Consider the following 141733-nt stretch of genomic DNA (forward strand, 5'->3'; position numbering starts at 1 on the left):
AGAGTGCTTCAGTGCTTTTATTCAGGTCTAGGTCAGGCAAAGAGAAAACACTAAAATGTTGTGTGTTAGCCAAAGCTGGAGATGTTGTCTTGGCAGAGGTTTGAGTCCTGACTTGGAGCCAGGAGCTGCAGGGCTGGGGCAAAGCCTGAGGTGTGGAGCCCAGTGCCAGAAGCAGTGGTGAGCCCTCACTGACTGAAATTGCAGGTGATGTTTGGATCCCACTTGGTCTGAACAGGACCAGGTCAAGGACTCCTGACATGGCCTGAAGACCTGAAGGCCTTAGTTGTACCTCCAGGGGATAGAGCTTGCAGGTTCTGCCTTCACCAGGGGTTAAAGGTGAGGGACAGAGAGGAAACTCATAGCCCTGGGGACGTCATTGGTGTGATGATCTGGGCTGAAGCTGCAGGAGGGATGCTTTGGGTCATCCCAAAGGACAAACAGCCCAGCTAGCCTGGGAGGGCTGACTCTGTAGGACCCAGCTGCCTTGGTTCAGTCTCCTACAGAGTAGCTGCAGCCCTGTTATCTGTCCTGCTCCTCAGACACGTGTCTCTGCATCTTCTGAAGTTCAATTGCTTTAATTATCCCAGAGGCTGCAGCAGCTACTGAAGGCAGAGCATTTGCATGGAGAAGTGCTGCATTTCCTCTACAGATGAATTCCCTGAAGGAATCTGTGACTACCCAAACCTCTTCAGGAGGCATCTGTCTGACCTGTGGTGCTCCAGAGAAAGGCTCTCTAAGCTACTTCAAGCAATGCCCTCTGACTCTTCTGTCCTTGCCTCCAGCCACCTCACAGAGGTCCAAGCCTGTCTTTAGACCACAGTGTTTCTACCCAGCTGGTGAGAAAAGCAGCATGAGTGTTCTGATGTGGTGTAAGGCTTCCAGTGGAGTCAGTGTGAGCAGAATGGAAAGGAGCTGGTCCAGACCAGCACTGAATAAACAACAGCAACATGCTTGGTCCACTCCTACAAAGACAGCAGAGTTTCAAAACATAATAATTGATTTTTAATTAAAAAAAAAAAAAAAGAAAAAGAAAAAGGTGATCAAAATGGATGCTGGGAGGGGCACAGAGCTCCTGTAACCTCCTGGAGGTGAGGGGTCTGTGTTGAATGTGATGCACATGTAGGGTGACAACCCTCTTGGATTAAGGAAGGTCCACCTGGCTGGACAGTCACAGATGGAGGTGGCTGGATCCTGTATGCCCAACTCTACCCTTCCTAGGCTGAAAAGCTGCTCTGTGTGAGCCATGCTGTCTTGCTTGATGATGCCAGCTCCGTGTCCCTGTGCTGATCCATTCTGGGTCAGGCTGCAGTTTATAAACCCAGGGGAGCCCTGGAGATAGGTTTTGTTGTCAGGAAATTGGTTGTTTGGAAGCTCCAGGGCTCCTGAGCAAGCTCCTTGTCCTCTTGGACTCAGCTCTGGTGAGACCACACCTTGAGTATTGTGTCCAGTTTGGGGCACCTCAATCCAAGAGAGAGGTGGAGGTGCTGGAGCCAGGGCAGAGGAGGGCAAGGAAGCTGTGAAGGGCTTGGAGAATAAATCTGATGAAGAGCACCTGAAGGAGCTGGGGATGGTTAGTGTGAATGAGAGGAGGCTGAGGGGAGACCTCATTGCTGTCTACAACTACCTGAAAGGAGGTTGTGGAGAGGCTGGTGCTGGTCTCTTGTCACAGGTAATTAGGGATAGAACAAGAGGGAATGGCCTCAAGCTGTGACTGAGTAGGTTTAGACTGGACAGTAGGGAACATTTCTTCATGGCAAGAGTGGTCAGGGATCGGAATGTGCTGGGCAGGGAGGTGGTGGAGTGCCCAAGCCTGGATGTGTTTCAAGGTGATTTGGAGGTGGTGCTTGGGGATGTGGTTTAGGGGTGAGCCTTGTAGAGTAGGGTTGTGGGTTGGACTTGGTGACCCTGAGGGTCTTTTCCAACCTGGATGTTTCTGTGATTCCTGAGTGCTTCCTTGTTGCTGGTGCTCTGTGCTGCTCCTTGCAATCATTAACCAGGGTCGTGGTCATGGTGCAGCTGTGTGGAGGTTAGCCAAGCAGTGGCTGTCTCCAGGGGCTGGGCACTGACAAAGCTCATCCATTCACCTTCTGGGGCTTGTCCTGCAACCTCTGCTGATCCAGAAAGGTTTTTAACCCTGCAGTGGCCTGGAGATCAAGCCTGATGTAACTTGTATCTGCCACAGTAAGGTTGTCTTAGGGCTTGAACAGCACCTGGGGGTGTGCTGAGAGGTACCCAAATCTGAGCTCTCTGTACTCCCCAAACCAGGAGTGGGTTGGGATGAGCTGGACCCCGAGTGGAGACTATCCTCAGCTTCTCTCTGCTAGCCTCTGCCCAGGCAGGCTGCCTGGTGCCGTGTTCCAACCTTCCTTCTCCCACTGCTTTTGGGTCTGTCCTTCTGCCATCTCCTTTTGTTGTCTCCTGCTAGTCCTGTGTCTGTCCAGCCTCCTCCATGTACTGATCCAGTGGGGGGTTATGGTGCCACCAGCTTTGCTTTGAGCTTGTTCTGCTGCCTGTGCCAGGATGCCTTCAGCCATGTGTCCTGGTCCCAGCTGACCACAACTTCTGTGTGGAGCAGGAGGACCTGTCTGGCTGGTGTCACAAACACATTTGGTGTGCAACACTCTGGCCAGGCAGAGCTTGCCACCAATGCAGGGCTATTGGAGAGCAGGGCTGTGCTTGCTTCCTGCAGCTCCTTGATGGCTGGACTTGATCTTAAAGGTCTTTTCTAAGCTAAACAATTCAGTGATCCTCTGACTCTGTTTGCAAACAGTGACTCATATCTGCAAGGAATGAGGAACTCCCCAGGCCAAAGGCATTCCTGTTGTGAGTTATGCAAGGGAAAGGGAGCTCCTGGCTATCACACCTGGCTGGTTCCTGCAGGAGCCAGGCAGCCAAGGATGCAACTGCAGGGTTGTGCACCTGGGCTGGAACAATCATCACTGTCAATACAGACTGGGGGAGGAGGGGTTAGAAAGCAGCCCTGTGGGAAAGGACTTGGGTGTGCTGAAGGATGAGAAGCTGGACAGGAGCAGGCAGTGTGAGCTTGCAGCACAGAAGGCAAATCACAGCCTGGGCTGCATCAAAAGCAGTGCTGGCAGCAGATCCAGAGAGGGGATTCTGACACTTTGCTCTGGTGAGACCTCTCCTGTAGTGCTGTGTCTGCCTCTGGAGCCCTCAGCACAGGAAGGACATGGACCTGATGGAGCAGGTCCAGAGGAGGGCCAGGAAAATGCTCAGGGGATTGGAGCAGCTCTGCTGTGAGGACAGGCTGAGGGAGCTGGGGGTGTTCAGCCTGGAGAAGGCTCCAGGGAGACCTAATAGCAGCCTTCCAATACCTGAAGGGGGCTACAAAAAGGATGGAGAGAGACTATTTACATAGGCCTGCAGTGACAGGTCCAGGGGCAGTGCCTTCAAACTAGAGAAGAGCAGATTGAGACTGGATGTTAGGAACAAGTTTTTCACTATGAGGGTGGTGGAACACTGGAACAGGTTTCCCAGGGAGGTGTTTGAGGCCCCATCCCTGGAGGTACTCAAGGTGAGGCTCAAGGAGGCCCTGGGCAGCCTGATCTGGTTGGGGATGTCCCTGCTGACTGCAGGGAGGTCGGATGAGATGACCTTTGGAGGTCCCTTCCAGCCTGGACCATTCTGTGATTCTCTGTCCAGATGCTCCCCTTGACCTCAGCCCCCCCAGAAGCAGCAGACTGAACTCTGCTCTCCCATGCAAACCTATCAGACCCTTCTCAGCAAGGGGCTTCTCAGGGTCTGCTCATGGGTGCAAAGTGCTGGTGCACAGGGTGCTGACAGATACTCCCAGCAGTGGCAAACCTCTGAGCTTTTGCCTTTGCTTTTTCCTTGCTCCTGGTGTTTGCCTGGTGGCCCTGAGCCTGGAGGGAGAGTTGAAGGAGAAGGAGACTTGTCCTGACCTTCTGTGTCTCTCATCTTGTGCTGCTGAGGAGCAATGTTCTGGAGGCAAATAACAGGAAATAAAGCAAGGATGATAAAAATCACCATGCCTTGCTGGAAACATCCTCCAAAATGTGACATCTTATCTTCAGTTGATTTTGTGCAGAAGCTGTCAGCTGGTTTTGGTGATACAGAGACACTTGTGCTGGTTTTCTGCTAAGATGAGCACAACCTTCCCTGGTTGTGCTGCAAATGTATTTTTTAATGAAAGATTGCTTTTTACCTTGAGGTTTTTGCAGGAAGACTCAGCTCTTGACAGTCCCTTCCTCTGCAGGTCTCAGAGAGTTTTGCAGAAGGGGCCAAGATCCCTGCAGACGGAGAGTAGATGAGGAGGTATCTCCAGAGAGCATTTGCTGTACTTCATAGGGGGTGGTGGAACACTGGAACAGGTTGCCCAGGGAGGTAGTTGAGGCCCCATCCCTGGAGATATTCAAGGTGAGGCTCTGAGCAACCTGATCTAGTTGAGGAAGTCCCTGCTGACTGCAGAGGGGTTGGACTGGATGACCTTTGGATGTCCCTTCCAACCCAAACCATTCTCTGATTCTATGACAATGTGCTTTCCCAGAGCCTTATTCCTGTGCTGGTTTTACTCCCTTGGAACAAACAGCCTCTAACCCAACCAGGAGTGTTTTTGGAGACTCAATTCACTACCCTGAGTTCTTGAGTTCTCATGTGCAGCCACACGAGATGAACTCTCTGCCTGAAGGATGTCAGGGGTCTGGATTCAGACCCCAGCAAGCCACTCACAAAAACCAGAGCTTGGTATAAATATATTTAAGAGTAAAAATGGTTGCTTTGCCTTCAGCCTAGCAGAGTTTTTAGCTCTTAGATGAGAAGAGAGATGCATGATGAGAACAGTTCTTCACAGTGAGGGTGGTGAAATACCTGAACAGGTTGCTCAGAGATGTGGTGGAGGCCCCATCCCTGGAGACATTCAAAGTCATGCTTGATGGAACCCTGAGCAGCCTGATCTAATTGGAGTTGTCCCTGCTTGCTGCAAGGGAGTTGGACAAGATGACCTTCAAGGGTCCCTTCCAGCCCAATGCATTCTGTGATCCTGTACCACTGGACAAAGTGGAGAGAGAAAGGTCAGAAAGAAGCATTCAACCTTCTGTTCTCAGAGAATCATAGAATCACAGAATGCTCTGGGTTGGAAGGGACCTCCAAAGGTCATCCAGTCCAACCCCCTCTGCAGTCAGCAGGGACATCCTCAACTAGATCAGGTTGCCCAGAGCCCTGTCAAGCCTCACTTTGAATATCTCCAGGGATGGGGCCCCAACCACCTTGAGACCTCTTCAGCAGTCTTGTTTTGGCAAGTAACAGCAGTAAATGCTTAGTAATCTGGATGTTGGCTGAGGCATCTGCTCTGGAAACACATCCAGCTCTGCTCAGAAACATCTGGAGAGGAGCTACCTATGGCTTCCCATGGGAATTAGCTTCCCTGGTTAACCACAGTCAGTTTGAGCAGAAATGATCTCTTGTTTCCCAGTTTTCATCAGTGTGGCTTCACCTTCCAGTCCTTGTGGGTGTTGCTAATGCAGGATACTATGTGGTGCTGCTGGCTCTGGGCCATGCCACTTTCAATCCAAAGAAAAAGTTAAGGTAGATGCACAGCTAGGAGCTGGAAAGAGCTTTGGGAACACAGCTGAGACCTGCTGTGGAGCATGAGCTGCTGGTCCTGATGGCCTTTCATTGGGACTGTGATGTCGCAGCCCATGACTCAAGGCTTTTTTCTTTGTAGACAAATTGTCTAAGACTTGTGGAACACTTATCTGGTGTTTGGTATAGAGAGTGATTCACAGTTCAGCTACATCATCCCTGGGCTCTGGAGAAAATGTGAATAAATCTGTCCTTGTGTCAGTGGCATTTCCTCCACTGATCTGCTGATCTGAAATTTTCTACTGGGAGGTGGAAGGGCAGCCCCTGTGTTGTCCCATGTCTGTCAATAGAAACACCCAAGGAAGCTGGAAAAAAAAAAAATAATCACAGAATCACAGAATGTTAGAGGTTGGAAGGGACTTCAGGAGATCATCAGGTCCAACCCCCCTGCCAGAGCAGCATCACTTAGGGTAGTCTGCACAGGAATGCATCCAGGTGGCTTTGGAAAGTCTCCAGAGAAGGAGACTCCACAACTCCCCTGGGCAGCCTGTTCCAGGGCTCTGTCACCCTCACTGCAAAGAAGTTTCTCCTCATGTTGAGCTGAAATCTTCTCTGTTCAATTTTGAACCTATTGTTCCTTGGCTTATCACTGTGCACCACCCAAAAGAGCCTGGCCCCCTCCTCGTGACACCCACCCCTCAGATATTGGTAGACATTGATCAGATCCCCTCTCAGCCTTCTCTTCTCCACACTAAACAGCCCCAGGGCTCTCAGTCTCTCTTCACAGGGGAGATGCTCAAGTCCCCTAAGCATCCTCCTGGCTCTCCACTGGACTCTCTCCAGCAGGTTCCTGTCTCTCTTGAACTGGGGAGCCCAAAACTGGACACAGGATTGCAGGTGTGGTCTCATCAGGGCAGAGTAGAGAGGTAGAAGAACTTCCCTAGCCCTGCTGGACACACTTTTCTTGCTGCACCTCAGGATTCCATTGGTCTCTTGGCCACAAAGGCACATTGTTGTCCCATGGAGAACTTGCTGTCTGCTGAAATGATTTAAACAACATTTTTGAGTAGAGCCTGGCTGCTCTGAACATTTTAGCTTTGTGCTGCAGTGCTGCAGGTTGCCCACATAAGAGCGCACCTGGCTTGGACATGGGCAACCATCTGTGGTGTCTGCTTTGTCTTCACCTTGGCTGATCCTTTGCAATGTGATATCAAAGGTATCTCCTGTTCAGTGAGAGCAGAGCTGGAGAACACAAGCCAGCAGATCCTGTCCTCTAAGGACAGAGTGTTGTGTCTGACCTAGAGGCAGACAGCTGCAGGACCTACAACCAAAGAGCCCTTTGCTCATGGGCAGGGTGCAGCTTGTGGTACCCATGCCAGTGAGCTGTGGTCGAGCAGTCTCCAAACTGGAAGGGAAGGGGAAGTGGTTTGTGGGGAGGGAGGAAAAGCTTTTCAGCAAATATTTGGTCCCAGCCAAGGCAAGTACTTTCAGTTCTTCTTCCTGATGCAGTGGCTCAGAACCCTGATGGTTACCAGCTGGCAGGAGCTGGATGATGCTGACAGTGAAAAGGGGGAGTCCACAACACCCCTGAGTCATACTCTGGCTCAGTCCTCCAACAAAAGAGTTTCCTGTTTAACTCCTTCAGGGATGATCTGAGGTTGGGCTCACAGAATCACAGAACCACAGAAACATTCAGGTTGGAAAAGACCCTCAGGATCACCAAGTCCAACCCAGGACCCTTCTCTACAAAGTTCACCCCTAAACCATATTCCCAAGCACCACATCCAAATGACCTTTACCTCTGAGGTTTTGGAAACCTCTGCTCTGAGCAGTGGATGCAGATTGCCCTCCCTGCTCACACACAGACAGGTGTAGGGTTGTTCATTCTGTCCAGGCATCCAAACCCTCAGTTCTTCTGCTCCTGGAGCTTCCTAGCTTGGTGCAAGGAGGCAAAGAGTAATTAGGCAGCCCTTGAGCGTGTTCATGTGGCAGATGTGAAGTTCAGCCTGCAAAGCATGAAATGCTGCAAATTAGAGAGAGTAATGAATTTTAACACTGCCCTGAGAACATTCCCTCCACCCCTTCCTTTTAATCATTTTGCAAGGTTGGGTTTTTTGGGGGTTGGTTTGTTTTTTTTTTTTAGTAACTGATCCTGGACACTCTCCCTTCTCGTTCCGCTTGGCGTTTCCTTCCCAACTCCAATCCATCTCCACCCTCTCATGTGAGAGCAGCCCTGTGGTGAAGCCAGATGGCTGTCGAGGAGACAGTCACTGTGGGGTGGGATAGCAGGGCAAGGAGTTGGTCCTTTTCCTCCCCCAGACAAATTTGGCAGACAGAAAGGCTGGAGCTGCTTGGCTGAGAGGAGCGCAGGGTCATGGTCCTGTAGGGGTGGACGTTGCCCAGGGTGTCACTTGGAAGTTGGTGTTGCAAGGGTCATTGGGAAGCTCATCTCCAAGCTGTCATTGCAGAGGTGCCCTGGGGGGAGCAGTGATTTTATGGATGAGCAGCCAAGTGGCAGCCCTCAGGCCCAGGACAGGCTGTGGAGCAGCAGCCAGCACCTCCTGCGTCAAAGCCATAACTCCTGCCCTAGCTCGAGCGTGGCTTGGAGGCAGCCACCAGCCCTCCTCCTCTCCAGGCTCTCTTCCTGCATCTTGCTGGTTCTTTCTGCCCAACCTTCTGTGGAAATGTCCTGTCCTGTCTGTCAGCCCAGCTCATGCACTGGGTCCAAGCAGCTCAGCCTGTACCTCACTTAGCAGCAGCATCCTGCTCTCAGTCTGCAGCACTCGTGCAGAAGGCAGCTGCCAACCATCCTTTCCCAGCCCTGCTGCTGTGTCTGTGTCTCTGTAGCAGTGAGTGCTGTCACTGCAAAAGTTCTGCCTGATGGTCAGCTCAAAAGCAGCTCATTCTCAGCTGAGATGTCCCCATGACCTCCATGGGGAAAACTGCCCTGTCCTTCACCCCCTTCCTGTGCTGGAGGTCCAGCAGCTAGCTTGTTCCCTGGCCTTCTTAGCATGTTTTGACTCCTGGGTGCATTGCCTGACTGCTGAGTGAGGCTGTCAGCTTTTCTCCAAGGAGTAAACCTGGAGTATTCTTTAGGTTTTGGTACTGGGTCATTTATTTGTAAGGCTTTTATGAGAGGAGGTGATGCATTGGAGCCTCCTTGCAGCATCTGGGAATGGGTCCTGATGCCAAGGAGGAAATCACAGAATGGTGGGGGTTGGAAGGGACCTCTGGAGGTCATCTAATCCAACCTTCCTGCTAAAGCAGGGTGACCCACAGCAAAGGTGAGGTCCAGGTGGGTTTTGAATCTCTCCAGTGGAGGAGGCTCCACAACCTCTCTGGGCAGCCTGCACCCTCATAGGAAAGAAGTTCTCCCTCATGTCCCCTGAGGGTCATAAGCCCTTTGTACCACAGCACCTCAATGTGTTGCTGAGATGCCTTCAAAGGTTCCTGTGTGAATAAAAACTTGTAATGGGCCCTAGGCAGGCAAGGTCCCAGCCTTAGTTTCAGAACAGAGCAGGTCACTGAAGGCAGAGCTGCTCTCCCCAGCTCTGTACTACAAGCTACTGTCAAGGGTTAGGGCTGGGCTGGCCACTAGGCAGGTGCCAGATGCTCTCTATGATCCCCTCTGCCTTCCCAAAGGGAGGAGGTGGCGAATAAGGGAGGGAGACTGATGGGTTGGGAAAGAAATTGAACCAGCTTGAATAGAAATAATAACAATAAATGAAATAGACACAAACCAAAATCAAACCTGACCCCTGATGGCAGTGATGTCACCATCACCACTGATGCTGTGGGCAGGCACTGGGGAAGTCTCAGACTCTGGGGGAGTCTCAGACTGGAGCCAGGGACAGATGGGAAGCAGACTCCAGAACTGGATTCTGGAATTGGATTATGCTCAAAGGCAGCACAGACAGAGGCCTCCTTGGATGTTGGCCATGGAAGGAGAGGCCTGACCTGGTGATCCCTCAGCTTTATACTGAACATGACATCCCTTGCTGCTCACTTTAGTGTTACCTCTCCTGTCTGCTCCCCCACCACAGCTGCCACCCCTTACTCACTGCACCCCAACATGGTGCACAAGGTTTATCAGTGACTGTGGTCTGCACAGGACTAAGTCTAATCCAGAGCCTTTCTGCAGCCCCCAACCCTTGGCAGCAGCTCTCCCCATCAGTTTCTCACTGCTAGAAGCAGCCCCTGGCTATGCAAACCTGTCCTAATCCTCAGAAAGTGCCCCCACTGGGCAGAGACTGAGCTGAGAAGTCAAATCATTGAGCAGAATTAGTTATGCTAGGTCTAGCCCTAGGTCTAGCTCAAAGACAGACATTTGAGATGGTATCAACTATAAACCCCAAGCAACACTACAGGCTTGGGGCAGTGTGCTTGGAAAGCTGTCTGGCAGGAAGGGACCTGGGGGTACTAATTCACAAGCAACTGAATATGAGCCAGCAGTGTGCCCAGGTGGCCAAGAAAGCCAATGGCATCCTGGCTTGGGTCCTGGCTGTGTCCAGCAGGAGCAGGGAGGGGATTGTCCTCTTGTACTCAGCTCTGGTGAGGCCACACCTTGAGTATTGTGTCCAGTTTTGGGCACCTCAGTACAAGAGAGATGTGGAGGTGCTGGAGCCAGGGCAGAGGAGGGCAAGGAAGCTGTGAAGGGCTTGGAGAATAAATCTGATGAAGAGAGACTGAAGGAGCTGGGGCTGGTTAGTTTGGAAAAGAGGAGGCTGAGAGGAGACCTCATTGCTGTCTACAGTCACCTGAAAGGACATTGTGGAGAGGCTGGTGCTGGTCTCTTGTCACAGGTAATTAGTGATAGAACAAGAGGGAATGGCCTCAAGCTGTGACTGAGTAGGTTTAGACTGGACAGTAGGAAACCTTTTTTTCCTCAGCAAGAGTGGTCAGGATTGGAATGTGCTGGGCAGGGAGGTGGTTGAGTCCCCAATCCTGGCTGTGTTTCAAGGTGATTTGGAGGTGGTGCCTGGGGCTGTGGTTTAGGGGTGAGCCTTGTAGAGTAGGATTGTGGGTTGGACTTGGTGATCCTGAGGGTCTTTCCCAACCTGAATGTTCCTGTGATTCCTTGCTGCTTCCTTGTTGCTGGTGCTCTGTGCTGCTCCTTGCAATCATTAACCAGGGTCATCACTAAATGCTCACTGTGTTCTTCTTCCACATCAGGGATGTGGCAGTAGATGGACATCAGGTTAGATGTGTTTTTAGCCACCCAGTGCCAGTGATCTCCTGTTGTGGGATCTGCATCTGCTCATTGCCCCAGTCCATTCTGTGCAATCCACCCAGGCTGGTGCCTCTCTTGCAGTTCAGCTGGTGTTTAGTTAAAGGCCTGATTACCTCTCTGCACAGTTGTTTGGGGCATGGGGCTGGTGGTTTGGAGACAGGTGGCACAAAGCACCCCACAGGCTGCCTTAGGAACTGCTCCTCAGCAGCAGAGACCTGTGGAGCAGCCAACAAGGGGCTTATTTTGGGTTCATTGGAGCTCAGAGTGATGAGCACTTGTGCTGCTAATCAGGCTGATAAATGCCATCAATTAAAACCTCTGCTTGGCAGAAGTGGAAGTGTTTTCATCTCTCCTAGACCACAGGAGGCTGGCTGGGTGGGTGATGCTGTCTGAGCATTGCTCTGCTCAGCACTGGCATTGGTTTGGTTCTCAAACACTGACTTTTACAGAATCATTACAATCATTCTGATTGGAAAAGACTTTTAAGATCATTGGGTCCAACCATTCTCTAATTCTGCAAAGGCTGGTGCTGAACCATGTCCCTCAGCACCACATCTTTGTATCTTTTAAACACCTCCAGGGATGGGGATTCAACCACCTCCTGGGCAGCCTGTTCCAGTGTTTGAGAACCCTTTCAGTGAAGAAATTTTTCTAATGTCCAAGCTAAACCTCCTCTGGTGCACCTTGAGGCCATTTCCTCTCATCTTATCATTTGTTCCTAGCAGACCAATCCCCAACCTCCTTCCAGGGAGTTACAGAGAGTGAGAAACCCTCAGCCTCCTTTTCTCCAGACTAAACAACCCCAGTTCCCTCAGACCATTAGACCTCTTCTCCAGACCCTTATCATAGAATGGTCCAGGCTGGATGTGACCTCCAAAGGGCTGGAAGGAAGCTCCAAAGGTCATCCAGTCCAACCCCTCCCCACTGTCTGCAGGGACATCCCCAACTAGATCAGGTTGCACAGAGCCCTCTCGAGCCTCACTTTGAATATCTCCAGGGATGGAGCCCCAACCACCTCCCTGGGAAACCTGTTCCTGTGTTCCACCACCTTCAGAGTAAAAACTTGTTTCTAACATCCAATCTAAATCTGCTCTTCTCTAGTCTGAAGGCATTTCCCCTTGTTCTGTCACTCCAGGCCTTTGCAAATAGTCTCTCTGCATCCTTCTTGTAGCCCCCTTCAGGTACTGGAGGGCTGCTGTTAGTTCTCCCTGGAGCCTTCTCTTCTCCAAGCTGAACACCCCCAGCTCCCTCAGCCTGGTCTCATAGCAGAGCTGCTCCAACCCCCTGAGCATTTTTGTGGCCCTCCTCTGGACCTGCTCCCTCAGCTCTGTGTCCTTCCTATATTGAGGGCTCCAGACCTGCACACAGCACTCCAGGTGAGATCTCCCCAGAGCAGAGCTCAGTGTCAGAATCCCCTCTCTGGATCTGCTGCCAACACTGCTTTTGATGCAGCCCAGGATGTGATTTGCCTTCTGTGCTGCAAGCTCACCCTGCCTGCTCCTGTCCAGCTTCTCATCCATCAGCATCCCCAAGTCCTTTTCCTCAGGGCTGCTTTCTATCCCCTCCTCCCCTAGTCTGTACTGATGGTGAGGATTGCTCCAGCCTTCACCAGCTTCGGTGCCCTTCTCTGGACCTGCTCCCTGATCTTCAGCTGATCCTAATGATTCATGCACAAGGGATGTGACACCACTCCTAAAGTGATGCCCAGCTGTAAGTGATCATATAATCCCTGGGGTTTGGAGGTTTACAGATTAGCTGCTTCCAGGTAGCCTTTATTGCAACTTCCTTGTCCCACCACATGAGATGACCCCACCAAAAGCATATGGCTTCTGTATGTCTCACTGGGAGACATGAATGCAAGGTCCTCCTTCTCTACTCTGTCCTGGTGAGGCCCAGTCTGGAGGATTGTGTCCATCTCTGGGCTTCCCAGTTCAAGAGAGGCAGGATTCTCCTGGGAAGAGTCCAACAGAGGGTCACAAAGATGCTGAGGGGTCTGCAGGAACTCTCTCATGAGGAGAGGCTGAGAGACCTGAGGCTGAGAAGACTGAGAGGGAATCTTCTCAGTGCTTATCAGCATCTACCTACAATAATCTAGGTGAAGAGGATGGGGCCAGACTCCTTTCAGTGGTGCCCAGTGATAGGACAAGGGGCAGTGGGCACCACCTACAAACCAGGAGGTTCCACCTCAACATGAGGAAAAACTTCTCTCCTGTGAAGGTGCTGGAGCCTTGGAGCAGGCTGCCCAGAGAGGTTGTGGAGTCTCCTTCTCTGGAGAGATCCCAAACCTGCCTGGAGACTGTGATCCTGTGCAGCCTGCTTTAGCAGAGGGTTTGGACTAGATGATCTCCAGAAGTCCCTTCCAGCCCCCACCTTTCTATGATTTTTGTGATTCCCTTGTGGTTGCAGTGGGCCCAAGGTGACTCAGCCTGCATGTGGAGGGATGAGGACCTGACCAAAATGGTTGGCACCCAGTGACCAAATGGCAGTGGTGATGGAGAGGTGCTGCTGTCTCTCTGGGGAGCATTTGGGCAATGATTTCCTGCTGTCTTCTGCATTGCTTAAATTCCCATTTCTGCCCTGGCAGCCAGGAGCTTGTCAAAACAGAATAATTAATCCAGCAACATGTGGCACTCTGCCAGGAGGCATTTGTTAATTAAAACCAGAGCTGATAAAGTCTACTGAGAAATTGATGTCTCCCATGAAATCGTGAAATGTGTGTCTGCAGCTTGGAGTGCTCAGGGTAGGGCATAGCCCTCCAGACACCTATATTGCAAGGGATGTCTTCTCCTTCTTTGCCTCCAGAGGCAATGAGTTATGAATTCAATAACAAGCAGGACACCACTTATCATCTACTGGTTGACAGTAGGCTGAACAGGAGCCAGCAGTGTGCCCAGGTGGCCAAGAAGGCCAATGGCATCCTGGCCTGCATCAGGAATAGTGTGGCCAGCAGGAGCAGGGAAGTCATTCTGCCCTGTGCTCAGCACTGGTTAGACCACACCTTGAGTGCTGTGTCCAGTTCTGGGCTCCTCAGTTTAAGAAGGACATTGAGACACTTGAACATGTCCAGAGAAGGGCAACGAGGCTGGGGAGGGGTCTGGAGCACAGCCCTGTGAGGAGAGGCTGAGGGAGCTGGGGGTGTTTAGCCTGGAGAAGAGGAGGCTCAGGGCAGACCTCATTGCTGTCTACAGCTACCTGAAGGGAGGTTGTAGGCAGGTGGGGGTTGGTCTCTTCTCCCAGGCAACCAGCACCAGAACAAGGGGACACAGTCTCAAGCTGTACCAGGGGAAGTTTAGGCTGGAGGTGAGGAGAAAGTTCTTCACAGAAAGAGTAGCTGGACAGTGGAATGTGCTGCCCAGGGAGGTGGTGGAGTCACCATCCCTGGAGATGTTCAAAAAAGGATTGGATGTGGCACTTGAAGCCATGGTTTAGTTAGTCATGAGGTGCTGGGTGATAGGTTGGACTTGATGATCTCTGAGGTCTTTTCCAACCTTGTTGATTCTATGATTCTATGATCTCCTGCTGTTTCTGTTTTGGTGGTGTTCAGCCAGCTGAGGGAGAAATGGGAGTCCCATGTTCAGGGGGTCTCCAAGGTATGCTTGAGCTTTGAGGAGTCATCCATCTCTCCTCATTTGGATGCAGGATTTTGCCTGTTAAACTGGTGATGGAGCATGCTGATACCTCCTGGAGTGAGCTAGAAGTGCTTCATGGGACTGTAAATGTGGGGTCTAGCAATGTAGGACATCAGATCTAGGGGGACGGCAGAGACAGAGGCTGGTTGGTTGTCTCCAGGCACAACTGTGCTGTTGATATACCAGAGGGGCAGGATGTCATCCAAAGGGACCTGGACAAGCTGGAGAGCTGGGCCCAGGTGAACCTCATGAGGTTCAACAAGAGCAAGTGCAGGGTTCTGCCCCTGGCCTGGAAGAATCCTCACTCTCAATACAGACTGGGGGAGGAGGGGATAGAAAGCAGCCCTGTGGGAAAGGACTTGGGGGTGCTGATGGATGAGAAGCTGGCCAGGAGCAGGCAGTGTGAGCTTGCAGCACAGAAGGCAAATGGCAGCCTGGGCTGCATCAAAAGATGCATGGCCAGCAAATGGAGAGAGGAGATTTTGCCACTTAGCTCTGGTGAGACCTCACCTGGAGTACTGTGTGCAGCTCTGGAGCTCTCAGTATAGGAAGGACATGGAGCTGATGGAGCAGGTCCAGAGGAGGGCCACAAAAACGCTCAGGGGGTTGGAGCAGCTCTGCTGTGAGGACAGGCTGAGGGAGCTGGGGGTGTTCAGCCTGGAGATGGCTCTGGGGAGACCTAATAACAACCTTTCAGTACCTGAAGGGGCTACAAGAAGGTTGGAGAGAGACTGTTTACAAAGGTCAGGAGTGATAGGAAAGAGGCAATGGCTTCAAACTGGAGAAGAGCAGATTTAGATTGGATATCAGGCAGAAGTTCTTCACTATGAGGGTGGTGGAACACTGGAACAGGTTGCCCAGGGAGGTGGTTGAGGCTCCATCCCTGGAGCTATTCAAGGTGAGGCTCAAGGAGGCTGTGGGCAGCCTGATCTAGTTGAGGATGTTCCTGCTGACTGCAGAGGGGCTTGGACTGGATGACCTTCGGCGGTTCCTTCCAACCCAGACCATTCTATGATTCTACAAACCCTCTGGTCCTCCCATCTAGATGCTGTGGAGGAGGATTGGGTGCCCCTGGCCAGACCCTGCCCCATCTGACTGCTCTCCCTGTGTCCCAGGGCTGGTGAGGAAGGATGTTCTCCTCGGTGAAGCCCTACGAGAACCAGCGCTACTCCTCCCTGAAGAAGGAGTGCCTGCGGCGCAAGCAGCTCTTTGAGGACCCTCTTTTCCCTGCCAGTGATGACTCCCTCTTCTACAAGTCAAGGATCCAGGGCATCCAGTGGAAGAGGCCAAAAGTAAGTGAGCCAATCTCCTTGTCCCTCACCACTGCTCCTGGTCTTCCCCAAAGCTGCGTAGCGCATCCTTCACCGAGGGCGTCGAGCCCCTGCCAACATCTCCTCAACAGCCTTTGTTTGCCTGGGCTTAGCTCTGGATGTTTTTAGCAGGCCAGGGAGACCTGCTGCAGCTAGGTCCAGGCTTTTCTGCCCACAGTGAGGCTTAAGAGCAAAGGAGACTTCTCTGTGACTCAGTTTCCTCAATGATAAACCAGAGAGGTGGTTTGCAGTCCAGTTGGTGTTGGGTGCTCTTGCTAAGCCTGGGTGATCCAACAGGGTTATCCCTGAATACACTTGGTGGTCCATTTGGAAAGGGCAAAGAAGATAAGGTGGGTCTGGAGTCCCTGTTGGGTGGATGGTCTCACCCACCTTTCCTCCCTTGTGTGGGAGGAGAAAGGTTTCCTCCTCAGTGTCCTCTGGATGTCCTCTGAATGTCCTCTACAAAAGCACCCTGTGTGTCCTCCAAGCTGTTGTGTCTGTCGTGGTGGGCAGGTAGTGGGAGGCTGGGGGTCATGTTGCCTGTCCCCAGTGCTGCCTGTCCCCCTTCTGTTGTGCTCAGTGCCTACCTTGAAGATGCACAGCAAAGCCTGAAGGCACTGTGTCTTGCTGCTGTGGTGTGGCCATCTGCTTGGGGTTTGCCATGAAACACAAAGGTGTCCTAGGGAGAAAGGGTAGTTGTGGTTGGGAAGAGGCAATATCACAGCATCTAACCCATCTGGGTCTCCTTCCTTGCCAGCAAGGAGAAGCTTGCTTCCCAGCACATGCAGCTTGGTGGCATTTCAGTGTGGTAGGGTCGCCTGAGATGACTTTTTCTTCCTCATCCTCACTGGCAGCCCAGAAGACCAGCTGGCATTTCATGAGACAATGCTGTGTCTGTTTGCATGAGGGCAGTCTGGGGAGGGGTGGACAAAAACCTTTTGTATGAAGGAAGGGATGGAGCTGAACTGACTTTTTCTGTGTGGTAAGAGGGGCTGAGCCCCTCAGCATCCCACCAGGCTCCTCATGACCCTGCCTTGGCCTCTGTGTTCAGTTTCTTCATGCTGTGCTCAGTTTTGCTCCCCCCCACTACCCTACAAGAAGGACATTGAGAGGCTGGGGCATGTCAAGGGAAGGGCAACAAAGCTGGGGAAGGGTCTAGAGCACGAGTCTTATGGGGAGCACAAGTCTTATAGGAGGGGACTGGGATTGTTTATCCTGGAGAAAAGGAGGCTGAAGGAGACCTTCTTGCTCTCCACAGCTACCTGAAAGGAGGTTGTAGAGAGGTGGGTGTTGGTCTCTTCTCCCAAGTAACTAGCAATAAGACAAGAGGAAAATGCCTCAGGTTGAATCAGGAGAGGTTTAAGTTGCATATTAGGAAAAATTTCTTCCCAAAAGTGTTGTCAAGCCCTGGAACAGGCTGCCCGGGGAAGTGGTGGAGCCACCATCTCTGGAGGGATTTAAAGCCCTGTAGATGTGCTGCTGAGGGATGTGGTTTGGTGGTGAGCTTGGCAGTGCTGGTCTAAGGGTTGCAGTTGATGATCTTAATGAGGTCTTCCCACCACAATGATTCTACAGTTCCATGATCCTATGATTCCATTCCACCTCTTGTCTGGACGTGGGGCTGGTGCAAGGCTCCACATGTGTTTTAGTTTATTCCCCTTATCAGCTGGAGTGGTGCTCTGTGCACAGCTGCCTTCTGAGCTCAGGGTTCACCATGGTTGGGGCTCATTGTGGAGAACATCAGAACTCCTTGCATGTCCCACACATAGATGATGTCCAAGACTTTCTAGACAATTCCCTTTGTGTACCAAAGGGCAAGGCTGTATGTGAGACTCTCTTGCTGTTTTGCACGCAGAGGCACACATTAATTCAGCCCCATGCCTCGTGGTGGATGCCTGGATGCAGTTGGAGAGGAGCAGTTTGCTTGTCTTCTGCTGAGCATCTGTGTCTCAGAGCTTGCTGCATGGGCCATGCATGACTCTAGTTATTCAGACTTTATCATGCAAAGACTTGTTGGTGCTTCTTTTCAGAGAGGAGGGAGACCTCTTGACCCACCTCTCACCTGTTCAGCCTGGAGAAGAGGAGGCTCCAGGGAGACCTAACAACAGCCTTTCAGTACCTGAATGGGGCTACAAGCAGGATGGAAAGAGACTGTTTACAAAGGTCTGTGGTGATAGGACAAGGCAAAATGGCTTCAAACTAGACAGGAGTAGATTTAGATTGGATGTTAGGAACAAGTTCTTTACCATGAGGGTGGTGGAACACTGGAACAGGTTGCCCAGGGAGGTGACTGGGGCCCCTTCTCTGGAGATATTCAAGGTGAGGCTGGACAACCTGGGCAACCTGATCTAGTTGAGGATGTCCCTGCTGACTGCAGAGGGGCTTGGACTAGATGACCTTTGGAGGTCCCTTCCAACCCAGACCATTCTGTGATTCTCTACCTGTTCTTTCTGGCTCTCAGCTCCCTTGCAGCCTTGGTGTCATCTACAATTGATTAGTTAGGGTTGGGTGATCAGTTGGATTTGAGGATCTTGGAGGTCTCTTCCAACCTGGTTAATTCTGTGATTCTGTGAAATGCTTCTGGGTGTTGGGGATCTTGATATGTCTCAGCTCAGGAAAGACAAGGACCTGTTGGTGCAGGTCAGAGGAGGCCACAAAAGTGATCCAAGGGCTGCAACAAGTCTGCTGTGAGGACAGGCTGAGAAAGTTGGGGTTGTTCAGCATGGAGAAGAGAAGACTCCAGGGAGACCTTCCAATGGCCTTTTAGTTCTTGAAGTAGGGGCAAATAAGAAAGATGGGAAGGGACTTTGTAGCAGGACCTGTTTTGACAGGACAAAGGGTGGGGGTTGTAAACTAAAAGAGGAAGATTTATCCTGGATATAAGGAAGAAATATTTTATGCTGAGGGTGGTGAAACACTGTCCCAGCTTGCCCAGAGAGGTGGCAGGTCCCCATTGCTGGAAACATTCCCAGTCAGGTTGGATGGGGATCAACCTGCTCTAGTTGAAGATGTCCCTGCTGACTGCAGGGGGGTTGGACTAGATGACCTTTGGAGGTCCTTTCCATCCCAAACCATTCTATGATTCTGTGATCTCTCACCATACACTTTGCTATCTGCAGGAGAGCTGCATAACACCATTGGCTTCTCCAGCTGAATGCAGTATTCAGTGGGGTCCAAAACTGTCCATGAAATTCAAACCAGCTGCTCCACGTGGGTGCTGACTGCACAGCACAGTTGCTATGCCACACTAAGTCCCCACTACATCTTCTTCCTATTGCAACCAGCAAATCTCTCCTGAGACATTTTATTCTTGTTTAGAAAAAACAAAGTGATTCTCCCAGTGTTTGGCACTTGCTCTTTGGGCACCTACAAGAAGGCTGGAGAGAGGCTGTTTGCTAAGGCCTGCAGTGATAGGATGAGAGGCAATGGCTTCAAACTGGAGAAGAGCAGGTTTAGAGTGGAAGTTAGGAGCAAGTTCTGCACCATGAGGGTGGTGGAAGACTGGAACAGGTTGCCCAGGGAGGTGGTTGAGGCTCCATCCCTGGAGATATTCAAGGTGAGGCTTGAGAGGGCTCTGAGCAGCCTGATCTAGTTGAGGATGTCCCTGCTGACTGCAGAGGGGCTTGGACTTGATGACCTTTGGAGGTCCCTTCCAGTCCAGACCATTCTGTGTCTTCCTGACCTAGAAATGGAGTCTGCCAGCACTGAGGATGCTGTTTGCAGGGAGGGTGTGTAGACACCTCTGTTATCTCTCAGGGCTATGGTTTGTTTTGGAGAGCCTCAGCTGCAATTGCCTGATAAAACAGAGGAGTTCTTCAAGCCTCAAGCCTTGCTGTGAGAGCAGGGTGGGTGGAGAGTGGAAGTGAAAGGCACCAGCTCTTCAGAACAACTGTTTGCTTTCTCAGAAAGGTTGTCACCTGTGCAGAGGAGTTACACAAAGGAGCCAACTGCTTCAGGCAAAACATTTGTCTGTGAGAAGTGTGCCCAGGTGGCCAAGATGGAAGAAACAGTGTGGGCAGCAGGACCAAAGAAGTGAGCTTGTCCTTGTACTCAGCACTGGTGAGGCTACACCTTGAATCCTGGGTTCAGTTTTTGTCCCTCACTACAAGAAGGACATTGAGGTGCTGGAGCATGTCCAGAGAAGGGCAATGAAGCTGGTGTAGGGCCTTAGAGCACAAGTTTTATGAAGAGCAGGTGAGGGAACTGGGGTTGTTTGGCCTGGAGAAAGGAAGGCTGAGAGGAGACCTTCTCACTGTCCACAATTACCTGAAAGGAGGTTGTAGTGAAATGGGTGCTGGTCTCTGCTCCCAAGTTACAACTGATAGGATGGAAGGAAGTTGGCTCAAGTTGTGCCAGGGGAGGTTTAGGTTGCATATCAGGAAAAAAAAATTTTCCTGAAAGAGTGGTCAGGCACTGGAACAGGCTGCCCAGGGAGGTGGTGGAGTCACCATCCCTGGAGGTGTTCAAAAACACTGTAGGCATGGCCCTTTGGAACATGGTTTAGTGGGCATGGTGCTTTGGGGTTGGACTTGATCTTAGAGGTCTCTTGCAACCTTAATGATTCTTTGACCCTGTAAGTAACTGTAGTGGACTCAGTGGAGTGATGGGAACAAGCTTGGGCAGATGCAGGAGCTCATTCCCATCTGTTTACATGGCACTAGTACAGATACAAACATCTCTCCTGTCTGCATCCCCTCCTTCCTGGTCAGGACCTCCTCTCACTCTTTCTGCTTCTTTGCCTGCTTCCAAAGCCTGACTTTGCTTTTGCTAGGGAAAAAAAAAAAACAAAAATTGGTGATCTCTGCAGTGTTCTCCCTCTTGCTTGGTTTTTTTCTGGGTAGGGTGGGGAAAGACAAGGCTGAAGAGCTTTGCTGCAACAGCTCATGAATAACCCTTTCCCAGGTCAGGTTGTTTTGCTTCAGCTTCGTCCTGCATCTGGCATTGCAGCATTTCCTGGAACCAACTCAACCTTATTCTTTCCAGTGGGATGTCCTCCCTCCCTTCCTGCCTCCCTCCCTCCTTTCCCCTGGCCCTGAGCCCTGCTCTGGATGCCAGATCTTTGTGGAGGGAGCAGCTGTTTGAGCCTTCAAATCAGGCTTTGGCTCTGGTGGTGGTTTGTTGGACATCTTCATGCTGCAGCACAGCAAAGGCAGAAAGCTAATTGCTGGATTGTATGAGAGGGAGGGAAGCCATAGCATGAACCTGAGCTGGGAAGGGGGTCCCAAAACCCTTTGTTTTAATGCATCCCCTTCAAAATGAGAGTGGCTGCTCCATGCTGAGCCAAAGCAGGTTTTGGAGCTGGCAAGGGCAGCATCAGCAGCTCTTTCTGGCAGCAGCACTTGGCTGCTGCATTAGAAATGAAACTGAACTTCCTGGGCTAAGCCCAAATCCTAGTCCCTTGCTTGCAGCTCCTTCTCCCTCATGCTCTGCCTGCTGCTGTTGGAGCACCATGAGGGTGGTTAGGGTACTGGAGCATGTTTCTTATGAGGAGAGGCTGAGAGACCTGGGGCTGTTTAGCCTGGGAAAGAGAAGACTGAGGGGAGAATCTTCTCAGTGTAGGCTGGAGGTCATGAGGATGGGGCTGGGCTCCTTGTCCTGAGATAGAACAAAGGGCAGAGAGCAGAAATTGGAACCCAAGAAGTTCCCCCTAAATGTGAGGAAAACCACAAGGCTGCCAGAGCACTGGAGCAGGCTTCCCAGAGAGGTTGTGGAGTCTCCTTCTCTGGAGAGATTCCAAACCTGCCTGGACATGATCCTGTGCAACCTGCTGTGGGTGACCCTGCTTTAGCATTTGGGTTGGACTAGATGAGTCCCAGAAGTCCCTTCCAACCCCAACCATCTGTGATTTTGTGATCTACCCTGTGGAAAGAGTTCATCTCTTTAATCAGCACTGCCCCAAACTCTCTTCTTGGGTACAGATCACTTCCAGTGATGCCATGGGCCCTCTACAAGGTTAAATTCAGGTCATTATTACTCCTGAGCCTTAGCCAGAGCTTGCATTCTCTGCAGCAGATAGGGCCCAGGTTTAGTCCACCAAACAATGACCCTTAGGCCACCAACCAATGACCTGCTGCTGAGTCTGGTCACCATCCAGGGCAAATTTGGGCATCACTACACTCCTGTGGGAAGCAAATGGAGTATGGTGGGAGGCCTATGCCAAGAACAGATGTGATGTTGAATCACATGAAATTCATACTCTGGTCCTTCAGCACTTCCCAGGGAGCAAGGTGGAGCCTGGAGAAGGTGTGGAGTTTTTTTCCTCTCTATTCTGGGAGGCAGGCTGGGCTGCTGTCTGTTGTTTCCCTGCCCACAGCAGGGTGTCACAGGAACTTTCAGAAGCACCTCATGGGCTTCCACAAGATGCAGAGTGACTGGGACAGGAAATGTCAAAGATGCTGGGAGAGGATATGTTGGCAACTCAGTGTTGAGCTGCACCAAAGCAGAGAACCACAGAATCACAGAAATATTCAGGTTGGAAAAGACCCTCAGAATCACCAAGTCCAACCCACAACCCTACTTTGCAAGGCTCACCCCGAAACCAGAGCCACAAGCACCACATCCAAACCACCTTGAAACACATCCAGGCTTGGGGAATTAACCACCTCCTTGCCCAGCCCATTCCAGTGCCTGACCACTCTTGCTGGGAAAGACTTTTTGACTCCTGTCCAGTCTAAACCTACCCAGTGGCAGCTTGAGGCCATTCCCTCTTGTTCTATCACTAATTGCCTATGAGAAGAGATCAGCACCAGCCTCTCCACAACCTCCTTTCAGGTAGTTGTAGACAGCAATGAGGTCTCTCCTCAGCCTCCTCTTTTCCAGACTAGCCATCCCCAGCTCCTTCAGTTGCTCTTCATCAGATTTCTTCTCCAGGCCCTTCTCCAGCTTTGTTGCCCTCCTCTGCACTGGCTCCAGCACATCTCTCTTGGATTGAGGTGCCCAAAGGTGATGTAGTGAGAGGAGCTGTGACAAAGCACAAGGGTTTCCAGACAGGCTCTTGTCACAGTGAGTGGGTGGCTCAAGGTGAAGTGTGGTGATGGTTGAACCTGAGCTGCACCTCTGCACTGTGAGTTCAAGCCTGGCTGGCTGCAACCATTAGAGAAACTCTCTTGGACCAAGTCTTACAGCCTCCCATCTCTATGGGAAGAGTTTTTCTCTTCAACTCTTCTTTCTCAGCATTTTTGTCTCTCTCCAACATTTGCTTGAGTTCTCTCTGCAGGAATTGTCAAGGGAGGTTGTCACTGATTAAACAGCACAAAGGTAGGTGCTCCCTAAATGGCAGTAGTAGTTCATCTGGGGGCAGAGGCAATGTCACTTGGAGGGGAACATCTGAGAGGCCAGATGCTGTGGGAAGGGTTGTGGGAAGCAGAAGGTTTGGTGCAGCAGAGCCATGGCATTTTCAGCCCTACCTGGGGAGAGGTGCTCTCATCTCACAGCCCTCTTGTTGTTTGCATTTTTATTTTTCCAAGCAGACAAGAGAATTTTTCTTTAGGAAACTGGGAAAATACCATTTTTCAGTAGCCACCTTTCCTGTTGGCTTCACATGCATCCAGCCTGACTTGTGTAGAGAGGCTCTGTCCATTGCACCTCATTCTCTCCTGAATTTGGTGCTATTGTGTCACAGTATCACAGTCTCACAGTATATCAGAGGTTGGAAGGGACTTCAAGAGATCATCAGGTCCAACCCCCCTGCCAGAGCAGCATCACTTAGGGGAGTCTGCACAGGAATGCAGCCAGGTGGGTTTGGAAAGTCTCCAGAGAAGGAGACTCCACAACCCCCCTTGGCAGCCTGCTCCAGGGCTCTGTCACCCTCACTGGAAAGAGTTTCTCCTCATGTTGAGCTGAAATCTTCTCTGTTCAATTTTGAACCCATTGGTCCTTGGCTTATCACTGTGCAGCACCCAAAAGAGCCTGGCCCCCTCCCCTTGACACCCACCCCTCAGCTATTGATAGACATTGATCAGATCCCCTCTCAGTCTTCTCTTCTCCACACTAAACAGCCCCAGGGCTCTCAGTCTCTCTTCAGAGGGGAGATGCTCAAGTCCCCTAAGCATCCTCCTGGCTCTCTGTTGGATTCTCTCCAGCAGGTCTCTGTCTCTCTTGAACTGGGGAGCCCAAACCTGGACACAGGATTCCAGCTGTGGTCTCAGCAGGGCAGAGTAGAGAGGTAGAAGAACTTCCCTAGCCCTGCTGGACACACCTTTCCTGATGCATCCCAGGATCCCATTGGCTCTCCTGGCCTCAAGGGCACATTGCTGTCCCATGCAGAACTTGCTGTCCACCAGCACTCCAAGGTCTTTCTCTGTGGAGCTGCTTTCCAGCAGGGCAGCCTCTAACCTGTCCTGGTGCCTGTTGTTATTTCTCCCCAGATGCAGGACCCTGCACTTGTCCTTATTAAACTCCATGAGGTTTGCCTGCAGCCAGCTCTCAGCCTGTCCAGGTCATGTTGGATGCTGCACAGCCTGACAGGTGTCAGCCAACCCTCCCACCCCTTTTGTATCACCAGGAACTTGCTGAGGGTCCTCTCAATGCCCTCATCCAGGTTGCTGATAAAGATACTGAACACAACTGGAACCAGTACTGATCCCTGGGGGACACCACTGGCCACTGGCCTCCAAGTGGACTCTGTGCCACTGATGATGACCCTCTGAACTCTGTTTGGAGCCAGGAGCCTCCATTGTGTCTGGAGGATGAGGAGATGTTGCAGGCTGGGAGATGATCTCAGCATCCTCTTTTCCTTGTGGTATTAAGCACTTTAGCTCCTTTCACTTGCTGAGTGAGGGTTATACAATCAGTCCCCACAGGGTTTTCCTGGAAGGGGAAAGGAGTCAGTGAACTAATTCACTGAAAGCAGGCCCCAGCACTTGCCTGCCTGTAAATGTCTGCATTAAAAAGGTCTTTTTTTCCCCCCACAGTGTATAGGACAGGTTGGAAAGCTAGCAGAAACACAAAGTGAAGGTAATGGGGAAGACAGAGGTTAAGCTCTTAAAGTTCTTTGTTTCTGTAAGCTCACCCATAGCAGGAGACAACTAAACTGGCAACAATCAAGGAGTGATAACTTTCTAGTGTCCCTGAATCCCATTTGGACCTTCTCCTGCCAGAAGTACTAACCTCTGGCATGTGTGTGCAACCTTAAGGTGGACCTGCTCTGGCAGGGGAGTTGGAGTAGACGATCTCCAGAGGTCCCCAGAATCATAGAACCATAGGACTGTTGAGGTTGGAAGAGACCCTTGAGATCATCAAGTCAAACTGCTTGTCTAGAGCTCACAGTCTCACCACTACTGCTAAGCCACTGCCACTAAACCATGGCCCTAAGCACCACAGCCACACATCCTTTAAATACCACCAGGGATGGTGACTCCACCACCTCCATGGGCAGCCTGTTCCAGTGCCTGAGAAGCCTTTCTCTGAAGAAAATTTTCCTAATCACAGAATTGTCAGGGTTGGAAGAGACCTCAAGCATCATGTAGTTCCAACCCCCCTACCATGGGCAAGATCAGGTTGCTCAGAGCCACATCCAGCCTGGCCTTAAAAACTTCCAGGGATGAGGCTTCTACCACCTCTTTGGGCAACCTGTTCCAGTGTCTCACCACTCTCATGGGGAAGAACTTCTTCCTGGCATCCAGTCTGAATCTACCCATTTCCAGTTTTGCTCCATTCCATGAGCAACCTGTTCCAGAGTTCCACCACCCTCATGGTGCAGAACCTGTTCCCAACATCCAATCTACACCTCCTCCTCTCTAGTTTCTGCTCTACCTTGCAATCTGCAGGCCCACCCACCTAGCCACACTCACACACTTGTATCATTATATAATATCCAACCTGAAGCTCCCCTGGCACAACTGGAGGCTGTTTCCTCTTGTCCTGTCACTTGTTGCATGTGAGAAGAAACCAACCACCACCTTGCTCCAGCCTCTCTTCAGGTAGTTGTAGAAGGTACTGAAGTTCCCTCAGCCATTCCTCCTAAGACTTGGGTTCAAGACCCTTCACCAGCTAAGTTGCTCTCCTTTGGACATGCTCCAGCACCTCAATGTCCTTCTTGTAGTGAGGGCCCAAAACTGAACCCAGTACTTGAGGTGTGTGCTCACCAATGCCAAGTAGAGGGGGACAGTCACATCCCCAGAGCTGTTAATTCTGCGGTTCCATGTGCTCCAGAGGTAGAATCAATCATAGCATGGTCTGGGTTGGAAGGGACCTCCAAAGGTCATCCAGTCCAACCCCCTCTGCAGTAAGCAGTCATGGAATCACAGGGTCATAGAATCTTAGAATGGTCTGGGTTGGAATGGACCTCCAAAGGTCATCCAGTCCAACCCCCTCTGTGGTAAGCAGTCATAGAATCATAGCATGGTCTGGGGTTGGAATGGACCTCCAAAGGTCATCCAGTCCAACCCCCTCTGTGGTAAGCAGTCATAGAATCATAGCATGGTCTGGGGTTGGAATGGACTTCCAAAGGTCATCCAGTCCAACCCCCTCTGTGGTAAGCAGTCACAGAATCATAGAATCTTAGAATGGTCTGGGTTGGAAGGGACCTCTGAAGATCATTCAGTCCAACCCCCTCTGTGGTAAGCAGTCATAGAGTCATAGAATCATAGCATGGTCTGGGTTGTAAGGGACCTCCAAAGGTCATCCAGTCCAACCCCCTCTGTGGTAAGCAGTCATAGAATCATAGCATGGTCTGGGGTTGGAAGGGACCTCCAAAGGTCATCCAGTCCATCCCCCTCTGTGGTAAGCAGTCATAGAGTCATAGAATCATAGAATCTTAGAATGGTCTGGGTTGGAAGGGACCTCTGAAGATCATTCAGTCCAACCCCCTCTGTGGTAAGCAGTCACAGAGTCATAGAATCATGGAATGGTCTGGGTTGGAAGGGACCTCCAAAGGTGATCCAGTCCAAGCCCCTCTGCAGTCAGCAGGGATATCCTTAACTTGATCAGGCTGCCCAGAGCCCTTTGCTCAGCTCTTTGCAGCTTTTTTTCACTTGGGTTCTTGGTCCTGCCCAGAGGATTCTCTTGGTTAGCACTGATGCTGTGGGCTGGAGCACAGCCCTATGAGGAGAGGCTGAGGGAGCTGGGGGTGTTTAGCCTGGAGAAGAGGAGGCTCAGGGGAGACCTCATTGCTGTCTACAACTACCTGGAGGGAGGTTGTAGCCAGGTGGGGGTTGGTCTCTTCTCCCAGGCAACCAGCAGCAGAACAAGAGGACACAGTCTCAAGCTGTGCCAGGGGAGGTTTAGGCTGGGTGTTGGGAAGAAATTCTGCCCAGAAAGAGAGATTGGCCATTGGAATGTGCTGCCCAGGGAGGTGGTGGAGTCACCATCCCTGGAAGTGTTTAAACTAAGCCTGGCTGAGGCACTCAGTGCCATGGTTGAGTTGATTAGATGGTGTTGGGTGATAGGTTGGACTGGATGATCTCTGAGGTCTTTCCCAACCTGGTTAATTCTGTGATTCTGTGTGATTCTGTGGCTCCTCTGGGCTGCTGGATACCCTAGGGGAGTCTCTCCTCCCAGCAGATCCTGTCAGCTGCCTGTGATCCATCATGGGAGTCGGAGTCCTTCCAGACCTTTGTGTTTCTCAGTTTCGGAATTTATGAGCCACTCTCCTGTTAATTTATCTGCCATTTTCAGTAAAGCCTGCAGCTGATTGCCAAGGTGGCTGCTCCTTGCCAGGGAAGGATTTGGTCACCATTTAAAGCAATCTCTGAATTGACTTTCTGGGCTGCAAGTGCACATTGACAGCTCCTGTTGAGCTTCTCATCCCCCAGCACCCCCAAGTCCCTCTCCTCAGGGCTGCTTTCCAGCCAGTCCCTGCCCAGCCTGGATTTGTGCTTGGGATTGCCTCGACCCAGATGCAGGACCTTGCACTTTGTCTTTTTGAACCTCATTAAGGAAAACATGTTCCCTGTGAGAGTGCCAGAGCACTGGAGCTATCTTCTAGAGAGGTTGTGGAGTCTCCTTCTCTGGATACTTCCAAAAGCCATCTGGATACTGCAAACCTGTGCAGGCTGCTCTGGGTGACCCTGCTTTAGCAGGAGGTTTGGACTAGATGATCCCCAGAGGTCCCTTCCAACCCCCACCAGTCTGTGATTCTGTGATTTCTGGAGGGTGGTTTCCTCATAAAGCAGGTTCCCCTGTTTGTAAAGCTACACCCAGGGTGTGAGTAACCAGAACAGGTGTGGGCTGGAAATCATTTATTTATATGGCTTAAACTCATGGTAACCTCTTCATTGTCACTGGATAGTCAGGGGTTAGTTTGGGCTGTGGTGGGGTCAAGTCCTGGTCTTGGATTGAGGTGCTGCTGTGCTATAAATAGGACTCAGTCACAAGCCAAAGGGTATTCCTCACCCTGGGACAGTATGGTTCAAGAGGGTGTGGGAGGTATCCCCATGGAAAAATAGTTAGAAGGTTTTGATCTGAGATATTCACAGTGGTGGAAGGTGGAGGTAATTTCCCTTTACAGCTTTGGGATCTTTTTTTCCATCAATGACTTGGCTTTTAGGATGATTAAAAGGGATCAAAACAAAAGCCCCATGCATGATTTAGATTCCTAGACCATGTTTTAGAAGATTGCCTTTCAGTGAGGCACAGGAGGTGGGATTCAGGGAGGGCAGTGATCAGCAGACACCAGTGCCAAACCTGAATTATGTCTCTTGGAGGCAGGAATGGTGCAGCCAAGCTTGTGGCCACTTCAGCTTGCTCCAGGATTTCACAGCAGCTCTGTGCTGAGTGGGTGGGTTTGGACCAGTCCTCCCAAAATATTGTGGAATTATTTGAATAGGTTCCTCTCTTCCCAACCAAGCCTTCCCACCACCCTGTCCTCCAGGGTGGAGACTGATGGCTCTCAAGGGGTGCAAGCTGTGGAACATCCTCATAGCTCATGCCAGTGGTTCATGGTCCTTTGCTTGTAGAAACATGACCATGAAGCTCCCCAGGAAGAAGTCTGGGACCCGATACAGATAGTTTCAAGCCAAAGCAGCTGTTCTGGTTGAGGTTAGAGCCCACAGCTGGAAGTGCTGGAGTGATTGAGGGTGCAGTGTTGCACAGTGAGGGGACAGCCTTTGGAGGGTGGGTGTATTTTAAACCCATGATGCTGCTAAACCAGGCTTGCTCCTCACCCTGCAAGACCTCAGCACTGTCCCAAGGAAGCTTGGTCAAAGGAAATATGTGGAAGTGCTCAGTCCTGGGATCTGCTGGAGGTTGGGGAGACTTGTGAGAAGGTGGCCAGCAGCACTGTGGTCAGCCAGAGGGGTGTATCTGTCACAGGTTGTTGAAGTTAAAACAGCCATTGGGGCTTATTTGTGTTTCTTCTCCTCTACCTCTGGTGTAGCTCCTTAGAGCCCATGCCTATGTGTACGAAGGTCTAAGGGAAGGAAATTGAGTTGGAAGCATCTCTGAGAGCTGCTGCATTTGCTCTGTGTCCTCTCCTTCACTTCTCAAGACTGTAGCTGTGTCCACTTTGTAAGGATCAGGCTGGCTCGGGCCATGCTGCATGAAAAGGAGCCAGGTGACATTGTTTCCATAAAGGAGCAATGGCTTGTGTGGTGCTGGGACTTGAAACCAAGAGGGACCACTTCTGCCTTGGGATGGATTAACCTGGGGCACACCATCTCACTGCTCTGAGCATCCCAACCCCAAAGTTGTCTCTGAGGCATCTCAACAGCTTGCTTGAATGGAGGAAGGGGAGGGTGCCCAGAACTGGGCCAAAGCTGGTTTTGAAGTGTATATATATATCCTTTGTGCCTCTTGTACTTTTGTGTGCTTTTGTAAGTAGTATTTCTACTGTGTCCAGTTCTGGGCTTCTCAGTTCAAGAGAGATGTTGAGGGACTGGAAGGTGTCCAGAGAAGGGCAACAAAGCTGGGGAGGGGCCTGGAACACAAACCCTATGAGGAGAGGCTGAGGGAGCTGGGGGTGTTTAGCCTGGAGAAGAGGAGGCTCAGGGCAGACCTCATTGCTCTCTACAACTACCTGAGGGGAGGTTGTAGCCAGGTGGGGGTTGGGCTCTTCTCCCAGGCAACCAGCAGCAGAAGGAGGGGACACAGTCTCAAGCTGTGCCAGGGGAGGTCTAGGCTGGCTATCAGGAGGAAGTTCTTCACAGAGAGATTGTCCATTGGAATGTGCTGTCCAGGGAGGTGGTGGAGTCACCATCCCTGGAGATCACAGAATCATAGAATCATAGAATCAATTGGAAGGGACCATAAGGATCATCTAGTTCCAACACCTCTGCCATGGGCAGGGACATGTTCAAGATGTTCAAGAGAAGCCTGGATGAGGCACTTGGTGCCATGGTCTGGTTGATTGGATAGGGCTGGGTGATAGGTTGGACTGGGTGATCTTGGTGGTCTCTTCCAACCTGGTTGATTCTATGGTTCTATGATTCTATGAATCTATGATTCTATGAATCTATGATTCTATGATTCTATGGTTCTATGAATCTATGGTTCTATGATTCTATGGTTCTATGAATCTATGGTTCTATGAATCTATGGTTCTATGAATCTATGGTTCTATGAATCTATGGTTCTATGATTCTATGGTTCTATGAATCTATGGTTCTATGATTCTATGGTTCTATGATTCTATGGTTCTATGAATCTATGGTTCTATGAATCTATGGTTCTATGATTCTATGGTTCTATGATTCTATGGTTCTATGAATCTATGGTTCTATGATTCTATGGTTCTATGAATCTATGGTTCTATGAATCTATGATTCTATGATTCTATGGTTCTATGAATCTATGGTTCTATGATTCTATGGTTCTATGATTCTATGGTTCTATGAATCTATGGTTCTATGATTCTATGGTTCTATGAATCTATGGTTCTATGAATCTATGATTCTATGATTCTATGGTTCTATGAATCTATGGTTCTATGATTCTATGGTTCTATGATTCTATGGTTCTATGAATCTATGGTTCTATGATTCTATGGTTCTATGAATCTATGGTTCTATGAATCTATGGTTCTATGATTCTATGGTTCTATGAATCTATGGTTCTATGATTCTATGATTCTATGATTCTATGAATCTATGGTTCTATGATTCTATGGTTCTATGATTCTATGGTTCTATGATTCTATGGTTCTATGAATCTATGGTTCTATGAATCTATGATTCTATGGTTCTATGATTCTATGGTTCTATGAATCTATGGTTCTATGATTCTATGGTTCTATGAATCTATGATTCTATGATTCTATGGTTCTATGAATCTATGATTCTATGATTCTATGGTTCTATGAATCTATGATTCTATGAATCTATGGTTCTATGAATCTATGGTTCTATGAATCTATGGTTCTATGATTCTATGGTTCTATGAATCTATGGTTCTATGAATCTATGGTTCTATGAATCTATGATTCTATGATTCTATGGTTCTATGAATCTATGGTTCTATGAATCTATGGTTCTATGATTCTATGGTTCTATGATTCTATTTAAACTCCAGTTCTGTGCGAGTGGTTTTATTGTACTCCTTTGGGGTAAAACACCTTCTGTCCCAGCTCAGCCCTGGTCATTATCCCACTCTTCCAGCACATCCATGTCTTCCTGATGAGTGGCTCTCCCTTCCAAAGTGTCCACTTCCCCACTCAGTTTGGTGTCATCAGAAAGCTTCATCAGAAGCTTCATCATCCCAGCCTGATCCCATCATTCAGATTGCCTAAGACATTTAACAGCCTTGGGCTCAGTGTCAGTCCCTGGGGAACCTCACTTGTGACAGGTTGCCAGTTTGAAAAAGAGCTCTTTAGCATCAACTTCTCTGGCTGTGACCTGTCAGCCAGCTCCCACCCACCACACAGACCTCCTGTCTGGACTGTGACACAAACAAGTCTCTGGCTGAGTAATGCTGAGGTTTTCCAAGAGTGTATCCCTGGAGAACGTGGGTGGGAGGAACAGGAATGAGAGGTCCGAGGTCTCTGCACTTGTTCCAGTCTCCCATCTTTCTCCATCTGCTCCTGGGGTGGTGCAGCACTCACACACCACGTTGTATCTCTCCACATCTCATTGCTTTTTCTGTCAGAGAATCATGGAAAAGACCTTTAAGATCATCAAGTCCAAGCATTCTCCAAGTCTACCAAGTCTGGTGTCCCTCAGCACCACATCTCTGCATCTTTAAACACCTCTTGGGATGGTGCTTCAACCACCTCCCTGGGCAGCCTGTTCCAGTGTTTGAGAACCCTTTCAACAAGGAAGTTTTTTTCTAATAACCAATGTAAACCCTTCTCTTTTGTGTCTCTGTTGTTAGGATACCCCAAAGATAAAACCACAGAGGGACCCGTCAAGGCTGCTAAACCTGCTGATTGACCTTTAGATCTTTTTATGCCACCATCCCTGCTCTTTTCTGGTGCCAAAATAAACAGCACAGCATGGTGCTGAGGTACACAGGCAGATTTATGGGGCTGGGGGGTGGTGGTGTATTTTTTTGATGCCTCCCTTAAGGAGCAGGTCCTGTTTGCTGTGGGTGGAGGCTGCAACGCCCTTTGCATGGTGTGGCAGCTGATAACAGATACAAATGTGTGTGCACTGAGATACTCTTGGGTGGATTAGCCTTAGGGATGCCTGACTGAGGCTATTGAAACCACCCCAAACAGTTTTATAGGGTGTATATGCTACCAGCCAAACCTACCTTCTGATGTAGGGTGAGAGAAAACAGCCACCACTCGCATTGGAGGAAGTTTGGGTTGGATACAGGCTCTGAGCAACCTGATCTGGTGTGAGGTGTCCCTGCCCACAGAGAAAGACCTTGGAGTGCTGGTGGGCAGCAAGTTCTGCATGGATCAACAATGTGCTCTTGTGGCCAAGAGAGCCAATGGGATCCTGGGATGCATCAGGAAAGGTGTGTCCAGCAGGGCTAGGGAAGTTCTTCTACCTCTCTACTCTGCCCTGCTGAGACCACAGCTGGAATCCTGTGTCCAGTTTGGGGCTCCTCAGTTCAAGAGAGACAGAGACCTGCTGGAGAGAATCCAAGGGAGAGCCAGGAGGATGCTTAGGGGACTTGAGCATCTCCCCTGTGAAGAGAGACTGAGAGCCCTGGGGCTGTTTAGTGTGGAGAAGAGAAGACTGAGAGGGGATCTGATCAATGTATATCAATTTGTGAGGGGTGGGTGTCAAATGGAGGGGGCCAGGCTCTTTTGGGTGGTTCACAGTGATAAGCCAAGGAGCAATGGAGACAAACTTGAACAGAGAAGATTTCAGCTCAACATGAGGAGAAACTTCTTTGCAGTGAGGGTGACAGAGCCCTGGAACAGGCTGCCCAGGGGGTTGTGGAGTCTCCTTCTCTGGAGACTTTCCAAACCCACCTGGATGCATTCCTGTTTGGACTACCCTAAGTGATCCTGCTCTGGCAGGGGGGTTGGACCTGATGATCTCTGGAGATCCCTTCCAACCTCTGATATACTGTGGTACTGTACCCATGGCAGGGGGGTTGGAACTAGGTGGTGCTTGAGGTACCTTCCAAACCTGATAATTCTATGATTCTATGATATTAAGAGTGGTCAGGCATTGGAACAGGCTGCCCAGACAGGTGGTGAAGTCCCCATACCCAGAAGTGTTCAAAAAAACATGTAGACATGGTACTTTGGGATGTGATTTAGTGGCTAGGGGATGATGTTTGGACTTTATGATCTTAGAGGTCTTTTCCAACCTTAATGATTCTATGTGGCTGAAGCTGAGCTACTGAGAATATGACTTTTAGCAGGATCTGTGGCAACAGTGCATTAGTGATGGTTTTAAACTAAAAGAGGAGAGAATCAGACCGGACAGAAGGGAGATATTTTTTACATCTAAGGTGGTGAGACACTGGCCCAGGTTGCCCAGAGAGGCAGTAGATGCCCCATCCCTGACACCATTCCAGTTCAGGTTGGATGGGGCTCTGAGCAACCTGCTCTAGTAGAAGATGCCCCTGCTGACTGCAGGGAGGTTGGACTAGATGACCTTTCAAGGTCCCTTCCAACCCAAACCATTCAAGGGTGATTCTATGACAATACCTCTGAAAACACAGACTCCAGCCCTGGTTTCCTACCCTCACCCTGTTTCCCTTCTCTGTGTCACCTTGGTGCTAAATCCCACCCCAATGCAGGGACCTGCCATGAGGCAGCACAGGTATCTTTGTCTCATCTCACTGCACTTGGACACCTCTTGCTCTCTTGGCTGAGTGACTGACATTAAGACAGGGCATCTTTTTGTCCCTCCTCCATTGCCCAGGAGGGGGGAACACAGCCATGCTAATAGATTCTCTTGCTGAATTTGCAAGTCTGAGTGAAAGCTCCTGAGCCAGCCAGGCTCTGCAGTGCAATTAGGCTGTTCTGCTCCTTGCAAAATCTCATTAGCAAAAAATGGTCTTGGCATGCAGCAGATGTTGCATCTCACATGGTTATTTTGCCCTCTGAGCTTTTCTCCCCTCCCTGCAGCTGGCTTGACAGGATCCAGATCCCCAGTGAATCTCCAGCTCAGAAATCTGCACTGGGAAACATTTAGGATGAGACAGTCACTGATTATAAAGTCAATTAGAAAGTGATTTGCTCATTACTGCTCTGTGTGGGCTTAGCTGGAGAAGATGAGGGTGATATTTATGAGGCTGATCAGAGAGCTGGAGCACCTCTCCTATGAGGACAGACTGAGAGAGTTGGGGCTGTTCAGTCTGGAGAAGAGAAGGCTCTGAGGTGACCTTCTTGTGGCCTCCCAGTATCTGAAGGGGGCTCCAAGAAAGCTGGGGAGGGACTTTTTAGGATCTCAGGTAGTGACAGGACTAGGGGGAATGGAATAAAGCTGGAAGTGGGGAGATTCAGAGTGGATGTGAGGAAGAAGTTCTTCCCCATGAGAGTGATGAGAGCCTGGAATGGGTTGTGCAGGGAGGTGGTTGAGGCTCCATCCCTGGAGGTGTTTGCAGCCAGGCTGGATGAGGCTGTGGCCAGCCTGCTGTAGTGTGAGGTGTCCCTGGCCATGGCAGGGGTGTTGGAACTGGATGATCCTTGTGGTCCCTTCCAGCCCTGACTGATTCTATGATTCTATGAATCTGGTTCTATATTAGCTGGAGAAGATGGGGGAGAGATCTCACCTGGAGTGTTATGTCCAGCTCTAGGGTCCCGACGCAAGAAGGACATTGAACTGTTGGAGAGGGTCCAAAGGAGGGCCACAAAGATGATCAGAGGGCTGGAGAATCTCTCCTACAAGGACAAGCTGAGAGAGTAGAGGCTCCAGGGAGACCTTAAAGCTGCATTTCAGTACGTAAAGGGTACTGAAGGAAGGCTGGGGAAGGCTGTTTGTAGGTGTCTGTATCAATAGGATGAGGAACAATGGTTTGAAACTGGAGCAGGGTAGATTTAGATTGAACATTAGGAGGAAGTTCTTTTGCAGTGAGAGTGGTGAAATACTGGAAGAGTTTGCCCAGGGATGTGGTTGAGACTCCATCCCTGGAGGTCAAAGTTGATATGGCCCTGAACAACCTGATCTAGTTGGAGGTGTCCCTGCTCACTGCAGAGGGTAGGACAAGATGACCTTTGAGCGTCCCCTCCGACCCAATGCATTCTGTGCTATTTTCTGATTTAAATCCATTTGGAAGGAAATGGTGTGTGTTGGGGGAAAGGATCCCAAAGGGGAGAGCAAGGGAAAAGCACACCTGCTTGTTGGTGGGAAGCAAGACAATTGCACTGATTGGGCCTTTTCCCTTCCCACCCCTTCTTCCAATAACCTAAAGCCAAATGGCAGCAAACTGTCCTGTTCTGGGCTGCCACAAGCCAGGTCTGGTACCTTTGCAATCAGCCTCTCACTGACAGAGATCTCAAGTCCTCTACCAGCCCTGGCTCTGATTTCTACCTCTGTCCCACATCCCTTGCAGGAGGTAGGGTGTGGGAAGGAGGATGTGAATCACCAGAACTTTGACCCATGAGTTTGGCCCTCCTGTGTTATCAGACTGCATCTTCCCACTGGACCATCCACACATGCTTTGTCTAAGTTGTGTTTTGTTTCCTGAAGCTCAACAGCCATTTCAGCAGGAGCTTTTAGGGAGGGCAAATCATCTCTGATGGTGCTTAGGATCCTTGAGATTCTACAAGACAGGTTCTCCTTGTGGATAAAGAAGCATGAATGGCTCTCTTGGCCAGAGGAGTGCAGAGCAACACACTGCAGCCATAGCTACCCTGCAGCCATAGCTTTGGGCTTCCTCCCCTCTATTTCTTGATGTTCACCATCTGTGTCCATGGAATCATAGAATTGTTTTGGTTGGAAAAGACCTTTAGGATCATCAAGTCCAATCATTAACCCAACACTGTCATGTCACCACTGAATCATATTTGTCAGCACCATATCTACTTGTCTTTTAAGTCCCTTCAGGCATGGTGACTCCACCACTGCCCTGGGCAGCCTGTTCCAGGGCTTGACAACTCTTTTTGGTGAAGAACATTTTCCTAATAACCAACCTAAACCTCCACTGGCACAAGTTGAGGCCCTATTACAAGAGGGATATGGACATGCTGGAAGGTGTCCAGAGAAGGGCCACCAGGATGAGCAGAGGGCTGGAGCACCTCTCCTATGAGGAGAGACTGAAAGAGTTGGGGCTGTTCAGTCTGGAGAAGAGAAGGCTCTGAGGTGACCTTCTTGTGGCCTTCCAGTATCTGAAGGGGGCTACAAGAAAGCTGGGGAGGGACTTTTTAGGATCTCAGGTAGTGACAGGACTGGGGGGAATGGAATAAAGCTGGAAGTGGGGAGATTCAGACTGGAGGTGAGGAAGTTCTTCCCCATGAGTGGTGAGAGCCTGGAATGGGTTGTGCAGGGAGGTGGTTGAGGCTCCATCCTTGGAGGTGTTTGCAGCCAGGCTGGATGAGGCTGTGGCCAGCCTGATGTAGTGTGAGGTGTCCCTGGGCATGGCAGGGGGGTTGGAACTGGCTGATCCTTGTGGTCCCTTCCAACCCTGACTGATTCTATGATTTCCTCTTGTCCTATTGCTTGTTATTTGGGAGAAGAGACCAACCCCCACCTTGCTGCAGCCTCCTTCCAGGCAGCTGTAGATCTCCCCTCAGCCTCCTTCCCTCCAGGCTAAACAACCCCACTTCCCTCAGCAGCTCCTCACAAGACCTGTGCTTCACCACCTTTGTTGCTCTTCTCTGGACATGCTCCAGCAACTCAATGCCCTTCTTGTCCAGATTAAGAGCAGTCATGACCCAGGATGTGATGAGATGAGGGAGAGGACTGTTTGCTGAAGCCTTGTGTGCCATGGGGCAGTTTGGGCTGGTTCTGTGGTGGCTGAGCTCTGAACCCAGAAGGCCCCCAGGGTGTGTGTGGGTGCAGACATTTGTGGGCTGCCCTCTCCTCTGGAGGTCATGGAGCATGGAGGGTGACGTGGTGTTTGCTTTCTGGTGATGTGGCTACCTGGGCAAACCTTATTGCTCAGCTGGTTTTGGTCTGCTGTGTGGGAGGGAGGAGAGAAACCAAGGTGGGGACCTTGCCAGGCTGGATGGGTGGGCAGAGGCCAATGGGCTGAGATTGAACAAGGCTAAGTGCAGGGTTCTACACTTTGGCCACAACAACCCCAAGCAGCACTACAGGCTGGGGACAGAGTGGCTGAGAGCAGCCAGGCAGAGAGGGACCTGGGGGTGCTGGTTGAGAGTAGCTGAACAGGAGCCAGCAGTGTGCCCAGGTGGCCAGGAGAGCCAATGGCATCCTGGCCTGGATCAGGAATAGTGTGGCCAGCAGGACAAGGGAGGTTCTTCTTCCCCTGTACTCAGCACTGCTCAGGCCACACCTTGAGTACTGTGTCCAGTTCTGGGCTCCTCAATTCAAGAGAGATGTTGAGGGACTGGAAGGTGTCCAGAGAAGAGCAACAAAGCTGGGAAGGGGTCTGGAACACAAACCCTATGAGGAGAGGCTGAGGGAGCTGGGGGTGTTTAGCCTGGAGAAGAGGAGGCTCAGGGGAGACCTCATTGCTGTCTACAACTACCTGAGGGGGGGTTGTAGCCAGGTGGGGGTTGGTCTCTTCTCCCAGGCAACCAGCAACAGAACAAGAGGACACAGTCTCAAGTTGTGCCAGGGGAGGTCTAGGCTGGAGGTTAGGAGGAAGTTCTTCCCAGAGAGAGAGATTGCCCATTGGAATGTGCTGCCCAGGGAGGTGGTGGAGTCACCATCCCTGGAGATGTTCAAGAGAAGCCTGGATGAGGCACTTAGTGCCATGATCTGGTTGATTGGATAGGGCTGGGTGATTGGTTGGACTGGATGAACTTGGAGGTCTCTTCCAACCTGGTTGATTCTATGATTCTAAGGTGACAACCTTCTACGATCAGAGCACCTCTGCTTTTCTCCTGCCCTTGCACATACAAACCCCAGGCCCTGTAATTCAGTCTGGCTGCAGAGCAAGTTCCTTATCTCTTCCAGCTCTGTCCACAGAAAAGGAGAGCCACATTCAATGCTTTTCCATGGGATCACAGAGTCACAGAATTGTTTTGCTTGGAAAAGACCTTTGAGATCATCGAACCCAGTCGGTAGCACCAAGTCTGCTGCTGAACTACATCCCTCTGCACCACATCTCTGCAGCTTTTAAACACCTTGCTCATCTTCTTGAGCTAGTTACCACTAGCTAGCTACCTCTAGTTCATCACCCACCTCTGCTTGTGAGCATGGTGCTTGATGGCTCTCAGGGTTTTCTGCACCCTGCAAGGTGGGGCCATCCATGCAATCCTGGAGGCTGTGCAGTCTTGCTGTAGCACTGTCTTGGTCCCTTGTCCTCACCACAGTACTGGCAGAGCACCCAGGGAATGTCATCCCTGTGGATTGAAGGCTGTGCAGTCTAGACTGGGGCTCAGCAGTTTCAGTGAGGCCTGGAGAATCCAAGTAATTTAATATTGGGAAGCTCCAGTCCAAGGGATTTGGGAAAGCTTCTTGGGAGTTTTTTTCTGAGGGGTCTGACCCACAGATGAGTCTTACTGTGATGGGATCAGCTCTGCAGTGCTGGAGCAGGAGGCAGTGCTGGCTACCCCTCTGTGTGCAGCCAGGGGCCATGAAGATCATGAAGGGACTGCAGCATCTGACACAAGGAGTGAAAAGAGCAGACTGAGAGGGAATCTTCTCAGTGCTTCTCAATACCTAAAGGGCTGGTGCCAAGAGAATGGGGCCAGTCTCTTTTCAGTGCTGCTCAGTGATAGGACAAAGGCTGCTGGGCACAGACTACAACACAGGAAGTTCCACCTGAGCATGAGGGAAAAACTTTACTGTGAGGGTGCTGGAGCAAGCTGCCCAAGGAGGTTGTGGAGTCTTCTTGTCTGGAGAGATTCCAAACATGCCTGGACGTGACCCTGTGCAACCTGCCCTGGGTGAACCTGATTTAGTAGGAAAGTTGGACTAGATGATTTCCAGAGAGCCCCTCCAGCCCTTATCATTCCGTGATTCTGGAAGGGTTGGGACTCTTCAGGTTGAGAAGAGGATGCTCAGGGGGATCTCAACAATGTGCATAAATACCTGAGGGCAGGGATTGAAGAAGGTAGAGCCAAGCTTCTCAGTGGTGCCAATATGACAGGACAGTGGGCACAAGCTGAAAACCAGGAAACTCCATTTAAACATGAGAAAAGACTTTCTTTACTGTGAGGGTGTTCCATACAGCGGCACAGGATTCCCAGAGAGGTTGTGGAGTCTCTGTTCTTGGAGATCACAGAACCACAGAATCATAGAATGTTAGGGGCTGGAAGGGACCTGGAAGGATCATAGAGTCATAGAATTGTTAGGGTGGGAAGGGACCTCAAGGATCAGCCAGTTCCAGACCCCCTGCCATGGGCAGGGACACCTCACACTAGATCAGGTTGCTCACAGCCACATCCAGCCTGGCTGCAAACACCTCCAGGGATGAGGCTTCCACCACCTCCCTGGGCAACCTCTTCGAGTCTCTCACCACCCTCATGGTGTAAAACTTCTTCCTAACATCCAATCTGAATCTCCCTACTTCTAGTTTTGCTCCATTCCCCCCAGTCCTGTCACTACCTGACATCCTAAAAAGTTCCTCCCCAGCTTTCTTGTAGCCCCCTTCAGATACTGGGAGGCCACAAGAAGGTCACCTCAGAGCCTTCTCTTCTCCACACTGAACAGCCCCAACTCTTTCAGTTTCTCCTCATAGCAGAGGTGCTCCAGCCCTCTGATCATCCTGGTGGCCCTTCTCTGGGCATGTTCTAGCACCTCCAGATCCTTCTTGCAATAGAGGCTCCAGAACTGGATGCAGTACTCCAGGTGGGGTCTCAGCAGAGCTGAGTAGAGGGGGAGAATCACCTCCCTTGCCCTGCTGGCCACACTTCTCTTGATGCAGCCCAGAATGTGATTTGCTTTCTAGGCTGCAAGGGCACACTGCTAGCTCATGTTGAGTTTCTCACCCACCAGCACCCCCAAGTCCTTTTCTTCAGGGCTGCTCTCAAGCCAGTCCCCACCCAGCCTATATCAGTGCTTGGGATTGCCAGTCCAACCTCCCTGCCAGAGCAGGATCACCTGGACCAGATCACACAGGAACACATCCAGGCAGGTCTTGAATATCTCCAGAGAGGGAGATTCCACAACCCCCCTGGGCAGCCTGTTCCAGTGTTCCATCACCCTCACAGAGAAAAAACTTTTCCTCATGTTTCCATGGAACTTCCTATGCCTCAACTTCCACTCATTGCCCCTTGTCCTGGCATTGGGCATCACCAAGCAGAGCCTGGCTCCATCCTCTTGGCACTCACCCTGCACATCTTTATCAACCCCTCAGGCTCCTCCTCTCCAAGCTACAGAGCCCTCAGCTCCCTCAGTCTCTCCTCATAAGGAAGGTGTTCCACTCCCTTCATCATTTTTGAGGTTCTCTGCTGTACTCTTTCAAGCAGTTCCCTGAGGTCCTTCTTGACCTGAGGGGCCCAGAACTGGACACAGTATTCCAGATGTGGCCTCACCTAGGCACAGTAGAGGGGGAGGAGAACCTCTCTTGCCCTGCTAATCCCAGCCTTTCTAATCCCCCTCAGAATGGCATTGGCCTTCTTGGCCACAAGAGCACATAGTCACAACCTGATTGAAGCTGTACAGTCCTGGGCAACCTGCTCTAGATGACCCTGCCAAGTAGGTGGGATGGACTGGGTGATCTGGGCAACCAGCAACAGAACAAGAGGACACAGTCTCAAGCTGTGCAGGGGGAAGCTTAGGCTTGATCTTAGAAAGAAGTTCTTCCCAGAATGAGAGATTGGCCATTGGAATGGGCTGCCCAGGGAGCTGGTGGGGTCAGCATCCCTGGAGGTGTTTAAGAAAAGCCTGGATGAGGCACTTAGTGCCATGGTCTGGTTGATTAGTTAGGGTTGGGTGATTAGTTGGACTTGATGATCTTGGAGGTCTCTTCCAACCTGGCTAATTCTGTGATCTCCCTAAGTTCCTTCTAACCACATGGATTTGGTGATTCTGTGCTTAGGGTCACTGGGAGTTCACTGGGACTGAGCTCAGCCCTGGGGCTGGAGGGGGCTGGTTGGTCTGTCTGCAGGGAATCATGGCCACCCCTCTTTGCTCTTCAGGGTGGACTCCTGGGAAGACTGACTGAGACTTTTGGGATTTGCACAAGTTTTGTGCAGAGCTGAGGTGCAGTTTCCTTCCAGCCAGACCTGTCTATTGTGCTGGAATGACCCTCCTGCCAAGCAGCTCTGCTTCCCCAAGGCCTGATGCATCTCCAGACACACAAGACCCTGGGTCAGGGGAGAGTCTGTCACCCCCTGCCACAACAGAGGACTGTGGCATTTAGCAACCTGAATGCTCCTAGGAAACTTCCAATCCATCTGCAAGCCATCAGGGGGCTTTGCTTGTTATGGGGGAAGGAGATTACAAAGCCCCTGGGCTGCTAAGTTGTAGAACAAGTGTCTGCTTTCAGGCACAGCCATGCTGGACCAAAAGCACCTTGAAATGCCACATCCAAGTGTGCACCTGAATGGGAAACACCTACTCAGCATCTGAAGAGCTGCTGGAATGAGTCCTTCAAGAACAGTATGCCCTTAAGGACCCATCTGCATTATCATAGAAGCATAGAATGGGTTGGGTTGGAAGGGACCTCCAAAGGTCACCCAGTCCAACCCCCTCTGCAGCAAACAGGGACATCCTCAACTAGATCAGGGTGCCCAGAGCCCTCTCAAGCCTGACCTTGAATATCACAGAATCACAGAATCAACAAGGTTGGAAAAGACCTCAAGGATCATCAAAGCCCAACCTGTCACCCAAGACCTTATGACTACTAAACCATGTCACCAAGTGCCACATCCAATCCCCTCTTGAACACCTCCAGGGATGGTGACTCCACCACCTCCCTGGACAACCCATTCCAGTGTTCCAGTGGGAAGAGAAGCTGAGTCAAATGGGAATGACTGTTTTGAAGAGGGAACCTGCCCTGGCCTAAGTGTTTCCAGCCATGGCATCTTCCTTGCTGCCATGGGTCCATCAGAGAAAGGCTCTAACTAGCTGCATCTGTCATCCCTGCCAGGCCAGGCTGCTCTGTTGATGAGTACAACACAGGGGGCTAATTTGCAGACTCTTTCCTGGTGGTGGGAAATCACAGCTGGTGATGGGAAATCATGTCCCAGTGATGGGAAATCACAGCTGACTGGCAGCTCTGCTCCTAGGAAAAGTCCCTGAGCATCTGCCACCCTCTACCCTATGCTGATTTCTGCCAAGCAGGATACATTCTTCACTCTTTCACGTTCTTCCTTGTCTTCTTAATACCAAGCAACTTCTCTTTTGTACACTACAGATTCACCCAAGAGTAGAAAGGGCAGCTGTAGTCCTCAGATGGGGCAAAGTTGGGGCTGTTCAGCCTGGAGAAGAGAAGGCTCCAGGGAGACCTTCTTGTGGCCTAGCAGCACTTAAAAAGGCCAATAAGAAAGATGGGGGCAGGTCTTTTACCAGGGCCTGTTGTGACAGGACAAGGGGTGATGGTTTGAAACCACTGGAGAATAAATCTTAAGAGGAGTGACTGAAGGAGCTGGGACTGTTTGGTTTGGAAAAGAGGAGGCTGAGAGGAGACCTCATTGCTGTCTACAACTACCTGAAAGGACATTGTGGAGAGGTTGGTGCTGGTCTCTTCTCACAGCTAATTAGTGACAGAACAAGAGGGAATGGCCTCAAGCTGCCACTGGGTAGGTAGACTTGGACATTAGGAAGAAATTTTTTTCCCAGGAAGAGTGGTCAGGGATTGGAATGTGCTGGGCAGGGAGGTGGTTGATTCCCCAAGCCTGGATGTGTTTCAAGGTGGTTTGGATGTGGTGCTTGGGGCTAGGTTTAGGGGTGAGCCTTGTAGAGTAGGGTTGTGGGTTGGACTTGGTGATCCTGAGGGTCTTTTCCAACCTGAATGTTCCTGTAAGTCTGTGAAACTAAAAAGGGAAGATTCAGGCTAGATACAAGGAAGAAACATTTCCCACTGAGGGTTGTGAGACACTGGCCCAGGTTGCCCACGTAGTAGATGCCCCATCCCTGGAAACATTCTGGGTCAGGTTGTTTGGGGCTCTGAGCAACCTGCTCTAGTTGAAGATGTCCCTGCTGACTGCAGGGGGTGTGGGCTAGATGACATTTAAAGGTCCTTTCCAAGCTAAAGCATTCTGTGATTCTGTGAAAAAGGTGGCTCAGCCCTCCAGAAGAGGGTCTCTTAGATCTGATCTTGCAGGGTGGATGCATCTCCTGCTGCTGGGTGCTTCCTCAGTGGAATGAAACAGGAGCTAACCCCCTCTGCTCCTCTCCCAGCCCTGCCTACACTCAGTGATGCTGAGAAGTGCAGGTGGCTCCTGCCTTTGCTGGCTGTCAGCTTGCTTCCCTCTAGTGCTTATCCCAACCTCCTGCAACCCCAGCAGCTGGGAGAGGAATAGTCCTCTCTCCTGGGTTTGATCCTTGCCCAGTTTGTGTCTGGATGAAGGTCAGGTTATTATTGTGGTGCACAGGGCTGGCTGGTTTGGGTGGCAATAGCAGGAGGTGCTTAAGGAGCAATTCCTGTAATGGGCTCCTCACTACAAGAAGGACATTGAGGTGCTGGAGCATGTTCAAAGTAGGGCAAGAAAGCTGTTGAAGGGTCTAGAGCACAAATGAGCAGCAGCTGAGGGAACAAGGATTGTTTAGCCTAGAGAAAGGAAGATGAGGGGAGACCTTCTTGCTCTCTACAACTGAAAGAAGTTTGAAGTGAGGCTGGGGGTTGGTCTTTTTGCCCAAGTAAAAAACAATGGGACAAGAGGAAACAGCCTCAAGTTGTGCCAGGGGAGATCTGAAGTAGATATTATGAAAAATCTATTCCCTGAAAGAGTTGTCAAGGCCTGGAACAGGCTGCCCAGGAAAGTGGTGGAGTCTCCATCCCTGGAGGGATTTAGAAGCCATGTGGATGTGGTGTTAAGGGATGTGGTTTAGTGGTGACCTGGGTGAATGGTTGGACTTCATCTGGAAGGTCTCTTGCAACCCAAAAGATTCTAGGATTCTGTGGACAGAGGCAGTGCAAATTTTGGGGGGAGCATGTTCTTGTGAGTGCAGCCAGCCTGAGAAACTGGGAGGTGTGTGGGAAGAAGGAAAATCTGCTCTTCCTTTCTCCCCTTGAAATGAAACATAATAACAAAGGGGAGAAGATTCTTTCAGCTCTTTGTCTGTCTCATTCTCTCCCAGCCTCCAGCTGGACAGGACCTTCCAAACTGGACTGATAAATAAAAAGCAACATTTCACATGAAGCTTGCTTAACACCCTCACAGAATCACAGACTGGTGGTGGGGGTTGGAAGGGACCTCTGGAGATCATCTTGTCCCACCTCCCCTGCTAAAGCAGGGTCACCCACAGCAGGTTTCCCAGGATTGCATCCAGGAGGTTTGGAATCTCTCCAGAGAAGGAGATGCCACAGCCTCTGGGTAGCCTGATCCAGGGCTCCATCACCCTCAAAGGAAAAAAAAATAAGTTTCTCCTTATATTTAGGTGGAACCTCCTGAGTTCCAGTTTGTGCCTGTCGTCCTTTGTCCCATCATTGGGCACCACTGAAAGAGTCTGGCCTCATTCTCATGACCCTTTAGATATGATAAGAATTGAGAAGATCCCCTCAGGCTGCTCTTCAGGCTAAACAGCCAAAGGTCTCTCAGCCTCTCCTCATAAGAGGGATGCTTCAGTCCTCTCATCTTCTTTGTGGCCCTCTGTAGGACTGTCTCCAGTAGTTCTTTGTTCCTTTTGCTTGGCCAGGCTCTAAGTAGGAGCAGGAAGAGACAGAGCAGCCTGGCAGGAGCTGGGCAGAGGACAGGCAGTGAGGTTGGTACCTGAGTGGTTGGAAGGAGGAGCTCACCTGCCAGCTGCCTCCTACCCAAGTTTCACAGAATCACAGAATTTTAGGGGCTGGAAGGGACCTCAAAAGATCATCCAGTCCAACCCCCCTGCCAGAGCAGGATCACCTACACCAGGTCACACAAGAACTCATCCAGGCAGGTCTTGAATATCTCCAGAGAGGGAGACTCTACAACCCCCCTGGGCAGCCTGTTCATGTTCTGTCACCCTCACAGTGAAATAATTCTTCCTCCTGTTTCCATGGAACTTCCTATGCCTCAGTTTCCACCATTGCCCCTTGTCCTGGCATTGGGCATCACCCAGCAGAGCCTGGCTCCATCCTCTTAGCACTCACCTTTTACATATTTACAAACATTATAGAGGTCACCTCTCAGTTTATTCTTCTCCAAGCTCAAGAGCCTCAGCTCCCTCAGGCTCTCCTCATCAGGAAGATGTTCCACTCCCTTCATCATTTTTGTGGCTCTGCACTGGACTCTTTCGAGCAGTTCCCTGAGGTCCTTCTTGACCTGAGGGGCCCAGAACTGGACACAATATTCCAGATGTGGCCTCAGCTGGGCAGAGTAGAGAGGGAGGAGAACCTCTCTCCACCTACCTTCGTGGTGCCTATGCACAATCCACCATGCTGGTTTTGGTATCAGAATGAGCATTTCATCCCCCTGGCCCAGCTGCAAAGCTTTTGGCTCACTGAATTTTCTCCATCTGCTGTGCTAAGATCTGGAAGGACAGACCTCCTGGGTGAGGACACCTGGCTTCTTGCAACCATGGCTGAGCTTTCCTAGGTGAACTGTCTGATGGAGGCAATGGGAGTCTTCATCTAAATACTTGCTGCTGCCCTGCAGGGTTTTCATTTTGGAGGGATCCACAAGTTCCAGCAGCTGGGAAGCAGTGGGTTTGAGTGATGCTCTCATGCTCTTTGGGGCAAAATAAGAGTCTTCAGAGGTGGGCCTGTGCAAACCTCAAAGTTCTACAAGGCCAAGTGCAAGGTCCTGTAACTGGGTGGGTGCAATCCCAAGCACAGATGCAGGCTGGGGGATGGTGGGATTGAGAGCAGCCCTGTGGAGAAGGACTGGGTGTACTGGTGGATGAAAAGCTAAGTTTGAGCCAGCAATGCACATTTGCAGCCCAGAAAGCCAGCAGCATCCCAGGCTGCACCCACAGCAGTGTGGGCAGCAGGATGAGGGAGGTGATTCTCCCCCTCTACTCCACTCTGGTGAGACCTCACCTGCAGTGCTGGATCCAGCTCTGGGGCCTCCAGCAGAAAAAGGACAGGGAACTGTTGCAGCAGGTCCAGAGAAGGGACATGAAGATGAAACATCTCCCCTGTGAGGACAGGCTGAGAGAGTTGGAGTTGTTCAGCCTGGAGAAGAGAAGACTCTGGGCAGACCCTCTGGCAGCCTTCAAGAGGACCTACAGGAAAGATGAGGAGGGACTCTTTTCAGGCAGTGTAGTGATAGGATGAGAAGTAATGATCTTAAACTGACAGAGGGAAGATTCAAATTAGATATTGGGAAGGAATTCTTTGCTGTAAAGTTGGTGAGACACTAGCACAAGTTGCCCAGAGAGGTTGTGGAAGCCCCATCCTTGGAAGTGTTCAAGGCCAGATGGGATGGATGGGGCTCAGAGCAAACTGGTCTAGTTGAAGGTGTCCCTGCCCATGGCAGGGGATTTGGAACTAGATGATCTTTAAGGTCTTTCCAAAGCTCTCTATGGCTCTATGAGAAGCTTATAAATCAGTCACAGAGTAGAGAGGGTTGAAGGGCTTATGAGAAATTATGAGGAGTGGACTTAGAAGAGGGAATGGGTCACTAGGTCCGTAATGGTCTGAAAACATCACCACCTGGGATAATTAGAGCAAGGCTGTGCTGATACAGAGTATAGAGTAGGTCTGGTGTGGCTTCAAACCATGTCCTGGTGAGAGCATAAGGCAGGACCAAGTTCTCCTGCCACCAGTGATGAATGAGGCCAAGCTGAAAGCTGTAGGTGGGATTTAAATGAAGCTTGAGGAAGAGAAAAAGAAGCTTTGCTCCTGACTTCCTGGTCTCTTAGCTTACCCAATGTGTCCTTTTTTCTCTTGTCCCACAGGAAATCTGTGATGATCCACATCTCTTTGTGGATGGGATCAGCTCCCATGACTTACACCAGGGCCAGGTTGGGAACTGCTGGTTTGTGGCTGCCTGCTCCTCCCTGGCATCCCGGGAGTCTCTCTGGCAGAAGGTAAGTGGCTCCTCATGCCAGAGGAAAGCCTGGCTTCAACACCTTGGCTCTGCATTGTGTTTGTCCAGCTCAGGAACTGGTTCTTCAGGGGTACTTCAGGTCCTGAAAACCTGTTCATGTGCAAAACCTCCCTTAAAATGCTGTCTTTTAAGTAGAATTAGTCATCACAACTGCGCTCACATCACACTCAAGCCAAACCCTTGGCCAGTTTTTCCTTAAGCAAGTGGATCAAGTCCCATCCTGTCCTCCAGATCCCAAATCTGACCCTCCCCACCCCAAAATAACCTAAAAAACAAGAACAACAAAAATCAGGATGCTCAGCTGCAGCATTTGACCCATTTCTCTGGTTCCCATGGTTTTACCCCTCTTTGTCTGCCTGGTCTTTGTCCACCTTGACCATGAGACACCTTGTGCTGGGACAGGTAGAGTGATTTGAGGGTGTTGGTGTCTCTCCCATCTCTCTGCTTCCCCAAAGCATCCATCCTTGGCATGTCCCATGGCTGGATTGCACCATGTTGCAGTGCTCCTCTAAATGTTAGGTGGGCTAGAAAGCCACCAGGAAGCTGCACCACAGCAGGAGACTGCAGACCTGAGGAGCAACCACAGAGGTACAGGAGGGAAGAGAGGTCTTCAGTGCCACATCCTTGGACAGTCTGTGCCCATCATTGCCATGTCCTCAGCTACAAAAGAAGGCAGTGCTATGAAAGCCCAAGACAAATATGGGCTTCAGTCCCTGGTGTCTCACTGTAGGGCAAGAAAGCAGCAAGCTGCAAGCACCTTTTCCTAGATTTTTACTGCAGAAGGCAGCCACCAAAGTCCTACTCTGTGTGCAGACAGCATCACCTGCTTCACCCACAGCCTGCTACTGCAACAAACCCTAAAGGGGTTCCTCAACCCCACACCTTTGCATCTGCTCTGTGCTGGGTACTTCCAGTCTCTGCTGCTTGTGGGCTTTGTGGTCATGAACACTGAGCACAGGAACTTGTGTTTGTTGCAGCATAAATCTCAGTTTTTCTTCATGGGGGAGAAGGGTGGATCTTGCTGGCTTTGGATAAGCAGTGAAGTTTCCTCCCCATGGTGGCTGTGGTGTGGCTCTCGGATGTGGTGCAAAGGGTTGTTTAGCTTGTTCCTCTGCCTCTCTCAAGGGTGAGCAGGTGAGTTGCCTCCTCTCCTCACCATTCACTTCCAGCCCTGCCCTGGGAAATGCCAACCCAGCTGAAGCCAGGTCCCTTTGGACACCTCATTATTTCAGCTTGCCAATGGCATTGCTTTTCCTCCCTTGGCAATTTGGCTGGGGGATTTGTGGCTCCTCATTTTCCATACACTGAAGTCTCAGAGGTTCTTCTTTACCTGCCTCCTCTTTCTTTCTGAAAGGTTTGTTTTCTGACAGAAGCATGAGATGCAGCCTTCTCCCCAACATTCCCTTCCAGTGATGGCCAGTTTGCTGTGGTGGTCACTACAGTGCTCTGGTCAGAGGTATCCTTTTGGAGACCTCTGAATTAAATGAGACTTTTGCACCTCCTTTGCAAGGTGCTTTGAGAGCTTGTGGTGAATTGCAAGGAGTAACCATGGCTATAACCTGCAGCAGCAACTTTTAAAACAAAATGGGAGATATCAAGTGAACAAATTAAGCCCTTGGTCCAAAAAGACATCTGCTCTGCTGGCTGTGCTGGAATTAGAGCATGGTCACAGAATCATAGAATTGGCAGGGTTGGCAGGGACCCTGAGGATCATCTAGTTCCAACCCAAGGCAGGGACACTTTCCACTAGATGAGGTTGCCCAGAGCCACATCCAGCCAGGCCTTAAAAACATCCAGGGATGAGGCTTCTACCACCTGCCTGGGCAAACTGTTCTAGTGTCTCACCACCCTTATGGTGAACAACTTCTTCCTAATGTCTAACCTAAATCTCCCTTCCTCTAGCTTGGATCCACTCCCCCCTAGTCCTATCACTACCTAAAAAGTCCCCCTCCAGCTTTCTTGTAGGCCCCCTTCAGATATTGGAAGGCCACAATAAGGGCTCCACAAAAAGAGCCTTCTCTTTTCCAAACTGAACAACCCCAACTGTCTCATCTGTCCTCACAGGAGAGGAGCTCCAGCCCTCTGCTCATCCTCATGGTCCTTCTCTGGACACATTCCAGCATGGCCTTTGCAGAAGATCTCAGAGCCCTTAACTGGCCTAGAAATAATGGGGCTCTTGGTCCTTCAGATGGTTGCATGTGCAGTTGTGATATTGTTGTTGGAGGTCCCTATTGCTCCTTGGCCCTTGGGTGTCTACACACATAGGATCCAGTGCCTGCAGGACAAACCTCTGCTCTTGACTGCTCAATGTGCTGGTGCAAGCAACAGTTGAGAGCTCAGGCAAGGCAGCAAACACTGGGTTTAGAAACTGTCATAAGAAAACAAAAAAAAAAAAATCTCTGATTCAGAGTCTGGAAGGAGCTGAACAGGAATCTCAGCCTAAGTCTCTCATTGCTCCTGGAAAATGTAACCCAAATTTACACTTGGATTTAAGTTAAGCTCTGCATACTCCCTGCTCCACTCCATGCTGGGAGGTAAGTGAAGTTCTGCATACCCCCTTCTCCACTCCACACAGTCAAGTTGCCTCAAGTGTGGGTAATACCTTCAAGGGATAGACTGGACCAGCACATCCCTGTGTGGGGGCCCTCACTACAAGAAAGACATTGAGGTGCTGGAGCAGGTCCAAGGCAACAAAGCTGGTGAAGGGTCTAGAGAGCAAGTCCTATGAGGAATGACTGGGGGAACTGGGCTTGTTTAGTGTGGAGTAAAGGAGGCTGAGGGGAGACCTTCTTTCTTTCTACAACTACCTGAAAGGAGGTTGTAGTGATGTGGGGGCTGGCCTCTTCTTCCTAGTATCAAGCAGTGGAACGAGAGGAAGCAGCCTCAAGCTGCACAAGGGGAGGTTTAGATTGGATATTAGGAAAGAATTCTTCACAGGAAGGGTAGTGAAGCCTTGGAACAGGCTGCTCAGGGTGATGGTTGAAGAGGTTTTAAAGACATGTAGACAAGGTGCTGAGGGACATGGTTTAACAGTAGACTTGGCAGTGGTTGGCTAATGGTTGGACCAATTCTGTGATTCTGTCCCAAGAGATGATTTTATTCACTGATTTCTTCCACCTCACCCCAAGGCTCCTTCCATCTCCCTACTTCCCATTTAGCTTGTGTGGAGTCCTGAGGGGCAAGCTGACTATGAGTCAAGCACATGCCACTGTAGAGATGAAGGCCAAGCACACATGGGGCCAGACTAACACAGGTACAGCCAACAGGTTGAGGTAAATTGTTCTTTCCCTTTGTCTGATGTGTTAATGCCCTCTTCTTGGATCTGTTTTGGAGTCCCCAGAAGAAGATAGTGTCAGGCTGAAGTGACAGTGGCAGGCTGAGGCCACCAAGATGGTCTGGAGCACAAGACGTGAGAAAAGGCTGAGAGAAGTGGGTTTGTGCATCCAGGAGAAGGGAAGCTGAAGCTTCTTACTGTCTGAAGCTACCTAATGGGAGGGTGGGCAACAAGACAGAGCCAGACTCATGCTGGAAATGCACAGTCCCAGGACAGAAGCCAGCAGCACAGTCTGCAGCTTAACTTCAACAGGAGCATGGTCAGACACTGGAACAAGCTGACAGAGATGCTGTGGGATCTCCATCCACAGAGATACTCAAAGAGGAACAGGACAGCAGCCCAAGCAACCCAATTTAACCTTGAAGGAAGTCCTGCTTTGAGCAGCAGGTTGGATCAGACCCTTCTAGAGTCTCCTCGCAACCTGAGTTCTCCCATAAGCCTGCAGCCAGAGGAAGCCACTGCCACCCAGACCTGTCGCGTGGCATCCCTGGCACCACGCCTTCCTTTTGGGATAATGAGCCATGGTTGTCAGGGAGGTTGCCAGGGAGGCTGACATCAGACAGCCCTTCCCTATAGATCATTCTGCACAGCAGCACCAGCAGTTCCTCATCTGCAAACGAGGCAGGAGGGCACCCAGAGGAAGCCCCGAAGGGTGTTTTGCGTCACTGGCCCCGGTTGCCTAGCACTGCTGGGGACCGCTGAGAGGGGCCACCAGCTCCAGGGCCCCGGTGGCTTTTTCACCCTGCCTGTCCTGCCTGAGAGGCAAACCTTGCCGAGGAGCCTCGCGGAGGAGCGGCGCAGGCGATGGCAGCCGAGGCAGGGCTGCTCAAGCTGCCCTTCACCCACGACGACCAACTCACCCGCCGCATGAGGCTGCGCTTCCAGAGCCTGCAGCAGAGAAACCTGAGGCCCCAGGACGGTGAGAAGCTGCTGCAAGCCCACGAGCACGTCTACAGAGTGGATTTCAGCCAGCAGCACAACCTGCGCTTCCTCCGCTGGGACATCCAGTTGGAGAGACCTGGCAAGGTCACAGTGACCGGCACCTCCCAGCACTGGACTCCTGACCTCACCCACCTCATGAACCGGCAGCTGCTGGAGCCAGCAGGCATCTTCTGGAAGGAGGCAGGGGCCGGGGAGGTGGAGTGCAACGAGGCAGACGCGCAGGAGTTTGGGGAGCGGGTGGCGGAGCTGGCCCGGATCCGCAAGGTGATGTACTTCCTCCTGGCTTTCACCGACGGCCTGGAGCCAGCTCAGCTGAAGGCCTCCATTGTTTTTAAAGCTTGAGCTCCTCTTGCTCAGCCCTTGCTCCAGCTGTGCTTTTCTCTTGGATTTTCCTTCTCTCAGTTCAGTTCTTGGTTCAGTTTCTACCTGCCTTTTTTTTTTTTTGTTCATGAGGGACAGCATGACAAAAAAGGCAACAGCTTGGCACTTCTGGAGCCTCTCAGCCCTGTGAAGCATTCCCCATATGTGCTGTCCTCTGTCTGAATGATGAGGAGAAGGGGTCCATGAGCTTGCTGCTGTATTTCTCTAGAGTAGAAGACTGCATGCTTGTGAACTCATCAGGGATTCAGCAGGTCTGACTGGTGCAGGGACTTGTTGGCTGCCTGAAGCCCTCCAACTGTGGCTACTGCATCCCAACAGCACGATGGGAAAATAAGGAGTTGCCATACTAGAAACACAAGAGACATCCTGGAGAGAGCCTCTGGCTTCCAGTTTCCATCCTAGCTGTTAAAAAGGGAAGGCTCATTGGTGTTGGAGTGCTTCTCCTTGCAAGAATGCTGAGTGCTTGCAGACTGTTGTGACTGTAGATGCTTGGTGTCTCTGAAGACCTGTCTCACAGAAGATCACCTTGCTGAGAAGCTGAAGCACATTTGGACATGCTGTGGTCTGCAGATTGCAAGCCCACTGGACAAACTGGTGCAAGGAGGTTGGACCACCACCATTTCTTGCTGGGGGTCCCTCTGGGAGGTGTGCTTCAGCATGTTGTTCACGGTGTGGTGTCTGGAGGTTGATGGTCCTGAGATGGGTTGGAGCAGGTGTGCAAGTGAGCCAGCAGCTCAGAGCAGGCTGTGGGTCTGAGCCAGCAGTGAGTCCTCTGCAGCCAAAACTTCTGCTGTAACTGTGGCTGCTTGGTGTCTCTGAAGATCTGTCCCACAGAGGATCACCTTGCTGAGAAGCTAAAGCACATTTGGACATGCTATGGTCTGCAGATTGTAAGCCCACTGGACAAACTGGTGCAAGGAGGTTGGACCACCACCATTTCTTGCTGGGGCTCTCTCTGGCAGGTGTGCTCCAGCATGTTGTTCACATTGTGCTCCCTGGAGGTTGGTGGTCCTGAGATGGGTTGGACCCGGTGTGCAAGTGGGCCAGCAGCTCAGAGCAGGCTGTAGATCTGAGCCAGCAGTGAGTCCTCTGCAGCCAAAACCATTTGTGCATTGTCATGCCTTAAAGCACCCATAAATATATTTATTTTGGAGCATCTATAGAGATCCATGAGGCTGCAGAGCACTTTGCAGACCACAGAGCAGGAATCTGCTGTTTCTGTCCCTGCAAAGCAGTACCTAGCAGAGAGGGGAGATGGGACCTTTGGTTCTTAGGAGCAGGAGATAGTTTCATGCCTGGCTTGTCCCATGAGTATGAACTACTAACTCTGGATGCTCCTTTTTCCTCCACCAAAAAGTGAAGGCTACTTTCAAAAGACATTTCTACCTTCTCCACCAAAGTACCCTTCACTTTTTGGTGAAGGAGAAGGGAAGAGTCAAGTATTACTATAACTGATATTTTGCTAAGACTGCACTCAGGTATGGCTGAGCATTCCTCAAGGTATGGCCTGAGATTTTCCTGAGATGTGCAAGACGAGGGCAGTGATGGAAAAGCTAGGACAAGGTGATTCTGTACCCATGAGCTGTGCACATCATCCCCCTGAAAGTCCAACCTCTTCTTCAAAGCCTCCAGAAATGCAGACTTCACAACCAAAGCTCAGCAACCACAGCATCATACAGGCATGTCATAGGCATTGACAGAGAAATTGGGCTACTTTAGAAAGAGTGTGGCCAGCAGGTTGAGGGAGATTCTCCTCCCCCTCTTCGGCTACTTGAAGGGTGTGGCCAGCAGGTTAAGGGAGGTTCTCCTCTCCCTCTTGGGCTACTTTAAGAAGAGTGTGGCCAGCAGGTCAAGGGAGGTTCTCCTCTCCCTCTTGGGCTACTTTAAGAAGAGTGTGGCCAGCAGGTTGAGGGAGATTCTCCTCCCTCTCTTCGGCTACTTGAAGGGTGTAGCCAGCACGTTAAGGGAGGTTCTCCTCTCCCTCTTAGCCTACTTTAAGAAGAGTGTGGCCAGCAGGTCAAGGGAGGTTCTCCTCTCCCTCTTGGGCTACTTTAAGAAGAGTATGGCCAGCAGGTTGAGGGAGGTTCTCCTCCCCCTCTTGGTCTACTTGAAGGGTGTAGCCAGCAGGTCGAGGGAGGTTCTCCTCCCCATTTTGGGCTAGTTTAAGGAGAGTGTGGCCAGCATTTTGAGGGAGGTTTCTCCTCCCTTTCTACTCTGCCCTGGTGAGACCACATCTGGAGTGTGTCCAGGTGTGGGGTATCCATTTCAAAAGAGATAGGGAACTGCTGCAGAGAGTCTAAGGGATGGCCATGAGGATGATGGCCTGCAGGTCGAGGGAGGTTCTTCTCCCCCTCTGCTCTGCCCTAGTTAGACAACATCTGGAGTATTGTATCCAGTTCTGGGTTCCCCAGTTCAAGAGGGTCAGGGATGTGCTAGAGGATGTCTGATGGAGGACTACAAGGATGATGAAGGGACTGGAACATCTGATGAGGAAAGGCTGAGAGACCTGGGGCTGTTTAGTCTGGAGTAGAGAAGACTAAGAGGAGATCTTATTAAAGTTTGTAAACATCTGAAAGGTGGGTGTTCAAGAAGAAGGTGCCTGGCTCTTTTCAGTTGTGCCCTCTGATAGGATGAAAGGCAACAGATAGAAGCTGGAACAGAGGAAGTTCCACCTCAACATTAGGAAAAGCTGCTTTAGTGTGAAGGTGACAGAGTATGAGAACAGGCTACCCAGAGAGGTTGTGGAGTCTTCTTCTCTAGAGACTTTAAAGACCCATCTGGATGTGTTCCTGCGTGACCTACCTTAAGTGATCCCTCTTTGCAGGGGTGTTGGACTCAATGATCTCTGGAGGTCCCTTTCCACCCCTACCATTCTGTGATTCTGTGTCTTTGTTTAAACCCCAAGAAATGCTGAAGTCAGTGAGGAGAGGTAAAAATGAATGCATCCCTGCTTGGCCATAGCATGGACCCACTGTGAGCCTGACCCACTTGTAGGATCCTGACAGCCCTTCCCATAGGACACCTCTCCTTGTACATCCCAGAGCCTGGCTACTAACCACATAGATCCAATAGCAGGAGCCTTTGCCAATATCCAAAGGGATTTCTCATTCCAAGTCTCACAATATGCCTTTGCTACTTTCTTGGTTGCTGGGGTAGAGCTCTTGCTGCAGATCCCTCATTGGGTGTTGATGTACCACAGTAAATAAAAGCCTGCTGAAGTGGGTTCCCCTTAAGGACTGAGGCTGTGTGTGTCTTCTTCATGCTCTTTCTGGACAGCCCAATAAAGCAGCACCCACTGCTTTTCAACTTGTTGGTATTTTTGAGCATCTTTTAATCTCCAGTAAAAAGTAAAATGGGCACAGACCTTCTTTTCTCATCACGTGAAAGGCTTAATGGAGAAACTTAGCACTTTTGTGTGATTTGGAGAGAGGTTTGAAGCTGGGCAGAAAAAGGGAAATGATCCTCAGGTGGATCCTCCTTTCCATCAAGGCTGGGGATGAAATGGGGTGGTTCAAGCTCTCTCTGCTGGAGGGAAGATGAGCCTCTTTATATCAGTACTGAAACTTTCCCTACAGTTTCAGTCTCTCATACAGGCCTTCAGGTACACCACTCATTCCCATCTCCCAGGGGAACTTCATCCCTGTCTGTACCAGACTGGCACAACTGGGTCTCACTTTCCTCTTCCTGATCTGGCAAGCTCCCAGCAGAGGAGCCCCCGCTGAGAGGAACCAGTGTCTACCAATTCCTCCTTCTAAGCAGGGACATTGCTCCAGTCACAGTCCTATTAAAAAAAAATGAGAAAAGCCCTAAGCCAGCTTGGGGGAGTGAACCTGGTGTTTCTGGGCTCCCAATTTGCCTGTCTCTGAGGACTTTCACTCTAAATGTGTCCCACTAAAGGGTGCTACAGCTCCAGATTTTGGGAACCCCTCAGCAAAAAGCAAACAGTTGGGTGAATGAGATGTGGTCTCCACTGCCTCAGTGAGACACAACTGAGTTGAGTCCAGGACTCAGTGGGATCCTGGGTGGTCCCTGGCATGCTCTCCTGCATACACTGAAGAGGGATGGAGGAGTTTCCTAGGAGTGGATGAGATCCCTGTACCTCAGCTGCATGATCATCTCCTGGAAGGACCTGGGCTTCAGCTACTGCTGGGCTTCTTAGATGTGCCTCAGATGAATCCTTCAGGAAATCCACAGCATCAGGGTACAGGCAGGAGCTGTGCTTTCTGCCTTCAAGTGTTGTGTCCCAATAGGTACCACAGCCAGAGCTGCCACCTCTCCCCCAGAGACAGGGGAGTCACAGACACCTTGGCCAGGAGGTGAAGCAACTGGAGGGATCCTTGGCCTGGGTGTGACGTTGTGCTCCAGGAGGTGCTGGGGAGAGGAACCTGGTATTTGAGCTCAAACCTTGCACTTTGGCAGGTTGAAGACACCTTGGGCTCTGGTTTGTCTTGTTTCTCTGTGGGTTAGTGTAGAAACAACCAGGCCTTGCTTCTTTTGCTTCTTGATCCTCTTTTGCTGCCTTCAGCATCAGAGAGTGTTTTCAGTGCTGGGTTTGGTTTGGGGCTCCTCACTACAAGAAGAACATTCAGGTGCTGGAGCACGTCCAGAGAAGAGCAACTAAGCTGGTGCAGGGCCTTGGACACAGGTCCTGTGAGGAGAGGCTGAGGGAATTGGGGCTGGTCAGTCCTCAGAAGAGAAGGCTGAGGGGAGACTTCATTGCCCTCTACAACCTCAGAGGAGGTTGGAGCGAGGTGAGGGTTGGTCTCTTCTCACATGCAGCAAGTGACAGGATGAGCAAGTGGGCTCAAGTTGTGCCAGGGGAGGTTCAGGTTGGATGTTAGGAAAACTTTCTTCACAGAAAGGATCATCAGGCATTGAAACAGGCTGTCCAGGGAGGTGATGGAGTCACCATCCCTGGAGATATGTAAAAGACACATGGATGTGGTGCTTAGGGCCATGCTTTAGTGGCAGTAGCTTAGCATTTGCAATAGGACTTGATGATCTCAAAGGTCTCTTCCAGCCTTAACAATTCTATGATTCTGCAATTCAGCACTGTCCTCGAATGAAAGGATGGAGAAGGATGGTGGGGACCAGTATCTCCTGCCACCACTCACAGCATTGACAAGTCTCAGAGCCAGCCAGCTGGAAGCTGTTGCCACCAGCTCTGGGTGACAGGCTGCCTCTAATCAATGCCCTAATCATTTCTAAGCCCACATTAATAGCAAGTTGATTAGCACAATGGTCCTCAATGACAATTCATTAGGATCAGCTCCAGCCAGGAGAGGATTGATGGGGACTGATGGAGAGCTGTCTGGCCTTTCCTGGCACTCTCCCAGGGGGAGTCTGGGGCATCATTGTCAGCACTTCTGGAGAACACCAAACCCTCCAAAGGAGGCTCTTCTTCATGGCTCTGTCTGCTCTACCTCTATTGATCCAGATGAGTCAAGAGTGCCAGTAAGCTCACAAGGCCTGATGTCATCATTAATATTTCAGTGTAGGAGCAATAAGAGCTCTGGCAGCTGGATCATTGCTGGTAGCTAAGGAGTCAGGAGGCTCTCCAGAGAGCTGTCTCTGCAGGGTTAGAGATCTGTGATGACAGCCAAGAAAAAATGCAAAAGGCTCTGGTAGCTGGACAAGGGCCAAGGCACAGTGCAGGGGTTCTCAGCATGGCCCAAGACCTCCTCAGGAGCCTCTTTCCATGCAGTGGAGCTGTGTCCTGTCTTATCTCACCCCAGGAGAATGCTCATTTCATGTACTGGAATATAGTTATCCCTGTGGGCACATTGGGGTTTTCCTTACTGAGGTCATGGTGCTTTGGGAGCAGGTAAGGAGAGAAGCAGAGGTGTGGACAATTGGTCACATTACTGCAGCTGAACTGCTCGGTACTTGTCAGCTATCAACAACACCACCTGCACATGGCCTCACAGCCCACCTTGGCCATGACGTAAAACCATGGTTCCTTCACCCTCAGCAAAAGCTGAGCTGTGGTGGGGCAGTTCCCTGCTGTGTGCCTCTGTGTCCTGGTTCTCAACAAAATGCAGATCCTCCTAGCTGTAGCCATCTGTGTGTGGCTGTGCCCATTTCTGTCCTGGCTGCTGGGTGGATGTCCCATGCAAAGCAAAGCTGGTGGTGCCTGCAGCCCTGGAAGATTATGGACTTTGGTAGTTAACCCTTTGCTTGTGCCTGTCCCACTGGCAGGGCAGATGGCAATGCCACCAAACCTGCACTGCCTCAGGTGCTCTCCTCTTGTCCTTTTTTCATCAAGTCATCTCCTTGTGGTTACTTGGTTGAGTGTGGCAGCTCTTGACGGGGAAGAACGGAGATCTTGTGGGGATGGGGAGATTACTTCTCCCATTTTTCTTTAGCAGAGTAGATATATGCAGAGTGTCTGGTCCCTGTTCATCGCCACCAGGTAGATGAATCCTCTTGGGCCACTCAAGTTGCACCAGAAGAGAATCAAAGAAAGTGTCCTTTCTTAGTGGCACCCTGCTGACACCAAAATGAACAAAATTAACCATGCATGGTGAGACCAAAGACTCTTCTACTCCAATAGCCTGCTTACAGCAGTAGATGGCAGCAGATGTCCAAGGTAGAATTATAAGAAAGAGGACAAGAAGTTTCAGCTCCATCTTCCAAGGTGCAATGAAGTCTAAGCTTTTTCAGTACATGTTAAATTAGCCTGCATTGGAGGAACCAGATCCAAAAGCTGGCCACAACAGGCTGTTAGGAAGTCCATCGCTCTTCCTTGTCTTTGAAATTGTCTGCATTAGCTCTGGGATGAGAATCAAACCCTGCAAAAAAAAGGGAATAAGCTGGGGGGACTGGTTGACAGTAGGCTGAACATGAGCCAGCAGTGTGCCCAGGTGGCCAAGAAGGCCAGTGCCATCCTGGCCTGGATCAGGAATAGTGTGGCCAGCAGGAGCAGGGAAGTCATTCTGCCTTGTACTCAGCACTGGTTAGGCCACACCTGGAGTGCTGTGTCCAGTTCTGGGCCCCTCAATTCAAGAAAGATGTTAAGATGCTTGAACAGAGAAGGGCAACAAAGCTGGGGAGGGGTCTGGAGCACAGCCCTGTGAGAAGAGGCTGAGGGAGCTGGGGGTGTTTAGCCTGGAGAAGAGGAGGCTCAGGGGAGACCTCATTGCTGTCCACAACTACCTGAAGGGAGGTTGTAGGCAGGTGGGGGTTGGTCTCTTCTCCCAGGCAGACAGTGAAAGAATGAGAGGACACAGTCTCAAGCTGCTCCAGGGGAGGCTTAGGCTGGGTGTTAGGAAGAAATTCTTCCCAGAAAGAGAGATTGGCCATTGGAATGTGCTGCCCAGGGGGGCGGTGGAGTCACCATCCCTGGAAGTGTTTAAAAGCAGACCGGATGAGGCACTTAGTGCCATGGTTGAGTTGATTAGATGGTGTTGGGTGATAGGTTGGACTTGATGCTCTCTGAGGTCTTTTCCAACCTGGTTGATTCTGTGATTCTGTGATTCCTCTCTCACAGGTCATCCCAGACTGGAAGGAGCAGGAGTGGAATCCTGAGAAACCTGACAGCTACGCAGGAATCTTCCACTTCCAGTTCTGGCGCTTCGGTCAGTGGCTGGACGTGGTGATAGATGACCGCCTGCCCACGCTCCACAACCAGCTCATCTACTGCCATTCCAACTCCAAGAATGAGTTCTGGTGTGCCTTGGTGGAGAAAGCTTATGCCAAGTAGGTATCCAGGATGACCTGGGACCTGAGAAACTTGGATTTCCTCTCTGTTCATTCATGAGCTGGTTTGCACTGGTGGAAACAACAGCTTTGCTGGGGAGGAGTAGGACATACCTCAAACAGACACAGACTTGTGGATGTGGTGCTTAGTGGCATGGCTTAGGGGTGGACTTGGTGGTGCTGGGTTAACAGTTTGACTTAGAATCTCAGAATCAGTTGTCAGGGTTGGAAGGTTCCTTAAGGATCATCTTGTTCCAGCCCTCCTGCCATGGGCAGGGCCACTTTCCACTAGATCAGGTTGCCCAGAGCTACATACAGCCTGGCCTTAAAAACCTCCAGGGATGGGGCTTCTTCCACCTCTTTGAGTAACCTGTTCCAGTGTCTCACCACTCTCATGGTGAAGAACTTCTTCCTAACATCTAATCTAAATGTCCCCTCCTCTAGCTTGGATCCATCCCCCCTAGTTCTATCACTACCTGACACCCTAAAAAGTCCCTCCCCAGCTTTCTTGTAGGCCCCTTCAGATGCTGGAAGGCTACAATAAGGTCTCTTTGGAGCCTTCTCCCCCCCGGACTGAACAGCCCCAACTCTCTCAGCCTGTCTCCATAAGAGAGGTGCTCCAGCCTTCTGCTCGTCCTCATGGCCCTTCTCTGGACACTTGATGATCTTTATGGCATTTTCCAACCTAGATTGTTTTATAATTCTATGATTTTATGAGAAAAAAAACAACACCTTTCTTTAGCCTTAATTTGCCCTCAAAGCAAAATATTCTCCAACTCCATATTTAAGTAATCCCTGTCCAAAAGGTTTCAAGTTCCCTCTACTTGGTTCTGTGACATCAAGCAGCATGGATTTTCTTTTTTCACCTTAGTTTACTGCCCTCACTCCCTGAAAGTTTCATAACAAATTTCTGTCCCCAGGCTGTCCCAAGAACTGTCCCAGACCCCTTAAAATGCCAAGCCAATGTTGTTGTGCCATTCCTGTCATCCTCTTTCAGGCTGTCAGGCTGTTACGAGGCCCTGGATGGAGGGAACACAGCTGATGCCTTGGTAGACTTTACTGGTGGGGTCTCTGAACCTATTGACCTGACTGAAGGGGACTACATTGCTGATGAAGCCAAGAGAAACCTCCTCTTTGAGCGTGTGTTGAAGGTGCACAACCGAGGAGGCCTCATCAGCTGTTCCATCAAGGTAAGCAACATTGCCTGTATGGCTCCACCACTGCTTGGGGATGTGGTGGGGTCACCATCCCTGGAGGTATTTTCAATAAACCCATGGATATTGTGCTTAGGGACATGGTTTAGTGGCAGTGGCTTAGCAGTAGTGGTGGGATTGCCAGCTCTGGGCAAGAGGCTGGACTTCATCTCAAAGGTCTCTTCCAACATGGTGGCATGGGGATAGAATGCATCTTACACTGTTGGAGACCTCTAGACTGGATTGGATAAGTGATGGCCAAGGGTTCCTACTTCTTCCCATGAGTGGCAATGAATCAAAATTGAATGGCAGTCCTCTTTATTCCTCATTGCTATGAGGAGTGGCTGAGGGAGCTGGCATTGTTTAGCCTGGAGAAGAGGAGGCTCAAAGGAGACCTTATTGCCATCTACAACTACCTGAAGGGTGGTTGTAGCCAGGTGGGGGTTGGTCTCTTCTCCCAGGCAACCAGCACCAGAATAAGAGGAGACAGTCTCAAGCTGCACCAGGGGAGGTTTAGGCTGGATGTTAGGAAGAAATTCTTCCCACAAAGAGAGATTGGCCATAGGGATGGGCTGCCCAGGGAGGTGGTGGAGTCACCCTCCCTGGAAGCGTTTCAAATAAGCTTGGATGAGGTCCTTAGTGCCACGGTTGAGTTGATGAGATGGTGTTGGGTGATAGGCTGGACTTGATGATCTCTGAGGTCTTTTCCAACCTGGTTGATTCTGTGACTCTGACTCTGTGACTCTGTGATTCTGCGACTCTGTGACTCTGTGATTCTGTGACTCTGTGACTCTGTGACTCTGTGACTCTGTGACTCTGTGACTCTGTGACTCTGTGACTCTGTGACTCTGTGATTCTGTGACTCTGTGATTCTGCGACTCTGTGACTGTGACTCTGTGACTCTGTGACTCTGTGACTCTGTGATTCTGTGACTCTGTGATTCTGTGACTCTGTGATTCTGTGACTCTGATTCTTTGACTCTGTGACTCTGTGACTCTGTGACTCTGTGACTCTGTGACTCTGTGACTCTGTGATTCTGTGACTCTGTGATTCTGTGACTCTGTGATTCTGTGACTCTGTGATTCTGTGACTCTGATTCTTTGACTCTGTGACTCTGTGACTCTGTGACTCTGTGACTCTGTGACTCTGTGATTCTGTGACTCTGTGATTCTGTGACTCTGTGACTCTGTGACTCTGTGACTCTGTGACTCCGTGATTCTGTGACTCCGTGACTCTGTGATTCTGCGACTCTGTGACTGTGACTCTGTGACTCTGTGATTCTGTGACTCTGTGACACTGTGACACTGTGACTCTGTGACTCTGTGACTCTGTGACTCTGTGACTCTGTGACTCTGTGACTCTGTGACTCTGTGATTCTGTGACTCTGTGATTCTGCGACTCTGTGACTGTGACTCTGTGACTCTGTGACTCTGTGACTCTGTGATTCTGTGACTCTGTGATTCTGTGACTCTGTGATTCTGTGACTCTGATTCTGTGATTCTGTGACTCTGTGACTCTGTGACTCTGTGACTCTGTGACTCTGTGACTCTGTGATTCTGTGACTCTGTGATTCTGTGACTCTGTGATTCTGTGACTCTGATTCTTTGACTCTGTGACTCTGTGACTCTGTGACTCTGTGACTCTGCGACTCTGTGATTCTGTGACTCTGTGACTCTGTGACTCTGTGACTCTGTGACTCTGTGACTCTGTGACTCCGTGATTCTGTGACTCCGTGACTCTGTGATTCTGCGACTCTGTGACTGTGACTCTGTGACTCTGTGATTCTGTGACTCTGTGACTCTGTGACACTGTGACTCTGTGACTCTGTGACTCTGTGATTCTGTGACTCTGTGATTCTGTGACTCTGTGACTCTGTGACTCTGTGACTCTGTGATTCTGTGACTCCGTGATTCTGTGACTCCGTGACTCTGTGATTCTGCGACTCTGTGACTGTGACTCTGTGACTCTGTGATTCTGTGACTCTGTGACACTGTGACACTGTGACTCTGTGACTCTGTGACTCTGTGATTCTGTGACTCTGTGACTCTGTGATTCTGTGACTGTGATTCTGTGACTCTGTGATTCTGTGACTCTGTGATTCTGTGACTCTGTGATTCTGTGACTCTGTGATTCTGTGACTCTGTGACTCTGTGATTCTGTGACTCTGTGATTCTGTGATTCTGTGACTCTGTGACTCTGTGATTCTGTGACTCTGTGACTCTGTGACTCTGTGACTCTGTGATTCTGTGACTCTGTGATTCTGTGACTCTGTGACTGTGACTCTGTGACTCTGTGATTCTGTGACTCTGTGATTCTGCGACTCTGTGACTCTGTGATTCTGTGATTCTGTGACTCTGTGACTCTGTGACTCTGATTCTGTGACTCTGTGACTCTGTGATTCTTTGACTCTGTGACTCTGTGACTCTGTGATTCTTTGACTCTGTGATTCTTTGACTCTGTGATTCTGTGACTCTGTGATTCTGTGACCCTGTGATTCTGTGACCCTGTGATTCTTTGACTCTGTGACTTTGTGACTCTGTGACTCCGTGACTCTGACTCCGTGACTCTGACTCCGTGACTCTGACTCTGTGACTCTGTGACTCTGTGACTCTGTGACTCTGTGACTCTGACTCTGTGACTCTGTGACTCTGTGACTCTGTGACTCTGTGACTCTGTGACTCTGTGACTCTGTGATTCTTTGACTCTGTGACACTGTGACTCTGTGACTCTGTGACTCTGTGATTCTGTGACTCTTTGACTCTGTGACACTGTGACTGTGTGACTGTGATTCTGTGACTCTGTGATTCTGCGACTCTGTGATTCTGTGACTCTGTGACTCTGTGACTGTGTGACTCTGTGACTGTGTGACTCTGTGACTCTGTGATTCTGCGACTCTGTGATTCTGTGACTCTGTGACTCTGTGACTGTGTGACTGTGATTCTGTGACTCTGTGATTCTGTGATTCTGTGACTCTGTGACTCTGTGACTCTGTGATTCTGTGACTCTGTGATTCTGTGATTCTTTGACTCTGTGACTCTGTGATTCTGTGATTCTGTGACTCTGTGACTCTGTGACTCTGTGATTCTGTGACTCTGTGACTCTGTGACTCTGTGACTCTGTGATTCTGTGACTCTGTGATTCTGTGATTCTGTGACTCTGTGATTCTGTGGCTCTGTGATTCTGTGACTCTGTGACTCTGCCTCTGTGACTCTCTGTGTGTCCCCCTGGCAGGCCACCTCGGCAGCTGACATGGAGGCCCGGCTGGCCTGCGGGCTGGTGAAGGGCCATGCGTACGCCGTGACCGACGTGCGGAAGGTACGGCTGGGCCATGGCCTCCTGTCCTTCTTCAAGTCAGAGAAGCTGGACATGATCCGCATGCGCAACCCCTGGGGCGAGCGGGAATGGAACGGCCCCTGGAGTGACACGTGAGTTGGGGTGGGCAGCAGCACCTGCTGGGAGCAGCTGGGCTTGAAACTAGAAGAAATGCTTTCAAGATGCCCTGGGGAAGGTTCAGGCACGTCCAAGTGCCAGGTTCTGCATATTGGCCACAACAACCCCATGCAGAGCTACAGGCTGGGGACAGAGTGGCTGGAGAGCAGCCAGGCAGAGAGGGACCTGGGGGTGCTGGTTGACAGCAGCTGAACAGGAGCCAGCAGTGTGCCCAGGTGGCCAAGAAGGCCAATGGCATCCTGGCCTGCATCAGGAATAGTGTGGCCAGCAGGAGCAGGGAAGTCATTCTGCCCTGTACTCAGCACTGGTTAGGCCAAACCTTGAGTGCTGTGTCCAGTTCTGGGCTCCTCAGTTTAAGAAGGACATTGAGACACTTGAACATGTCCAGAGAAGGGCAACGAGGCTGGGGAGGGGTCTGGAGCACAGCCCAGAGAGGAGAGGCTGAGGGAGCTGGGGGTGTTTAGCCTGGAGAAGAGGAGGCTCAGGGGAGACTTTATTGCTGTCTACAACTACCTGGAGGGAGGCTGCAGCCAGGTGGGGGTTGGTCTCTTCTCCCAGGCAACCAGCAACAGAACAAGAGGACACAGTCTCAAGCTGTGCCAGGAGAAGTTTAGGCTGGAGGTGAGGAGAAAGTTCTTCCCAGAAAGAGTAATTGCCCAGTGGAATGTGCTGCCCAGGGAGGTGGTGGAGTCACCGTCCCTGGAGGTGTTCAAAAAAAGCTTGGATGTGGCACTTAGTGCCATGGTCTGGTTGATTAGTTAGGGTTCAGTATTGATTGGACTTGATGATCTTGGAGGTCTCTTCCAATCTGGTTGGTTCTGTGTGATTCACAGAGAGGGTTCTCAAACATTGGAATGGTCTGCCCAGGGTGGTGGGTTGAAATTACCCCCAACATACAATTGCCAGACTAGCTCAGATGGAAGCAAATGAAGCTGTATTTACAAGCATAACTACAATCTAAAACATGAAATGCAATGAATATGTACAATACAATGGTTACATATATACACAGTTTATAAACAACACAAGAACCCCCCTGGATAAAACCAGGGGGTTACCAACAGCTTCCCCTTCCCTCCTTCCTTCCCCCCCTGTACAAGGTGAAAGAGAGAGAAGAGCAGAGGGTAGGCTGTTAGTACTTAGCTGTAACAAGAACGCATCCAAGGTCAGCAGCAGCTAAGCAAAACCAGCCAGCATCTGCCAGAGCAAAGAAAGCCAAAGAGAGAAAAAGTTAGTGTATACAACTAGCTTTATGTCAGTAATCACACCAATGGGATTTAGACCTTATCATGAGACCTTATTGCTGTCTACAACTACCTGAAGGGAGGTTGTAGCCAGGTGGGGGTTGGTCTCTTCTCCCAGGCATCCAGTGACAGAACAAGAGGACACAGTCTCAAGCTGTCCCAGGGGAGGTTTAGGCTGGATATTAGGACGAAATTCTTCCCAGAAAGAGAGATTGGCCATTGGAATGGGCTGTCCAGGGAGGTGGTGGAGTCACCCTCCCTGGAAGTGTTTCAAATAAGCCTGGATGAGGCCTTTAGTGCTGTGGTTGAGTTGATGAGATGGTGTTGGGTGACAGGTTGGACTTGGTGATCTCTGAGCTCTTTTCCAACCTGGTTAATTCTGTGATTGTTTTCCCTTTTACATCCAATGGTAATTTATTTGTGTTCTATCACTTTCTATTTGAGATCTGTGGGAAATTTTCTAGGCACAGCCTAAAACTGCCACACCAAGGCTGTGGTAGAATCACCATCCCTGGAGGAGTTTAAGCAGCTTGTGGACCTGGCACTTAGGGACATGGTTTAGTGTTGACCCTTCAGTGCTGGGTTGAGGGTTGGACTGGATGATCTTTGAGGACTCTTCCAACCAGATGTTTTCTGTGATTCTGTGAAACAAGAGGCATGAGACAATTCAACTAGAGCCACACCCAAAGGATTACATCCTTGAGCAGTTGTGGGATGCCAACCCATGTCTTGTTTCACTGGGTTAAATTCATTTTTTGTCCTGAGGTTCTTGGAGGTCAGGAGGAGGGTGGCTGAGCTTGGCACACCTTCTCATTAAGACTCTGGTGGATGTTGTGGTGAAACCTTCAGCATGTTTACACAAGTGAAGGATGATTATAGCTCACTTTTCCATTCCCAGTCTTGTTCCAGCAAAAATAGCACCCAACAGAATCAACTTCTGCCACCACTGACCACTGTGGTGTCTGTGGCTGGGAGGAAGAACCAAGGCCTGATGTAACCAGAACCTTTGCCAGACTCCATTTTGTTCTCTACATTGATGGGTTGTGACTGTACTGGCCAAACAAAATCCTGCCAAGCTGGATTCAGCTTCACTGATGAGGAGGGAAGTCAAAGCTCTAAGGCATGCTGCACTCCTTCCATGTTTGGAAGATGAGCTAAAAAAAAAAAGCTATATGGGGACTGGTTGCATGGCTGGAGCTTTACACAGGCCTTGTGCCCTTGAGAGAATCTGCTATGGCCACACAGTCTCTTGAATTCTTGTGTGTCCCCCTTGTCCTCACAGTAATGATCCTGTACTCTTCCCACAGCTCTGAGGAGTGGCAGAAAGTGAGTAAAAGTGAGAGAGAGAAGATGGGGATGACAGTGGAAGATGATGGAGAGTTCTGGTGAGTCCCTCCTGAAGTTGTTAGCATGGGCCATGCCCACAGAGTCCTCCTACCCCATCAAGCATGTGAGTCATTTCCATGCATAAAACTACCCAGAGCAAATGACCTTCCAAGCCCTAGAACCTTTAGTGAAGCCTCCTCCTTGAGACCATAGGTATTAGCTTTGGATAGCCATGACCCTAGGGTTGCAAGCTGCTCTGTATCACACAGGGTCCAAACCATTTCACCAGGGTGCTGGGAACCTGTTATGAATGTGCTGAACTTAACAGCCTCACCAGATATGTTTCATCCAGCATGTGCCCAGCTGTGGAGCAATGGGCACTACTCTGCTTCTCCCACTCCAAAACTCATAGCTGAAGAAGTATTTACTGCACTCATGGAGAAGGTATCTCAGACACCAGAGGCCACCCACACAGTGTCTAACAGGTGATCAGTGCAGAGCCAGCAGTGTGCTCAAGTGGCCAAGAAGGCCAATGGCATCCTGGCTTGCATCAGGAGTAGTGTAGCCAGCAGGTGTAGGGATGTGATTGCCTCCCTCTGCTCGACATTGGTGAGGCCATGCCTTGAGTCCTGTGTTCAGTTTTGGGCCTGTCACTGCAAGAAAGACATTGAGATGCTAGAGCACTTCCAAAAGAAGAGCAGCCAGGCTGGTGAAGGACCTTGGACACCAGCCTTATGAGGAATGGCTGAGGGAACTGGGGATGTTTAATAAGTTTAATAAGGACAAGTGCAGGGTCCTACATCTGGGGAGGAATTACAGCAGACACCAGTACAGGTTAGGGGCTACCCTGCTGGAGAGCAGCTCCAGAAAGACCTTGGAGTGTTGGTGGACAGCAAGTTCTGCATAGAACAACAATGTGCTCTTGTGGCCAAAAGATTGTGTCCAGCAGGTCTAGGGAAGTTCTTCTACGTCTCTGCTCTGCCCTGCAGAGACCACACCTGGAATACTGCGATCAGTTTTGGGCTCCCCCGTTCAAGAAAAACAGAGACCTGCTGGAGAGAATCCAAGGGAGAGCCAGGAGGATGCTTAGGGGACTTGAGCATCTCCCTTATGAAGAGAGACTGAGAGCCCTGGGGCTGTTTTATCTTGAGAAGACTGAGAGGGGATCTGATCAATGTCTATCAATATCTGAGGGGTGGGTGTCAAGTGGAGAGGGCCAAGCTCTTTTTGGTGGTGCACAGTCATAAGAAACAGCAGGTCAAGCTTGAACAGAGAAGATTTCACCTCACCATGAGGAGAAATTTCTTTCCAGTGAGGGTGACAGAGCCCTGGAACAGGCTGCCCAGGGGGTTGTGGAGTCTCCTTCTCTGGAGACTTTCCAAACCCACCTGGATGCATTCCTGTGTGGACTACCCTAAGTGATGCTGCTCTGGCAAGGGGGTTGGACTCAATGATCTCTTGAGGTCCCTTCCAGCATCTGATATACTGTGAGACTGTGATACTGTGATGTTCAGTCTTCGTAAGAGGAGGCTGAGGGGAGACCTCATTGCCTTCTATAGCTACCTCAAAGGAGGCTGGGGCTTGGTGGGGCTCAGTGTCTTCTCACATGCAACAAGTGACAGGACAAGAGGAAAGAGGCTCAAGTTGTGCCAAGGGAGGTTCCGTGGGATGTTAGGAAAACTTTTGTCACAGAAAGGGTTATCTAGGGTTGGAACAGGCTGTCCAAGGAGATGGTGGAGTCACCATCCCTGGAAGTGCTGAAAAGACATGTGCATGTGGTCCTGAGTGGTTTAGTAGTAGTAGCTTAGTGGTGGGATTGCAAGCTCTAGGCAAGCAGTTGGACTTGATCTCAGAAGTCTCTCCAACCTCAATGGTTCTGTGATTCTCCTGTTGAGGGGAATGAAGCAGCATAACCCAGCTCTGCTCTTTCCTAACTTAGGATGACCTTTGAAGACTTCTGCAAATACTTCACGGACATCATCAAGTGCCGTCTCATCAACACATCCTACCTGAGCATTCACAAGACCTGGGAGGAGGCAGTGCTCCATGGGGCATGGACCAGAAGCAGTGACCCCCTGAAGAACCGCAGTGGAGGCTGTATCAACCACAAGGACACCTTTTTGCAGAACCCTCAAGTGAGTCATGGAACAGAGGAACCTTCTGGAGCCTTCACACGTACTTCCAAGTGTTTAAATCTATTACAGAGACCTGGAAGGTTACCAGACCTCTGGCAGATTAAATGTGCTCATGACCATTTTCTGGCTGAGACCCCTGTCACAGCATGATCATCATCCAGGCCAACTTTATTCACCTTATCACTCTTACCAGGGAGACTGCATCCAAGTGCCTAGTGTAGAGCCTCTTGGCACAGCAAACAAAACCAGTACCACAGTGTAGCAATGTTCATTGGTGCCACTCAGACATGGCCAGAAACTATTTCCAACGATTTGGAATGTCCAAATGATTCAGTTCCTCTGCCCAGACCTTGGCACTATTAAATTTGCCAGGACAGGTGCAGTCTACAGAGCCATTTCCTTCTAGCTTGGCCTTTAGAAAAAGCCATGCTCTGAAGTTCATCTCCTGGAGCAAGCTCTTCTGTCCTGTCCTGCTCCAAACTCTGGGGTTCTCAGTAACATGAGCCAAGTTCTTGTGAGTCCTTCGTTTAACAAGCAGATGAAGGTCTGGTCCACTGCAGGAGTTCTGATCAAGGATGTGGGAGAGTTGTTTCCTTCTTCCAGCTCTGTATTAGCCTTCTTAGATCTCTGTGAACATCAGTTCCTACTTCCATGCCTTGTAGGAGGGCTTGTGGCATGCTGCACAGGGTGAAAGTCTTTGGTGTGAGATTGCATCTAGACTCACAGGAATCACATGATGGTTTGGGTTGGAAGGGACCTTTAGAAATCACCCCTGGATGATCTCCTTGGATTCTGCTGAGCAATTCAAAGATTGGATTTTCCAAGTCTTTTTCTAAGGCCAGGCACAAAGGTCTCTGGCTTGGCAGGATGATGCCAATTCCCAAGAGCACTGGATATGAGCTCTCAATGCTGGTAACTGAAGCCAGGCTGTCCCTGCAGTTAGGCACATGAGGAGGAGCTGAGATTAACCCTTACTGTTTTTCTACCCTTACCCAAGCCCAGTGGTCATGTCTGAGTACAAGCTCTCTCTCCCCTTTCACCCTTTGCTTTTAGTATGTGTTTGATGTGAAGAAGGCAGAAGATGAAGTGCTGATCTCCATCCAGCAGAAGCCAAAAAGGACCAGTCGCAAAGAAGGCAAAGGAGAGAACTTGGCCATAGGCTTTGATATCCATAAGGTAAGGCACAGTTCCTGCATGCTGGCCTGCATGCCACCATAAACTGTCAGTGCTGGAGTGGTCCATTGGTCCTGCATGATCATTGGTGTTGTTCCTTTAAGCATCTGGGTGCCTGCTCCCTTCTAAAGATGATGAGAAATTTCTGAGGTGAACAGGGACAGCACGGGAAAATTCTCCCTGCTGACAGCAATGGTTAGTCTGCTATCTCCAGATGTTGAAATCCATTAGGCTTATCCTCATGTGTCACTTGCTGAGCCCCCAGTGAAACACTGGGATGCAAGAGATGAGTCCCTGAGCCAACAGTGTGATTCTGTGGAACAGGCAGATTCTGTGATTCTGGAACAGGCTGCCCAGGGGTGTTGTGGAGTTTCCCTCTCTGGAGATATTCAAGACCTGCCTGAAGGCATTCCTGTGTGATTTGGTCTAGGTGATCCTGCTCTGGCAGGGGGAGTGGACTGGATGATCTTTTGAGGTCCCTTCCAGCCCCTAATCATAGAATCATAGAATCATAGAATTAGTCAGGGTTGGAAGGGACCACAAGGATTGTCTAGTTCCAACCCCCTTGCCATGGGCAGGGGCATCTCACACAAATATTCTGTGAGTCTTTGATTCTGTAATTCTTTGATTCTGTAATTCTTTGATTCTTTGGTTCTGTGATTCTGTAATTCTTTGATTCTGTGATTCTTTGATTCTGTGATTCTGTGATTCTGTGATTCTTTGATTCTGTGATTCTGTAATTCTTTGATTCTGTGATTCTGTAATTCTTTGATTCTGTGATTCTGTGATTCTTTGGTTCTGTGATTCTTTGATTCTGTGATTCTTTGGTTCTATGATTCTTTGGTTCTGTGATTCTGTGATTCTTTGATTCTGTGATTCTGTGATTCTTTGGTTCTGTGATTCTGTGATTCTGTGATTCTTTGATTCTGTGATTCTGTGATTCTTTGGTTCTGTGATTCTTTGGTTCTGTGATTCTGTGATTCTGTGGTTCTGTGATTCTGTGGTTCTGTGATTCTGTGGTTATGTGATTCTGTGATTCTGTGATCCTGTGGTTCTTCGGAGTTGGGAGGACCACACCCACACTTGTTTTCCCCCCAGCCCATCTAGGACTGTTTGGGTGGTTCCCTTAACTCCAGCTCTCCCAAGCACCGCAGGGGTCAGTCCTTGCAGTCTGGCCCCCGAGGGTGGACACAAACACGCTGTCAGTCCGTGCTGCCCTGCTGACCATCCCACTGTGGCCTCTAACCCAGGTGGAGCTGAACAGGAACTACCGGATGCACACCTTGCAGCAGAAGGTGGCCAGCTCCATCTACATCAACTCCCGCAGCGTCTTCCTGCGGACGGACCTGAAGGAAGGCCGCTACGTCATCATCCCCACCACCTTTGACCCTGGGCATGAGGGAGAGTTCCTCCTCAGGGTTTTCACAGATGTGCCTTCAGACTGCCGGTAAGGAGCGAGAGCAGTGGTGGGGAGGAGCTGGCTGCTTGGGGACAGCCTTGTCCTTTTGACATGGGGCTTGTCCTGACTGGAGTTGCTCCTAGCCTTGTGTAACAGTGTGAGAGCTGAAATCCCCCTCCCATACCGACAATAGCCAGGCTAGCTCAGTCTGGAAGCTGTATTTACAAACAAAACTACAATCTATGATGAAATGCAATGAGTATCTACAAGTATACACTATTCACAACACATCTCCCCTGCAAGGAGATAACAGCTTGCATGTCCTCCCTGGAGCAGAGAGGGAGGGAGTTGTGGGCTCCCGAGTTCAGGAGGGACAGGGATCTACTCGAGAGAGTCCAACAGAGGGCTGTGAGGATGATGAAGGGACTGGAGCACTCCTCCCAATCCTCCCCCTATATTCTGGCCTAGTGAGGCCAAATCTGGAGTATTTCATGCAGTTCTGGGCTCCCCAGGTCAATAGACACAGGGACCTGTTGAAGAGAATCCTGCTGAGGGCTACAAAGATGCTGAGAGTCCTGGGGTTGTTCAGTCTGGAGAAGAGAAGACTGAGAGGGGAATTTAATAAATGTTTATAAATATCTGAGGGCTGGAGGTCAAGAGGGAGGGGACAGGCTCTGCTCAGTTGTGCCCTGTGATAGGACAAGGGGCAATGGATATAAAGTCCAGCACAGGAGGTTCCACCTCAACATGAGGAGGAACTTCTTCACTGTGAGGGTCACAGAACACTGGAACAGGCTGCCCAGAGAGGTTGTGGAGTCTCCCACTCTGGAGACTTTCAAGACCCATCTGGATGTGTTCCTGTGTGACCTGTGCTAGATTCTGTGGTGCTGCTCTGGCAGGGGGGGTTGGACTCGATGATCTTCAGAGGTTCCTTCCAACCCCTAACATCCTGTGATCCTGTGAAAAGGGAAGAAAACTGATTTTGCAGCCAGCTTTATAGGGATGCAGGATTTATTGGTATGAAATACATCTATACCTCCTGGACACTCTGGGCCCTCAGGAGGTCTGTAACTTTGTGGTTCTTAAAGGCTCCTAGCCTCTAAACTGCCACATGTTTTTCCTTGCAGAGAGCTGACACTGGATGAGCCACCACACACCTGCTGGAGTGGGATGTGTGGTTACCCACAAGTTGTATCCCAGATCCATGTTCTTGCTGCAGCTGGGCTCAAGAATCAGGACTCCCAAGGAGGTACTGGTCTTTCCATGCCTGTTGTCTAGTCCCAGAGGAGATGAGTGGTGGCTGTTTCAGTAGGAAAAGGTTTCATCAGGTGACAGATTGCTGGGATTTTTTGTGTTCTCAGGTTGGTTTTTGGTGAATTGTGCCTGATTCAGACACCAGAGAATGAGAAAGTCCATGCAGGCTCCAGTTCAGTTCTTGCTGTAGACATGATCTGAGAGCTGTTATATTTAGGCTGTTGTCTAAGACCCTCAGGAGATCTTCCCAGCACTTCCCCAAAGCCCTCAGCAGTGGTCCTGTAACAATCCAGGCTCTTCTCCTGAGTATGAGCAGCTGTAGAAGTCATGAGTCTTGTTTAAAGGCTTCCTGGTTGGAAGGACAACGAAGCAATGCAACAGGTTAATGTGTTGAGGTAGTGTTCATCACCAGAGGCTGGATTTCTGTCAGTAGAGGGCAGATCAAGTTTAGCTCATTTTGGGATGGTGTAGCTCAAGAGCCTCTCTCTCTATTTCCTGCAAGTCCTGCTCCACACTTGGTTCCTAGAAGCCCTCTGAGACAACCTGAGCCATCACAATCTCAGCCCACTGTGTTTTTGCTTCCTACTCCTCCAAAGGTTCATTTTCTTGGTCCTACCCTGCTCTGATGCAATGTGGACATCCAACAGTTCTCTTGCATGAAAGACAGCAGCAGCACCACTCCTCAGCATGTCCTGCAGCCACACAGAATCCCATGTTCAGCTGTCTTAGGGTATCTGGACCAAGAAAGGCAGGGATGTTGATGACTTGTACTGAGAGATCATTGAAGTTGGGATGAGAGATCTAGGGCTTGTGATTAGAGAAGCAAATGCCTTTCCACCATGGGAATACATGGAATAAGGTTTAGGGTGACAGGTTGGACTTGATGATCTTTGAGGTCTCTTCCAACCTTCTTGATTCTTGAATACATCAGATCCTAGCCTTTTTCCCTCGTTTCCTGAGTCAAGGAGATGTATTGAGTGTGGCAGGCACTTTCAAGTCAAATTTAAAGCACAAAAATTGAAAGCTTAAGATTTAAAAAGTCTAAATTAAAAACTTGGTTGAAATAATTTACTTTTTTTTTCCCACCCAAGCTTTATTGTCAGGGCTGCTTATAACTGGAACCCTGAAAGTAATGAGGAGGATCCTGCTCCTAATGGGGTGTGTTGAGAAGAGAGAACCTCAAGGGAGGTTCTCCTCCCAATCCTTTCCCTATATTCTGGCCTAGTGAGGCCAAATCTGGAGTATTTCATGCAGTTCTGGGCTCCCCAGGTCAATAGAGACAGGGACTTGTTGAAGAGAATCCGACTGAGGGCTACAAAGATGCTGAGGGGCCTGGAGCATCTCCCTGACAAGGAAAGGCTGAGAGACCTGGGGCTGTTTAGCCTGGAGAAGAGCAGACTGAGAAGGGATCTTCTCAGTGCTCATCAGTATCTAAAGGCTGGGAGCCAGGAGAATGGGGCCAGACTCTTTTCAGTGGTGCCCAGTGACAGGACAAGGGGCAGTGGGCACAAACTAGAACACAGGAGGTTCCATCTGAATATGAGGAAATACTCCTTTCCTGTGAGGATGCCAGACCACTAGAACAGGCTGCCCAGAGAGGCTGTGGAGTCTTCTTCTCTGGAGAGATTCCAAACCCACCTGGATGTGATCCTGTGCAACCTGCTCTGCATGACCCTGCTTTAGCAGAGGGGTTGGAGTAGATGATCTCTAGGGGTCCCTCCCAGCCTCTCCCGTTCTGTGGTTCTGTGACCCTTCACTGGGGCAAGGACTAGCCCAATTTGCTTGTTTATCACACACCCCAGAGAGATTCTTCCTGTCCTGCCTGGTGCCTGGGGAGGGAGTTTTACCCAAGGAAGGTTGGTTGTTCTTGGGTTACTCACCATAGCTCAGCGTATCTGTAGCAGTGCAGGGAGAGCTGTAGCCAAAGGTCCCTGACCTTCTCACAGCAACAAGCAGATTTATCTTTCCATCACACGAGGGTACATGTGAATTCTGGAGCCATAAACCATTTGTCTTCATCAAGAAGCCCTTGGGAATGGCTTTTTTTTTTTTTTTCTTTTTCCTCCCAGCTGTTTTGCAGCTGTTCATCTCCCACTGCCAACAGTCTGCATGTTTGCTGCTTTCCAGTGCAATATCATCTCTCACATCTCGCAGCTCAGGCCTTTCCTCAGTATGGAAGTAGTGATTTACAGCTAGGAATTTGGCTCCAGCTGATGGAATATGAGGGTTTAATGGGACATCTCAAAAGACCAGGCTAGTTTGGAAACCCAGCAGTGAAGTCCTGCTTTGGCAGGCGGGTTGGACCTGATGATCTCTTGATGTCACTTCCAACCTCTAATATACTGTGATACTGTGACAATTTTTAAGGCCAGGCTGGATGGGGCTCTGGGCAACCTGATCTAGTGTGAGGTGTCCTTTTCCCATGGCAGGGGGGTTGGAACTGGATGATCTTTGAGGTCCCTTCCAACCCTGACAGTTCAGCGATTCTGTGAAATCCAGCAGCTGTGTCTCACCAGGGGAGCCAGGTCCTTGCAAACAGAAAGCTAGCAAGGAGGTGGTCTGGCAGTCAAAGATGTTGTTCTTCAATCCCTGTCCCTCAGGAGTGGTGGTTTGTTTCTCCTTGTTTCCACATGTCCCTTGGACAAGAAAGCTCATCCACCTGGTCTGTGTTTCCATCACATGGTGAGAAAATGTGTTCTGGCAGGGACATTTCCATGGCAATAGCTCATTCACTACTGGAGTTCCCAAAACAACCATTTGTTTCCTAAGGGGAAAATGTTGACTAATGAGGAACTCTTTCTCTCTCCTGGAAGCTCAGGTACCATCCAGCTATGGGCTAGCAGTCTGTGAACTTTACTCTCCATCTCTGTGGCCTGCTTGTTTCCCAGGATTATCTTGTTCCAGCTGGGATATTGCAATAACTTTCCTTTCCCAATTTCTTCCACTTCCCACTCATTTTCCCTGGTTGCCTTGATGTCTTTCTCTTCTCCATGTGTCTCATTACCACCAATGATCCTCTTTGACGTTTTCATAGAATTGTAGAACACCAGGTTGGAAGGGACCTCAAGGATCATCTGGTCCAAACATTCCTGGCAAAAATATGTCTAGACAAGCTGGCCCAGCTCTCCAGCTCAGTCTTTTAGGAGGTGAGGTAGTGATAGCACTAGGGGGAATGGAGCAAAACTAGAAGTGGGTAGATTCGGGTTGGATGTCAAGAAGAAGTTCTTCCCCATGAGGGTGGTGAGACACTGGAACAGGTTGCCCAGGGAAGTAGTTGGGGCCCCATCCCTGGAGATATTCAAGGTCAGCCTCAACAAGGCTCTGAGCAACCTGATCTAGTGGAGGATGTCCCTGCTCACTGCAGGGGGGTTGGACTGGATGACCTTTGGAGGTCCCTTCCAACCCATAATTCTATGATCCCATCAGCTGAGCTTCATGGACATCGTCTGGGATGTGATGAACCTTTTGGCAGGTGTCACAGTATCACAGTGTATTAGAGGTTGGAAGGGACCTCCGGGGAGGTGGGTTTTGAAAGTCTCCAGAGAAGGAGACTCCACAACCCCCCTGGGCAGCCTGTTCCAGGGCTCTGTCACCCTCACTGGAAAGAAGTTTCTCCTCATGTTGAGGTGAAACCGTCTATGTTCAAGTTTGTATTCATTGTTTCTTGGCTTATCACTGTGCACCACCCAAAAGAGCCTGGCCCCCTTCACTTGACACCCACCCCTCACACATTGATAGACATTGATCAGATCCCCTCTCAGTCTTCTCAAGACAAAATAGCCCCAGGGCTCTCAGTCCATCCATTCTTGTGGGGTATGGAGGGAAAGTGCTGCATGACACAGCTGGAAAGGGGCTCTGAGGAATTGCAGGGGCAAGAACAATGCAAAAAAATCCCTTTTGTCTCCCCAGGAGCTGACCCCTACGTGATCATAAAGTGTGAAGGGCAAAAAGTCCGCTCCCCAGTGAAGAAGAACACAGTGTCTCCAGAATTTGACGTGAAAGGGCTCTTCTACCGCAAGAAGCCAGGACAGCCCATCATTGTCCAGGTACCTAGCAGGCAGGACTGAGCTGAGGGGCAGAGGCTCTCTCTCTCTAAAGATGTTCTTCATTGTCAGGGTGGTGAACACTGGAACGTGGTACCCAGGGAGGTGGTGAAGGACCAATCCCTGGAGACGTTCAGGGTCAGCCTTGATGGGGCTCTGAACAGCCTGAGCTATCAATGCAGACTGGGGGAGGAGGGGTTAGAAAGCAGCCCTGTGGAAAAGGACTTGGGGGTGCTGATGGATGAGAAGCTGGACAGGAGCAGGCAGTGTGAGCTTGCAGCACAGAAGGCAAATGGCAGCCTGGGCTGCATCAAAAGCAGCACTGCCAGCAGAGCCAGAGAGGTGATTCTGACACTTTGCTCTGGGGAGACCTCACTTGGAGTACTCTGTACAGGTCTGGAGCCCTCAATATAGGAAGGACATGGATCTGATGGAGAGGGTCCAGAGGAGGGCCATGAAAATGCTCAGGGAGCTGGAGCACCTCTGCTATGAGGCCAGGCTGAATGAGCTGGGGGTGTTCAACCTGGAGAAGAGTAGGCTCTGGGGAGACCAAATAGCAGCCTTCCAGTACCTGAAAGGAGCCTACAAGAAGGATGGAGAGAGACTGTTTGCAAAGGCCTAGAGTGATAGGATGAGGGGCACTGGCTTCAAACTAGAGAAGAGCAGATTTAGATTGGATGTCAGGAAGAAGTTCTTCTCTATGAGGGTGGTGGAACACTGGAACAGGTTGCCCAAGGAGGTGGTTGGGGCCCCATGCCTGGAGATATTCAAAGTGAGGCTTGACAGGGCTCTGGGCAGCCTGATCTGGTTGAGGATGTCCCTGCTGACTGTGGGGAGGTCAGAGTAGATGACCTTTGGAGGTCCTATCCAGCCTGGACCATTCTGTGATTCTAGTTGGTGATGTCCCTGCGTACTGCAGGGGGCTTGGACTCCATGGCCTTTAAAGGTCCCTTCCAACTCAATGCATTTTATGGTTCTCTCACTTGAACACCCCAGCTGCCCTCTCCTCACACTGTCCACAGTGGGTCTGTTCCATAAGGCTGAGCATCATCAGTTCACAGAGCTCTATATCAAACCACCATGGCTGAGTGGTGCCATCTGGTAAATGCATGTCCTCTGCACCTGTCACTCACAGAGCCTACCCCACACCTCAGCTACCTCCACAGCTGCAGCTCAGGGCAGGTTCTCCCACAACCTCCACAGCTGCAGCTCAGGGCAGGTTCTCCCACAACCTCCACAGCTCCAGCTCAGGGCAGGTTCCCCAATAACCCCTTTTCCTCTCTGGTGTGAAGGTTGGCTGCATCCCTTAAGGAGCTGCCCTGATGAATGACTGAGAGCCCTGGGGCTGTTCAGTCTTGAGAAGAGAAGGCTGAGAGGGGATCTAATCAATAAGTATCTGAAGGGTAGGTGTCAAAATCAAGGTGCCAGGCTCTTTTGGGTGGTGCCCAGTGATAGGACAAGGAATAATTGGTACAAGCTGGAACACAGGAGGTTCCACCTCAACAGGAGGAAAAGCTTCTTTAATGTGAAGGTGATAGAGCACTGGAACAGGCTGTCCACAGAGGCTGTGGAGGCTCCTTCTCTGGAGACTTTCAAAACCCCTAGAGCCACAAAAACGGTGAAGGGAGTGGAACATCTTCCTTATGAGGAGACCCTGAGGGAGCTGAGAGCTCTTTAGCTTGGAGAGGAGGAGACTGAGAGGTGACCTCACTCATGTTTATAAAGATGTACAGGGTGAGTGCCAAGAGGATGGAGCCAGGCTCTGCTCAGTGATGCCCAATGCCAGGACAAGGGGCAATGGATGGAAGTTGAGGCATAGGAAATTCCATGGAAACAGGAGGAAAAATTTTTTCACTGTGAGGGTGACAGAAGACTGGAACAGGCTGCCCAGGGGGGTTGTGGAGTCTCCCTCTCTGGAGATATTTAAGACCTGCCTGGCTGTGTCCCTGTGTGACCTGGTCTAGGTGATCCTGCTCTGGCAGCGAAGTTGGACCTGATGATCTCTTGAGGTCCCTCCCAAGCTCTGTGATACTGTGATCCTGGGATCTTTGGAGGTCCCTTCCAGCCCCTAACATTCTGTGATTCCCGTGCAGCCTCCCCTAGCTGATCCTGCTGTGGCAGAGGGGTTGGATTGGATGACCTCTGGAGGTCCCTTCCAACCCCTACCATTCTGTGATTCTGATGGCTCTCTTCTTTCCCTAGATCTGGAACCACCACTTCATAAGCGACGAGTTCTTGGGCCAAGTGGTGCTCACAGGTGACCCCAGCGAGCGGCAGTCCGTGCACACCCTGCACCTCCAGGACAAGGGCAACCGGAGATCAAACGACCTCCCTGGAACCATTGCCGTGAGGCTGCTCAGCAGCAACATCCTCACCAACGTCTGACCACTCAAGGACTTCTCTTCTGGTGCCACATATGTGTATAGAAACACGCAGACACACACACATACTTGCATATATGTACACACACACACACAGAGCCGACCTACCATCTGCAAGGTGTCTATGAACTATGCATGCCTTCCACTCCAAGGAGCCAAACCTGCTGGGTTTCAGTGTTTAAAAAAAAAAAAAAAAAATAATGGTGCCTTTTGGAGGAACCCTATAAGCCCTATGAGGAGAGGTTGAGGGAGATGGGGGTGTTTAGCCTGGAGAAGAGGAGGCTCAGGGGAGACTTTATTGCTCTCTACAACTACCTGAAGGGTGGTTGTAGCCAAGTGGGGGGTGGTCTCTTCTCCCAGTGACAGAACAAGTGGACTCAAGTTGTGCCAGGGGAGGTTTAGGCTGGGTGTTAGGAAGAAATTCTTCCCAGAAAGAGAGATTGGCCATAGGGATGGGCTGCCCAGGGAGGTGGTGGAGCCACCCTCCCTGGAAGTGTTTAAAATAAGCCTGGATGAGGCCCTCAGTGCCATGGTTGAGTTGATTAGATGGTGTTGGGTGATAGGTTGGACTTGATGATCTCTGAGGTCTTTTCCAACCTGGTTACTTCTGTAATTCTGTCAACCTCAACGATCCTTCTGCTGGCTTCCTCTGCAGCTTCCCCCCTGCCCTGCCCATCGCTGCTGTGTGCCCTGTGGGATTGCTGTGGACACACTGTGTGTGTCCTGACATCCAGAGCACAGTGCCCTGGTGCTGTTTGTTTACAGGTTCTGGCACCCAGGTGCCACCACGCACACGTGTGGCCCCCACGGTCCTGCCAGCTGCTTCAATGCCTCTTTGATGTGTCTGCTTAGGGTTTAGAGTAGTGTGTGTGGAGTTGTCCCCCTGTGAAAATGCCATTTAGTCACTTCTCTGTGGAGGCATCTCAGCAAAGGAGATGTGGAACGACAGGCTGGGGACTTTGGGAGGTGTTCCAGGTGTGGGTTTGCATCCTGCAACTGGGAGGAAAAATGCAACAAGGCAGTCCCGGAGCCCAAATCCACAGGGTCGACAAGACTAACAGGCTCCATCATTTTAGGGATGTGCTGCCATAGTTTTAGGGACATGCTGCCATCATTCTGGGGACTCTGCCCTGGTGAGGCCACACCTGGAATGTTGCATCCAGTTTTGGGCTCCCCAGTTCAAGAGGGACAGGGATCTACTTGAGAGAGTCCAGTGGAGAGCTACCAGGATGATTAAGGAACTGGAGCACTGCCCTGTGAGGAGAGGCTGAGAGCCCTGGGGCTGTTTAGTCTGGAGAGGACTGAGAGGGGATTTAATAAATGTTTATAAATATCTGAGGGCTGGGAGTCAAAAGGGAGCAGACAGGCTCTGCTCACTTGCACCCTGTGATAGGACAAGGGGTAGTGGATGTAAATTACATCACAGGAGGTTCCACCTCAACATGAGGAGGAACTTCTTCACTGTGAGGGTCACAGGGCACTGGAACAGGCTGCCCAGAGAGGTTGTGGAGTCTCCTTCTCTGGAGACTTTCAAAACCCATCTGGATGCATTCCTGTGTGACCTGTGCTGGATTCTATGGTCCTGCTCTGGCAGGGGGGTTGGACTCGATGATCTCCAAAGGTCCCTTCCAACCCCTAACATCCTGTGATCCTGTCTGCTCCTGAATCCTGTTCAACCCCATGCAACTCTGAAGGGATACAAAGGTGCCAACAAGCATGGTGGGTCAGCTGTTCTCTGGGGTCAAGCTCCTTTGAATCAGTCTGGATTCAGCTCCTGCGTGTGCCTCTCGAACCGCCATGGTGCCTGCTGTCTCCATGCCTTCATGCAGTCCCCATCCCAAGAGCTCACCCCAGTAGCTGGGGTGGGTTGTCTGCTGGGGTTGTTCAACGTTTAGATAAGAGGAGATAAAGTTCTCTGGAGGCCAAAGTGTCAGGTCCAAGGGATGGGCTCCATCTTTACTGCTGCATACTGCTGCATCATTTCTCAGTGCCTCGCTTTCCCAAATTCTTTTAGAAAATAGAGGGATTTTAGCTTGTGCTGGAGGACAGGAGAGGAGCCCTGCTCCCAGGGCAGCCTGAAAATGCTAGGAATATTTAGTCCATACCAATGTCCACCTCTCACTTTTAATTTCCAGCCTCCTGGCCTGGAGGATGAGTTGCACAGTGCTAGAGTCAGTCTCACAAGCACAACCCAAACATGTCCTCTGGAGCCATGTTCAGGGCCATGGTCTGCTCCTCTTTGCCATGAAGAACTGAGTTTATCCTCCTTGTTCCACTGGGTGGCAGAATCCAGCTTCTTACAAACCATCCCAGAGAAGCCATATGACAAACCCTTGTTTGGCCTTTCAGCAGCCGGTCAGGGCAGGTTTTGAAGCATTTTCTTTTCCTCCTGTTGTTTAGTTTGGGCTTTTTTTATTCATGTGCCTTCTAAAATGGTGCGAGGGAAGGGGTTTTCATGTCAGGTTTTCTAACAAGCAAACCTTCTGCAGCCACCTGCACGCAGGGGGGAGGTGAACACATATGTTGTAATCTTGCTAAATTTTGGCCTCAGCAGAGTCCTCTCCTTACAAGGACAAGCAAAGAGGAAAACCTTCTTCTGCCACAGCATGTTGGGTTTCTGCTTGTCCTGCCAAATGCCCACATTTGTGCTGCAAGTCTGTGTTCCTTGTTGAAGTCCCAAAAGATCTGCTAAGTCTGTAATGTGATAAGATGTTCCCCAATGTCACATCAGTTACCAGCTCAGTTCTTGGTGCATCCAGAAGCATATGGTACAACTTCATCACCTTCTGCAGGCTGTTGTTCCCCTTTCTTCACCTTCAGAGTTTACCTCCTGTGGTTACAAATCGGGGTTTTGACCAAATTTCTTCTTTTCTTAGGTCTTTTCCAGGACTTAGAGGCAGGCAGTGGCTCACAGGATGCTCTTTCCAGATCTCAATTATTTCTGGCCTGCACTGAGCACCCTCCAACTCCTGGTGCCTGGTGGGACCTAGCTGAGTTCATGGTCTTGCAGAATTGGCTCAGGTGCTCTTAGTTTGGTAAAGTGACATTTTGACCCCAAGGCCAAAGCACATCCTTGAATTTGGCCAGACTGATTCAGAGGTGTTTTGATTTTATTGTGGTTTTCATGGGTGTCATCACTGAAAGTAAATGGAAGCAGCACTGTGGAGCTAGAAGGCATCTTCTAGGCTTTAGGAGAAGATCTCACAGGGTTATGGTCACAGGGGTTTGTGAGAGGGACTGTGGTGCCCAAAAATACCTCACTTGGTAGGGAGCAGAGCATCAGAGGAGCTTTGCACAGCAGATGGGGGCAGCCAGCCTGCTGTTTTCTCAGGAAATCAGGCTGCTGACAGCTGCAGGAAACAGGAGCCATTTGGCCAGGAGTGCCCTGACATGGTGCAGTGGTACCATGATCCCCAAGGAACAACACTGAAGCCTGCTGGGGAATAGCAGTGCCCTGGTACCCAGAGGCAGCCTCCTCCTTTCCTAGGGAGAATCAAGCCATAAAGAGAGAAAAAAAATCAGCTTTTTAACAGCTTCTTCTTCAAAACCCCCCCCCCAAAAAACCCTGTATGTCCCTGCCCATGGCAGGGGGGTTGGAACTAGATGATTTTTGAGGTCTCTTCCAACCCTAACAATTCAATGATTCTATAACAGGACCAAAATGTCTTCATATCATTAATATTTGTCCCCTTTTTCTTCCTCCCCTCACCCCCCCAACACTGAAAAGTTAGAGCAGGAGCCTTCTTTCCCCAACATTTCCAATGGGATAACAAAAATTACCTTCACTGCTTTTTTGTTGGTGGTGGTGGTGGTCTTGTCCTGTTTGTTGAGGAGATGTGGGAGGGCAGTTACTGAAATGCCATTCCTCACGTTGATGCCTTTTCTCTTGGGGTGAAGAAACCAGAAGGATTCAGGGTTGGGTTTTTCATGTCTGAGGTTTGATAAGCACTTTCCAGTCCCTCCCAGGTGGTGCAGGGCACATCTGTTGATCCATGTTCCATGTCTTTTGTTAATCATTTCAATGGTTGCATGTAGTTTGCCCTTACACTCTGTGAAATCCTTTCCTTTTTTTTTTTTCCTCTGCCATGTGAAAGCAGGCTTGGACTTGTCTTCATCTCCAAGGGCACTGAGGTGTCATGCTGCACAAGAGCAGAGAGTAGTCCAAACAGAAAGCCAACGTTGTACAGCTGTAAACCTCCTATAAATAAATTGTGTATATTTTATTCAGACTCCCTGCCTTTAAATCTCTCTTGGTGGGCACAAGGTGGCTCTGCAGAGCCTTTTTCATTTGCTTGATTCACTAAACCTCATTCAAGTTCTTTTCTCTCTGGACTTTGGAACCAAGGGCAGGTGATCTGCATGAAGGTGTCATGCAATGTTGCTCTCACGTTCGACCTCCTCTGACTCAAAAACCTTTTCATCCTGTGTCTAAAAGTCACAGCAATGTGAGGAACAAGGGAGGTTCTCCTGCTCCTCTACTCTGCCCTAGTGAGGCCCCACCTAAAACACTGCATCCAGTTCTGGGCTCCCCAGTTCAAGAGGGACAGGGATCCACTCGAGAGAGTCCAACAGAGGGCTACAAGGATGATGAAGGGACTGGAGCACTGCCTGATGAGGAAAGGCTGAGAGACCTGGGGCTGGTTGGTCTGGAGAGGACTGAGAGGGGATTTAATAAATGTTTATAAATATCTGAGGGCTGGGGGTCAGGAAGGAAGGGACAGGCTCTTCTCACTTGCACCCTATGATAGGGCAAGGGGCAATGGATACAAACTACAGCACAGGAGCTTCCACCTCAACATGAGGAGGAACTTCTTCACTGTGAGGGTCTCAGAGCACTGGAACAGGCTGCCCAGAGAGGTTGTGGAGTCTCCTTCTCTGAAGACTTTCCAGACCCATCTGGATGTGTTCCTGTGTGACCTGTGCTAGATTCTGTGGTCCTGCTCTGGCAGGGGGGTTGGACTCAATGATCTCCAGAGGTCCCTTCCAACCCCTAACATTGATCCTGTGATCTTGTGAACTTCGCTCTTTTTTTTTCACATGGATGTCCTCATGGACGAAGCAGCAGGAGGATGTGATTTTGGGATGGCTTTTCCTCTAAGATCAAGTCTTCAAATTGCATATTTGAAAAGCAAAAACCTGTCCTTGTCCATGGGATTCTGCAGTCACACAGCCCCAAGGTGTTGGGCCTAGGGGCTTGGTCTGACCTCAGCTTCCAGGCCCTAGCTCCACCACCACCTGCCTGAGCTTGAGGTCTTCATGGTGTGAAGCAACTGTGCTCTTCTGCAACCCAGCCTCAAAAGCCAGGAGAAAGCATCTGGAAAAAGCCTTTTTCTTATGGGGTGGGGGATACATGTCCAGATCCTTCCATTCTTGGCATCATCCCTTGGGACAAAGGGAGCCACCAAGCCCTAGCTGCCTCCTATTCCTTTGCCTCCATCACTGAAACAGCTTGCAAGGACCATTCTTCAGGGGAAAGCCTCACAAACATCTCAACCTCACAAACATTCTAATACTCTCCTGGAAGGTGTCCTGAGCACTAGACATGGCTGAGTACCTATGGAACTGTCATACTTGTTCCTGGATATCATAGAATCACAGAATGTTTGGGACTGAAAGAGACCTTTAAAGATCATCTAGTCCAATTTCCACATAGCACAAGAGCTCTAGTGCAGAGTAGGTAGCTTTACTAAGTCCTGCTTTGTGCACACTCAAAAAAAGGTCTGTGGAAGCCTGGATAAGCCCCAAATCATCCTATAGGCATGGAGGTCATGCTTCCCCACCAGCATCTTCACATCAGTTTTGCTGGGAGTGGCGCAATGGACTTGAAACTAAAAGTGGGAGCAAAACTGGAAGTGGGTAGAATCAGATTGGATGTCAGGAAGAAGTCCTTCACCATCAGGGTGGTGAGACACTGGAACAGGTTGCCCAGGGAGGTGGTAGATGCCTCATCCCTGGAAGTATTTAAAGCCAGGCTGGGTAGGGCTCTGAGCAACCTGATGTAGTGTGAGGTGTCCCTGCCTATGGCAGGGAGGTTTGAACCGAATGGTCCTTGAGGTCCTTCCAACCCTGACAATTCTGTTATTCTATGAAACTGGAGACTGCTTTGCAGCCCTGCCCTGTGCTGCTGGTGCACAACAACATCTGGGTTGGCAACATGGGCAGGTCTGCTGGAATTGGTGTGGAACCACAGAACATCAGTGAGGAGTTGTGGGGAGCTTGTGCACGTTCAGAGACCAGCAGCAGATAGCAGAGTGGTGCACAGCTCCAAGAAGGATCTAGCCCAGGCTCCCCAGGGGTCCTGCAGCATCTCCTCATCCCTCCAGCATTGCCATCTGCTAGGGATTTCTGCTTACATTAAACTAAACCAACACTTTAGAGTCTTCTTTTGACCTGCAAGAGCATCTTCATGGAGGAACAGTCACCATGAGGCTGAAATATTTCTCCTTGGTGTTAGATCCCCTGCAGCTTCCCACCCTGATGGCCATGAACATTGCCCCCAGGGTGAATATGAGGCTGCTGCCACTCAAAGGGACCAAGGATTACTAGCAGGAAGGGCTACAGAGATAGCAGGGTTTCAGCAAGGGGATGGATTCATTGCCTGTCCCTCAGAGCTGCTCAGGTGTTACCAGATCCTTGGCCAGCGTCCCAGGTATTAAATACCCAGGGATTAACCTATGACCCACAGCCAGGAGAGTCTGTGCTGAGCAGTTGTCCAAAGGCTCCTCATGCTCTTCAAATCCCATTTCCAAACCCAGAGATGCAGACAGAGGAGCATGTCCAGCCCTGAGTCCCTGCCAGATCACTGCCTTCCCATAGGCCCATGGGATGTGCTGGGCACAAGGAAAGGCTGCCCAGGGCTGGACCTTCCCCAGGGACATCGGATGTGGTCCAGAGCAAAGCAATTCCTGGGCACAGCCAATATCTGCCCTCACATCCACACAAACCACATTGGTACAGCAGGGTAGGGCTTGAGTGAAACCAGGCATGGTCCCAGCTGGTCATGAATCATCTCTCTTGAGCTTAAAGTCAGCTGAGTGTATTTATAGCTGGCTCCCGGGAGAGCGCTGGACAGCAGCAGGGAGTTTCAAAGGGCTGGGGAAGAGACAGGGTAGCTGTGATGTGACTTAGAATCACAGAATCATAGAATCAGTCAGGGTTGGAAGGGACCACAAGGATCAGCCAGTTCCAACCCCCCTGCCATGGCCAGGGACACCTCACACTCCATCAGGCTGGCCACAGCCTCATCCAGCCTGGCTGCAAACACCTCCAGGGATGGAGCCCCAACCACCTCCCTGGACAACCCATTCCAGGCTCTCACCACTCTCATGGGGAAGAACTTCTTCCTGGGTGACCTGCCCTAGGTGATCCTGCTTTGGCAGGGGGGTTGGACTGGATGATCTCCAGTGCTCTCTTCCAACCCCTACCATCCTATGATTCTATGATTCTCCCACATCTTCAGGAGAACTCCTGGAGTGGCTTTGGAGGAAGAAGACTCCCTATTATTGCTCATTCTGTAGTATCACCAAAAAAAAAAAAAAAAAAAAAAAAATTCCAGCCATCCCTGTTCCCAGGAGGAGCTCAGGCCTCCTCATTCCAAAGGGGAGCTCAGAAATATCTTCTCTGGGCACACTGCAAACAAAAAGGTGTGCTTGGCACCATTCAGCAGCTAAAATGCCATGCTTTGTGTGCCTAAGAAACCTTGGTGATGCTTCACAGTGCAGTTCAAAGCCAACCCCCACCTCTCTCAGCAGGAAGGAGAAAAGACACAAGCCCAGATCTAAGCAGGGAGTCACCAGGTCAGGAGTTGAGCTTCTAGGCAAAACCTCAGCCTGGAGTTTCCTGTTCCTCAGGCATTTTTCTCTCCCAGGTTTCATGTTTATGAGTGCAGGCTGGTGCATTTAAACCACAATGTCTGCCAGCTCCTGGCCTCATCCCTCAGCACCTCAGTATGATCCCTTGCACAGCCCTGAGGCCTCTTTGCATGGGGCAGAGAGGTCTTCTCAGTCATCCCTTTGCCCAAGAAGCCAGCACAGCTCTTCAAAAGGAGGACTTTAAAGTGCAGCTTAACTCCTAGCAGAGATCTTCATGGTCTGGGGCAGACCCCAGGAATGCAGGTGGGTGCTGCTTCGTGGTGTAGGGATGCCTAGGGACTGTTGATGTCCATAGGCTGAACATACTCATCAGTGACCTGGATAAGTGGACAGAGTGGATCCTCAGCCAGCTTGCTGATGAATCAACTCTGGGAGTGGCTGACACCCCATCAGGCTGTGCTGCCATTCAGTGAGATCTGGACAGGCTGGAGAGTTGGGCAGAGGGGAGCCTCATCAGGTTCAACAAGAGCAAGAGTAGAGTCTTGCACTTGGGGAGGAACAACTTCCTGCAGCAGAACAGGTTAAGGGCTGACTTGATGGAAAGCAGCTCCTCAGAGAAAGACCTGGAAATCCCCATGGACAAGAGGTTCACCATGAGCCAGCAAGGTGCTTTTGTGGCCAAGAAGTCCACTGATCTCCTGGGCTGTTGTAGGCTGAGGGAGGTTCTGTTCCTCCTCTACTCTGCCCTAAAGAGATCACATCTGCATGGCTATGTCCAATTCTGGGCTCCCCAGTTCAAGAGAGACAGGAAGGTACTGCAGAGAGTCCAGTGGAGGGCTACAAAGATGATGAGGGGACTGGAAGATCTCTCTGAGAAGGAAAGGCTGAGCAACCTGGGTCAGTTTAGCCTGGAGAAGAGCAGACTGAGTGCTCTTCAGTGCTGATCGATATCTAAAGGGGGGTGGGGGTCAAGAGGATTGGGGCTAGCCTCTTTTCAGTGGCACCCAGTGACAGGGGCAACAGTTAGAAACTGGAACACTTAAAGACTTCTTTGTTGTGAGGGTGCCAGAGGGCTGGAACAGGCTGCCCAGAGAGATTGTAGAGCCTCCTTCTCTGGAAGCATTCAAAACCCACCCGGACATTGTGAACCGGAGCAACCTGCTCCAGGTGATTCTCCTTTAGCTGAGAGGGGCGGGGGCTGGACTAGGCGGTCCCCAGAGGTCCCTTCCCACCCTCCCCAGCTTGTGCTGCTGTGATCTCTCCCCCACCCCAGGGGCTGGCTGTGTCCCGGCTCCTCCCCCGCCGAAGGCTCAGCGGCCGCAGCAGCAGGACCGGCGCTGTTCTCGCTCCGTGCCGGAGGCAGCGGCTCCGCGCCGGGCACCACCAGCCCCTCGCTCGGCAGCCTCCCGGCCATGTCCCGCTAAGGTAAGGCGGATGGCGGCGGGGTACACTCAGGAGGGAGCAGGGTAAGGGCTGGGGATGCTCCGGTTGGGGTGCACGGGGGGTACGAGAGGGCTGTAGCAGGGTGCGGTGGTCGCGATGGGGTGCGGCGAGGCGCAGCGAGGTGCAGTGCACCGATGGCACCACCACCACAGGGTTTGCATCCGTGCTTCATCCCCTGATCAAATCTGGGGAAGGGGCTGGGCTCCATGGGAGAGAAGGAGGCGACAAGACTACAGACCTGCCAGCAGTGCCCGGCAGCCCCAAACCAGCTCGGCTCCTGCAACAGGGATTAGTGCCTCGGTAATTTCTAGCTGCTGCTTAATTTAGCTTGGGTCACCTACCAGTAAGATAGGGTGTGGAGTGGGGTGGTCATTTCCCTCCTGGGCTGCTCTCTGCAGGACCTTCCGCCCCAACCTTCAACCCTCCCTTTCCTCCATAGACCTTTCTTATTCAGGGATACGTCTGGAAGTGCTTAGGGATGGGGAGAAGCTGTTGGGGATGTGCCTGATGCACTGTTGGTGGCACAAGACCCCCGGTGCCCCCTCAGCCCCAGGAACAGCTCTTCCTCCTCTGACCCAACACCACCCAGGTGGTTAAAGCTTAACCTGCTCTCAGGCAGCTGGTGCAGCCCCTCAGGGAGCAGCAGGAGTTTCTCCTGATTGCAGCATAGCACAGTCTGTGTCCAGGGTATGTGTTGGTGATGTGTCCTCTGGGTCACATCAATGCTGGTCAGAATTGTCCAAGACTCTCCCAGCATGGGAGAGGCAATTCCCACAAAGCAGGCTGCATTTCACTGTCTGGTTTGGGAGCAGAACATTACATTCATGGGCTGAAGAACAGCCCCAGGTTGTCCTAAGATAGATCCACAATATCCTAACAAAGGTGGAAATGACATCTCCTGGTGACTGGGGTGTATGATGAAGGACCTGTCTTGTAAGTAACATGGAGGGAGAGTTTGAAAGGCAGCAAGCCAGTGGGTCTAGGCTTGCCTGGTTGCTCCTGACTGCTAAACCTCCCCTGCAGAAGCAGTTGGTATGTGGTCTACCCACAGCCCCAGGCCATTGTGTTGATGTGAGAGTGCTTCTTGCCATGGTTTGGGTAAAAGCATGTCCTAGAACCAACCTCGTGGGCTCAACCTGTGTTTTGTGTCAAAATGTCAAAGGACATGACTTGTGTTGCAAGCTGACTCCTCTCCCCTCCTTCTCTTGCATGATGTCTTATCTTTCTCCCCATGAGGTGAGAGACCACAAGGTCCCAGCACTGCTGGTGTGAAGGTAGGGGATGGTTTTGCAGCTTTAGACTGAGCTTTGTCAAAGTTTCAATCAAAACCTACACCCCTGTGAGATCCTGTGCAAGTTTCCCCCCTGCCCTGTGCCTAAACTATCCCAGGAAGAGCAGAAGAGGGACCAAGGAGGGCGAAACCAGGACAGCACTTTCCTCCTGTTGATTGATGCTTGAATTCTTTTCACCCGTGGCTTTGCAATCTCTGAGCTCTGCCAATTTCCAAACATGTTTGTTTAAATCATGTTTAACGTTTCAGTCATGGTGCTGGGCTGGTGACAAACTGTTTTTCTTTGCTGCCTGACCTCACTGAAAGCTTTGTGCTTCTGCAAAACCCAACAACTAGGGTCAAAGTCTCCTCTTGGGCTTTTTGGGGGGGACTGGAGTAACTTCCTGAAGTTCTGCTGTCTCCCCATTGACACTAACACTTTGGAGATCTGAACCTAGCCTAGAGATGAACCTCTTCTCCAAGGCAATATTATTTCCAACTCATTTCCCCTCCTGTGAGCAGTGGATTCCTCTCCCTCTGAAGTTTGCAGAGCCCAGGGGTTGCTGTACAGTGCTTCTGTCTTCCGCCTGCTAACTTGTGACTTCGCAATCCTTGGGTTGCCATGGAAAGGATTATGCTGTGATTAATGAAGGCATTGTCAGCTCGTTGGGTTCTTTTTCAAAGCCTTTCCTGGAGCTGAGGAGAACAGCTTCCAAGCCCCAGCAGAAAGGGGCTGACAGGAGAGGCAGCTTCAGGCACTCCATCCTGGGCAATGTTTTCGTTGTCCACATCCTGCTGTCAGGTAGCAGTTGCTGCCTCCCTTCCCTGCCAGATCTGCTCTGCTGGTCCTTTTTCAGAGTGAAAGGAGAAAGAAAGGTCTTTTATTGTTCACTTGGGGCAGAGCCAGAGTTTTCTTGCTCCTGAAGCAGAGTGGGACAAGTGTCACGGTACCAAGGGGCTGGCAGGATGTGGAGGCAGCGTGTTAGGAAGGTTTGCACTGTGAAATGCTCCTCTCTGCTGTGCAACATGTGAGACTAACCCGGATATGGGATGAGCTGCTGTGTTTGTGGCTCTGGTCCCCCAGCCAAGCTGCTAGATAGAGCCAGAAACCTCCTCAGGACAGGACTGCCCCAGCAGTGTCTGTGCTGAGGTTGTCCATCCATCCCTAGGTATCACCTCAAAGCTCACTGCGCCCAGAGCTCTGCACAGAGCCCCTGTTCCACAAAGCTCTTCCAGTCAGGTTACTGGGGGACTGCAGAGAGCAGTTGTTGCCAGTTCACAAGGGAGTGCAATGTGTGGAAATCCACTGGAAACCAGGCTTTTGAGGAGGACTGAGTGTCAAATAAATGTACAAAAGTTCACAATCTAAACCAGAACTCTCTGGGGACCCCTTGATTTCTTGGTACCCTTGCCTCAGTCCTTTTCAGACCTGCCCAGCCTGGAGCAGGCAGGTAGCATCTCCCACTTCTGCCACTCTAGGACCCCAAAACTGAGTGCTTGATGCCACTGCCAGTCTCAGAGCAACTGAAGAGAACATGAGCTCTTCTTGGACCTCAAGCTCTTCATGGCCCTTGGTTCAGCTCCTGCTATCCTCTTTCCTACATTTAACTTGGTATAATAACCCAGTGTCTGTCCCAGCTGGAGATGACCTGAATACAGTTTCCACATGCAAGAGGAGAGTTAAAATTTAGGCTTTAGGTTGATTATAGGCTTGAGGCTGCCTTGGGTGGAGGTTTCTACTGCTGGTGTTGCTGCAGGAGCAGCCTGCCATCCAGCTTTAGGATGTGTGGAGGAAGAAGGACTTGCAAGAGGATGTGCCTGAGTTTATGTTGAGTGCTAGGAGGACTGAGCCTCTTTGAATCCTGGTCTTCCCTAAGAATGTGTTCTTCTTTCTTCCCATCTGACCCTGGGTTATATGGTGGCAGCTGTCCTGGGAGGGGGCTTCAACCCAGGAGCCAAAACCACTCACTGCAGCAGTTCCTGGCTTTGGAGACGGTTAAGATAAAGCCTGGATGATGACAGAGCTGGAGAGAGGGTGGACACAAGGTGAAGGCTGGCAAAGGATGAGTAGAAACTGTCAGGTATCTACAGTGTCTGGATGAAGGGTTGTCCACAGCACCATGTAAATATGGAGACCTCCAGGGAATGTTTTGGTTTAGCCTTGTAGTGCTTATAGGTTGCAGCTGTGGAATACCTTCCACCTGAGAGGGCTTTGCAAATGCTGAGCAGGACTTCACTGCCCAACATTATGAGGCAGAAGTGCTCTGAGTCCTACCTGGGTTGTGCCAGACTGGGGACCAAACCCTTGTGTGTTCCTCAGGGTATCCAGAGCACATTTCTCCCCTCTGCAGCCATCTCATTTCAAGTAATTCAAAACAAAATAAAAGGGAAAACAGATGTAAGGAGAGGAACAAGGAGTGAAACATCATTGCACCTCTGTGAGTTTCTGGCATGCCTGCAACTGGACTACTGTTCCTCCATCCCAAAAACTGTAATTCAACCAGGGAGGCATTAGGGAAAAGAAGGATAATGCAATATAAAATAATATAAGCATTGGGGAGCATCAGATAAAGCTAACAGAGAGCAGGTTCAAAGCAAATAAAAGGGTTAACACAACCAGACATCTGTGGTACTCCTTATTGCAGGACTCTGCAGGCCCTAGAAACATTCAAGGGTTAAAAAGCAATGTGGACAAATTCATTGATGAAAAGCCTCTCAAAAGCTATTAAATACATTAAAGACAAAAGTTTCCTTTCTTTGGCTCTAGAAGTGCAAATGGTTAGTGTCTGGGGGAGTATTACAGAGCAGTGCCACTAGAGCTTCACTCTGCTTTCACACAGCTCCTCTGGTACAGAAGCACAGTTTTTTTTTTTTTGTTTTTTTTTTCCTAATCTCCAACCTGAACCTCCCCTGATGCAATTTCAGGCCGTTTTCTCTCCTTCTGTCACCTGATACTAGGGGGAAGAGACCAAACCCCTCCTCACTCCAACCTCTTTTCAAGGAGCTGTAGAGAGCAAGGAGGTCTCCCCTCCGCTTCCTCTTCTCCAGACGAAACAACCCCAGCTGTCCACTGTCAGAGAAATACAATAGATAGGGAGCTTAGAAGCTGGGTCCAGGATGGGCTTTTCTATGTAGAGTTCATTCTTCTACTCACCAGGTCTTGCTCATGTCCTGAGATCCTCCTTGAAATAGTTCTGAGATATTTGCCTTGCTGCACTTCTTAGTTGTCTTGGGGAAGGTAAGCTGTCAGCCTCATCATTTTGGTAGCAGAGCCCTTTATCCTGTGGGTCAAGGAAACTAAAGCCTGTGCTCTTCCTTTTTCACTGCAAGTACTTCCATGGCAGGAAAGAGTGAGGAGCTCAATGGAATTTCTTGCAGGTTCTGGATCAGATCTCTTGTAAGCTGTTAAGGGAACTGCCACAAAGCTGGTGATCAGTGAGATCAGGTGGGGAGTCGCAGGTTTCCTGATCCATGCTGTTGTCAGGCTGAGGTTTGCTTCAGAAGTTGCTTTGCAAGTCAGAAAAATGGTTTTGCATGTGCCCACTATGTGTTGGTGTGGAGGAGTTTGAATTCATGCTGATGGTAGAGGTTGGGAGAAGAAATCACAGAAACATTCAGGTTGGAAGAGACTTTCAGGATCACCAAGTCCAACCCACAACCCTACTCCGCAAGGCTCACCCCTAAACCACAGCCCCAAGCACCACATCCAAACCACCTTGAAACACATCCAGGCTTGGGGACTCCACCACCTCCCTGCCCAGCACATTCCAGTGCCTGACCACTCTTGCTGGGAAAAAGGTTTCCTAATGTCCTAAACCTACCCAGTGGCAGCTTGAGGCCATCCCCTCTTGTTCTGTCACTAATTACCTGTGAGAAGAGACCAGCACCAGCCTCCCCACAATGTCCTTTCAGGTGGCTGTAGACAGCAATGAGGTCTCCCCTCAGCCTCCTCTCATTCACACTAACCATCCCCAGCTCCTTCAGTCACTCTTCATCAGATTTATTCTTCAGGCCCTTCCCCAGCTTCCTTGCCCTCTTCTGCACTGGCTCCAGCACCTCCACATCTCTCTTGGATTGAGGTGCCCAAAACAGTGCTCAAGGTGTGGCCACACCAGAGCTGAATGCTTTGCCTTTTGGTGGCACTGAGTCTAGCCAAAGGTCCTGCTGAGTTCCTGTGTGTCCAAAGAGCTTCACAACCACAGGGAAGTGGAGGAACACCCACAAACCATAACACCTCCCATCATTATGCATAAGGTCTCCTTGCCTGGCTGAGGCTGTTGGGAAGACATGAAAGCCTCCTGGGGTACAGCAAGTGCACACTGTAGTTGAGTTGGAAGGAGTCCTACAAGCCTAGATAGAGTGCATCAGGCTCCTACATCTGAGCCTTTGGGTGATTTCCCATAGTGGTTGTTATTATTTTGTGCTGTTCCAACTATTTCTGTCCTGCTTCCTCTCATCCCTCATCTCTGCTGGATTGGTGCTCTCAAAGTCAGCAGATTTACCCCGTAGAAACCACATACACACTGGGTTTGTCTCTCCCACAGCCTGCAGAGGGTTTCAATCAGGAGAAACCAAGGGGGAGGTTATTTCTTCTGTCACCCTCATGTAAGAACCTTCCTCAAGCCCATAGAGAAGCTGCACTCAGAGGGTTTTCAGAATGAGCAAGACTCTGGCCAGCCTGATGTAGTGTGAGACCCCCCTGCCCATGGCAGGGGGGTTGGAACTGGCTGATCCTTGTGGTCCCTTCCAACCCTGACTGATTCTATGATGCTAAGACAACCCCCCTTGGCTCTTCTGCTCCTCTGCTCAGCTTCTTGGCTGCCTTCAGTCCCAGTGGAACAACAGAGCCAGGATAACCCAGAATTTTGTGGTCTGCCTTTGGAAGTAAAGCCCAGGAAAAGGTCAGGCATAGCACACTTGTGGGGTTTTTGTATGCTGGAGAGCTGCAAGGTGCCAGAGTGGTCTTTGGCACACACTTGAGAAAACATCATATGGCTGGAATTAGTGAAAGACTCCATGAGCTGTCAGTGGTGTTACCAACACACCTCACAGATGTAGCCCCATGCCAGGCTGCTGGTGGTACAGCACCTTGATCCCCAAAATGGATGGGCAACCCTTTCCAACAGCCCTCTAGGATTTCCTTTCACTTCTGGAGGCTTTCATAGAATCATAGAATAGTTTAGGTTAGATGACCCCCTCAAAGGTTAGATGACCCCCTCAAAGGTTAGATGACCCCCTCAAAGGTTAGATGACCCCCTCAAAGGTTAGATGACCCCCTCAAAGGTTAGATGACCCCCTCAAAGGTTAGATGACCCCCTCAAAGGTTAGATGACCCCCTCAAAGGTTAGATCCAATGCCTCTGCAGTCAGCAGGGACATCCTGAACTAGATCAGGTTGCCCAGAGCCCTCTCAAGCCTCACCTCGAACATCTCCAGGGATGAGACCTCACTACCTTCCTGGGCAACCTGTTCCAGTGTTCCACCACCCTCATGGTGCAGAACCTGTTCCTAACACCCAGTCTAAATCTGCTCTTCTCTAGTTTGAATTCATTTCCCCTCATCCTACCCCTGCAGGCCTTTGTAAACTGTCCTTCTCCATCCTTCTTGCAGCCCCCTTCAGGTACTGGCAGGCTGCTATTAGGTCTCCCCAGAGCCTCCTCTTCTCCAGGCTGAACACCCCCAGCTCCCTCAGCCTGTCCTTGTAGCAGAGATACTCCAACCCCCCGAGCATTTTTGTGCCCTCCTCTGCTCCTGCTCTGTCAGAGCTACCATCTCAGAGCATTTGAAGTGCTGAGACACAGCCTGCCCAGGGGTCAAGGTCCATAGCAGGAGCTCTGAGACCTTTTATTGTAATTCAGTAAAGCAGTGCTTGGAGGCTTCTAAACAATTAATGAGCAGGTCAGCCCAATCTGTTGTCACACCAGGGAGGTCTCTCAGAGCAGTTACTCTGCAAGGATACCATCCCTGCCATGTAAGAAATTGCTCCTGTCCAGCACAGTGCAGGAGAAGCTCTGCCTGGTGAGGCCACCAGTGCTCATGTGGAGATCCTTGTCTCACAGGGAATTTCTGAGTGAAACTGTGTCACTCCAGCAAGGCACTGAGGTGTTGATCTCTCCTCTGCTAAATTATGGAATCATGGAATGGCTTGAGTCAAAAGAGGCCTTAATGGTCATACAGTTCCAAACCTGCTGCCATGGGCAGGGACACCTCCCACTAGACCAGGTTGCTCAAAGACTCATCCAGCCTGGTCTTAAACACTGCCAAGATTGAGGCAGCCATAGCTTCTCTGGGCAACACCTAAAGCATGAGTGAGGAGAAGAGAGCCCTCAGTGATGTTGGCCAAATAGCTGTGAGAAAGATATCAGCTTGGGATATGATGCTGAGGCAAATCAGAACTGCTGTTTATTCAGGTTAGTCGTTCCAGTAGAGGTTAGGATGGTGGATAACAAAGGGTGAAAGATGTTTGGACAAACCTCCTGCTCTAAGGCATAAACCTTTGGACCTTCCCTGCTGTATCTGGGTTTTGCATGCAACAAACAACTCTTTGGACAGGGCTCTGAGCAAGCTGATCTAGTTGATGAGGTCCCTACTCACTGCAGGGGTGTTGGACTGGATGACCTTGAAAGGTCCTTTCCAATCCAAACTACTCCCTGGTTCTCAGTAGCAAACCAGGTCTTGTCCTCCCAGTGCTGAGCTCAGCAGTCAGGGAAGATATGCAACAAAGAGGGCTGGAAGACAGAAGTCAAGCTCTGCTGAACTCAGGCCAGGGAGTGAGGCTTGTCTCCAGCCAACATCCATTTCTTCAGTGTAGCTGAGAGCAAATTGCAAGTAGCAACAGCCACCCCTTTCCTCAAAGGAGTATCTCAAGATACTGCAAACAAGGGTGGGAAGGGAGCAGCTTGTTAAATCTGGAATAAATTAAGTCCCTAATTAAAGCTGACTTGCTCATCTAGTCTGGTTTCCATAAAGAGCAAGGCTTGTGTGGTCACCCTGATTGGAGATGTGTCACCTAATCACAGGCTTCTTGGGGGGGGGGGGGCTATGCCCTGTTCACCATCAAGAAATCTCAGGGTTTGGAACTTCCTGGTTGGAAATGAGGCTTTTGTCAGCTGTGCTGCTCACAGGTGGGAACTTGGCATGATTCAAAGCCATTTCAACTCCCAGGATCCTGGAATCATATCACAGGATCCTTGAATCACAGGATCATTTCAGTTGGAATAAAAGCCTGGAAGATTATCAAGTCCAATCATTATCTAACTACCAAGTCTGGTGCTAAACCATGTCCCTAAGCACCACATCTCTACATCTTTTTCACAGAATTAACCAGGTTGGAAAAGACCTCAGAGATCATCAAGTCCAACCTATTACCCAACACCATCTAATCAACTCAACCATGGCACTGAGGGCCTCATCCAGGCTTGTTTTAAACATTTCCAGGAAGGGTGACTCCACCACCTCCCTGGGCAGCACATTCCAATGACCAATCTCTTTTTCTGGGAAGAATTTCTTGCTAACATCCAGCCCAAACCTCCTGGTGCCTCCAGTTCTTTGGTCTCTCCAGGCTGCTTGAGCATGCACTGAATTCTACTTTATGCCTAAGCATCATGGAATCATAAAATGGTTTGGTTGGAAAGGACCTTAAAAATCCAACTTCTCCTGCCAGGAGGGGACACCTTTCTCTAGACCAGGTTGCTCAAAGCCCTGTCCAGCCTGGCCTTGAACCCTTCCAGGGAGGGGGCATCCACTCCTGGACAACCTCTTGCAGTGTTTCACCACCCTCACAGTAAAGAATTTCTTCCTAGTACCTAATCTAACTCTACCCTTTCCTGTGCACTTAAGTCTAGCTCTGCTTTGGCAAAGATCTGTAAGCACACCTCCAGCTCAGCCAGATGATGCTCCTCACAGCATGGAGTGAGCATCTCATCTGCTGAAGCACACCTGGAGACCCCCAGAAGGTGAATAGCAGTGGATGGAGCAGCCATGACTCAGTTTCCTCAGCTGCAAAACCTTTTTCATGTGCAGCTAATGAGTCAGGGAGTGTCTGCCCCCCTCTTGGCCAGGCTATTACAGGGCTAATGTCACCCAGCACTGCTTCATGCTGCCCTGAGGGATGAGATGGTGATTTCACCCAAGACACCCTGGAAGGGCAGAGCAATGTCTCTGCTTTAATTTGTACAGTCCCTGTTCAAGCAAAACATCCTCTGGAGTCATCAGAAGCCTCAGCAGGATAAACCAGGGCTGGTATCTTCTGAGTTGAACCCACTTAATCCCACTACTCCCTGCAATTGGAGGCTGGCCCCAGCCTCTCTGAAAGGCTGTCCTAAATTTCTCCAGGACCACAAGACATAAGAGGATAGTGTCAGGGCAGGCAGAGAGAGGATTTCACTGAAAATCCCAGCAAAGGGGTTCCTGCTGAGAAAAAAAACCCACACAAGATTGTAACAGCTTGCAGAAGCCCTGCCCCAGCCAGCACTAATAGCACTGGAAGGAGAGAGGTTGCACAGCCAGGGACAGAGCTTTGGGGACCAGCAAGAGTAGAGGGTGAGACAGCTGCTTATTAGGACAAGTTAAGGACAGAGATGAGCATAGGAGCTGCCTTTATTAAAGGCATTTTGATCTGGAGTCATAAGCACAGGCTTGCAAGAATACCACCTTGCACCCTCCTGGTTGTCCTGTGTGACCTTTGGGAAAGTCACATCCTCCTTCCATGCCTCAGTTTCCCTCTGTGTGAAATGAGGATCTCGTTGGCCCCTCCTCCATAAAGAAGCTGTGAACCTTTCTATAGCATGAAAGAAACCCAAACAAACAAAACCCCTGCAAGACCAAAGCTGCAGGGAGTTAGTAATTAAGTCAGTGACTGTGATGAATGTGCTGATCACAGTATTTCAGAGGTTGGAAGGGACCTCAAGAGATCATCAGGTCCAACCCCCCTGCCAGAGCAGCATCACTTAGGGTGGTTCAGATCTTACCTCTGCCATACATCGTCTGGGTGGTGGCAAATCATCCAGAGACTGTTTTAAATGGGACTTAGAAAGAACCCAAGTGCCTAAATCCTTCTGAAACCACTTCAGAGATGGTGTCCAGTGTCCCACAAATCACTTGACAGCCCAGAAAATTCATTTATGGGACCCTGGTCCCAGCCTGCCAGACGTGCAGCGCTCCTTCTGCCCTTGGAGCAAGACCTGTGGTCTTGTAGATTCGTGAGGTAGAAAGCTTGGAGGGCCAAGAAGATGATCCAATCCCATGTCCTTCATAACAGAGCCCAGTTATTCCTAACTGGACTGGCCAAATATATGTAGGGGATATATTTGTCATTCTGGATGGGTATGTGTACACCTATCCACACCTTCTCTAGAGCCTTCATCGTGTTCTCAGATGACAGGCACAGTCTTTGCAGCTGTCTCAGCAATGCAACCCAAGGTTTAAACCTGCATCTGAGCTAAGGGCTAATGGCTGTGGTTCAGCTGCACAGCCTGGGTGGCTGAGAAGGTTGCTGCCTCCTAAACCCAGCCCAACACAGGTCGTGCCACACATGAATCTGCTCCCAGATTCATGCATTCGGGCCAAATGCAAGGTCCTGCCATCTGGGTCAGGGCAATCCCAAGCACTGATATAATCTGGGCAATGAATGCCTTGAGAGCAGCCCTGAAGAAAAGGACTTGGGGGTGCTGGGGGATGAGAAGCTCAACATGAGCCAGCAGTGTGCACTTGCAGCCCAGAAAGCCAAATACATCCTGGGCTGCATCAGGAGAAGCATAGCCAGGAGGTCAAGGGAGGTGATTCTCCCTCTCTACTCCACTTTTGTGAGACCCCACTTGGAGTACTGCATCCAGTTCTGGAGCCACTAGTACAGGAAAGATCTGGAAGTGCTGGAATGTGTCCAGAGAAGGGCCACCAGGATGATCAGAGGGCTGGAGCACCTCTCCTATGAGGACAGACTGAGAGAGTTGGGGCTGTTCAGTCTGGAGAAGAGAAGGCTCTGAGGAAACCTTATTGTGGTGTTTCCGAAGGAGGCTACAGGAAAGTTGGGAGGGACTTCTTAGGATGTCAGGTAGTGATAGGACTGGGGGGAATGGAGCAAAACTAGAAGTGGGGAGACTCAGATTGGATGCCAGGAAGAAGTTCTTCCCCATGAGGGTGATGAGACACTGGAACAGGTTGCCCAGGGAGGTGGTGGAAGCCTCATCCCTGGAGGTTTTTAAGGCCAGGCTGGATGTGGCTGTGAGCAAGCTGATGTAGTGTGAGGTGTCCCTGCCCATGGCAGGAGAGTTGGAACTAGATGATCCTTGATGTCCCTTCCAACCCTAACAAATCCATGATTCTGTGATTGTAAAAGACATCAGGCTACCAACCACCACATCTCTGTGTGTGCCTCACTCTGCCAAAGGCAGGGCTCAAGCAGCTCATGAACCTGCTGCTTCATGGGGATATCACTGACATGTTTTGGTCTGCTCATCCCAGGCTAGCTGGGGTGCTTGGAGCATGGGTGGGCAGGATTTGAGCTCTGATCCTGGCACAGTGATCTCGGGACCAGCAAGGGGGCTCCCAGTACAGCCCAGCACTGTGCAGGATGGCTCTGCTCCAAGGAGGAGAGTTCTGAGGATATGCTCATGCCCAAATCAACCTCAATTTCAAATAGAGGTTTTACTCCTGGTTTGTTCTTGTCATGGGCCCATGTGTAAACCCTAGCAAGCTTAGAAGTTCATCTGTGGATAAAAAGAGGATGAAAAGAGATTGAAAACTCTGTTTGGTCATCCTGCAGCATTTTGTGTAGATCAGCTCAGCCTGCTAGGTCTGGATCCTGCTGAAATTCCACCTGAGCTCCTTGCAAAGGGATACTTTATTTGATTAATTGTGGTGGCTGTTGAAAAACGCTCAACCACACAAAAGGCAATTGCCCTCCTCGGGAGGCTGTGCTGGGATCAGATGCCACCAGGGTCCATTGTTCTGCTCTGGCTGTGTGAATGAAGAGGGAGGGAGAAAAGGTCAGGTCTTTTGTTCAGCTTCTCTACTTGCTATCCTGTTTGGGGGGATTGAATGCAGGGCAAATCTATTGAACTTCCTGCTGGAGGCTTGAAAAATTGATCTCCATTTCCTGACTACTCTCAGGCTACTACAGAAGAGAGGCTGTGTATTGATTCTCTGACTTTCCAGAGGATGAAGTTTTCTGTGGTTTCTTGCTCTAATGTAGCCCTTTTGGTAGGGACAGCTTTGGGCTCCCCAGTTCAAGAGAGACAGGGATCTGCTAGAGAGTCTAATGGAGAGCCACCAGGATGTTTAGGGGACTTGAGCATCTCCCTTATGAAGAGATACTGGGAGCCCTGGGGCTGTTTAGTCTGGAGAAGACTGAGAGGGGATCTGATCAATATCTATCAATATGTGAGGGGTGGGTGTCAAATGGGGGGGGGGCAGGCTCTTTTGGGTGGTTCACAGTGATAAGCCAAGGAACTTGAACACAGAAGGTTTCTCCTCAACAATAAGCCAAGGAACTCAAACACAGAAGGTTTCACCTCAACATGAGGAGAAACTTCTTTCCAGTGAGGGTGACAGAGCACTGGAACAGGCTGCCCAGGGGGGTTGTGGAGTCTCCTTCTCTGGAGACTTTCCAAACCCACCTGGATGCATTCCTGTGCAGACTACCCTAAGTGATCCTGCTCTGGCAGGGGGTTAGACTCCATGATCTCTGGAGGTCCTTTCCAGCCTCTAACGTTTTGTGATTGTGAGACTCATTCAGCTGAGGTCTCTCTCTTCAGATTGGATATCAGGAAAAAATTCTTTACTGAAAGAGTGGTCAAGCATTGGAACAGGCTGCCTGGGGAGGTGGTGGAGTCCCCATCCCTGGAGGTGTTAAAAAGTATGTAGACATGTCACTTCAGGACATGGTTTAGTGGGCATGGTGGTGTTATATTGGTGTTTTTTTGGGCCAAAACAATTCTATGATTCTTGTTGGCAAGGCTATCAAGACATTTAAACAGAGGTTTAAGGGCCAAAGTAGTTCTGCTAGAGTCATTTAAGTGGTCTTTTGGCATATTCCCAGCTGCTCAGGGAGCACAGGGATGGGATTGGTGAGGGGTATCTGAGTGAAAGCAGTGACCTCAGGCTTCCTTAGTAGTCAGCTGGGAGAAATGATGCTGACTTCTTCAACAGATTGAGTGAATTGGTTCTCACAAGCACCTTTTTGTCCCTGTGGTGATCATGATTGGCTTGGTCAAGTGCTGTGCCTGTATCTGAACAACTCAGTCCCAGCTTGGATGTCAGATGACACTTGGAGCACAAAGTAAAGGTCAAGAACAAAATCACCTAAATGACAACTCTGTCATTATTGAGAGGACAATGTGTGCCAGTGTGGTGGAGAAAGCCACAGTGGAGATGTATAATAGTCATAGAATCATAGAATGGTCTGGGCTGGAAGGGACCTCCAAAGGTCATCCAGTCCAACCTCCTCTGCAGTCAGCTGGGACATCCTCAACTAGGTCAGGCTGCCCACAGCCCTGTCAAGCCTCACCTGGAATATCTCCAGGGCTGGATAATGAACTCCCATGCTTGGGTTTGCATGTTAATTTCATACCCCATGGTCCCCAGGCTCATGTGTATAAACACTGGTGACACTCCTATTAGTTCTCAGCTCTCTTGTGATCTGTGCACATAGCCTGGATGAGGCAAGGAACTGCTCAGGTGTTGCTTCACACCATTCCTAGGTAGTAAGTAAGCATCACAGGATGGGCTGTTGGCTTTGTGAAGCTTTAGCTTTTCCTTTGAGCGCCGTTTGAATCATAGAATCAGTCAGGGTGGGAAGGGACCACAAGGATCAGCCAGTTCCAACCCCCCTGCCATGGCCAGGGACACCTCACACTACAGCAGGCTGGCCAGAGCCTCATCCAGCCTGGCTGCAAACACCTCCAGGGATGGAGCCTCAACCACCTCCCTGCACAACCCATTCCAGGCTCTCACCACTCTCATGGGGAAGAACTTCTTCCTCACCTCCAGTCTGAATCTCCCCACTTACAGCTTTATTCCATTCCCCCCAGTCCTATCACTACCTGATAGCCTAAAAAGTCCCTCCCCAGCTTTCTTGGAGCCCCCTTCAGATACTGGGAGGCCACAAGAAGGTCAACTCAGAGCCTTCTCTTCTCCAGACTGAACAGCCCCAACTCTTTCAGTCTGTCCTCATAGGAGAGGTGCTCCAGCCCTTTGCTCATCCTGGTGGCCCTTCTCTGGACACCTTCCAGCATGTCCATATCCCTCTTGGAATAGGGGCTCCAGAACTGGATGCAGTACTCCAGGTGGGGTCTCAGCAGAGCTGAGCAGAGGGGGAGAATCACCTCCCTTGCCCTGCTGGCCACACTTCTCTTGCTGCAGCCCAGAAAGCCAACCAGAGCCTGGGCTGCAAGTGCACACTGACAGCTCCTGCTGAGCTTCTCATCCCCCAGCACCCCCAAGTCCCTCTCCTCAGGGCTGCTTTCCAGCCGGTCACTGCCCAGCCTGCATTTGTGCTTGGGATTGCCTGGACCCAGATGCAGGACCCTGCCCTTGGTCTTCACCCTAAGTGATCCTGCTTTGGCAGGGGGGTTGGACCTGATGATCTCTTGAGGTCCCTTCCAACCTCTGATAGACTGTGAGACTGTGATACATTCTAACACCTGCAATGTAATTTGGTTAGTTTGGTTTCTTGTAACGCCATAAGATGTGTCCTAAAAAAGACATGATCACTGGTGATGCAAAACTGGGGGAGGGTGGTGGCCAACACCACATCAGGCTGTGCAGCCATCCCATGAGATCTGGACAGGCAGGAGAGCTGGGTGCAGGGAAGCCTCATGAAGTTCAATAAGGACAAGTGCAAGGTCCTACATCTGGGGAGAAATAACAACAGGCACCAGGACAGGTTAGAGGCTGCCCTGCTGGAAAGCAGCTCCACAGAGAAAGACCTTGGAGTGCTGGTGGACAGCAAGTTCTGCATGGAACAACAATGTGCCCTTGTGGCCAAGAGAGCCAATGGGATCCTGGGATGCATCAGGAAAGGTGTGTCCAGCAGGGCTAGGGAAGTTCTTCTACCTCTCTACTCTGCCCTGCTGAGACCACACCTGGAATCCTGTGTCCAGTTTTGGGCTCCCCAGTTCAAGAGAGACAGAGACCTGATGGAGAGAATCCAAGGGAGAGCCATGAGGATGCTTAGGGGACTTGAGCATCTCCCTCATGAAGAGTGACTGAGAGCCCTGGGGGCTGTTTAGTGTGGAGAAGAGAAGGCTGAGAGGGGATCTGATCAATGTCTATCAATAGCTGAGGGGTGGGTGTCAAGGGGAGGGGGCCAGGCTCTTTTGGGTGGTGCACAGTGATAAGCCAAGGAACAATGGAGACAAACTTGAACAGAGAAGATTTCATCTCAACATGAGGAGAAACTTCTTTCCAGTGAGGGTGACAGAGCCCTGGAACAGGCTGCCCAGGGGGGTTGTGGAGTCTCCGTCTCTGGAGACTTTCCAAACCCACCTGGATGCATTCCTGTCCAGTCTACCCTAAGTGATCCTGATCTGGCAGGGGGGTTGGACCTGATGATCTCTGGAGATCCCTTCCAAACTAAGGTGACCTCACCTTAGAACATTGCATTCTTGCTCCACCCATACCTAAACACACATAGTGTCAGCCTTGTTGGGAATTGTTTTTCTTGTCCTGCTCTGAAATATGAAGGAGTTTAGGTAACTCTGTTAGGAGATTGGTACTGGCATGCAGAGGACCAAACAAGCTCTGAGATCCTGCGCTTGGAGGTGTGTCTCCATGGTCCTTTCACTGACTGGTGTGATGCTTTGCAATGCAAATAGAATGCCTGGAACTGTCATCACGGGCTGTGATTAATACCTGCAGCTCCTGGTGGAGGAAGGCACAGGAGATCACTTTCCTTTTGCTTACTGACTTTTAAAACCCTTGACACCCAGCCCCAGGGAGATCATCACACCTTGGCATTTTGTGGCATCCCCATTCCCAGCTCATGGAAATCAGCATGGTTGGAATGAAGTCAGTTGTGTCTCAGAGATTTCATACTGTTGAAGGGTTGGTCAATGAGGGTTGTTTTTTTTATGCTGGGTCAAAAGAAATAGTAATGTTAATGTTTTTAGCTTATCCATAGTCAACCTGACCCATGAGGGTGGTGGAACACTGGAACAAGTTGCCCAGGGAGGTGGTTGGGGTCCCAACCCTGGAGATATTAAAGGTGAGGCTTGACAGGGCTCTGGGCAACCTGATCTAGTTGAGGCTGTCCCTGCTGACTGCAGAGGAGGTTGGACTGGATGACCTTTGGAGGTCCCTTTAACCCAGACCATTCCATTATTCTGTGAGGAAAGCCCAGGACATAGTTTAACCACAGAATCATTAAGGCTGGAAAAGAACTCCAAGACCATCAAGTCCAACTGTCAACCATCCCCACTAAATCATGTCCCAAAGTACCATCTCTACACATTTTTTGAACACTTCCAGGGATGGTGACTCCACCTTCAGTTTTCAGGGGAAAGCTCCAGTTTTCAGCAGCTTCTACCTGAGGCCCATTGCAAATCAGGCTCTGATTTCAAGTACTGAAGTCTTTAGCTGGAAACTCTACCTACTGCCCAAACCCTGACACCTTCCTGTCACTCATGTTGAGAAGTTTACACCCTGTTTATTGGTGGTGTCTGTTACAAGAGTCACTTCCTTGGGTTTCAGTTGCACTGGCAGGATGGCAGAGTGCAATGCTCATTAGTTCTGCACTCTCTTCCTTGAGTTACTTGCATGAAAAAAAAAGCCTTAATGTACCAAAATCCAGAGTATCTCTGCATCTCATGCATCAAGACTGCTCCCACCCTGGGCTGTAACCCACCTTGGTGCCTGTAGTCTTTTCTCTCCTCAGTTATTTGGCAGCTTGACCCTGGCCTTCTGTGTAGGAAAGGTTGTTTTTACTTTTCTGGGTTTGGGGATCCCAGGTCTCCAGGATGGCTGAACCCCAGGGCACAGAGTGCACTGTCAGCAAGTTTGCTGATGACACAAAGCTGGGTGGAGTGGCTGACACACCAGAAGGTTGTGCTGCCATTCAGCAAGACTTGGACAGGCTGGAGAGCTGGGCAGGGAGAAATTTGATGAAGTTCAACAAGGGCAAGTGTAGAGTCTTGCACCTGGGAAGGAAGAACTCCATGCACCAGTATAGGTTGGGGATGGACCTGCTGGAGAGCAGTGAAGGCAAAAGGGACTTGGGGGTCCTGGTGGATGGAAGGGTGACCATGAGCCAGCAATGTGCTCTTGTGGCCAAGAAGGCCAATGCCATCCTGGGGTGGATTAGAAGGGGAGTGGTTAGTAGGTCAAGAGAGGTTCTCCTCCCCCTCTGCTCTGTGGAGGCCACATCTGGAATATCGTGTCCAGTTCTGGACCCCTCAGTTCAAGAAGGACCTCAGGGAACTGCCTGAAAGAGTCCAACTCAGAGTAACAAAAGTGTGGAAGGCAGTGGAACATCTTCCTTCCAAGGAGAGCCTGAGGGAGCTGAGAGCTCTGTAGCTTAGAGGAGACTGAGAGGTGACCTCATTCATGTTTGTAAACATGTGCAGGGTGAGTGCCAAGAGGATGGAGCCAGGCTCTGCCCAGTGGTGCCCAATGCCAGGACAAGGGGCAATGGTGGAAGTTAGGCATAGGAAATTCCATGGAAACAGGAGGAATAATTATGTCACTGTGAGGGTGACAAAACACTGGAACAGGCTGCCCAGGGAAGTTGTGGAGTCTCCCTCTCTGGAGATATTCAAAACTTACCTGGATGTGTTCCTGTGTGACCTGGTGTAGGTGATCCTGCTCTGGCAGGGGGGCTGGACTGGATGATCTTTAGAGGTCCCTTCCAGCCCCTGAGGTCTCAACCAACTCCCAGGTCTGCCCTAGGAACAGCATCCACCCACCTAAAAGAGAAGCCCCAGGGGTCTACCCTCAAATCTGCTTAGTTCTTAATCCTGTGGTTTTCATCACTGTAAGGCTGAGCACTGCAGGCACAGGACAAGAGGAAACAGCTTCAGGTTGCAGCAGGGGAGGTTTTGGCTGGACATTAGGACAAATTTCTTCCCCAACAGGGTTGTCAAGCCCTGGGACAGGCTGACCAGGGGTGTGGTGGAGCCTCCATCCCTGGAGGTACTGTAAAGCTGTGTAGATGTTGTGCTCAATGACATGGTTTAGTGGTGACCTGGCAGTGTTGGGTTAATGGTTGGTCTTGATGAGGTTAAATGTCTCTTCCAACCAAAATGATTCTGTGATTCTGTGTTTCTAATAGTTGAAGAATGTTTTGCAGGCTGTTGCTTGGTTGCATGGTGTTGAATTCATGGCTAGACCCTGAGAAGCCTTTCTGAGGATCCACAATGGATCCTTACCCCACACTATCACCTATACCTTTAAGGGGCATCTTGCAGCTCTGCTTGAAGCTCTCTTTTCCCCTCAGTTGTCCAAGCAGCTGAACCACAGCTGACAGGGAGGTAATTCTTTACCCCAATATGCACCTCTTGATCTTAGAGACATAGAATCATGGAATGTTAAGGGTTGGAAGGGACCTCCAGAAATCGAGTCCAAAGCAGGATCAAGTAGGGCAGGATCCACAGGAACACATCCAGGTGGGTTCTGAAGATCTCTGGAGAAGGAGGCTTCACAAACTGTGCTCTGTCACACTTACAACAAAGAAGTTTTCCTCATGTTGAGGTTTTCAGTTTGTGTCTGTTGCCCCTGGTCCTGTCACAGACTGACCCCTTCTTGACACCCACCCTTCAGATATTTATAAACATTAATAAGATCTCCTCTCAGTCTTCTCTTTTCCAGACTAAGCAGCCCCAGGTCTCTCCAGCCTTTCCTCATCAGACATCTTCTAGTCCCTTAATCACCTTTTTAGCCCTCTGTTGGACACTTTCTAGTATATCCTTGTCCCTCTGGGGAGTCTAGAACTGGATACAATACTCCAGATGTGGTCTCACCAGGGCAGAGTAGAGTGGGAGGAAAACCAAAGCAGCTATTCCTCTGGTATCAGCATTCTCTGGAAATCTGGTGGCCACTCAAGGTCTGATCCAAAGGCAGTAGGAAAGGCTTTTCTTGAGTTTCAGTGAGCCTGGAGGAGAGTTTTTGCAGGACAAGATGCTGTGTGCTCATCATCTCCCAGGGCATGCAAAGCCTGCAGTCAGGCTGTGTCATGGATGCACTGGTCACATGAGGAATGGGAATCACAGCCTTTGCTGATACCACAGAATCACAGAACTGTCAGGCTTGGAAGACACCTTAAGGGTCATCTAGTTCCAACCCCCGGTCTTGGGTAGGGACACTCTCCACTAGATCAGGATGCTCACAGCCACATCCAGCCTGGCCTTCAAAACATCCAGGGATGAGGCTTCTACCACCTCCCTGGGCAGCCTGTTCCAATGTGTCACCACCTTCATGCTGAAGAATTTTCTAATATCTAATCCAAATCTACCCTGCTCTTCCTAACATCTAATCTGAATCTACCCACTTCTAGTTTTGCTCCATTCCCCCCAGTCCTATCACTACCCAACATCCTGAAAAGTCTCTCCCCAGCTTTCTTGTAGCCCCCTTCAGATATTGGAAGGCCACAATAGGGTCTCCTTGGAGCCTTCTCTTCCCAATACTTAACAGTCCCAACTATTCTCAGCCTGTCCTCATAGGAGAGGTTCTCCAGCCCTCTGATCATCCTGGTGGCCCTTCTCTGGACATGTTCCAGCACCTCCAGATCCTTCTTGTAACCGGGGGCTCCAGAACTGGACGCAGTACTCCAGGGGGGGTCTCAACAGAGCGGTGTAGAGGGGGAGAATCACCTCCCTCGACCTGCTGGCCACACTTCTCTTGATGCAAGCCAGGCTTGCAGTGTTTCCTGCAGCTTACTGCTGTTGTGACCTGCCTGGCTGAGGTGAGAGCTTCCTTGCATTCCTCACGTCAGCATGACCTCAAGCTGATCCGTCCCTGCGGAGGCGGCAGCTAAGACATCAACAAGAAACTTTCTCAGCAGGCAGCGTGCCGGCCAGGTGGTGTTCACCCTGTCCCCACATCTCCCTCAGGAGAGTCTCCCTTGCTGTCTGCTCCCTTGCAAAAACTCAGAGAATTCTGTCTTTTGTGTGGAGGAAAAGAAGGAAAGAAATAAAAAGGATCAGCAGATCAGAAGATCACAGGATCAGAGGATGTTAGGGGTTGGAAAGGACCTCCAAAGATCACTGAGTTCAACTCCCCTGCCAAAGCAGGGCCATAGAATCTAGCACAGGAAACACAGGAATACATCCAGATGGGTCTTGAAAGTCTCCAGAGAAGGAGACTCCACAACTCCTCTAGGCAGCCTGTTCCAGTGCTCTGTGACCCTCACAGTGAAGAAGTTCCTCCTCATGTTGAGGTGGAACCTCCTGTGCTGGAGTTTATATCCATTGCCCCTTGTCCTCTCCCAGGTTGCAAGTGAGCAGAGCCTGTCCCCTCCTTCTTGACATCCAGCCCTCAGGTATTTATAAACATTTATTAAATTCCTCTCTGTCTTCTCCAGACTAAACAGCCCCAGGGCCCTCAGCCTCTCCTCATAGGGCAGTGCTCCAGTCCCTTCATCATCCTTGTAGCCCTCTGTTGGACTCTCTCAAGTAGATCTCTGTCCCTCTTGAACTGGGGACCCCAGAACTGGATCCACTATTCCAGGTGAGGTCTCAGCAGGGCAGAGTAGAGGGGGAAGAGAACCTCCCTGGATCTGCTGGGCACACTCCTCCTAATGCACCCCAGGATACTCTGAGTGAATTCCTGCTGCCCTTGTGATGTTTTTTTTTTTTAATGCAGCTTTTCTCCACCTTCAAAGAGATGATGGGAAACAGAAGAAGGTTGGATTTCACTCTCTGTGCAATTTCCACTGGAGCAGTTAGCAATGATTATTTGTACTTGCAGGGGTGAAGATATGGAAGCAAGGATGGGGGAGTTTATCAGTGTTTATAAATGATCTCAGAAGTCTCCTCCAATCTCAACAGCTTTGTGGTTCTATCTAAAGGGCAGAGGTCAAGAGGATGGGGCCAGACTCTTCGTTAATGTCTAGCAACAGCTCAAGGAGCAACAGGAACAAACTTGAAGGCAGGAATTTCTACCTAAACAGAAGGAAAGGCTTCTCTGAGGCTGACAGAGCACTGCAACACAGATATTTTGGAGTCTCCTCCTCTGGAGACTTGCAAAATCCATCTGGATGCAATCCTGTGCAATCTGCTCTAGGTTACCCTGCTTTAGCAGAAGAGTTAGACTAGATGATCTCCAGAGGTCCCTCCCAACCCCCACCATTGTGTTACCCTGTGAGATCATGGCAGGACAAGGGCTGATAGTTTTAAAATAAAAGAGGGGAGATTCAGACTTGGTATAAGGCAGATGTTTCTCCCAAAGAGAGTGGTGAAACACTGGCTCTGAGAGGTGGCAGATGTCCCATCCCTGGAAACATTCCAGGTCAGGTTGTTTTGGGCTCTGAGCAACCTGGTCTAGTTAAAGATGTCCCTGCTCACTGAAGGAAGGTTGAACTAGAAGACGTTTAAAAGTCTCTTCCAAAGCCCAACATTCTATGGTATTTGTGCCACAGGAAGGGAAGCTGTAAATGAGCCAGGAGGATGCTAAGGGGATTTGAGCATTTCCCTTATGAAGAGAGACTGAGAGCGAGCCCTGGGGCTGTTTGGAGAAGAGAAGACTGAGAGGGGATCTGATCAATGTCTATCAATAGCTGAGGGGTGGGTGTCAAGGGGAGGGGGCCAGGCTCTTTTGGGTGCTGCACAGTGATAAACCAAGGAGCAATGGAGACAAACTTGAACAGAGAAGATTTCAGCTCAACATGAGGAGAAACTTCTTTCCAGTGAGGGTGACAGAGCCCTGGAACAGGCTGCCCAGGGGGTTGTGGAGTCTCCTTCTCTGGAGACTTTCCAAACCCACCTGGATGCATTCCTGTGCAGACTACCCTAAGTGATCCTGCTCTGGCAGGGGGGTTGGACCTGATGATCTCTGGAGGTCCCTTCCAACCTCTGATATACTGTGAGACTTTGAAATGAATGGCTGTTAGCACCAAAGCTTCAGAACAAAGCTCAGACAAGGGAGACAGGGGACAACACCCCATAGGTAAAGCACTTACTTAGTGAGACTTCAAGTCTCCACCATGGTAGAGGTTTACCTCAAGTTACTCACCTCTCAGCAAGTCCTGGACAGTCAGACTTCACATTGGCTTTGAGGGCAAACCTGAGCAGATGGGAGAGCAGAAAAGAATTCAAAATGAGAGCCCAAGGAAACGGGGATGTCCCAGGCAGCACTGGATGGAAAGAGATCAGAGTTATCTAAGATGTATCCAAGATGGGCTCAGAAACCATGACAGGACTTCTGAAATTCTTATTGAGAAAGGCTGGGTGTTCATTTAAAAAAGGAAAATGATGTGAGTAGGCTGTTAGTGCCTTCAGGGGGACCAGACATCAGATGCTGAAGCTCCAATAAAGTAACAGACATAGGTTATACCACAGAGAGGACCCAGCATGATATCAAAGCCAGGGCACATGCCTCTTGGGAAGACTTTCCCAGGCATGAGGTATCATCCTGAGCTCCCTCTGCTTCATGCCCTGGTCACCACTCCACCCCAAGTGGTGTGTGAGGGCACAAAAGACTTGAAGGAGCAATGGTGGAGCAAAACACTGGCATGTGGGTCCATGTGTGGGACCTGCTGTTGTTGGGAAGATATGGTTGGCTTCAGTCAGGCTTCAGCTGAAGGCAAGCTGTCATTGAATTTTAAGCATTAAAGGTTGTTTGACCTTTGGAGTTAATTACCTAGAGAGGTAGTAGATTGTTTCTGTTGAGAGCCTGCTTGTTGATCAAGACACTTGTTACTCAAGAAGATGGATGTAGCTCTGGAGCACAGGAAAGACAGGGACCTGCTGGAGCAGGGCCAGAGGAGGCCATAAAAGTAATGATCAAAGTGCTGGAACCCTTCAGCTGTGAGGAAAGGCTGAGAGAGGGTTAAGCCTGGAGAAAAGAAGGTTCTGGGGAGACCTTATTGCAGCCTTTCAGTCTTAAAGAACCCAACAAGAAAGAAGGGGACAGACTGTAGCAGGGCCTGCTGTGACAGGACCAGGGGTGATGGTTTGAAACCAAAAGAGGAAGATTTAGAGTGGATAGAAGGAAGAAATGTTCTACGCTGAGGGTGGTGAAACACTGGTGCAGGTTGCCCAGAGAGGAGGCAGATGCCAGACCCCTGGAGACATTCCAGGGCAGGTTGTTCGGGGCTCTGATCAACCTGCTCTAGTTGAAGATGTCTGCTTGCTGCAGAGGAGGTTGGACCACAGTACCACAGCATATCAGAGGTTGGAAGGGACCTCCAGAGATCAGCAGGTCCAACCCCCTGCCAGAGCAGCATCACTTAGGGTAGTCCACACAGGAATGCATCCAGGTGGGTTTGGAAAGGCTCCAGAGAAGAAGACTCCACAACCCCCCTGGGCAGCCTGTTCCAGGGCTCTGTCACCCTCACTGCAAAGAAGTTTCTCCTCATGTTGAGCTGAAATCTTCTATGTTCTAGTCTGAACCTGTTGTTCCTTGGCTCATCACTGTGAACCACCCAAAAGAGCCTGGCCCCCTCCACTTGACACCCACCCCTCAGATATTGATAGACATTGATCAGATCCCCTCTCAGTCTTCTCTTCTCCAGACTAAACAGCCCCAGGGCTCTCAGTCTCTCTTCACACGGGAGATGCTCAAGTCCCCTAAGCATCCTCCTGGGTCTCTGGTGGATTCTCTAACTAAAATCATTCTATGATCCTATGATATTCAGGCCAATATCCTCTGACTTCAGAGCCCTGCTCTGGATTCAAGGGTCTAGGAAGAATGCAAAACCATAAACTGCCACAGCTTCTTAAGCATGCCAACTTCCAGCAGGACAAAGAGTCCAAGAAGTAGTATGTAGTGATATTGCTTTCTTCCTCTCTGCTCACTCTCCTGCATACTCAACAGTTAGAACCCCAAAGACTGGGAGCACTCTGCACTGGGTTAGGAACTGGCTGGAGGGCTGAGCCCAGAGTGGTGGTGAATGGTGCCACATCCAGCTGGCAGCCTGTCACTAGTGGTGTCCCCCAGGGATCAGTGCTGTGCCCAATCCTGTTCAATATATTTATTGATGATCTGGATGAGGGGATTGAGTCCACCATTAGTAGGTTTGCAAATGACACCAAGCTGGGGGCAGATGTTGATTGGTTAGAGGGTAGGAGGGCTCTGTAGAGGGACCTTGACAGGCTGGACAGATGGGTGGAGTCCAAGTGCCGGGTGCTGCACTTTGGCCAAAACAACCCCAAGCAGCGCTACAGGCTGGGGACAGAGTGGCTGGAGAGCAGCCAGGCAGAAAGGGACCTGGGGGTGCTGGTTGACAGCAGCTGAACAGGAGCCAGCAGTGTGCCCAGGTGGCCAAGAAGGCCAATGGAATCCTGGCCTGCATCAGGAATAGTGTGGCCAGCAGGAGCAGGGAAGTCATTGTGCCCTGTACTCAGCACTGGTTAGACCACACCTTGAGTGCTGTGTCCAGTTCTGGGCTCCTCAGTTTAAGAAGGACATTGAGACACTTGAACATGTCCAGAGAAGGGCAATGAGGCTGGGGAGAGGTCTGGAGCACAGCCCTGTGAGGAGAGGCTGAGGGAGCTGGGGGTGTTTAGCCTGGAGAAGAGGAGGCTCAGGGGAGACCTCATTGCTGTCTACAGCTACCTGAAGGGAGGTTGTAGCCAGGTGGGGGTTGGTCTCTTCTCCCAGGGCAACCAGCACCAGAACAAGAGGACACAGTCTCAAGCTGTACCAGGGGAAGTTTAGGCTGGAGGTGAGGAGAAAGTTCTTCACAGAGTGATCTGCCATTGGAACGTTCTGCCCAGGGAGGTGGTGGAGTCACCCTCCCTGGAGGTGTTCAAAAAAGGATTGGATGTGGCACTTGAAGCCATGATTTAGTTAGTCATGCGGTGCTGGGTGATAGGTTGGACTTGATGATCTCTGAGGTCTTTTCCAACCTGGTTGATTCTATGAGTCTATGACTAAGGAGTCTGCTAGTTTAGCATCCTTCAAGAGCTGGTTTTTTTTTTTCCTGATCTGAATCCAGCTTTTGGTAAGGACAAAAGCTCTGGTCTCCAAGGGTCTGACATTTTTATTCACCATTTCTCAGATGTACAATAAAAAAAAAACCAAACCAAAACCCCACAAAACACCTTACAAAATCTTTAATCCTTCTCAGATCCCTTGCTGGAGGGCAGGAGGTGAAAGCAGCAGCATTGCAGCGAGCATCGGTGTGTTAAACCTCATTGCTCAGCAAAGCTGATAGATTGTTTCTGCCAGTCAAGTGGAGTAAACATGAGCCAAATAAACTTCTCCTGTCTTTTCACACTATTAAGTGCCCAGGCTCTTCCTCAAAAGACAGACTTCTCACTAAGCTGGCTGCTGAGGGGGACAGGCTGTCGTTGAATGTGAAGGGACCCACCTGGTGAATTAATTACTCATTTTCTTCCCTGCATTTGCAGACAGGAAAACCATGTGGGGCATGGAAGTTCAGGAGAAAGGATCAAAAGCTACACTGAGGGTGAAATACCTGCATTTCCTCTAACCAATGCTTAATGAGCCTGTGCTCTGGAGGATTAGCACTGCAGAGTGATCCCCAAGCAGTATGGCCAGTCATGTGGTTGGACTCCGGGCCTGAAGTGCCAACAGGGAGCAAAAAAAATTCCAGCTAAACAGATTAGAGCAGCAACCTCCTTCTTTGCAATTGCAGGATAATGGCTTTGTCCAGGTTCTTCAGACTTTCTGCCTCCAGAGTTCAGCTTTCTCAGGTTCCTCTTGGATATGAGATCTCTTCAAAACTAAGAAAGCCATGGCAGAGCTCCACCATGGTGGAGACCTGGGATGAAGTACTCCTTGGCTTCCTTTGACCTTATACTGAAAAGGCTTAATGGATATAAACTACAGCACAGGAGGTTCCACCTCAACATGAGGAGGAACTTCTTCACTGTGAGGCTCACAGAGCACTGGAACAGGCTGCTCAGAGGGGTTGTGGAGTCTCCTTCTCTGGAGATTTCCAAGACCCATCTGGATGCATTCCTGTGTGATTCTATGGTCCTGCTCTGGTAGGAGGGTTGGACTAGAAGATCTCCAGAGGTCCCTTCTAACCCCTAACATCCTGTGATCCTGTGCTACACTCCTTGTCTTACGTTGACCTCAGCTTGCAAGAAAATGCCATGTACAGAGGCATTCCTTGGCTTCTCTCAACTGCCTGGGGTGAAGACCTTGCACTGATATACTCCTTGGCTGCTGTAGACCACAGCTTGCAAGCAAATGGCATGTCAGGTTTCATGTCACACATCACTCTGCATCCAGAAGGATGCATCAGCCTCATCCCATTGCCTCCCTCAGATGATGTTGAGGCCCCATCCCTGGAGGTGTTTGCAGCCAGGCTGGATGAGGCTCTGGCCAGCCTCATCTAGTGTGAGGTGTCCCTGGCCATGGCAGGGGGGTTGGAACTGGATGATCCTTGTGGTCCCTTCCAACCCTGACTGATTCTATGATTCTATGATGCTCAGCTAAGCAAAGGCAAGGAAGATGCAAAATGAGCCCAATTTACACAAAGCCCACTTCCCAGGTGGTTGTCTTTGTGCTCCTCTGTTACATGTGAGTGATTTGGGAGAAGGATATTGAGTTGCTGAAGCATGTGCAAAGAAGGGCAACAAAGCTGGTGAAGGGTCTAGAGCCTATGAGGAGCATCTGAGGGACCTGGGCTTGGAGAAGAGGTGGCTGAGGGGAGACCTCATTGCTCTCTACAACTGTCTGCAAAGAGGTTACAGGGAGATGGGGCTCAGTCTGTTGTTCCTAGTATCAAGTGATAAGCCAAGAGGAAATGGCCTCAGGGGAGGTTTAGGTTAGATATTAGGAAAAATTTCTTTACTGAATGATTGGTCAGGGATTGGAACAGGCTGCCCAGGGAGGTGGTGGAGTCCCCATCCCTAGAGGTGTTCAAGAAACCTGTGGCCATGGCGCTTGGGGAGATGGTTTAATGGCCATGGTGGTGTTGACAGTTGGACTTGATGATCTTAGAGATGTTTTCCAGCCTTAATGATTCTATGATTCTCAGTGCTGGGTACACCTTGTTTATCTCAACTCACCTCCCACAGCACAAGCAAGTGCAGAGCTTCCCACAAGAGATGAAGGTGGGATTGGAGTGCCCTGTGCTCACCTGCCATTGAGGTTGGAGGGTGCAGATGGCCACTTCGTTCCACCCGGGCTCCTGTGAATTAGCAGACAGCTGATCTCCCTGCTGCTCAGACAAGACCAATCCTTCTGATTGATCCCTGTGGGAAGAACAGGGAGGGAAGTCTGCTGCTGCCCCTGCCCTTCCCTTTTGGGCTTTTCCCTGCTGAGCAAGGCACGTGGAGTGCTGACTGCCCATTGTGTGCAACCTCCCCTGCAACAGCATCATGATGGGGCTTAGAAAGCAGTGAACAAGAGCAAGCTGCTGACTTGGGCTGAAGGCTAGACCTTCAGGAAAGGAAAGCAAGCCACAACCCAGGCTCTGGTTACCAAAGTCCTGTTTAAAACAGGCTGTGCTGGGTATTTACATACCCTCCAAACCCGGCCTAACGCCCATTCAGCATCATCTTGGGCTGGGCTGAGCAGGATGCCCACAAGCCAGGGCAGCCATGGGACAGTACTTTGCTTCAGCAGCAGAAGGAGGCTCACTGGCATCCCATCTGATGACACACCACATGGAAGGGTTAGGAAGTTATTTTCAAGCCCTCTGAATTAAGAAGAAGATAAATGAATTAACTTGCCACAGAGAAGATTCAAAGTGAGAATGTGGAAAATTGCCTCACAGCCTCTTAGGTATTAAAGCAGGCTCTCAGTTTTCCACCAGCCATCTATCTTCTAGAAAAGACAAAATTAATTCATTAAATATGAACAGAGGCCAAATTTTATCTAGTGAGCACTTCCTAATGAACATCATCCTAATGATGCCTTGGCTGCTCTTAGGACACCAGCTCCTTGTCCAGGGAAAAGAGAGATTGCAGTGCAAAGAGAATCATAGTTGGAAAAGACCTTTAAACTCATCAAGCCCAACAATTCTCTTAACTCTACCAAGTCAGGTGCTGAATCTCAGTACCACATCTCCACATCTTTTGAACCCTTCCAGGGATGATGGAGATTCAACCACCTCCCTGGGGAGCCTCTGCCAGTATTTGAGAACCCTTTTAGTGGAGAAATTTCTTCTAATATCCAAGGGAAGGGACCTCGAAATATCATCCAGTCCAAACACCTGCCAGAGCAGGATCACCTAGAGCAGATCACACAGGAACTCATCCAGGCAGGTCTTGAATATCTCCAGAGAGGGAGACTCCACAACCTCCCTGGGCAGCCTGTTCTAGTGTTCTGTCACCCTCACAGGGACATAATTATTCCTCCTGTTTCCATGGAACTTCCTGTGCCTCAACTTCCACCCATTGCCCCTTGTCCTGGCACTGAGCATCACTGAGCAGAGCCTGGCTCCATCCTCTTGGCACTCACCCTGCACATATTTATAAACCTTGGTGAGGTCACCTCTCAGTCTCCTCTTCTCTAAGCTACAGAGCCTCAGCTCCCTCAGGCTCTCCTTGGAAGGAAGATGTTCCATTGCCTTCATCATTTTTGTGACTCTGAGTTGAACTCTTTCAAGCAGTTCCCTGAGGTCCTTCTTGAACTGAGGGCCCCAGAACTGGACACAATATTCCAGCTATGGCCTCAGCAGGGCAGAGTAGAGGAGAACCTCTCTTGACCTGCTAACCACTCCCCTTCTAACAGACCCCATAATGGCATTGGCCTTCTTGGCCACAAGAGCACATTGCTGGCTCATGGTCACCCTTCCATCCACCAGGACCCCCAAGTCCCTTTTGCCTTCACTGCTCTCCAGCAGGTCCATCCCCAACCTATACTGGTGCATGGAGTTCTTCCTTCCCAGGTGCAAGACTCTACACTTGCCCTTGTTGAACTTCATCAAATTTCTCCCTGCTACTGACCCCTGAGGGAGTCCACTTGTTACAGGCCTCCAACTAGACTCTGTCCCATTGACCACAAGTCTCTGACTTTTTTCCTTCAATCAGTTCCACGTGATAAATATCACAATTACTGATTGCCACATGCAAGCAAAGATGGCTTGGAGATTAAAAGCTGCAGAAATTCACTTCCTTGAAGGTGGTGTTTACTCACATACACCAAAGTTGGGGGCACCATGAAGTGCTAGCAACATCCCAGACAGCACAAACCCAGGAGCAGCATGGGACATTCCCATGGAAATCCCACAAAGGAGCAAAAAAAAGGTCCAGTGCAGGTATTAGTTGCAGGCTATGGTGGAGGGTTTGTATCTGCTTTCCTCTCTTAGAATAATAGAATACTAGGGGTTGGAAGGGACCTCTGGAGATCACCTAGTCCAACCCCACCTGCTAAAGCAGGGTCAGCCAGTGCAGGTTGCACAGGAACCATGTGGATTTTGAACACCTCCAGAGAAGGAGACTCCCCAGCTTTTCTGAACTGCCTCTTCCAGTTCTCAAAATAAAAGAAATTCCTTCCTAAGTTCAAGTGAAATCTCCTGTGTTCTAGGTTGTCCCTGTTGTCCTCTGTCCCATTGCTGGCCACCGCTAAGAAGAGCTCAGCCCCATCCTCATGACCTTCATCATTTAGATATTGATAATCACTGATAAGATCCCTTCTCAGTCTTCTCTTCTCCAGGCTGAACAGCCCCAGGCCTCTCAGCCTTTCCTCATAAGAGAGAGGCTCCACTCCCCTCATCATCCTCATGGTTATCCATTGGACTCTCTCCAGTAGTTCCCTATCTCTTTTGGAATGGAGAGCCCACACCTGGACACGCTCCAGATGTGGTCTCACCAGGGCAGAGTAGAGGGGGAGGAGAACCTCCTTTGCCCTGCTGGCCACATTCTTTAATGCACCCCAGGATACTCTTTGCCTTGTTGGCCACAAGGGCACATTGCTGATTGATGGCAAACTTATTTTTCACCAGCACTCCCAGGCCCTGCTCTGTGGAGCTGCTTTCCAGCAGGTCAGTCCCTAATCTGTACTGGTGCAGGAGGTTATTCCTCCCCAGGTGCAGAGCTCTCTGCTTGCCCTTGTTGAACTTCATGAGGTTCCCCTGTGCTCAACTCTCTGTCCTATGCAGATCTGGCAGCAAAGCAGCACAGCCTCGAGGGGGTGTCAGCCACTCCTCCCAAAATGAAAGCAGTTTTGGTAGGAAGATGATAATCTGTCCAGCCTTGTGGGCTGTGAGGAGAGAGCTGCCCTTATAGAATCATAGAATGGTCCAGGGTGGAAGGGACCTCCAAAGGTCATCCAGTCCAACCTCCCTGCAGTCAGCAGGGACATCCCCAACTAGATCAGGTTGCCCAGGTTGTCTAGCCTCACCTTGAATATCTCCAGGGATGGAGCCTCAACCACCTCCCTGTACAACCTGTTCCAGTGTTCCACCACCCTTGTAGTGAAGAACTTCTTCCTGATATCCAATCTAAATCTGCCCTTCTCTAGTTTGAAGCCATTGCCCCTTGTCCTGTCACTGCAGGCCTTTGTAAACAGCCTTTCCCCATCCCTCCCATACATCTTCAGGTACTGGAAGGCTGCTATTAGGTCTCCCCAAAGTCTCCCCCTCTCCAGGATGAATATCCCCCCAGCTCCCTCAGCTTGTCCTTGTAGCAGAGGTGCTCCAACCCCCAATCATTCTGGTGGCCCTCCCCTGGCCCCTTCTCCCTGCACTTTAATTCACAGCACGGGACCTGGCGACACAGGCAGTAAAGCAGTATCAGTCTGTTTGCCAGCTTAATCCTGGGATAACTTTCTAGGACTCAGTTTACAAAATATTCCTTGCATAAGCAACCTCCAGCCCCTGTCTCATTCACCAGGGTGCAGGGATTAATCTGGGTGTATTAGAGGATTGTCTCTCACTGTCTGGAATTACCATTAGCAGGGCAGAGGTGGTTTAAGTGCCTCTAGCCCTCTGGCCACATCCAGGGCCTGCATCTGTTCCTCTAGGGCTGGGATGGTCCTTGGTCTTCAAAGCAGTTCACTAATGATTGGTTTCTTGTGGTTCAGGTCCATTCCTGATGGTTGCTGATGTGTTTGTACAGGAGCCATGGTCATTCTACGACAGGTAAGCAAAGCATTCCTCTCCTCAGCATTTCTAATTAAAGTCAGGTTTGGGCTTTTTTTCAGTGTTTGGTTTTTTTTTTTTGGGGGGAGGGAGGAGGAAGGGTCAAATGAGGCTATTTTTATCCTATTTCCCTAAAAGGACTGCTACAAGATGCAGAGATACTCATTAACCTTAATCCTTGATTGGCTTAGAGGAAATCATTGCTCTGTGTGTGTAGTCCAGATTAACCTCCTGCAATGTTCCACTTCTATTTTCTCATCTGGGGTGGCCCAGAAGCTGCATGTGAGCTGTGGATATGCAGAAGCATAAAAACAGCTTAGTGCCTGCCTTGAGGAATGATCCAGTCAAGAACTGCTTTTCAGTTTCCAGGAACACAGCTGCTTTGGTTGTGTAGAACCAGAGTCCTTCAGCATCTTGAAAAAAGAGACAGAATTGAAGAACAAAGTTGTATGGCAAGTCTCAAGTAGATTCTGAAACCATTTGTGCCTTTGAATTGTGGTGTTTCCCCTGTGTCTGGGCATTACATCTCTCTCTCTCTCTCACCTTATGGTTTGTCTTATTGCCATATCTCACCTGGGGAGGACTGGCATTGAGTGCAGCCTCAGCAAGTTTGCTGATGACACCAAGCTGTGTGGTGCAGCAGACAGGCTGGAGGGAAGGGATCCATCCAGAGGGACCTGGACAGGCTGGAGAGGTGGGCACAAGCCAACCTCAGGAGGTTCAACAAGACCAAGTGCAGGGTCCTGCAGCTGGGTGGAGGCAATCCCAAGCACAAATCCAGGCTGGGCAGGGACTGGCTGGAGAGCAGCCCTGAGGAGAGGGACTAGGGGGTGCTGGGGGATGAGAAGCTCAGCAGGAGCTGTCAATGTGCACTTGCAGCCCAGAAAGCCAAGCAGAGCCTGGGCTGCAGCAAGAGAAGTGTGGCCAGCAGGGCAAGGGAGGTGATTCTCCCCCTCTGCTCAGCTCTGCTGAGACCCCACCTGGAGTACTGCATCCAGTTCTGGAGCCCCTGTTCCAAGAGGGATCTGGACATGCTGGAAGGTGTCCAGAGAAGGGCCACCAGGATGAGAAGAGGGCTGGAGCACCTCTCCTGTGAGGACAGACTGAAAGAGTTGGGGCTGTTCAGTCTGGAGAAGAGAAGGCTCTGAGGTGACCTTCTTGTGGCTTTCCAGTATCTGAAGGGGACTACAAGAAAGCTGGGGAGGGACTTTTTAGGATCTCAGGTAGTGATAGGATTAGGGGCAATGGAATAAAGCTGGAAGTGGGGAGATTCAGAGTGGATGTGAGGAAGAAGTTCTTCTCCATGAGAGTGGTGAGAGCCTGGAATGGGTTGTGCAGGGAGGTGGTTGAGGCTCCATCCCTGGAGGTGTTTGCAGCCAGGCTGGATGAGGCTGTGGCCAGCCTGCTGTAGTGTGAGGTGTCCCTGGCCATGGCAGGGGGTTGGAACTGGCTGATCCTTGTGGTCCCTTCCAACCCTGACTGATTCTATGATTATTGCTTTCTACAGCTACCTGAAAGAAGGTTGTAGTGAGGTGGGTGTTAGTCTCTCCTCACAAGTAACTAGTGATAGGATGAGAGGAAGAGTCCTCAAGTTGCACCAGAAGAAGCTTAGATTTGATATTGGGAACAATTTCTTTATTGAACGTGTGGTCAGGCCTTGGAACAGGCTGCCCAGGGTGCTGGTGGAGTCACCATCCTTGGAGGTGTTCAAAAAACATGTAGGCATAGCACTTTGGAACACCATTTAGTGGGCATGATGGTGATGGATTATGGTTGAACTTGATGACCTTAGAGATCTTTTCCAGCCTTAATAATTGATTCTGTGACTGATAGCACTGCTACATGTCCTGGGTTGGGGCTGCAGATTGAGGCTCAAATATGTCAATGCAGTCAAACACTGAGGTGAGGATTCAGTTTTGATTCAGCTCTCTCTGTCTTGGCAAGTGTGCTTTGGGCTGCAATTGGGCAGAGATCCTTTGAACCCAGTGCAGGATCTCACACGGTACCAGTCTGTACCAGTTTGTACCAGTACAAATTTTGTAGCTTCGGGGGTGGAAGGAATGCCAAAGATCTCAAAGACCAACTGGAATGCTCTTTACAGTGTTGCCTTGACCTGCTGAGGGGAGCTGTGGCCCAACAAAAGCAGGCTGCACTTTGGTAGGGGAGATAAATCCTTCTTCCAAAAGACACAGAGGAGTTGGCCTGGTGTGACTGACAAGCTCTGAGTGATGCAATTTGCAATGCCAAGGAAAGTGGGTGTGGAAATAAAAATGAAGTTCATGTACTCAGAAAAGCAGTGCTGGGTCTAAGAAATACTTTATAACAGCTCTGTCAGGATGCTCTCACTGCAGGCTGTCTCTAATGCCTGTCTGATGGAGGTTACCCTCTGTGACTTATCTACTAGGTCCAGCCTTCTGTATTGCTCTGAATTCACCTTTGCAGAGCTTTCATCATAGAGTCATGAAATGGTTTGGGTTGGAAAGGCTCTTTAAAGGTCATCTAGTCTAACACCCATGCAGTAAGCAGGAACATCTTCAACTGGAGCAGGTTGCTCAGAGCTCCATCCAACCTGACCTGGAATGTTGTAACCTAATGGGCAGCCTGCACCAGTGTCTCACCACTCTACAAAGTCTTCCTCCTCTCTAGTCTGAATCTCTCTCTTTTAGTTTAAAACCATCACCCCTTGTCCTCCCACAACAGGCCCTACTAAAAAGCTGTCCTCATCTTTCTTATAGTCCCCCTTAGGTACTGAAAAGCCACAATAAGGTCTCCCCACAGCCTTCTCTTCTCCAGGATGTACACAACCCCAAACTCTCTCAGGCTGTTCTCACAGCAGAGGTGCTCCATCCTTCTGATCATTATTGTGGCCTCCTTTGGACCTGCTCTAACTGGTCCATTTCCTTCTTGTGCTGAGATATTCTTTTTTTTTTTTTTTTTTCCATTTACTGCTGAACATGAGCCAGCAGTGTGCCCAGGTGGCCAAGAAGGCCAATGGAATCCTGGCCAGTATCAGGAATAGTGTGGCCAGCAGGAGCAGGGAAGCCATTCTGCCCTGTGCTCAGCACTGGTTAGGCCACACCTTGAGTGCTGTGTCCAGTTCTGGGCTCCTCAGTTTAAGAAGGACATTGAGATACTTGAATGTGTCCAGAGAAGGGCAATGAGGTTGGTGAGAGGTCTGGAGCACAGCCCTGTGAGGAGAGGCTGAGGGAGCTGGGGGTGTTTAGCCTGGAGAAGAGGAGGCTCAGGGCAGACCTCATTGCTGTCTACAACTACCTGAAGGGAGGTTGTAGCCAGGTGGGGGTTGGGCTCTTCTCCCAGGGCAACCAGCACCAGAACAAGAGGACACAGTCTCAAGCTGTGCCAGGGGAGGTTTAGGCTCAAAGTGAGGAAAAAGTTCTTCCCAGAAAGAGTAATCTGCCCTTGGAATGTGCTGCCCAGGGAGGTGGTGGAGTCACCCTCCCTGGAGGTGTTCAAAACAAGATTGGATGTGGCACTTGAAGCCATGGTTTAGTTAGTCATGAGGTGCTGGGTGATAGGTTGGACTTGGTGATCTCTGAGGTCTTTTCCAACCTTGTTGATTCTATGATCTTTTGGTTCATAAGCACTGAGTCTCAAAGCTGTATAAGGAAACTCCAAGTGGACTTCCAGAAGTTATCAGCAATGTTTGATACATTATTTTGGGATTGAATGTCATTACTATTAAACAGAATAATCTTAGCCCCCTAACACAACCTATGGTTTTCAAACCACTCTTCTCTTCCTTGCTGTTCTCCATAGTTTTTAGATCAGCTCTTCCTGTGGGTTCTGACACTGAGCAAATGCTGACAAATATCAGGGAAATTGGTTTGTTGCCTACTGCAAACCCCTCTCTGCAACATGGATAAGGTGAGCAAGGATCTCTCTATAATGAAAGTAAAGCTACCCAGTTGTTAGCAGATAGAGGCTCCTCCTGAGCTCACTTCATGCCAGTTGACCCCATCTAAAGGTCCAGTCTGCTTCCCATAGGAACCACTTTGCATTCTGTGGTCCAAAGAGCTGCTGTTTACAGTGGTATCTAACTGCAAGCAGCAGCAATTTTTGTATTTTGCCTCCTTTAGCTTTGTTGTAACATTTTAGGGACACATCTGATCTAGTTGAGGATGCCCCTGCTTACTGCTTGGACTAGGTGACCTTTGGAGGTCCCTTCCAACCCAAACCATTCTATGATTCTATGGTCTAGGCAGTTCCTCATGGGTGTGTCTTTCCAGGGAGCTTTCATAGAATCATAGAATAGAATCATTAAGGTTGAAAAAGACCTCTAAGATCATCAAGTCCAACCATCAACCCTCCACCACCATGCCAACTAAAGTATGTCCCAAAGTACCATGTCTAAATGTTTTTTTGAACACTTCCAGGAAGGGTGACTCCTCCAACTCCCTGGGCAGCCTGTTCCAATGCTGTGCCTTTGGGGATTTTTCATTCCTGGATGTGCTCAACATGCTTACAGTCTTCCCCTTCCTGCACCTTTTCCCCTGAAAACTTTCCCCAACAAGATCAAACAAAAGACTAAATTATCACCTAGGATAGACCAGCACAGAGCTTTTGGTCCCTGCAGCTTGGTTTTCCTGTCCTTACCCAGCTGTAAATCCAGGGATTTTGAAGGTGAGCCCATGGTATTGCACTTCCACTCTTTCATCAAAACAGTCCCCAGTAGGATCTCCTCTAGAGGCTGGCTCCAAGCAAGGAGGAGAAAACACACAGAGCTTCTTCCCTGTGTCTTCCACCCAGTAATTCAGAAGAAAAGCCAATATTGTTCCCCAGCAGGGGCCTGCAGGGAGCCAAACTCATCAGCTTTAGTCTCCTGCAAATTACTCCTGACAAGTCCATTTCCATGCACAAAGAAAGGGAAGATGAAAAAGGAGGGCTTTCTAAATTCCTGCCTTGGCAGCCTGACAAGTTCATTTGGCTCTGCGTGTTCTCATTCCTGCATGTTCTATCTTTCATTTAAAGCAGAATGGAGTGGAGCCCAGGAGGGTGTGGTGGCCCTGGCTGCAGATGACCACACAGCCTGGTGAGGGGCACATCACTGCTCCAGGGAGAGGGCTTTGCTGAGACCACCACTGTCCCAGTGGCCAACAACCAATGGTTGCTGCTTGCTACGTGCCTGGTTTTGCCAGCTCCATCTGCTCACTCATGTAGGCAATCCTCATATAACCTGAGGTTAAATCCAGGCTTTCTCAGTGCTGCAAATTTCCTGCTGCTAGGCCAGACTAACAGAAATCAAAGTCACTTATAGAATCATGGAATGGTGCAGGCTGGAAGGGACCTCCAAAGGTCATCTAGTCTGACCTCCCTGTAGTCAGCAGGGACATGCCCAACTAGATCAGGCTGCTCAGGGCCTCTTCAAGTCTTACTTTGAATATCTTCAGGGATGGGGCCACAACCACCTCCCTGAGCAACCTGTTCCAGTGTTCCACCACCCTTGTAGTGAAGAACTTCTTCCTGACATCCAATCTAAATCTGCCCTTCTCTAATTTGAAGCCATCTTGGTATTGGTGACTCCTTGTTCTTTCAGCTAAATTTTACCTTTTCCCCCTTATTGCCTTTTCTCAGGTGTTTGTCTAAAGAGCAATCATTTTCCTTCCTAGCCTTGGAATTCCTACAAATCCCCTATTTCACCCCGCTTTCCCCCCTAGTTTTTTTTCCCTCTTGGAGGGGGCCAGGCTCTTTTGGGTGCTGCACAGTGATGAGCCAAGGAACAATGGGTTCAAACTTGAATGTAGAAGATTTCACCTCCACATGAGGAGAAACTTCTTTCCAGTGAGGGTGACAGAGCCCTGGAACAGGCTGCCCAGGGGGGTTGTGGAGTCTCCTTCTCTGGAGATTTTCCAAACCCACCTGGATGCATTCCTGTGTGGACTACCCTAAGTGATGCTGCTCTGGCAGGGGGGTTGGACCTGATGATCTCTGGAGGTCCCTTCCAACCTCTGATATACTGTGAGACTTGCATAACAGGCTCTGCATCCCTTTTGTGGTGATGGAAACCCTTTCTGAACCAGCTGCAGCTTAATTTCATAGAATAATGTAAACATAGAATGGTTTGGGTTGGAAGGGACCTTAAAGATCACTCAGATCCAACCCCTGTGCCACGGGCAGGGACACCTTTCACTAGACCAGGTTGCTCAAGGCCTCATTCAACCTGGTCTTGAACACCTCCATGGAGGGGGCATCCACAGCCTCCCTGGGTAGCCTGTTCCAGTGTCTCACCACCCTCAATGCAGAGGATCTCTTCCTATTATCCAGTCTGCCTTCTTTCGTCTTCAATCCATTCCTTCTCATCCTTGTCACTACAAACCCTTGTAAAAAGTCCCTCCCAGCTTTCTTTCAGGACCCTTCAGGTGCTGGAAGGCCATAACAAGGTCTCCCCAGAGCCTTCTCCTCTCCAGGCTGAACAGCCTCAAGTCTCTCAGCCTGTCCCCATAAGGGAGGTGCTCCAGCCCTCTGATCATCTTCATAGCCCTCCTCTGGACCTGCTCCAACAATTTCCTGTGGCTGAGACCAGAAGTGCACATTGCACTGCAGGTGAAAGGGATTCATGCAGTTCATAAACGAGCAGGAAGAGATTTTGTGACCACCAACATTTACAGAGACTCAGTTTGAGGCTCCTGGAGATGTTTTCCCATGGTGGGAGTAAGAATAGCAGAGACCACATTTGGAAATCTTCCAGTCCTTTCACAGACATCTCCCAGCTGAGCTCTCTGGGCACTGGTTCTACCTGGAGCTGACATACACTGCCTGGGGTCTTATTGGATATTATGCACTCACCTCTGATAAGTGATTCAGATTTTGTCAGGGAGGAGAGGACAAACACACTGTTTTTGTAGGTTCTTCCCAAGGCTGATCTGTAATCATGGTACTACAGAAAACAAAATGTAAATCCACTGTTTGGATTCTCTTTCTCATAAGCACTGAATAATTAAAGTCTTCTCCCATTTAAGCCCCATCTCTGTCTGATCTATGAGTCTGAGGCTTCCCTGGATAGCTGTAAGGCAGCAATGAAAAAGTCCAGCAGAAGCCAAGCAAAGGGCACATTTGCATATAGATTGAAACATGAATCGTTGGGAGCCATTCATTAGCTGCAGTGCTGGAGAGGTTTGGCATTTTAACAGCTCCCTGCATCAAATCCTTTCCATCAAATTTATGGGACAGTTAAAGTGCTGGGGTAGCTGTGTGCAGAAAATGAAGCTGGAGGCTAGGGAGATGTTCTTGCAGTGCTATGGCTGCAGAATATAAATCCCAGGACGTCAAACAAAGGTAGAGAGAGCAATCTCAGCCCTGCTGTGGAGATACCCTTCCTCCTAGAAAGCCTGTCTGAAATGCATTCCTTACTGCTTTTTGGTACCTTTGACAAGCTCCCAGAATCCATCTGCTCCTAAGTGTGTGCAAAGAAACCTTAATGTGTTTGATTGTTCAACATCTTTGTGGGTGCCGTGGACAGTGGCATTGAGTGCACCCTCAGCAAGTCTGCTGATGACACCAAGCTGTGTGGTGCAGCAGACAGACTGGAGGGAAGGGATCCATCCAGAGGGACCTGGACAGGCTGCAGAGCTGGGCACAAGCCAACCTCAGGAGGTTCAACAAGACCAAGGGCAGGGTCCTGCAGCTGGGTGGAGGCAATCCCAAGCACAAATCCAGGCTGGGCAGGGACTGGCTGGAAAGCAGCCCTGAGGAGAGGGACTTGGGGGTGCTGGTGGATGAGAAGCTCAGCAGGAGCTGTCAATGTGCACTTTGCAGCCCAGAAAGCCAAGCAGAGCCTGGGCTGCAGCAAGAGAAGTGTGGCCAGCAGGGCAAGTGAGGTGATTCTCCCCCTCTGCTCAGCTCTGCTGAGACCCCACCTGGAGTACTGCATCCAGTTCTGGAGCCCCTATTCCAAGAAGGATATGGACATGCTGGAAGGTGTGCAGAGAAGGGCCACCAGGATGAGCAGAGGGCTGGAGCTGCTCTGCTATGAGGAGAGTCTGAAAGAGTCGGGGCTGTTCAGTCTGGAGAAAAGAAGGCTCCAAGGTGACCTTCTTGTGGCCTTCCAGTATCTGAAGGGGGCTCCAAGAAAGCTGGGGAGGGACTTTTTAGGCTATCAGGTAGTGATAGGACTGGGGAGAATGGAATAAAGCTGGAAGTGGGGAGATTCAGGCTGGACGTGACAGGATCCACAGGATGTTAAGTGTTGGAAGGGACCGCTGAGGATCATCGAGTCTGGTCATCTAGTCTTCTAGTTGATTAGTTAGGCTTGGATGATTGGTTGGACTTGATGATCTTGGAGGTTTCTTCCAACCTGGTTGATTCTGTGATTCCGACTTCTCTGCCAGAGCAGGACCTTAGAATCTGGTTCAGGTCAAACAGGAATGCATCCAGATGGGTCTTGAAAGTCTCCAGAGAAGGAGACTCCACAACCTCTCTGGGGAGCATGAGAGGAAATGGCCTCAAAATTGTTCCAGGGGAGGTTTAGGTTGGATATTAGGAAAAAAATTCTTTACAAAAAGAGCAGTTAAGCATTGGAACAGGCTGCTAGAGAAGTGATGGTATCACTGTCGCTGGTAGTGTTTGACAACCTGTAGATGTTGCACTTGGAGACATGACTGAGTCATGGACTTGGCAGTGCTAGGGTGAGAGAGCACTGGAACAAGCTTCCCAGAGAGGTTGTGAAGTCTCCTTCTCTGGAGACATTCAAAACCCACCTGGATTGTGTTTCTGTGTGAGCTGCCCCAGGTGATCTTGCCCTGGCAGAGGGTTTGGACTCGATGTTCTTTCAAGATCCCTTCCAACCCCTAACATTCTGTGATTTTGTATTGGTTGGATTTCACCTTTTTTGATCACAGTTACTCTATGATTTTAGGTTTTGGTGGAATGACATTAGCTAAGGAAGATTTCCAGGAAGAACTTTGGAGGACTATAACTATTTATAGATTTTTTTTAAATTATTTTTTTATATAAATATAACCAAAACAGAAGGAAGATTTGGATGCTTCAAATACACAGAAGGAGAACATACACTGTTCTGAGATTAAAAAAAATAATATGTGTTTAAGGGTAAAGAAGATTCAATACTATGGGTGAAATAGCCTGAAATACACTGGAAAGCCAGCTGGCATCTTAGATATCACAGTATCACAGGATATCAGAGGTTGGAAGGGACCTCCAGAGATCATCAGGTCCAACCCCCCTGCCAGAGCAGGATCACTTAGGGTAGTCTGCACAGGAATGCATCCAGGTGGGGTTGGAAAGCCTCCAGGGAAGGAGACTCCACAACCCCCCTGGGCAGCCTGTTCCAGGGCTCTGTCACCCTCACTGGAAAGAAATTTCTCCTCAAGTTGAGGTGAAATCTTCTGTATTCAAGTTTGAACCCATTGTTCCTTGGCTTATCACTGTGAACCACCCAAAAGAGCCTGGCCCCCTCTGCTTGACACCCACCCCTCACATACTGATAGACATTGATCAGATCTCCTCTCAGTCTTCTCTTCTCCAGACTAAACAGCCCCAGGGCTCTCAGTTTCTCTTCACAAGGGAGATGCTCAAGTCCCCTAAGCATCCTCCTGGCTCTCCCTTGGATGCTCTCCAGCAGGTCTCTGTCTCTCTTGAACTGGGGAGCCCAAAACTGGACAGAGGATTCCAGGTGTGGTCTCCCCAGGGCAGAGTAGAGAGGTAGAAGAACTTCCCTAGCCCTGCTGGACACACCTTTCCTGATGCATCCCAGGATCCCATTGGCTCTCTTGGCCACAACAGCTCATGTCTCTCCTGGGGCTATCAGCAGTGGGGAAATGAGATGAAGAAGTGGACTGGGATTTGGGAATTCACTTGCTGATGCTTTCCATTTCCATCCTGCCACTCCTAGATATATTTACTGATGCTGCTCTAGTGGTCAGCAAGGCTGAGCAGCTCCTTGTGCAGGGGTTATGCACCAGACTGTTGCAATGCAAGGGAGTTTCTTTTCCCTGTTGACCACATGTTTGTGGATCTGAGTTTTGCAAACATGAGGTGGTGAGGCAGGCATAGAATTGTTTGAATTAGAAAGAACTTTTCAAGTTCATCTAGTCCAAAACTCCTCTTGCAGTGATCAGGGACATCTTCATAGATCAAGTTGTTCAGAGCCCCATCTGACCTGACCTGGAATATTTGCAGGAATGGGGCATCTACCACCTCTCTGGGCAACCTGGGCAAGTGTTTCACTGCCCTCATCAGACCTCTCTTCTCCTTTCCAACCCCCCCCCCCCCCCTTGCAGATCTCTGCACAAAGGAGGTGGCACTGTGAAGGGATACAGCTCCTTTCTTGCACTGGGGAAAGGTCAATCTTAAAAGTTTTCAAGGACTTCATTCTCCATTAGGCAACTTGGTGAATGGGGAAAGCTCCACTAGCTCTAAGCTATGAGGACTTCTCTTCCTCAACAGAAATTATGAAGGGCTTTAAGGGAAAGAGGGCAGATTTGGATTAGATGTAAGGAATAAATCCTTTTCTATGAGGGTGGGAAAGCACTGGGACAGCTTGCCCAGAGAAGCTGTGGATGCTCCATCCCTGGAGGCATTCAAGGCTAGGTTGGATGGGGCTTCAAGAAACCCAATCTAGTGGAAATTGCCCATGACAGGAGAGTTGGAGCTAGATGAGCTTTAAGGTCCCTTCCAACCTGAACTTTTCTATGATTTAGTGATGAAATTCTGAACACAGTGTGCTGAAGTTTGGAACACATACACAGGGACTCTCTTTGTTCAGTCCTGGGTCCCATCTGACACTCCGTGTGCAGGCTGACTGTAGATGAAGACCAAGAGACAAGTAAGCAGAAAATGTAATTTCTTCACAATATTTTCCTATCCTTCAGATAATTTCCTGGCCTTTACCTCTGAGCTTCCATCTCAGTGATTTCCCAAACGTGATGTGATGACAGGACAAGGGGTGATGGTTTTAAACTAAAAGAGTGGAGATTAGATGTAAGGAAGAAATGTTTTACAATGAGGATGTTGGAACACTGGCACAGGTTGCCCAGGGAGGTGGTAGAAGCCCCATCCCTGGGAACATTCCAGGTCAGGTTGGATGGGGCTCTGAGCAGCCTGATCTAGTTGAAGATGTCCCTGCTGACTGTGAGGGTGTTGGACTAGATGACCTTGAAATGTCCCTTCCAACCCCAACCATTCAATGGTTCTCTGATTTGGTTAGCAGTCCTTAGTATCTCTCCTTTCCAAGCACTTGTCCAGCTTCTTCCCCAGGTGACCATCCACCTCCATTGCTTTTTGCTGAACCTAGTCCCTACTGACTTCAGATGCTGTCTGCTTTTTGGACTGAAAGAGTGTTTTAAAGAAGTCTCTCTACAGATTAGTCCATTCTGCCCTGGGCATCCACATTATGAGGACAGGATGCTACCTCAGATGGTCCTTAGGTGTGCCTTCACCTTGCACATCCATTTTCATGTCCTGCTTGAGACGATTCCACAAGCTTATTGGTTCCCCTCTCCCCTCAGCTCCTTTAGCAAGAAGTGGATGGCCTCCATCCTTTTGCTAGAGAAACTGTGGATAGCCTCCATCCTTTTCCTAGAGAAACTGTGGATGGCCTCCATCCTTTTCCTAGAGAAACTGTGGATGGCCTCCATCCTTTTGCTAGAGGAACTGTGGATGGCCTCCATCCTTTTCCTAGAGAAACTGTGGATGGTCTCCATCCTTTTGCTAGAGGAACTGTGGATGGCCTCCATCCTTTTGCTAGAGAAACTGTGGATGGCCTCCATCCTTTTCCTAGAGAAACTGTGGATGGTCTCCATCCTTTTGCTAGAGAAACTGTGGATGGCCTCCATCCTTTTGCTAGAGAAACTGTGGATGGCCTCCATCCTTTGCCTAGGGAAACTGTGGATGGCCTCCATCCTTTGCCTAGAGAAACTGTGGATGGCCTCCATCCTTTTGCTAGAGAAACTGTGGATGGCCTCCATCCTTTTGCTAGAGAAACTGTGGATGGCCTCCATCCTTTTGCTAGAGAAACTGTGGATGGCCTCCATCCTTTTGCTAGAGAAACTGTGGATGGCCTCCATCCTTTGCTAGAGAAACTGTGGATGGCCTCCATCCTTTTGCTAGAGAAACTGTGGATGGCCTCCATCCTTTTGCTAGAGAAACTGTGGATGGCCTCCATCCTTTTGCTAGAGAAACTGTGGATGGCCTCCATCCTTTTGCTAGAGAAACTGTGGATGGCCTCCATCCTTTTGCTAGAGAAACTGTGGATGGCCTCCATCCTTTTGCTAGGGAAACTGTGGATGGCCTCCATCCTTTTGCTAGAGAAACTGTGGATGGCCTCCATCCTTTTGCTAGAGAAACTGTGGATGGCCTCCATCCTTTTGCTAGGGAAACTGTGGATGGCCTCCATCCTTTTGCTAGGGAAACTGTGGATGGCCTCCATCCTTTTGCTAGGGAAACTGTGGATGGCCTCCATCCTTTGCTAGGGAAACTGTGGATGGCCTCCATCCTTTGCTAGGGAAACTGTGGATGGCCTCCATCCTTTGCCTAGAGAAACTGTGGATGGCCTCCATCCTTTGCCTAGAGAAACTGTGGATGGCCTCCATCCTTTTGCTAGAGAAACTGTGGATGGCCTCCATCCTTTTGCTAGAGAAACTGTGGATGGCCTCCATCCTTTGCTAGGGAAACTGTGGATGGCCTCCATCCTTTTGCTAGAGAAACTGTGGATGGCCTCCATCCTTTTGCTAGAGAAACTGTGGATGGCCTCCATCCTTTTGCTAGAGAAACTGTGGATGGCCTCCATCCTTTTGCTAGAGAAACTGTGGATGGCCTCCATCCTTTTGCTAGAGAAACTGTGGATGGCCTCCATCCTTTTGCTAGAGAAACTGTGGATGGCCTCCATCCTTTTGCTAGAGAAACTGTGGATGGCCTCCATCCTTTTGCTAGAGAAACTGTGGATGGCCTCCATCCTTTTGCTAGAGAAACTGTGGATGGCCTCCATCCTTTTGCTAGAGAAACTGTGGATGGCCTCCATCCTTTTGCTAGAGAAACTGTGGATGGCCTCCATCCTTTTGCTAGAGAAACTGTGGATGGCCTCCATCCTTTTGCTAGAGAAACTGTGGATGGCCTCCATCCTTTTGCTAGAGAAACTGTGGATGGCCTCCATCCTTTTGCTAGAGAAACTGTGGATGGCCTCCATCCTTTTGCTAGAGAAACTGTGGATGGCCTCCATCCTTTTGCTAGAGAAACTGTGGATGGCCTCCATCCTTTTGCTAGAGAAACTGTGGATGGCCTCCATCCTTTTGCTAGAGAAACTGTGGATGGCCTCCATCCTTTTGCTAGAGAAACTGTGGATGGCCTCCATCCTTTTGCTAGAGAAACTGTGGATGGCCTCCATCCTTTTGCTAGAGAAACTGTGGATGGCCTCCATCCTTTTGCTAGAGAAACTGTGGATGGCCTCCATCCTTTTGCTAGAGAAACTGTGGATGGCCTCCATCCTTTTGCTAGAGAAACTGTGGATGGCCTCCATCCTTTTGCTAGAGAAACTGTGGATGGCCTCCATCCTTTTGCTAGAGAAACTGTGGATGGCCTCCATCCTTTTGCTAGAGAAACTGTGGATGGCCTCCATCCTTTTGCTAGAGAAACTGTGGATGGCCTCCATCCTTTTGCTAGAGAAACTGTGGATGGCCTCCATCCTTTTGCTAGAGAAACTGTGGATGGCCTCCATCCTTTTGCTAGAGAAACTGTGGATGGCCTCCATCCTTTTGCTAGAGAAACTGTGGATGGCCTCCATCCTTTTGCTAGAGAAACTGTGGATGGCCTCCATCCTTTTGCTAGAGAAACTGTGGATGGCCTCCATCCTTTTGCTAGAGAAACTGTGGATGGCCTCCATCCTTTTGCTAGAGAAACTGTGGATGGCCTCCATCCTTTTGCTAGAGAAACTGTGGATGGCCTCCATCCTTTTGCTAGAGAAACTGTGGATGGCCTCCATCCTTTTGCTAGAGAAACTGTGGATGGCCTCCATCCTTTTGCTAGAGAAACTGTGGATGGCCTCCATCCTTTTGCTAGAGAAACTGTGGATGGCCTCCATCCTTTTGCTAGAGAAACTGTGGATGGCCTCCATCCTTTTGCTAGAGAAACTGTGGATGGCCTCCATCCTTTTGCTAGAGAAACTGTGGATGGCCTCCATCCTTTTGCTAGAGAAACTGTGGATGGCCTCCATCCTTTTGCTAGAGAAACTGTGGATGGCCTCCATCCTTTTGCTAGAGAAACTGTGGATGGCCTCCATCCTTTTGCTAGAGAAACTGTGGATGGCCTCCATCCTTTTGCTAGAGAAACTGTGGATGGCCTCCATCCTTTTGCTAGAGAAACTGTGGATGGCCTCCATCCTTTTGCTAGAGAAACTGTGGATGGCCTCCATCCTTTTGCTAGAGAAACTGTGGATGGCCTCCATCCTTTTGCTAGAGAAACTGTGGATGGCCTCCATCCTTTTGCTAGAGAAACTGTGGATGGCCTCCATCCTTTTGCTAGAGAAACTGTGGATGGCCTCCATCCTTTTGCTAGAGAAACTGTGGATGGCCTCCATCCTTTTGCTAGAGAAACTGTGGATGGCCTCCATCCTTTTGCTAGAGAAACTGTGGATGGCCTCCATCCTTTTGCTAGAGAAACTGTGGATGGCCTCCATCCTTTTGCTAGAGAAACTGTGGATGGCCTCCATCCTTTTGCTAGAGAAACTGTGGATGGCCTCCATCCTTTTGCTAGAGAAACTGTGGATGGCCTCCATCCTTTTGCTAGAGAAACTGTGGATGGCCTCCATCCTTTTGCTAGAGAAACTGTGGATGGCCTCCATCCTTTTGCTAGAGAAACTGTGGATGGCCTCCATCCTTTTGCTAGAGAAACTGTGGATGGCCTCCATCCTTTTGCTAGAGAAACTGTGGATGGCCTCCATCCTTTTGCTAGAGAAACTGTGGATGGCCTCCATCCTTTTGCTAGAGAAACTGTGGATGGCCTCCATCCTTTTGCTAGAGAAACTGTGGATGGCCTCCATCCTTTTGCTAGAGAAACTGTGGATGGCCTCCATCCTTTTGCTAGAGAAACTGTGGATGGCCTCCATCCTTTTGCTAGAGAAACTGTGGATGGCCTCCATCCTTTTGCTAGAGAAACTGTGGATGGCCTCCATCCTTTTGCTAGAGAAACTGTGGATGGCCTCCATCCTTTTGCTAGAGAAACTGTGGATGGCCTCCATCCTTTTGCTAGAGAAACTGTGGATGGCCTCCATCCTTTTGCTAGAGAAACTGTGGATGGCCTCCATCCTTTTGCTAGAGAAACTGTGGATGGCCTCCATCCTTTTGCTAGAGAAACTGTGGATGGCCTCCATCCTTTTGCTAGAGAAACTGTGGATGGCCTCCATCCTTTTGCTAGAGAAACTGTGGATGGCCTCCATCCTTTTGCTAGAGAAACTGTGGATGGCCTCCATCCTTTTGCTAGAGAAACTGTGGATGGCCTCCATCCTTTTGCTAGAGAAACTGTGGATGGCCTCCATCCTTTTGCTAGAGAAACTGTGGATGGCCTCCATCCTTTTGCTAGAGAAACTGTGGATGGCCTCCATCCTTTTGCTAGAGAAACTGTGGATGGCCTCCATCCTTTTGCTAGAGAAACTGTGGATGGCCTCCATCCTTTTGCTAGAGAAACTGTGGATGGCCTCCATCCTTTTGCTAGAGAAACTGTGGATGGCCTCCATCCTTTTGCTAGAGAAACTGTGGATGGCCTCCATCCTTTTGCTAGAGAAACTGTGGATGGCCTCCATCCTTTTGCTAGAGAAACTGTGGATGGCCTCCATCCTTTTGCTAGAGAAACTGTGGATGGCCTCCATCCTTTTGCTAGGGAAACTGTGGATGGCCTCCATCCTTTTGCTAGGAAACTGTGGATGGCCTCCATCCTTTTGCTAGGGAAACTGTGGATGGCCTCCATCCTTTTGCTAGTGAAACTGTGGATGGCCTCCATCCTTTTGCTAGGGAAACTGTGGATGGCCTCCATCCTTTTGCTAGGGAAACTGTGGATGGCCTCCATCCTTTTGCTAGGGAAACTGTGGATGGCCTCCATCCTTTTGCTAGAGAAACTGTGGATGGCCTCCATCCTTTTGCTAGGGAAACTGTGGATGGCCTCCATCCTTTTGCTAGAGAAACTGTGGATGGCCTCCATCCTTTTGCTAGAGAAACTGTGGATGGCCTCCATCCTTTTGCTAGAGAAACTGTGGATGGCCTCCATCCTTTTGCTAGAGAAACTGTGGATGGCCTCCATCCTTTTGCTAGAGAAACTGTGGATGGCCTCCATCCTTTTGCTAGAGAAACTGTGGATGGCCTCCATCCTTTTGCTAGAGGAACTGTGGATGGTCTCCATCCTTCTCCTAGAGGAACTGTGGATAGTCTCCATCCTTCTCCTAAAGAAACTGTGGATGGCCTCCATCCTTTTCCTAGAAAGATTGTGGCTGGCCTCCATCCGTTTCCTAGAGAAACTGTGGATGGTCTCCATCCTTTTCCTAGAGAAACTGTGGATGGTTTCCATCCTTTTCCTAGAGAAACTGTGGATGGCCTCCATCCTTTTCCTAGAAAGATTGTGGATGGCCTCCATCCTTTTCCTAGAGAAACTGTGGATGGCCTCCGTCCTTTTGCTAGAGGAACTGTGGATGGTCTCCATCCTTCTCCTAAAGAAACTGTGGATGGCCTCCATCCTTTTCCTAGAAAGATTGTGACTGGCCTCCATCCTTTTGCTAGAGAAACTGTGGATGGTCTCCATCCTTTTGCTAGAGAAACTGTGGATGGCCTCCATCCTTTTGCTAGAGAAACTGTGGATGGCCTCCATCCTTTTGCTAGAGAAACTGTGGATGGCCTCCATCCTTTTGATAGAGGAACTGTGGATGGTCTCCATCCTTCTCCTAAAGAAACTGTGGATGGCCTCCATCCTTTTCCTAGAAAGATTGTGGCTGGCCTCCATCCTTTTCCTAGAAAGATTGTGGCTGGCCTCCATCCTTTTCCTAGAGAAACTGTGGATGGTCTCCATCCTTTTCCTAGAGAAACTGTGGATGGTCTCCATCCTTTTCCTAGACAAACTGTGGATGGTCTCCATCCTTTTCCTAGAGAAACTGTGGATGGTCTCCATCCTTTTCCTAGAGAAACTGTGGATGGCCTCCATCCTTTTCCTAGACAGATTGTGGCTGGCCTCCATCCTTTTCCTAGAGAAACTGTGGATGGTCTCCATCCTTTTCCTAGAGAAACTGTGGATGGCCTCTATCCTTTTGCTAGAGACACTTCACCAGAAGCCAGAAATAAAAGGTGGTGGCTTATTTTGCCTTCTGAAGAAGCAAAAGCCAAATGTTCCTTGTTTTTAAGATTGGGGAACACTTTACTAGGACAGAGCCTTGCCAGTGATTTGCACACCATGTACCAGAAGGCTTTTGTGCAGCCAGTGTGAACACAGTGTGAGCAATTTATGTGCCTCTCCTACCACCCAGGCAGATGTTTTATTGCCAGCACCATTGCTGGCAAATGACTCTTAAGGTCACATATTGCATTTTCATCATCTACAAATCACTTTGTAAAGGCATTTTACTGCCCCTTAACCCCATAAAACTGCTGGGTTTGGTGTGAGACAGACAGGCAGCCTTTTCCCATTAAGGAGACTGCATCCAGTAAAATGCAGAAGAGGCATTAACCATATTTCCATGTGGATATTTGATCACCCCATTCCTTACAGAAGACAAAAAGTTAGGTATAATTAATATATCTGTGGCTCAAATTTCACAGAATCACAGAAACATTCGGGTTGGAAAAGACCCTCAGGATCACCAAGTCCAACCCACAACCCTACTCTACAAGGCTCACCCTTAAACCACAGCCCCAAGCACCACATCCAAACAACCTTTAAACACAGCCAGGGTTGGTGACTCAACCACCTCCCTGCCCAGCACATTCCAGTGCCTGACCACTTGCTGGGAAAAAAAGTTTCCTACTGTCCAGTCTAAACCTACCCAGTGGCAGCTTGAGGCCATTCCCTCTTGTTCTATCCCTAATTACCTGTGAGAAGAGACCAGCACCAACCTCTCCACAACCTCCTTTCAGGTAGTTGTAGACAGCAATGAGGTCTCCCCTCAGCCTCCTCTCATTCACTGGCTGCAGTGATGAGGGGCAATGGCTTTAAACTAGAGAAGGAGAGATTTAGATTGGATATCAGGAAGAAGTTCTTCACTATGAGGGTGGTGGAACACAGGACAGGTTGCCCAGGGAGGTAATTGAGGCCCCATCCATGGAGATATTGAAGGTGAGGCTCAAGGAGGCCCTGGGCAGCCTGCTCTAGTTGGGGATGTCCCTGCTGACTGTGGGGAGGTTGGACTGGATGACCTTTGGAGGTCCCTTCTGGTCTGGACCATTCTATGATCTACAGTGCACATCTGTACATGTCCTGATCCAACAAGGCACCTCTCTTCTCTGGGCTTGCCAGCTGCAGCTGTGATTTGAACAGTGTCACTTGTCCCTAGCTCTTAGGTTGGTCTTCTGCCAACCTAAAACCTCCACTCTTTCTCTGCTTGCAGTCTCCAGGTTAGAGTTTTTCTAGCTGCACTTGCTGACTGGTTCCTTTAGACTCTTAATTAACCTGGTTGTCCTCTGGAGTCCTTACTTTCTTCCAGAGCCATCTGGAATTTCACACCACTAAACCTGGGGTTAAAAGGCACACTCTGTCATTCCTCATTCTGCATGGGGTACTGTTGGCATGGAAGCTTAATTAAAGCATCAGAAGCAAACCTCCTGATGCACTTGGTAATTCCAGAGAGACACAGCAGATGGGGCTGGTCTTGTGCCCACAATGGAGCTTTGTGGATGGTCTGCCTTCTCCCTCAGAGGGTCCCACCACCAGCAATTTGGGAAGTTTTCCAAACAAGATAGGCAGAAGGCTTTGAAAGATCCAGTCAGGTGGCTGCAGTAACCAGCCTGCTCTGGATTTCCATTTCAAGGATGATCTTGCATGGAACTAACACTGGAGTGTTCAAACCCATGAGGCAAGCAGTGAAACAGGGATGGTTTTGATAAATACTGATAGGAATTGTTTTGCTGTCTGCTTGCTTATGACAAAAGAAAAGTCTTAGAATTGTAGAAACATTTGTGTTGGAAAAGAGCTTTCAGATCTACTCCACTCTGGTGAGACCCCACCTGGAGTACTGTGTCCAGTTCTGGAGCCCCTATTGCAGGAGAGATCTGGAGGTGCTGGAATGTGTCCAGAGAAGGGCCATGAGGATGAGCAGAGGGCTGGAGCTCCTCTGCTATGGAGACAGACACAAAGAGTTGGGGCTGTTCAGTCTGGAGAAAAGAAGGCTCTGAGGAGACCTTCTTGTGGCCTTCCAGTATCTGAAGGAGGCTACAAGAAAGCTGGGGGAGGGACTTTTTAGGTTGTCAGGGAGTGACAGGACTAGGGGGAATGGAGCAAAACTAGAAGTGGATAGATTCAGATTGGATGTCAGGAAGAAGCTCTTCAGCATGAGGTGAGACACTGGAACAGGTTGCCCAGGGAGGTGGTAGAATCCTCAGCTCTGGAGGTTTTTAAGTCCAGGCTGGATGTGGCTGTGAGCAACCTGATGTGGTGTGAGGTGTCCCTGCCCATGGCAGGGGAGTTGGAACTGGATGGTCCTTGAGGTCCCTTCCCACCCTGACAATTCTAGGATTCTATCATCATCAAGTCCAACGTTTAACAGAGCACTGCCAGGTCACCACTAAACCACATCCCTCATCACCATGTCTGAATGTCTTTTAAATCCCTGCAGGGTTGGTGACTCCAACACTTCCCTGGGCAGCCTGTTCCCTACATCCAGGGGCTTCTCAGGATTCTTTTGACACCTGGGAGTATCTCTTCTCCCTGTGTAGGGCTGCTACTCTTGTGCCTGGCACCTAAGGAACAAAGACCAATATCAAGATGTTTTGGATTGAGTCACAAGCACTGCCAGCAAAATGTTTTTCTTTTCCATTATGCTTTTCCCTGCCATCTATTCCTTTAGGGAACTGGCTTTCAAACACATCCCTGAGGCAGTCCACTTCCCCCTTAAGCAGTCATATAACAAACTCCTGCAAGATGCTGCAAACTAACCTTCCTCCATCCCCCCTCCTTCAGTAACCAAGACAACCCTCAGCAGACAAGCAAAGGCAGTGTGTAGAAAGGGCAGAGGTGCTCAGAGCTGGCGTGGCAGTGAAGGAAAAGCAGCAGTACTCCCCTTCCATTCAGTGTTTCTGAAGATCAGACAGGCTATTGCAAGTGGTGAGGCTTGTCTTGACACATCAGTGTCACTTTGGCTAATGCAGAGCCTTAGCACAGACACATGTCTGCTGGGAAAACTGCATCTCACAGAATGACAGACTGTTAAGGACTGGAAGGGACCTTGAAAGATCATCCAGTCCAACCCCCCTGCCAGAGCAGGATCACCTACAGCAGATCACACAGGAATACATCCTGGTGGGTCTTGAATATCTCCAGAGAGTGAGACTCCACAACCCCCCTGTGCAGCCTGTTCCAGTGTTCTGTCACCCTCACAGAGAAAACATTTTTCTCTCTTGTATGCCTGGACAATTACATTAGTATGGATCAGTACTGCATGGGAAAAGAACACATTTCTACTGGGATTAAGCAGTTAAAATCATAGAATCATAGGGGTTGGCAAGAACCTCTAGATATCTTTTTTTATAGAATCAGTCAGGGTTGGAAGGGACCACAAGGATCATCCAGTTCCAACCCCCCTGCCATGGCCAGGGACACCTCACACTACATCAGGCTGCCCACAGCCTCATCCAGCCTGGCTGCAAACACCTCCAGGGATGGAGCCTCAACCACCTCCCTGGACAACCCATTCCAGGCTCTCACCACTCTCATGGGGAAGAACTTCTTCCTCACATCCAGTCTGAATCTCCCCACTTCCAGCTTTATTCCATTCCCCCCAGTCCTGTCACTACCTGAGATCCTAAAAAGTCCCTCCCCAGCTTTCTTGGAGCCCCCTTCAGATACTGGAAGGCCACAAGAAGGTCACCTCAGAGCCTTCTCTTCTCCAGACTGAACAGCCCCAACTCTTTCAGTCTCTCCTCATAGGAGAGGAGCTCCAGCCCTCTGCTCATCCTGGTGGCCCTTCTCTGGACACCTTCCAGCATGTCCATATCCCTCTTGGAATAGGGGCTCCAGAACTGGATGCAGTACTCCAGGTGGGGTCTCAGCAGAGCTGAGCAGAGGGGGAGAATCACCTCCCTTGCCCTGCTGGCCACACTTCTCTTGCTGCAGCCCAGGCTCTGGGTGGCTTTCTGGGCTGCAAGTGCTCATTGACAGCTCCTGCTGAGCTTCTCATCCCCCAGCACCCCCAAGTCCCTCTCCTCAGGGCTGCTCTCCAGCCAGTCACTGCCCAATATCATTGAGTCCAACCCCCCTGCCAAAGCAGGATCACCTAGGGAAAGTCACACAGGAGCACATCCAGGCAGGTCTTGAATCTCTTCAGAGAAGGAGACTCCACAACCTCTCTGGGCAGCCTGTTCCAGTGTTATGTCACCTTCAGAATAAAGAGGTTTCTCCTTCTGTTGAGGTGAAACTTCCTGTATTCTGGTTTGTGTCTATTGCCCCTTGTCCTGTCACAGGACACCACTGCAAAGAGACTGACACCTGCTTGAAACCCACTCTTCAGATATTTATGAACAATAAGATCTCCTCTCAGTCTTCTCTTCTCCACACTAAACAGCCCCAGTTCTCTCAGCCTTTCCTCAGAAGAGATGTTCCAGTCCCTTAAACATCCTCGTAGCCCTCTGTTGGGCACTCTCTAGTACATGCTTGCCACTCATGGACTGAGTAGCCCAGAACTGGACACAGTGCTCCAGATGTGATCTCACCGAGGCAGAGTGGAGGGGGATGG

General features: G+C 50.0%; 2 protein-coding genes across 2 annotated transcripts; both read left to right on the forward strand.

Annotated features, from left to right (window-relative positions):
• Positions 1 to 15551: 15551 nt before the first annotated feature.
• On the forward strand, positions 15552 to 79177 carry CAPN5 (calpain 5). Its single transcript, XM_054382313.1, has 12 exons — positions 15552 to 15713; positions 47069 to 47200; positions 59367 to 59575; positions 60573 to 60765; positions 64000 to 64193; positions 66770 to 66847; positions 68728 to 68923; positions 69977 to 70099; positions 71347 to 71543; positions 72623 to 72744; positions 76659 to 76795; positions 78995 to 79177. Exons 1-12 carry the CDS (start codon positions 15552 to 15554, stop codon positions 79175 to 79177), a joined length of 1926 nt encoding a protein of 641 aa, XP_054238288.1.
• Positions 51359 to 51838, forward strand: OMP (olfactory marker protein). The gene has a single exon (XM_054382324.1). The coding sequence runs from the start codon at positions 51359 to 51361 to the stop codon at positions 51836 to 51838; it is 480 nt and encodes a 159-aa protein (XP_054238299.1).
• Positions 79178 to 141733: the final 62556 nt, after the last annotated feature.

The sequence above is a fragment of the Indicator indicator genome, chromosome 1, assembly GCF_027791375.1.
Source record: "Indicator indicator isolate 239-I01 chromosome 1, UM_Iind_1.1, whole genome shotgun sequence".
Taxonomy (NCBI): Eukaryota; Metazoa; Chordata; class Aves; order Piciformes; family Indicatoridae; genus Indicator; species Indicator indicator.

Excerpts from the sequence above, each read along its gene's own strand:
- CAPN5 (XM_054382313.1), top strand. The coding sequence starts at position 15,552 with ATGTTCTCCTCGGTGAAGCCCTACGAGAACCAGCGCTACTCCTCCCTG. Across the intron at positions 70,100-71,346 it reads TAGGCTTTGATATCCATAAG|GTGGAGCTGAACAGGAACTA; the intron begins GTAAGGCACAGT and ends CCTCTAACCCAG. Across the intron at positions 71,544-72,622 it reads GATGTGCCTTCAGACTGCCG|AGAGCTGACACTGGATGAGC; the intron begins GTAAGGAGCGAG and ends TTTTCCTTGCAG.
- OMP (XM_054382324.1), top strand. The coding sequence starts at position 51,359 with ATGGCAGCCGAGGCAGGGCTGCTCAAGCTGCCCTTCACCCACGACGAC.